Below are 132,337 nucleotides of genomic sequence, written 5' to 3' on the forward strand. Positions count from 1 at the left end.
GTGAAAATAACATTTTTATGATTATCACCAATCATTTTGTCAATAATGACTTACAATGGTCATAATGATTTAGAAGACACTAAGGAAAGCTTAGGTTGGCTCAGCACCTTGCAGGATCAGGATCTACTAATGTTACTTTGCAAAAAAAAAATTGATAAGAACTGTACATAATCATGTATCTGCCAAAGGTAATGTAAATTGAAAATCAATGAGGCAGAAAGTTGCATTATGGTAGAAAACAACAGCAAAGACGCCGAAGGCAGAGAACTATTTCAGAAATAAACAAGCTTGAGTAAAGAACTCTGGCCCTGCAGCTGCTGATGAAATGTGAGTAAAAGTCATGAAGCATCAACAATTTTTCTGTTACATCAGATAACTGTGATTTATATATAGCATACTCACACCCAGGTATCTATACATCTATTCTTTAGTATAGTCATCCCTTTGCTAATAATATGAGCATGCAGACTGAAACTGTGTTAAAATAACCCATGTACAGGGGTGAATAGAGAAAAAAAAGGGGGAAATCCTAAGCTTCCAAAGCACAGATGAAAACTATATCAAAAAAGGAAAAAAGTTAAAACTATAAAATATATGGCATTAAAGTCATGTAAAATGTTCAGTAAGCCATACTGGATTTCAAGCTCTTTGAGGTACAGACTGTAATTTATTATATGTTTGTATAGCACCTGACTCAGTGTGTGGCCCAATCTGATTATGGCCTTTAGGTGCTATCACAATATAAATGTTAAATAATAATAAAACTACAGTGAGCTTTTTGCACGCAGACTGGGTCATAAGTAATGCAGGCATCCCAAACTCATGCTGATAAAACCTTTGTGCTATACCATATGATCATGTATTCTATATCTGTGTAATGTATGTGAAACTCTGGTTACTTTTTCCAGACCTGAAGAAGAGCTCTGTGAAGCTCAAAATCTTGTCCCTTTGACCAACAGAAAGTTAGTCTAATAAAAGATATTACTTCACCTTCCCTGTATTTCTCATATATATAATCTACCATTCTTGATGTTTTACATTTTGGTCCTGATCCTGCAAACCTTAATGTGCATATTTAACTTTATACACATAAAGTAGTCCAAAGACTTCAGTGGAACTATTCTCATGTGCAAAGTTGAGAATGTGCCTTAGAGTAAGCAGGAACCAGACCGTAATATGTTTCAAAGATATGAATAGACCAAAACATAGGAATTTTTTTCATTGTTGACTTCCCAGCTTATGGCTGCCTAGGTTGCTTAGCCAAAGATCTTAGCCTAAGCACAGGGCCTCAGACTGTCACAGTAAGAGAAGGACCTTACACCGGCAGACAGTGATTTTGATTCTTTTCTTTTATACCTCTATAACTAGCTAAGTGATAAGAATACACCTAAATTCTTAGAGCGTAGGCCTTTACACACGGGCCTGAATATCTATATCCTATCAGGTTGTAGAGGATGTTTTAAACTAAGAGCTGGGGGAACACCCAGAGGTGTGATGGAACACAGGGCTCAGGCGGAGACATCCCTAGGGAATGAATTTATTAAAGGGGGAACTCTATATCCTAGTAAAGAGAAATTAGTAAAGTACAGGTAGGAGCTAGTGAGAGAGTCAAATGTAACAGAGTCCCATTTAAATATAACACATAAAGGCAGGCAAATGAACATTGACAAAATGTACAAGTGCTTATATACAAATGCTGCAAGTCTAAATACCAAGAAGGGGGAAAGTACAGTGCCTGGCATTAAATGAGGATTTTGATATAATAAGCATCATGGAAATTTGTATCCTGATGATAATCAACTGGACATGGTAATACCAGGATACAAAATATATAGGAATGACAACTTAGGTCATACTGGTGGAGGAGTGGTACTATATGTGAAATAAAGTAACAATCTTAAATGAATACAACTGTACCATGAAATCTCTATGGAGAGAAATTCCATACTTGAACAATAGGAGTACAGCGGTAGGAATATACTATCAACAACCTGACTGGGATGATGACATTGATTGTGAAATGCTCAGGGAGATTAGAGAGGCTATAAAGAAAAATTTCTAGACACATTAAATGACTGCTTTTTGGAGCAGTTAGTCCTGGAACCCACAAGGGAAAAGCAATTCTTGATTTAGTCCTAAGTGAAACACAGGATCTGGTCAAGATGTATACACAGCCAAACCATTTGGTAATAATGACCATAATGTAATTAAACTTAACATCTTTGTAGGTAAAAGAATACCAAAACAAAAACAAAAACAAAAAACAACCCCATCACAGTAGCATTTAACTTTAAAAAGGGGAACTACACAAAAATGAAGGCACTTGTTTGATGGAAATTAAAAGGAGCTGTCACAAGGGTTAAATGCCTGCAAGCAGCATGGGGACTATTTAAAAACACCATAATAGAGGTGCAGACTAAATGTATACCCCAAATCTGAAGAGACAATGAAAGGACCAAAAGAATGCAACCAGGGTGAAACAGCAGAGTAATGGAGGCCAGCAGAAGCAAAAAGGCATCCTCTAAAATTTGGAAGTCAAAACCTAGTGATGATAATAGGTAGGACCCCAAACTCTGGCAAGTTAAGTGTAAAAGTATAATAAGGCAGACCAAGAAAGAATTTGAAAAGTAATTAGCTAAGAACACAAAAACTAACAGCAATTTTTTTTTTAAAGTACATCAAAAGCAGAAAGCCTGACAAAGTCAGTGTGGCCACCGGATGATTGAGGTGCTAAAGGAGAACTCAAGAAAGACAAGGTGACAGAGGATGTGGAAAAAGACTAGTGACAGAGGATGTGGAAAAAGCTAATGTACTCAATGCTTTTTTTGCCTCTGTCTTCACTAACAAGGTCAGCTCCCAGACTGCTGCGCTGGGCATCACAAAATGGGGAAGAGATGGCCAGTCCTCTGTGGAGATAGAGGTGGTTAGGGACTATTTAGAAAAGCTGGATGTGCACAAGTCCATGGGGCCGGACGAGTTGCATCCGAGAGTGCTGAAGGAATTGGCGGCTGTGATTGCAGAGCCATTGGCAATTATCTTGGAAAACTCGTGGCGAACCGGGGAAGTCCCGGATGACTGGAAAAAGGCTAATGTAGTGCCAATCTTTAAAAAAGGGAAGAAGGAGGATCCTGGGAACCACAGGCCAGTCAGCCTCACCTCAGTCCCTGGAAAAATCATGGAGCAGGTCCTCAAAGAATCAATCCTGAAGCACTTGCATGAGAGGAAGGTGATCAGGAACAGCCAGCATCGATTCACCAAGGGAAGGTCATGCCTGACTAATCTAATCGCCTTTTACGATGAGATTACTGGTTCTGTGGATGAAGGGAAAGCAGTGGATGTATTGTTTCTTGACTTTAGCAAAGCTTTTGACACGGTCTCCCACAGTATTCTTGTCAGCAAGTTAAGGAAGTATGGGCTGGATGAATGCACTATAAGGTGGGTAGAAAGCTGGCTAGATTGTCGGGCTCAACGGGTAGTGATCAATGGCTCCATGTCTAGTTGGCAGCCGGTATCAAGTGGAGTGCCCCAAGGGTCGGTCCTGGGGCCGGTTTTGTTCAATATCTTCATAAATGATCTGGAGGATGGTGTGGATTGCACTCTCAGCAAATTTGCGGATGATACTAAACTGGGAGGAGTGGTAGATACGCTGGAGGGGAGGGATAGGATACTGAAGGACCTAGACAAATTGGAGGATTGGGCCAAAAGAAATCTGATGAGGTTCAACAAGGATAAGTGCAGGGTCCTGCACTTAGGACGGAAGAATCCAATGCACCGCTACAGACTAGGGACCGAATGGCTAGGCAGCAGTTCTGCGGAAAAGGACCTAGGGGTGACAGTGGACGAGAAGCTGGATATGAGTCAACAGTGTGCCCTTGTTGCCAAGAAGGCCAATGGCATTTTGGGATGTATAAGTAGGGGCATAGCGAGCAGATCGAGGGACGTGATCGTTCCCCTCTATTCGACATTGGTGAGGCCTCATCTGGAGTACTGTGTCCAGTTTTGGGCCCCACACTACAAGAAGGATGTGGATAAATTGGAGAGAGTCCAGCGAAGGGCAACAAAAATGATTAGGGGTCTAGAACACATGACTTATGAGGAGAGGCTGAGGGAGCTGGGATTGTTTAGCCTGCAGAAGAGAAGAATGAGGGGGGATTTGATAGCTGCTTTCAGCTACCTGAAAGGGGGTTCCAAAGAGGATGGCTCTAGACTGTTCTCAATGGTAGCAGATGACAGAACGAGGAGTAATGGTCTCAAGTTGCAGTGGGGGAGGTTTAGATTGGATATTAGGAAAAACTTTTTCACTAAGAGGGTGGTGAAACACTGGAATGCGTTACCTAGGGAGGTGGTAGAATCTCCTTCCTTAGAGGTTTTTAAGGTCAGGCTTGACAAAGGCCTGGCTGGGATGATTTAACTGGGAATTGGTCCTGCTTCGAGCAGGGGGTTGGACTAGATGACCTTCAGGGGTCCCTTCCAACCCTGATATTCTATGATTCTATGATTGTAAGGTCATGTTTTGGAAGAGTCAATATGGCTAATGGGTAAATCATGAATCACCAATCAATTAGAATTATTTGCGAGTGACAACAAACATGTGGACAAGGGTGATCCAGCTGATTTAGTGTACTTGTAGTTTCTGGAAAAGGGGTGGGGGGTGAACAGTGAACTGGCAAAATTTGCAGATGGTACAAAATTACTTAAGATAGTTCAGTCCAAAGCTGACTATGAAGAGGTACAAATGGATCTTACAAAACTGGGTGATTGGGCAAGAAAGTGGCAAATAAAATTCAATGTCAATAAGTGCTAAGTAATGTATATTGGAAAACATAATCCCAACTATACATGCAAAATGATGGGGTCTAAATTAGCTGTTACCACTCAAGAAAGATCTTGGGGTCATAATGGTAGTTCTCTGAAAACCTCCACTCAATATGCAGTGGCAGTCCAAAAAGCAAACAGAATGTTAGGAACCATTAGGAAAGGTATAGATAATAAGACAAAAAAATATCACAATGCCACTATGTAAATCCCTGACACACCCACACCTTGAATACTGTGTACAATTCTGGTCATCTCATTTCAAAAATGATACAATTGGAGAAGTTGCAGAGAAGGGCAATGAAAATGATTAGGGGTATGAAACAGCGTTCATACTAGGAAAATTTAAAAAGACTGGGACTGTTCAGCTTAGAGAAGACATGACTGAAGGGGATATGATAGAAATCTATAAAATTGCAAATGACATGAAGACAGTGAATCGAGAAATGTTATTTACCCTTTCCCATAACACAAGAACTAGGGGTCATCCAATGATATTAACAAAAGATATTAACAATTCTTCACACAATGCACAGTCAACCTATGAAACTCGTTGCCAGGGGATGTTGTGAAGGACAAAAGTATAACTGTTTCAAAAAAGAATTATGTAAGTTCCTGGACAATAGGTCCATCAATGGCTATTAGCCAACATGGTCCCTGACACAAACCCATGTGTCAGGGACACAGGCAGCCTGGTGGTGGCCTGCCTCCTTCACAATCCAAATCTGACCCAACCCAAAGAATGTCAAGGTATTTTCATACCTGACCCCAACACCTGTAGTTGGGTTCTACAGGGTTTGGCACAGATTGCAAGCTTCTAGCATCCTGTTTTGATTTGAAAACTTCAAGAAAGGGGAATCTACCATTTCCCTTGATAGTTTGTTCTCATTTTTAATTACCTTTCCCTTTGCCCTATGCCTTTCAAATGTACATTCCACTTTCATGCCACACTTGCTGAATCTGTAGATGAACTACTATCCCTCAAGGTCTGTACAGAGAAGGTGGGTGAGGTAATAACTTTTACTAGACCAACTTCTGTTGATGAAAGAGACAAGCTTTTGACCTTACACAGATCTCTTCTTCAGGTGTGGGAAAGGTTTGTACAGTCAGGATATGACCTTACAATTCAAAAGAGCAATGGGTATGCAAGGGTCTCAGAGAATCACTACTGCTCAACCAAGCATTCAGAAATCACAGGTCAGTCCCTCCACCCCCAAATGATGAGATTAATTATTTTAACTCATGATTTTTAAGCCAATGTTGGGTTCTATTTACTTTCCTTTTGGTTCCCGAGCTTTTAGAGTGCTCCAAGTCAGCTTTTCTCTTCAACTCTGAGAGCTAGAAAGTTGCTTCAAGAAAGAAAGCCGAGATTCTCCTGTAATCCACGGACTCTTATGTGCTGGGGTTTTAAGAAAACACCATATATCATGGCACTCACAATAAAATCATGATAGTTAGCAACACCAGAGCATCATGATGAAAAAAAGAGACTCCATTAAAAAGAATACTGTGGGGGCAGGAAGAACATCCCACTGTCTCTCTGAATAAACTCTGACTTCTCCAATACTCTGGCTTGGTAACCCTACAAAGACATCCAACAGAAAGTCACAACGATTCCTCAAAGACTTACAGCGCTATTGAATCACAGCCTTTGCTGACCATGTACTCATCATGACTTGGCACACAAAACGGGCCTCCAGCCTAATTTGTGAAGCCCAAAACGTACAAATCTCTCTCTGTGACCCTGGGCACTTTGCTCCCCTTACTCACAGCCCCCTGCCGTATTTGGAGGTATTGCCATGCACGCCTCCAGCCCAGCCCCAGCGGTTCCCCAAATGCTAAACCCATTGGCCAGTATTCATCTGGGTAGTCACCTTCCTCGGGGCACTTGCCGGTCTCTGGACACCGGGGCCAGCTGCAGGCCCAGGCAGAGCGCCTTGTGCCTTCGGGAGCGCGGAGGCCACTGCTGGCCCTTCTTGCACAGGGGCTCCCTCCTCCCTTTGCTGGGCGGGGGGGGGGGAAGAGCTCTCTCCCCTTCCCTTGGGCTAGGTGAACCCCACCCCTTCCTCCACCTGGCAAACACCCCGCCCTGTGCGCGGGCGGGAGGGGGAGGGGGAAGAGAAGCGAAAGATTTATCTCGCCCCGCTCCGCCCCTTTCCCCCTCTCCCCGGGGGCGGGGCCGTTTCTGACATGGCGGGGCTCGAGATAGTAACAGGGGAGGGGGGGAGCGGTCACGTGGCGTCCTCGCAACCGCGCCGCGCGCGCGCTCTCTCCTGTGGGTGGCGCGGGGCCGGGAGGCCTAAGCGATCCCAGGGTGCTGTGCGCGGCGCGGGCTCCCTCCGCCATCCCGCTGGGAGAGACGGTCTGTGCGGAGCCCGGCCAGTGAGACGCCGCCTGCGCGCAGAGCTCCGCCGCCGAACGGACATGTTAGCGCGGAGCCCCTGAGCGGGACCGAGCCTCCCGCCTCCCGCCGCGGGCACCCGCACCAGCCGCCGCCAACATGGAGGCCGTGAACGCCTTCAACCAGGAGGTGGGAGTCGGGGAGGGCGGGGGGAGGCCGGGCCCGGCGGCCAGAGATCGGTTCTGGGGGTCACGAAGCCGCTATCGCGGCCGCCTGCCCCGCTGCTTCCTGCCCCGGGGCGAGGGAGAGCCGAGGCCCGGCCCAGCAGAGGCCTCCGCGGAGGCCCAGGTAGCGGCCGGCCTGCGGCCTCCCCTCGCTCCCGAGGCTGTTCGGGCCCCGTGAGTCTGATGAAGGCCGGGCGGCCCTGCGCTCCCCCGCCCCAGGAGCGGCCAGCGCCGCGTTCCTTCGGGTGAGGCCGGGGGATCCCCGCCCCCTCTCTGCCGCCCGCCCAGCGCGCGGGCCGCCCGGGAGCTGGGGCGCGCGGCCGGGCCCTCGCGCCCAGGCGTTACCCCGGGCGCGCTGCGCTGCGCCTCGCGGGGGCCGGGTGGTTCACAGCCGGGGCGCCTCCTTCCCTGCCAGGGCTGGGGGAGGAAGCGACCACGTGAACGCGGGGCAGATCGCACGGGCTGGGCAGCAGCAAACGAAGGGGCTGCCCACGATCGAACAGGAACTTCTCCGTGTGCGGATACGGAGCGGCGTGTGGGGAAAGGGTCAGGTGACAAGCCCCGAAACGAAGCATGTGGCGGGTGGGGAGAGGTTGGGACCAGCCTCCTTTCATGAGGCATGGAAGGCCCTTGTGCCATCTCCGTCACTCTTTTCTTTCGGCTGCTACTGGTTGTTGCAACTCTGCCTGATCTGAAAACTCTCTAGCTGGGCAATAATATACGAGCGATTGTGTCTTCCAAATTGGACATCAAAATATGCCAGATCCTGATGTCTAAAGTTTTTATTCCCACCTAAATTTAAAATGAATGTGTAGTTGGAGCTAACTTTAAATAAAAGTTTTGGTGCACAGGATGTTCTTGCAAATCATTCTAGGTGTTAATTGTAGTGTGTGTGTTCATTGCAAGTAACCTGCTAAATGTAAGCACATCTTTAATGTAAGGTTTCCAAGACTTATTCCAGAATGTTTAATGCATTTTGAAGGTTAGTGTGCTGTGAATGGTTGCTGAACAGAAACAGGAAAAATGGCAGACTGTTCTCCTGTGACAAAGTCATGCTGTGTAAAGTTCATTCTTTGCATCTGCATGTCAGTTGCACTAGACTAGAGTATCAGTATGAACACAATTACATACCTACTTATCCTCTACGAAATAACTGACTTTGTATTTTTCTTTCTATAGTATGATTTTTCTATTCCATTCATGAGATCTTTACATTTTGAAATGATACAGATAACTCCATAGCTAAGGAGTGAATTTTGAGTGTGAGTTTTAACCAGCACTTTTAAATTGACACGTTTCTTATTTTGACACAATTGGCAGTTTGAGGGCTCTCCATTTTCCACATTTCAGGCAAGTGGTGGTGTTTTTAAACAGAAATCTACTATGTTATATTAATTGGGGTTAGATTGCACATATTTTGTGTTTTCTATTCTTATTGGCATGTAGGACAGAAATCACCTTTACCTAGCCAAATATCAGTGGAGATACTAGCAGTGCTTACCACTTCATTCATCTCATTATATTGCTTCCTTGTACGGCTTAACTTTACTGATATTGGACAAAATGCCATTCATACAACTATACAAATTTTATTTGCTGACCCAAATGATTTAGGTAAATGTGTTAATTTAGATAACCGTCAGTATCTCTTGATATTTTAAGTAATCTCATTCTGATGTATTCAAAATGGGTATGTCTTAATTAGCACATTTGGGTGCCCAAGAAATAATAAATGTATGATGCCTGACTCTGTCAATATTTTACTTCTGGATACAGAATCAAAAAGAGTACATGAAATTCTAGTAACTCTGCAGAATTTCAATTTGATAACTTATGTGAAGATGAAATTGTATTAAAACATGTACCCAGTTGAGATTTTAATATGATTTCCCTCACAGATGGCTTATTCTCTATGGTTCCAATTCTGCAGTCACTTGTGCATTTGCTTAACTTTATGCTCAATGGGATTTACTCATCTGTTCAGTTCAACATTTAGTTTCCTGGCTTTCTTTAGATGCCCACAAGAAATTAGTTTATATATTTTGAAAACTAAATAAAAAACTCAGCTCTTAATCCCTTCTCTGAACTTCGCAGTTTGACCTTTCCTCTGTATCTGTATTTGGATTGTAAACTCATTTGGGAAAACACTAAATTTTCTACAGCAGTAAGCGCATCGTTCGTGCTAAACAAACAATTATTATGCCTACTATATTTTTACTCATATTTTGAGCACATATTGCCAACTGGTGGTATTTGGTAGCCCTGTAATGTAGTGTATTACCCGTCAGATAACTAGTTTGAACCAGGTACTCCTGAAACAATGAATTAGAATTTGTGAATTTTGTTAAAGTATACAGTTTTGTAGTTAAATATATAGTGAGCATAACTAATGGGTAACATGTTGAGGTGCAAAATCCTACTAACACGTTTCTTGAGAAAACCAGTATACCAAAAAGATGACCTTGACACCCATGTGAGAAAAGCATGTAATGTTTCTTTTCCAGTGTTCGCTTTGGTTATATTTTGGTTTGGCAGTGTACGCTTAGCTTTGCTAAGTTAACTAATTTTTTTTCAAATTTGAATTGTAAAAAATTAGGGACCGGTAGTGCTTATTATAGGCCTCTGCACAATAAGGCTATGTCTGCACTAGAAATGCTGCAGTGGCGCTGCTGTAGCACTTCAGAGTAGACACGTGCTACACCAACAGGAGAGGTTCTTTTGTCGCTGTAGTTAATCCACCTCCCCAAGAAGCAGCACTAGATTGATGGAAGAATTCTTCCATTGACCTAGCACTGTCTATACAGGGAGTTAAGTCGGCTTAATTATGTCACTCCGAGTGACGTAGCTGGGTCGACCTGACTTTTTAGTGTAGACTTGGCCTAAGCTTCTGTGTTCAGCTTTGCCAATGGAAGTAATATAAGAGCCAACAGACTGATAATTGTGCATTGTTATAATTTTATGATTATGTTAAGAACCAAGCGGTGTCATCACTCACTTCTACATGTGACTCAGGGTGGTGTACCCAAAGTCAGTAACACCCCCCAAAAATGAAGAGAATGGATATTCAGGTGGGCATTTCGTCTTTGTCTACAACTGTAGCTCAGTTCTTTATTATTGATGCATGGGCAGTTGACCAGACGATTGAATTTTTGATCTAGTATAGCAATCTTATACTAATGACAGATCTCATTTTGCAGTGTCAGTATACCTCTTTCTTTTCCTCCCAATCTTTTCCCCACCTGTTATCAGCTAGCATTATTTCCTTACATGAAGAAAGCAATATTATAACACAATGCTAGTTCTGCTATAATTAAGGTTAGAACAGTTTTCTGTTTAAAGCCTGACTCTTCTAAATGCTCTAAAATCCACATGGTTACTTGGATTGCCTTGTAATTTGGTTTGCTTTGTGGTGATACAGAGTAGAGTAAGTGATCCAAATTTGGGGTAATTTGATCATGGGGGATACTGAGATACAATCCCTCCCCCCCCCCCCCCAAAAAAAAAAAACAAACAAACAGCTTTTCTTAAGGTTGATGGAGTATGCCAACATATTTTTGTTCAGAGTCAGGGAACTGATCGTGCCCCAGATGGTCTCCATTGCAGGACATGTACTTCAGCTATTGCAGGGCATCTACTGCTCCTTGAGGGGAGCAAATTGAAAACAGTAGCAAGAGAGTTCAGCGCTCTAGTTAGGCACATGCCTAACATTCAGGCTTACTGGCCGGCAAGTTTTCACTACAGCTGGGTAGCTAAAGCGGATATGCAGTAGCCATTGAGCCAGATCTACACCCAGCTATGTGAGTTCAAGTCTGACCTAGAGCAAAAATCTGAAAAAGGTTGTAGGCCTGTTGCAAAAGTGTGTCTGTCAGGTGTGTTTGGCGAAATGTATTGAACCAGAAAATAAATTATGCATGCAAATGCTTACTGGGATGGTAGTGGGGTTTGGGAGCTGAGGAGTGGGAGGGATAGGGAAGAGGGGTTTGGAGCTGCATTGAGGGTGGCAGGGGTCAGACACTGGGAGTGGTGACATGGAGGTAGGTGGCACAGCAAGAGTGAGGGTTTAGGGTTGGGGAGGTGCGGCGTATCGATGCTTTACAATTAAGATCGAGATGATTGTTTGAGTGCTATAAAATCCACATATGTACTTGCATTGGCTTGACTTTTCCTGTGCTTCATGCGGGTGTGAGGTGGAGATAGTGAATCAAATTGGGGTCTGAAGTTCTAATGGCTGGATGGGATAACAAGCGGAGGGTGAGCTGGAAATGGTGGAGGGGCTATATGTTGCAGGGGTGTTATCCATCTCCCCCCACACACACATCAATTTTCTCACAGGTCCTTAAGGTTACTGTAACCACTGTGTAGTAAAACTCAACTTTGGGGGCAAATAACATGCAAGACTTCTTTCACTGGCCCTGTTAGCAGTTACACACTTCAAACTTTTTAGAGCATGACCATTATTCCCATTCCACAATAACAAAGTGGTAGTTCCACATTGACAAAGTTTTTGTCAGTGATTTATGTCTGCGTTCAAGGTTTTAAACTTGGTACAGAAACGTGGGTTTCCTGTGTTCTGTTCCCCCAAGTCCATATTAAGAGAATTCTCTGAGAGATCCTGCACAGTATTTCCCCAGTTAGTGCAGTGGTTTATGGAAACTGATGCGGTCCTAGTTATTTTATATGTATGGAAGAGCAGGAGAGGCACAGTTGCCAATCTGATGCTAGGAGGAAAGACTAACATTGCTGTTCCTCTCTCCTGGCCATTTTGGTTCACAAGGCAATTGAAGCTCATGCCTTTGTTGCTCCTGCAGAAAGCATGTTTCCCATGTCTGCAGGGGCAATAGAGTGAAACAGACTAGGGGTTTGTCTACACTGCATCTCAGTGCAGACTATAGGGGTGTGAATTGCAGAGTACACCAAAGAGTATCTTAATGTGACCTAAAAGAAAAGGAGTACTGTGGCACCTTAGAGACTAACCAATTTATTTGAGCATAAGCTCCGATGAAGTGAGCTGTAGCTCACAAAAGCTTATGCTCAAATAAATTGGTTAGTCTCTAAGGTGCCACAAGTACTCCTTTTTCTTTTTGCGAATACAGACTAACACGGCTGCTACTCTGAAACCTGTCATTAATGTGACCTAGATATTTTTTAGTTTGCGGCAGTAGCATCCACATGGGGCAGTTAGAGCGCAACTCTGGTGCACTCTGCCGTTCATGGCCCTATAGTCCTGTATTATGGCACTGTGTAGGCATAGCCTGGGACCATGCTAGTGCTACTCTCCAGATAGCCTTAGGGGTTATTCTGAGTGCATAATCAGGAGCAGCGATGTACATTGAGGGGAGAGGGGTGTGTGGGAAGAGGAGTAGAAGATATGTGCACAGTTCGAAGGGTATGGTAGTTGCAGTACATCAGAATTTTGGATTCAGCTTGGTCCTTTATTTACTGTACTACCAGGACTGAAATTATTTCAGCAGTAAATTCATTCACAGGGGTAAGGAAGATGCTTTGCATTGCTTTAGTGGCAACTGCAGAGCAACTGAAGGAGCAGTATCAGTGTGATCCTGAAGGATCCCATTCCCTCTGAACAAGAGACAGAGAACAAGAAAGGTTGAGAATCCTGTCAGAGGCTAGCAGAAGTAAAAAATGGGGAAGTGAAGAGAAGCAACCTTCAAGGAGAGTAGGAGTCTTACGAAGGGAGAAATAAATTAATAAATTGATCTTAGGAGGCAGATAATGTTTCAGGTTTTGAGCTACTGAACTAAGTAGCTCAGACCAAAACTAAATAGTCTCCCACATACTTTTTCATTTCCATTTGAAAGTGTTTATAAAGATGTTTGCCCCAAATGAACTCCTAACTTTGTAAGTTTATCCTTCTAGTCAGCAGGAATACTTTAGTGGACTACGTCTCATGTATGCTAGACTGCCCTTGGTTTACCTTTGGACAGATTAGACTGTGGCTTCATCTTCCAAAGAATCAGTTTATGATGGTCTCTTACCCTTGGCAGCAGCTAGTAGTTGCTAAGCTTCACAGCTCACATGTCAGAGGCTGATACTAATGATGGATCCTCTGAGCCACAGCCCAAGGGCAGAAATTTTGTAGGAATTCCAACATTTCTCTTTTCTCAGTAGCTCTGGGGATTTGTGGTAGGGTAAGGACCAGGCTTCTGTCCAGCAAGTAGACCCTGGACCCATTCATTTTTTATGTTTGTCTCTAGCTAGACCTTTTCAGTCCGATAATCCAATAGTATTACTGGTACTTTGTTAGCATAAGTGTATTGTTATTTTCTTCTTTCTTTCCTTCCTCCTCCATCCCTTCCTGCAAATACTCAGTTAATTTTGCATAGGCATATGAGCAAATACCTAAAATTGTATTTGAATAACCTATAATTTTGTCATTGTAAAATATTTCTAACTGTAATTCAGATGTATTCAACACACTTGTAGAAAAAAATCTGTTCTTGGATTCCTTATGTGCTAATTTTTATGAAGACTTCTTATTTATATGTTTAGAACAAGACTATGCAAGCAGTCAAGCAAGCAACAGCATAGTACTGTATAGGAACACATACTTTCTTTAATGTCTCAGCACCTAATAAGATGTAATGTAGTAGGTTGATTTTTATTACTGAAGGTAAAGATTTTTCAGAGGTGCTCAACACCTATATTGCTTTTTGGCTTCAGTGGAGTTGTGTGTACTTAGTTCCTCTGAAAGTCAGGCCCTGGCTGGGCATGTAGAAAGACACTCTTCTTAGTCTTAGGGTATGTCTACACTACAAAATTAGGTCGATTTTATAAAAGTCGATTTTTAGAAATTGATTTTATACAGTCTATTGTTTATGTCCCCACTAAGCGCATTAAGTTGGCAGAGTGGGTTCTCAATACCGTGGCTAGCTATCCCACAGTTCCCGCAGTCTCCACTGCCCGTTGGCTTTCTGGGTTAAGCTCCCAATGCCTGATGGGGCAAAAACATTGTTACGGGTGGTTTTGGGTACATGTCGTCAGTTGTCCTTCCCTCCCTCTGTGAAAGCAACAGCAGACAATCGTTTTGCGCCTTTTTTCCTGAGTTACCGTGCAGATGCCATACCCCGGCAAGCATGGAGCCCGCTCAGCTCACCGCTGCTGTTGTGAGCATTGTAAACACCTCGCACATTATCCTGGAGTATGTGCAGAACTGGGCTAGGAGACGCCAGCACGAGGACGATTGTGTTGAGGACATAGACACAGACGTTCCTGAAAGCACGGGCTGTGGCAATTGGGACATCATGGCAGCAGTGGGGCTGGTTGATACAGTGGAACACCGATTCTGGGCCCGGCAAACAAGCACAGACAGGTGGGACCACATAGTGTTGCAGGTATGGGATGAGTCACAATGGCTGCGAAACTTTCGCATGTGTAAGGCCACTTTCCTTGAACTTTGTGAGTTGCTTTCCCCCGCCCTCAAGCACAGGAATACCAAGATGAGAGCTGCCCTGACAGTCGAGAAGTGAGTGGCGATAGCCCTGTGGAAGCTTGCAACGTCTGACTGCTACCGATCAGTCGGGAATCAGTTTGGAGTGGGCAAGTCTACTGTAGGGACTGCTGTGATCCAAGTAGCCAATGCAGTCACTGATGATCTGCTATCAAGGGTAGTGACTCTAGGAAATGTTCAGGTCATAGCAGATGGCTTTGCTGCATGGGGTTCCCTAACTGTGGTGGGGCAATAGACGGAACGCATATCCCCATCTTGGCTCCGGACCACCTTGCCAACCAGTATGTAAACCGCAAGGGGTACTTCTCAGTGGTGTGCAAGCACTGGTGGATCACGAGGGATGTTTCACTGACATCAACGTGGGATGGCCAGGAAAGGTGCATGACGCTCGCATCTTTAGGAACTCTGGGCTGTTCGAGCAGTTGCAAGAAGGGACTGACTTCCCAGACCAGAAAATTACCATTGGGGATGTTGAAATGCCAATAGTTATCCTTGGGGACCCAGCCTACCCCTTGCTCCCATGGCTCATGAAGCCATACACAGGCAGTCTGGACAGTAGTAAGGAGCAGTTCAACTATAGGCTGAGCAAGTGCAGAATGGTGGTAGAATGTGCCTTTGGACATTTAAAAGTTCACTGGCGCTGTTTGCTGACTAGTTTAGACCTCAGCACAACCAACATTCCCATTGTTATTGCTGCTTTCTGTGTGCTCCATAATATCTATGAGAGTAAGGGGGAGATGTTTATGGCAAGGTGGGAGGTTGAAGCAAATCACCTGGCAGCCGATTTTGAGCAGCCAGACACCAGGGCAATTAGAAGAGCACAGCCAGGCACGCTGCACATCAGAGAGGCTTTGAAAACCAGTTTCATGACAGGCCAGGCTACAGTGTGACAGTTGAGTGTGTTTCTCCTTGCTACAAACCTGCCCCTTTGTTGATTTTAATTGCCTGTAAGCCAACTACCCTCCCCCCCTTCGATCACAGCTGGCAAAGGAAATAAAGTAACTATTGTTTTGAAACCATGCATTCTTTCTTTATTAATTTAAAAAAAAAAAAGTGAGAACTGACGGTAGCCCGGGTGGAGTGGGGTGCAGGAGGAGGGAAGGACAGGGCCACCTTGCTTATTGTAGCTACACTACAAATAAAAATTGTTTGAATGATAGCCTTCTGTTGCTTGGGCCATCCTCTGGAGTGGAGTGGCTAGGTGCCCGAAGTCTCCCGCGGCTCCCCCCCTTCCCCCTGTGTTCTTGGGTGTCTGGGTGAGGAGTATATGGAACTTGGGGAGGAGGGCAGTCGGTTATACAATGGATGCAGTCGGGGGCTGTGCTCTTGTTGGCTTTCCTCCAGCTCCAGCAGACGCTTCATCATGTCCGTTTGCTCCCCCATTAGCCTCAGCATCGCCTCCTGCCTCTGCTCTTTGCGCTCACTTAATGCTTTCTTGGCGTCTGCCACTGAATGCCTCCATGTATTAAGCAGTGCCCTATCAGTGCGGGAGATCTGCATGAGCTCAGAAAACGTCATTGCGACTGTGTTTTTTTCACCTTCTAATCTGCGATAACCTCGGACAGAGATGATAGGGGGAGCATAGAAACATTTGCATCTGGGGGGAGATAAAAAGGGAGAGTAAAATTTAAGATGATACATTTCTGAGAACAAAAGGGAGACTCTTTCACAGTGAATCAGTCAATTCATAGCAGACAGCACATGTGCTTTAGGTAAAGGTCGCATTTTGCGTTTTATATTGAGCGCCTGCCTGTATGGTGACACATCACACACGGCTGGGCAACAGAATTTGGTTTCCAGGCAGCCATGGTAAGCCTTTTGGGACACGTGGTTGGCTTCTTACGCCTTCATAACATGTGGGAATGGTTTCAGACTGCAGCGCCATCCTTTCCTATAGCAAGCAATGCTGGTTGGGCTTCACATTTAAAAGGAGGGGCTGCGGTTTTCAGGTGCATATGCAGCACACACCTCCCCCCAGCTGCCGCATGGCTGTTCTCTGAGATGAGCCCTTCACCCCTCCCCCCTGCTGATTCTCCAGGATGATCCCTTTTAGCCAAGTGCAAAAAACCCAGCATGAACAGGGTCCTTTTACTATTCCCTTACAAAAATTCCCCTATTTCAACCAGGTGACCATGAATGATCTCATTCTCCTGAGGCTAACAGAGAAAGATATAGACCGAATGTTGCTTGAATGCAAAACCCAGGACCATTCACTGCCATGTTTTGTGCTGCAATGATTCTAGACTACTTGCTACTGGCTTGGCTTGGTAAAGTGTCCTACTGTGCAGGATGAAATAAGACAGCCCTCCCCAGAAACCTTCTGCAAAGGCTTTCAGAGTACCTCCAGGAGAGCTTCATGGAGATGTCCCTGGAGGATTGCCGCTCCACCCCAGGCACGTTAGCAGACTTTTCCAGTAGCTGTACTGGCCATGAATGCATCCCAATTCTTCAGGGCAAATCAGACATTAAACACTATTGTTTTTAAACCCTGTACTGTAGTTAAAAATGTGCACTCACCAGAGCTGCCTTCTCTTGAGGGTTGGGGATCCCGCCTTGGGAGGGTATTGGCTCCAGGGTGATGAAAAGGTCCTGGCTGCTGGGGAGAACGGATTCACCACTTGCCTGCTGCTCCTTCTCATCCACAAAATCCTCCTCCCTGTTGCGTGAGACTCCCCCTTGCAGGTGTCCATGGACAGTGGTGGGGTAGTGGTAGGGTTCCCCCCCCAAGAATGCCATGCAGCTGATCATAGAAGTGTCATGTATGGGGCTCTGACCCGGAGCAACCATTTGCTTCCTTTGTCTTTTGGTAGGTTTGTCTGAGCTCCTTAACTTTCATGCGACACTGCTGTGTGTCCCTGTTGTAGCCTCTGTCCACCATGCCCTGTGCGATTTTGGCATATATGTTTGTATTTCTTCTTTTTGATTAGAGTTTGGCCTGCACAAATTCTTCTCCCCGTACAGCAATCAGATCCAGTGTCTCCCTTTTGGTCCATGCTGGGGCTCGTTTGCGATTCTGGGGGGACTGCATGGTCACCTCTGCTGCTGAGCTCGCCACGCTGACCAAACAGGAAATGAAATTCAAAATTTCCTGTGCACCTGGCTAGTGCATCAGAGTTCAAAGTGCTGTCCAGAGAGGTCACATTGGAGCACTCTGGGACAGCTCCGGGAGGCCAATACTGTTGAATTGCGTCTGCAGTACCCCAAATTCGACCCAGCAAGGTTGATTTTAGTGCTACTCCCCTCCCCAGGGAGGAGTACAGAAGTCGATTTTAAGAGCCCTTTAGGTCGACGGAACGGGGTTGGTAGTGTAGATGCATTCATTTTAAAATCGACCTAACGCAGCTAAATTCTACCTAACCCCATAGTGTAGACAAGAGCTTAATGCCAGATGCCCAGTTTTCAGCATTTGCTGTTGGCCAATTAAGTAACTGATGTTGATGTGAAGAACTATTAACTCAGAAGTTTGAGACTTGTCACATCAGACACAGATCTCTTTTTCTGAAAAGTGGGTAATTGTTTGAGCTCCTTAAAGCAGTTTGCAAACCTTCACAGCTTCATGTTTGTGTGCCATGGTATTTAATATGGGTGGAAGCTACTGAACCTGAACAGGGTTCTGTTCAATAGTATCACAAAACTTATATTTCTCACATTTTGTATTTCCCAGAAGATATAGATATATGTGGTACTTGTATTTTTTAAAGATCATGCCCAGCCCAAAATATATATTTTTTTCTTGTCTTTGCAGACTTCAGTTTAAAAACATTCATTGTTTACCACTATCCTTTGCCCTAACTTCATATGAGGATATTTGGTATTTCTTCCTCTGTTGTTCCTTGTCAAAATATAAAAAAAGTGGACTAGCTTTATCATTGTTTCTGGAATTGCCCCCCACTTCCTTGCTCTTTGATATTCAGTTGTAGTTGATGTACTCGTCTGTGTGGGGAAGACCGCTTTCAAAGTCTGCTTCATTATATTTCCTTGATGAGTTGCCTTAAAATAAAACTTCCTTGTGCTAGAGAAGGTGATTTGGAATTTGTGGGTAAGTGGCAGTATACATGGACTATGGAAGACCTGCTTTTGGAGAAATTTTTTTCAACATGCTTGTTGGAAAACTTAGACTCATTTAGGAACATTTTTTGATAATCTGCTGAAGATATCTATATGTTGGACTGTTTTCTTTTGGCCCTAAACAAGGCTTGAAAAAAATCACCAGAAACTGAGTAGCCAGTAGTGAATATCAAAGTGGGGGTGGAGGGTTCAAAGGCAATATCCTGTTGACAAAGGCCAGCTGCTGGTGTTTAAGGCCTTGTCTACACTGCGGAATTGTCAGCAAAAGTTATGTCGCTTTAATTAAACCGCTGTCGCTTGTCCACACTGTGCTCCTTATGTCGGCAGAGCACATCCACACTAGCAGCTCTTAGAATCATAGAACTGGAAGGGACCTTGAGAGGTCATCTAGTCCAATCCCCTGCACTCATGGCAGGGCCAAGTATTATCTAGACCAGGGATCAGCAACCTTTGGCACGTGGCTATCAGGGAGATCCGCTGGCGAGCCGGGACTGTTTGTTTACCTGCAGCTCCCACTGGCCACGGTTCACTGTTCCAGGACAGTGGGGACTGCGGGAATCACTGGCTGTCACTGTAGCGTCCGCAGGTAAACAAACTGTCCTGTCTGATCCCTGATCTAGACCATCCCTTACTGGTGTTTGTCCAAGCCGCTCTTTAAAATCCCCAATGATGGAGATTCTACACTCTCCCTAGGCAATTTATTCCAGTGCTTAACCACTCTGACAGGAAGTTTTTTCTAATGTACAACCTAAACCGCCCTTGCTGCAATTTAAGCCCATTGTCGCTTGTCCTATCCAGAGGTTAAAAAGAACAATTTTTCTCCGTCCTCCTTGTAACAACCTTTTTATGTGCTTGAAAACTGTTATCATGTTCCCTCTCAGTCTTCTCTTCTCCAGACTAAACAAACTCAGTTTTTTCAGTCTTTCCTCATAGGTTATGTTTTCTAGACCTTTAATCATTTTTGTTGCTCTTCTCTGGACCTACTCCAATTTGTCCACATCTTTCTTGAAATGTGGCGCCCAGAACTGGACACAATACTGCAGTTGATGCCTAATCAGCGCAGAGTAGAATGGAAGAATTACTTTTCGTGTCTTGCTTACAATACTCCTACTAATACATCCCAGAATGATGTTTGCTTTTTTTTGCAACATCATTACACTTTTGACTCATTTTTCTTGTGATCCACTATGAACCCCAGATCCCTTTCCGCAGTACTCCTTCCTAGGCAGTCATTTCCCATTTTTATGTGTGCAACTGATTGTTCCTTCCTAAGTGGAATACTTTGCATTTTTCCTTACTGAATTTCATGCTATTTTCTTCAGACCATTTCTCCAATTTGTCCAGACCATTTTGAATTTTAATCCTGTCCTCCAAGGCACTTGCAACCCCTCCCAGCTTGGTATCATCTACAAACTTTGTAAGTGTACTGTCTGTGCCATTATCTAAATCATTGATGATGAAGATATTGAACAGAACTGGACCCAGAACTGATCCCTGTGGGACCCCACTTGTTATGCCCTTCCAGTATGACCGTGAACCATTGATAACTACTCCCTGGGAACGATTTTCCAACCAGTTATGCACCCACCTTATAGTAGCTCCATCTAGGTTGTATTTCCTTAGTTTGTTTATGAGAAGGTCATGTGAGACAGTATCGAAAGCCTTACTAAAGTCAAGATATACCACATCTACCGCTTCCCCCATCTACGAGGCTTGTTAAGCTGTCAAAGAAAGCTATCAGGTTGGTTTGACACAATTTGTTCTTGACAAATCTATGCTGACTGTTATCTTATTATCTTCTAGATGTTTGCAAATTGATTGCTTAATTATTTGCTTCATTATCTTTCCAGGTACAGAAGTTAAGCTGACTGGTCTGTAATTCCCCGGGTTGTCCTTATTTCCCTTTTTATGGATGGGCACTATATTTGCCCTTTTCCAGTCTTCTGGAATGTCTCACGTCTTCCATGACTTTTCAAAGATAATTGCGAATGGCTCAGAGATCTCCTCAGTCAGCTTCTTGAGTATTCTAGGATGCATTTCATCAGGCCCTGGTGATTTGAAGACATCTAACTTGTCTACCTCATTTTTGACTTGTTCTTTCCCTGTTTTAGACTCTGATCCTACCTCATTTTCACTGGCATTTACTATGTTAGACGTCCAATCACCACCAACCTTCTTGCTGAAAACCGAAAGAAAGAAGTAATTAAGGACCTCTGCCGTTTCCACATTTTCTGTTATTGTCTTTCCCCCCTCATTGAGTAACGGGCCTACTCTGTCCTTGGTCTTCCTCTTGCTTCTAATGTATTTGTAGAATATTTTCTTGTTTCCTTTTATTCCCTACCTAGTTTGATCTCTTTGTGTGTGTTGGCTTTTCTGATTTTGTCCCTACATACTTGTGGTGTTTGTTTTTTATATTCATTCTTTGTAATTTGACCAAATTTCCACTTTTTGTAGGACTCTTTTGAGTTTTAGATCATTGAAGATCTCCTAGTTAAGCCAGGGTGGTCTCTTGCCATACTTCCTATTTTTCCTGTGCAGTGGGATAGTTTGCTCTTGTGCCCTTAATAATGTCTCTTTGAAAAACTATCAGCGTCTTCGGTTGTTTTTCCCCTTAGACTTGCTTCCCATGGGATTTTATCTACCAGCTCCCTGAGTTTGTGAAAGTCTGTGTTCTTGAAATCCATTGTCTTTATTGTGCTCTTCTCCCTCCTACCATTCCTTAGAATCATGACCTCTACCATTCATGATCACTCTCCTATAAGTTGCCTTCCACTTTCAAATTCTCAACCAGTTCCTCCCTATTTATCAAAATCAAATCTAGAACACCCTCCCCCCAGTAGCTTTCTTCACCTTCTGAAATAAAAAATTGTTTCCAATATATTCCAAGAACTTGTTGGATAATCTGTGGCCTGCTATGTTATTTTCCCAACAGATGTCTGGGTAGTTGAAGTCCTCCATCACCAAGTCCTGTGCTTTAGATGATTTTGTTAGCTGTTTAAGAAAAGCATCATCCACCTCTTCTTTCTGGTTTGGTGGTCTGTCGTAGACCCTATCATGACAGCACCCTTGTTTTTTACCCCTTTTATCCTTACCCAGAGACTTTCAACAGGTCTGTCTCCTATTTCTATCTCAACCTCAGTCCAAGTGTATACATTTTTTAATACATAAGGCAACACCTCCTCCCTTTTTCTCCTGCCTGTCCTTACTGAGTAAGCTGTATCCTTCTATACCAATATTCTAGTCATGAGTACTATCCCACCAAGTCTCCGGGATGCCAGCTATGTCATAGTTTTGTTTATTTACTAGCATTTCGAGTTCTTCCTGCTTATTCCCCATACTTCTCACATTAGTATACAGACATCTAAGATACTGATTTGATTTCCCCCCTCCCCTTTCTGTCTTGTCTCTCCCTTATTTATGTTGTAACAGCCCATGCTCCCCCCATTCTGACCCTTCTCTCAGGTCTCCATGTTTTTGACTTACCTGTGGGCTTTGGTCACCTGCCCCTGTTGAACCTAGTTTAAAGCCCTCCTCACTATGTTAGCCTGTCTGTAGCCAAATATGCTCTTCCCTTCTTTGATAGGTGGACCCCATCTCTGCTTAGCAGTCCTTCTTCCTGGAACAGCATCCCGTGGTCAAGGAAGCTGAAGCCCTCCTGGTGACACCATCCTTGCAGCTAGGCATTCACCTCCAGGATGCATCTGTCTCTGCTGAGGCCCCTACCCTTGACTGGAAGGACTGGAGAGAACACCACCTGCGGTCCCAGCTCCCTCACCCTTACTCCCAGAGCCCTGTAGTCACTTCTGATCTGCTGAGGGTCATACCTCGCAGTATCATTAGTGCCCACAAGGAGTAGCAGCATGGGGTAGTAGTCGGAGGGCTGGATGATCCTTGACAATCCCTCCATAACCTCTCTGATACGGGCCCCTGGCAGGCAGCATATCTCCTGGGATGCCATGTGATCCTCCCAGCCTTGGGGGTACATGGCTTCTCCTCTTCAACCTTTGGAGGTGATTCCTCATCACTCGTTGCCAGGGCAGCATAACGGTTCTCCATCACCATAGTGAGTGGGTTGGGAGTAGGAGTGGAGCACTGCCTGCTGCCAGAAGTAACCAGCAGCCAGTGTCCTCCCTGTACCAGAGCCTTATCCTCCTCCCCTGGTGGCATGACAGCAGTCCTCGCAAGCTAGATAGCGACTCCAGCCTTGGAAGTCTCCATATGAATACTGTCAATGAATTCCTTGTATCACGGATGCTCAGCCTACCCACCTCCTCCTGTAGCTCTTCCACCTGCTTGCTGAGAGATTCCACCAGCAGGCACCTCTCACACTGGATGGTCCCTCCAGCCTGGCTTTCTGAGAGTGGGAAATGCAGGCCACAGTCTGAAAATCCACACCAGGATCTGGGTAGAGGCATCCATGGTTAGGTTCTCTGTCTGGATACAGGCACAGGTGGAAGAGACAGGAGCAGTGTTGGCACTGGCGATGCGGCCCTTCCTAACCATAATGATTATATTATGACTCCCTCTCTCCCCTTGGTCGCTTAGCCTCTGGCTTTTAAGGCCTTCCCTCCAACGTCAGCCCTACCTCCTCGTTAATCATATAGAGGGAGGATGATCACAAGGCTGATCAAGGATGCTTAAGGAACAAAGGCTCAAACTGTCCCCAAACACACAATCCCATTTGACCCAGTTGACCATGTAACTGAAATAACCTGAAAGAAAAAGAAAAACACACACAGCCAAACAAACTCACTCACTCCAGGGTTAGCACTCACACCTTGTTCGTTCAGCAGGGGGATCTCCTTCACCCTCTCTCAAACTCCCCTGTTCGCTAGCATCGCTCTTGCATCAACACAGAGAGCAGTGCTTTGTGGGTAGCTATCCCACCGTGCAACTGGCCACAGGGTGCTTTGGGAAGGGTTTGCAATGCCTTATGGGGCAGGTACAGCGTCACATAATGCAGGGTTCTCAGTCATGTTTCTATGGGCATCCTACTAGATTGTGAGCTGCTTTTCAACTGAAGGTGGGTGGGTGTGTTGGGGGAAGAGACAAAAACAAAGTGGGTGTGTTGGTATGCTGTCTCTTTAAATTCAGACAGCAGCTTGAGCAGTCTCTCCACCCACCCTCCCTCCCCCCAACAGCAGCCCATACTGCCCACCTGCTGGTGAGAGCAACGTTCCACATTAATGGTTCTGATTCTTCCTAGTTCTAATAATAATAGCTATTATTATTCTATTAATATTATAGCTATTCTTATTCTATTAATATTCTAATAATAATATAACCTTAATTGATTAGTCTCATTAGAGTTGGTATGGCAACACCCATTTTTTCATGTTCTCTGTATATATCTATCTATCTTCCTCCTGTATTTTCTACTGCATGCATCTGATGAAGTGGGCTTTAGCCCACGAAAGCTTATGCCCAAATAAATTTGTTAGTCTCTAAGGTGCCACAAGTACTCCTCATATATTTTAAAAACACTGAAATCAGCAGAATTCAGGAGCAGGTGTATAATATCTCAATCCTCCATGGTCTTCAGGCTGACAATATCCCTTTTAAAATAAAGTAGCTTCATTTTACTTCTGTCTTCACCTTGACTTTTTTTTCCCTCAACATCTTAGATGACAGGGGTATTTTTTTGTTACTCAGTTCCCTCCCCAGTGCCTCAACTTAATTCTAGTGTGGCTTTGATTTGCCAAACTGGGTATCTGTGGCTCCAAGCAAACATGCTAAGAGGAGAATTTGGCTCCACCTCTCATTTCTTTAGTCTATGAGGTCAGTAGCTGTGGATGGGGTTGGGAAACAGCTATGAAACCTAAAGTGTGATCCACATAGAATATGATTGGTTCCACTGCAGAGTGAGGAAGGAGGAAAATCTACAGTTTTAGGTCCAGTTGCCTGGGGGAGAGGATTGTAGGAAAAGATCCCTGTTCTGAGGTAGTCAATTTAAAGTATAGTAACTCCTCACTTAAAGTCGTCCCAGTTAAGTTGTTTCGTTGTTACGTTGCTGATCAATTAGGGAACATGCTTGTTTAAAGTTGTGCAATGCTCCCTCATAACGTTGTTTGGCAGCCGCCTGCTTTGTCCACTGCAGGAAGAGCAGCCTGTTGGAGCTAGCTGGTGGGGGCTTGGAACCAGGGTGGACCAGCAGCCCCCCTATCAGCTCCGCACTCCCCCAAGTTCCCTGTGCAGCAGTTGCCCAGCAGGCTATCAATTGCCGGCAGTTCAGCTGTCCCTCCCCCCACTGCCATGTGCTGCTCCTGCCCTCTGCCTTGGAGCTGCTCCCCGAGCCTCCTGCTTGCTGTGTGAGGGTGGTGGGGAGGGGGGTAATGTCAGAGTGTCCCCCTCCCCCTTGCTCCTGCACCCTGCTTACCCCATCTCCATAGAGCAGGGGGACACAGGACAGGGCTCAGGACAGAGGGAGCTTTCTGGCTGCAGCTGTGGTCTCAGCTTGCTGATTAACTTAACAAGGCAGTGTACTTAAGAGTGGGTCAGCATACTTAAAGGGGAAATGTGCATCATACACACACACACACACTCTGTCTCTGTCCACCGTACTATCTCCCCTCCCTCCATTCCTGCTGCCTTTTAGAGTGTGAGGCTACATTAACAACGAGTTAACCCCATGAGGGCTCAGCCAATTGCTAGTTCATCATTTAGCAGAAAGGCATTCCCTGGGAAATATCCCACCCTCTGACTCCTCCACCTCAACCAAGCCATCATTGCTGTGTACAGTATTAAATTGTTTGTTTAAAACTTATTGTGCGTGTGTGTGTATATATGTATATAAATATATAGTCTTGTCTGGCAAAAAAAAAATTTCCCTGGAACATAACCCCCCTCATTTACATTAATTCTTATGGGGAAATTGGAGTCACTTAACATTGTTTTGCTTAAAGTTGCATTTTTCAGGAACATAACTACAACGTTAAGTGAGGAGTTGCTGTACTCTCTAAAGCTTTAAATTGATGTCTTTTTGGCTAATTGTATCAAATATGCATTGCCATAAAAACTGAAGTTTTTACGTGGTTATCCAAGTGCAGTTTCTTAAACTGATTAAGATGTTGAATTTTTAAGACTCTTTTCAAATTGAGAAATTTGACATTTTTTGTATGTAATTTTATTGGAATGATGCTCTTCTCTACTGATTTGTGACAATACAGCTTTTCTGCATGTACCCTGATTTGGGTTCAACTTATATAACAAAAGATCCAAAGTCTAGTGGGACATTCCCACTCACATATATGGAAAGGACATAAACCTTACTGTAACACATCTGTGTTGTAACAGTGAGATTTTGCTCCAAAACAAATTTAAAGGGATACTAACAAGGTTGGTAAACACACAATTTGATTTTTTTTCTTTAAAATGTGGTTTTGCCACATTTTTATTTAACTTCCACAGTTTAGCAATCACAATGAACTCTAAAATTGCAAATCACCCTGTTTATTTTAATGAGGTATATGAAAATTCTTAGAGAAGGAAACAAATTTTAGTTTATTCCATCCCAATGGCTAGTTACAAATTGTAAGTGCAGGTTTTTTTTTTTAAATAGCTTGTCTTCATTAATTTAGACTTGCATTTAAATTTGATCCATATCTTTCCACCCCAACTTTCCCCATGTATGCACTTTCAGAGTCCCCTTTGGGAATATTGCTTTTGGTGTCCTCATCACTTTCACTCTGTTCGTGCTGTCCGCAGCAACACAGGCAGTATTCCCAAGTCCTCTGCCCAGCCCTGCTTTTCTCAAGGCCCTTCTTCATTTTTCTTTCTTTCTCATGGATTATTTTACTAGGCCTCAATTCCTGCTTCTCTTGCTCCTCAGATAATGGCCCCATGTTACCAACTCCTACCTCATATACTGCTTCATATTTGGTTTCCCACTTCCTACCCGCTGTGTGCTTGCCTGCTTCTTGGATCCTTCTCTGGTTCCTAGCTGTATCACATCAATCTCTAGAAGCAGTCTCCTGATCTTTGGTACTGGCTCCTGCCTCTTCTTGGTCCATGGCTACCTTCTGCACTCCCAGAGTTCCTTGTTTTTTTATTACACTCCTGAAATAACCGCTGTTCCTGAGGACAGTGTCTTGATGCAGGCTTCTTTTGCACTCATGATGGGAGGCTGGTTGCTTTCTCGGCTGGAACAACTCCTCCTTGGTCTGTGGGAAGAAAGAGGTGGCTCCTTGTAACAACACTGGCTCCTTGCACTCGTTTTTTTTTTTCCTTCTGTCAGCCTCCCGGCCACAGCTGCCTCAAGGGAGTAGAATCTGCTCTTAGTGTTATACCAGGAAGGGCAGGTGTGAGGATCACAGTTTAGAAATCTCCATGCTAATGGTTACTTTCTTTCAATATTTTCATGTTAAAATTCAGGAGAATTAGTGTTGGCATTCTCTTTGTTCACCTGACAGTGACTTCAAAGAAGGAATGTGTAATAATTTCGCAAAAAAGAGAATGAGCTTCAAAATAATAAAGGGAAGGAACACATTCATCGTGTGACGCTAACTAGCAGGTGACATGAAATGTTTAGTTAGCCATACTAATCCTTCCCGGCAGCCAGAGATGGATGCTCGCTTGGAGTGTATCTGTTGGTTTGAAATGTTGACTGGTTAAAGCCAATCTGGAGCTGGAATTTGCTGTGTGTGGAAGGGTCATCCAAACTCCTGGGTTAAAAATTATCTGGCTCAAAGGGTTGATGATAACACAGAGAGAATGGATTCAACAGCTGTATGTGGTGGCTGGCTCTTCTACTAGCTCCTGAAGGAAGATACTGTTGAAAGAAAATAGATTCCTAGTCCAGAAAGTAGTTAAGGAAACAAACATGTACTTGTTTGTTCTTCCTGTATTTAGTTATTGACAATGTTGGGTTTTTTTGTTTTGGTAGCTATGCTGAAAGCCTGGTGGTTGTTTTCTGTGCCTGCACGTATTTAGTCCATAATTTTGTTAGTTATTTAACTAAACCTATTTACTTTTGTTTTTTCTTTCCCTCAGTAATTGGAAAGAGAGGAGAAATCTGTCAGCCTCTTAAATCAGGGCTATTAAACATCTTACCAGGATCTCAGACTTTAACAATTATACTAGAAAAAAGGGCTAATATGGTGGCTACAATTCTATTTTGGATTAAACTGTCCAAAAGAGAATTCTCCTTGTTCCTTTGTTGTGTTTGTCTAATGGGTTCTTATTGGAGATGATGATCCTGATATCAGGCCATTTTAACTGATATTTCCTAGGTCCTGATTCCTGTATTACACAGCCCTGAGGAACAGAATCATTTCTATAATAGCTCATTTATTTTCTTTCTTTTTTAAATATAGCTGTATTTTTTACCTTGAACTCTCCCATGTGTATAGGATATTTTGAGACTTGCAGGTTTTTTGATTACAGGAATCATGTCAATTTCATACTGTTGCCATAGTAAGCAGCAACTTAAGGGCCTGTCTTCATTGCCCCATAGTTCAGACTAAGGGGATGTGACTAGCAGGGCACACCAGAGTGCTGTGCTATAATTCCTCTGTGTGGGGTGCTGCGGATGTAAACTTGCAGGCTCTGAGTTTGGACATCCAACCTCAAGACAGTATAAGTTTGCGTACAGACGGGGGAGTTAAGTGCAGCACTTTGGTGTGCTCTGATATTCATATCCCCTTAGTCTGAACTCTGGGATACTGTAAACATGCCTTTTAAATAGCAAGGGCAGTGTAGGGAAGGAGCAGCAAACATTCATTTTAATAGACTGGGAGATCTAGAAATGGACTTAATGACACAAGGCAGGAGCTAAAAGGGGGAGGACAAAAAGTGGTGGTGCACCTATTCTTAGGTTGGAGGGGGAGCAAGAGTGGCATTTCCTCAAAGTGTATGTCTGTGCTCCAGTATAAGACACATGGCACAGCCTGTATTGGTTGGCTCAGGCTGTGGGGCTGTAAAATTGCAGTGTAGATGTTCAGGCTTGGGCTGGAGCTTGAGCTCTGAGACCTCACAAGGAGGAAGATCTGAGAGCCTGGGTTCCAGCAAGCCCAAACATCTACACTACTATTTTTAACCCCACAAGCCTGAGCCAGCTGACCTGGACTCTGAGACTCAGTACCATGATTTTTTTTATTATTATTATTATTATTTATTTATTGCAGTGGGGCCTGGGAGAGGAGGATAGGTGGGAGGGAAGGATCTTTTGGATCAGCCATGTGCTGTCAGAAGTGCTAAGTAGAAAATAGAAAGTGTATCAGGGCCTGCCATCTCTTAAGATGGTATAGTCCTTCTAGTGAGTTATTCTTTGAAGTGAAATAGCTTATTGTGACATAGATGTTGTATGTGTATCTAGACTTCAGTATAGTTATATAGCAAAAGCAGCACAGTTTAGTGCTGGTGTGAAGTAACTGTTGGTTGTTTCTCTTCTCTCTTCTGCACCTGTTTTTACCCCCCTGGACAGTGGTTGTCTCTAGGGCTTCACTGTCTTCAGAGTCTATAACATTGACTCCCCCAGACTTCTGAAGTACTGTTGTGTCGGCAGTTGGAGAATTCTACTGTGATTAGGTGGTGGGTGGGGAGGAGTTGACACAGAAGGGGTGAAACAGCACAAGGAGAGAAGATGCTTGAACTTCGTCTCCTTTATCTCTTACTTGCTTTATAGTCTTGTTCAAGTCCCTTAGGGCTTGTCTACGCTTACAGCGCTGTAGTGACACAGCTGCAGCGCTTATTGAAGATGCTACCTACCTACACCAACAGGAGAGCTTCTCCCATCGGCGTAGGTATTTCAGCTCCCCGAGAGGCAGTAGCTGTATCAATGGTAGCTCGCCCATCAACATAGGAACTGTCTACGCTGTGAGTTAGATTTGTATAACTGTGTTGCTCAGGGATGTGGATTTTCCACACTTCTGAGCAATATAGTTATACTGATGTAAGTTTGTAGTATAGACCCAGGCTTAATCTGGGTTTATAAATTTCCCTCTATACAAAATTGAGATAATACTACTCTGCCTTTCAGGGTAATGCTCATCACCTTAAAGAGGTAGAGGACTCTGTGTATGTTTGTTAAATACCTTGACTCTAGGAGAAAATGGTTCCATTAAGTTTTTAACCTTTCACACATCAGGTGCTGTTAAATTATAGAGATGCCAGTTGTTGATCCACATTTTAAGGTTGAGTTGATTTTGTACTTTTAGCAGTTTGAATCCCTGCTTTATTATGCACGGGGAATACCGTGTATCTTCCCCAAATTTACAGAACGTTTTGGGTGCTAATGAATTTTCTTAGAATTTACAAACCCATTACAGTTAAAATTAATTTTAAAATAGGTATTTAAAGAAATTTAACAGTCAGGCCTATTTTTGTCTTGAATGGTGGTGTTAATAGAATAACACTGACAACTTTTAATGTACAGTAGTTAAAACAGAAATGTTGTGCTTAGATTATATTTGAACAAATTAGTTAATCCTGTAAATAAGGCTCTCGAGATGCCTCAATTGGTCATCCAAAGTCACTAGTTACTTTCGAAAATGTTGGCTCTGATTTCTGAGGAACTTATAAATAATTTCCCCTCTGGGTAATATTAGATGAAGAGTAGTTCAGTGTATGAAAATTTCCAAAGCAATTGATGCAGTTAGTTTTTGTGGTAGTATCTCACCCTTATTAGTGCAAGAATGTTAAACAGAGGTATTTAGTATGTACGCTGCTGTACCTATATGTAACAAGATGAATAGGAGATAGGATATTGGTTTGTGATGGTCTCAATGGTTAAAAATCTGTGTGCATAGGAAAACATTTTTTGGACTCCAGAGCTATGTAGAAGTATAAACTGCAAGATCAAGCTCAAACTGCTGCTGATCAGGTTAATTAACTTTAAGTCAAACTACAGTTTATTCCCTTGGTTTCAGATTGTTTCCATTAAATAGTTTAGAATTTGGGAATTAATGTGTACCTAGTTTCATAACTGGTAAGTCAGACACATGAAATCTTCTGACAACAGCAGCTAAATCCATGGATGGGGCTTTAAAAAAACCCAAAAACCTGACATTGATTGTACAACTTCAGACATTGGCTTTCAAGTCAGTAATTGCATTGTTGAAGTGGCTAATCTCTTGATTTTAGGCCTTGTTATAACACGAGCTTGGTTGCATGGCAGTTGCCAAGAATCTGCATTGACTGTTATGTTGACTGACTTGCTTGCTTCCTTCAGAATTTTTTTAATATTTATTTTCTCTGTTTAGCTCTTTTCACTCATGGAGATGAAACCTCCTATCTCCCGAGCAAAGATGATTCTCATTACGAAAGCTGCCATTAAAGCTATTAAGGTAAAGAAAAACGGAAATAGAGCACAAATTCAGACAATACTAGTAGCATTATTTTTGGATTGTACTTGATTTCTAAAATATGCATATCTTTTACATGATCTCTAAAATTTTATAGCTTGGTAAAGATTTCTTTTTTTTGTTTTTGGAGGTTTTTTTCAAAGGAAAGTGAATGAACGTTCTTTATCTTGAGTTATGCTGCAAATATCTCTGCAAAACTGTAACACAAACTTGCTTTTAAGAAAATGACATTTTCTGATGTTATGGTTTGCAGTCTTGTCATGATTTTGTATCTGATAAAATCAAAATGTTGTAGCATGCAATTACATCCCATTGCATCAGAATTAACAAACAAATTTAAAAACAAAGGAAAAAGTAGTTGTCACAATAGTACTGCCTTCATTTAATGTATGTGAGATGCTTCCAATGGCAAGGTCAGTTTTCTTCATGCAAACTTTTAAAGCAATGTTTGAGATATGAAGTGCATCACATACTAGAATATATTTGTTTTCCTAATTGTTAATATGTACAAATAATTTAAATACCTCTGAAATCATACATCACTATAAATCAGATCATGATTAAATAGGTCACATATCTCTTTTCCAGCTCTACAAGCATGTAGTCCAGATAGTAGAGAAGTTTATCAAAAAGGTAAGTGCTTTTATAGTATTTTTAATATTTACTTAATGGGATACTGGGCATTTAAACATCCACAGCTCTAGTTAATAAAAAATAGTGATAGTAATACTACAAGTATTACCTAAGGCTTTTTTTCAGCTTTTTTTTTTTCTATGTGCATGTGACAGCAATTTGTATATAGTCAATCATTTCCCTCTGTTCATGCGAGCCTTTCACACAGCAACAGGAGATGAAAAAAAGTGTGATTATAAAACCACAGAAATTGTCAGTGGGATTTAAGGATAGATATAGTGCTTGAAACGCAAATTCTTCTAATTTTTCAAGTTGATTTTGTCTCTTTACTGCTACTGTTATGATTGATTGTTTCCAGAAAATTTAACCTACACACCTTGGCGCCTGGAAACTTAGAAAAATAGGTTAAATACATCACCATCCACAAAAGTAGACCAAGAGGCATGTTAATTTAAGATCCATTAGACAAACAGGAAGAAATAGCAATATATGCCAAATGAAAAAAGGCAACATCAGAAGGATAAACACTTTATTTTCAAGCATCTAATTAATTCTAAATTAGTGGAAGGAGACTGAAAAGTGGGTGAGAGCTAGCTTGATGTCCCAGTGGTGGTGGTCTGTACTGGAAGGTAAGAGAGGAGTTGTGTTCAGGTCCCAGATCCTGCTTCTTAAGGCAGCAAAGGAGACAGTGGATCTTTTCTACATAAAGAGACACAAACATCTTTCCTCTATTCCGCCCTAGGTCCCAAAGTATCTCCTTCCTCCCTACCTCTGCCACCAATTAATTTTAGTTATAGAAACATTACAGGACACAATGCTTATGTAATACATGGAAGTCATCTCTTTTTTTACATTCTTGATTTCTACATTTGCCCATTTAAGTAATTTGCATTTCACAGTATCTACTGTTTGTGGTCCTTCTTTCTCCAAGTTATTCCAACCTTTTTTATTACATACAACAGAACTAACTTTTTGCATTGTTAAGATCAATATCTCATACACTACTTCCTCCTATATATTTATTATCTTAACTCATTTCGGTCCCCACATTGGCCCCCCCAAAAATTAATTAGTATAAAATTGATTTAAATAGTAAAACTTTTGTTGCATCATGTGTATAAATAGGTTTGCTGCAGTTCATTCTTTTTCCTGTAGGTTGTCTTTCAATTAGTGGGAAGGTCTAGATAGCTGTTGTTCATGATTAATCATATTTTAAGTATTTGCTTTATGTGAGTGCTTTTACTCAAGTTTAAATTGTATTGCCATGCCAATCTATCTCAAAGATAAATATTTTAGCTACTTTGTTTATCAGGATACACGTTACTAACACATTTTGCTATTAGATTTAGTAGTGTTAGACATAGCTCCTTGTACAGCCCTATAGTACTGGTAAAACGAGAACTGTAAATAGTAGAATTCAAGTTTTCTGTTGGGACCTACAGGAAAACCTTAAGTACAAGGTGCAGGTTGCTTGTAGCGATTCTGAAACCTATTGGGGCATTAGGGGGTTTACGCTGTTAGTACTGTATATGCTAGCCTGCAATAACTGGGAACAATCTCTTTTCAGTGCAAACCAGAATATAAAGTCCCTGGATTATATGTTATTGACTCTATTGTTCGTCAGTCTCGTCACCAATTTGGAACAGACAAGGATGTTTTTGGGCCAAGATTCTCTAAAAATATAACTGCCACATTCCAGTATTTATATCTCTGTCCGTCTGAAGACAAGGTATAGCTAAAACTTCTTAAATGTTGTGAATTGCTGAATTCTTAATTGTGTGTTTCTGCTTATATGAAAGCTAATTTGGTGGTTCTCTGCCTTGACTGCAATGCCATAGTTGTCTTTGTGTGGGTAGTGGTAATATTAGAGGTAATACTTCAGCGGAGGTCCTGATGATGAAAAATCTTTTTTAACTTATTCTGTTTGTTGTGTTCATGCCTTTGTCCAGTTGGAGACCATGCCAAAACTATTTCCTTTTCAGGCATCCTTCTTGTGAGGGACTTGTTGCAGTTAATTGGATTGGTAGCTGAAAGAAATGCAGATAGTCTTATTTTTTTCCCCCCTCCGACTTCAAAATTCTGTTCTAGCATTTTCTTTTCACTTCCTTTCACTCCCTTTTGTCAGACTTTCCCACTTCACTGCTGCATTTTTGTTGTCTTTCTCACCTTTTCTTGGCTCTTCTCTGCCTTCCCCTTCTGGGATTCTTCCAAAGACCACATCAAACTCTCCTGAATAGCCATATGACTGGATGCAACTCTTAATTGTCTTTTGGTTTGCCAGAGGAGTTTGCTAGAGAGTGGCACAAACTCTTTCAGTGTATCAAAAGAAGAGGGGGGGTCTAGTAGTGTGGATCCTGCTAACCTGTGTAACAAGGAATCAGGCTGCGTCTAAAATTTGAGCATGCTGCTTCAAGACCGCTGATCCAGTTACCGCTTTCTTCTTATGTGCAAGAACTAAATTTAGAGCTTATGCGTTAGGAATATTTTGTTCTATATTAATACTTTCTGTTATTTGAACAGAGTAAGATAGTTCGTGTCCTGAACCTTTGGCAGAAAAATGGAGTGTTTAAAATAGAGATCATTCAGCCTCTCCTGGATATGGCAGCAGGAACTAGTAGTGCAGCCCCGATGGCAGAAAATGCTACAAATAATGAAGGTATGAATGTCAGTACAACTAGTAAATTAAAAGTTATGGAACCAATGACTTGTTGTTATTTGGTACACTAAGGTAAAAGTACCTCATGTTTGTAAATCAAGTTCACTAACGCACTTCAAAATTCACTTTTATCACAAAAATTATATAGAAGAATATGAATACGTTCTGAATAAATGTTGGTGCTGTATATCTATACATATGTTTTTTGGAAAAATATCAAAATTTGAACTGATATGGCTTTGGGTCTTTCCATACAACAGATTACACCTCTACCCCGATTTAACACTCCTCAGGAGCCAAAAAATCTTACCATGTTATATCGAACTTGCTTTGATCCACTGGAGCGCGCAGCCCCGCCCCCCGGAGTGCTACTTTACCTCGTTATAGCCGATTTCGTGTTCTATCGGGTCGTGTTATATTGGGGTAGAGGTGTATGTATAGACCTATTGGGTGTTGATAGTAATGTTCCCACTAAAAATGACTCCCTTCTTAATTTTCTTCTTGTATCTGTGAGACTTATTATTACTTCCCAGTGTGTAGTTCCCATGTTCCTTCTTTAAGCACCTGATTCAGTAAAGTGTGGAACATCTTACAATGGAGAAACTTCATGCCCTAAAGTATATTAAAATATTATTACCTACACAGCATATTTTTAGTGACTAGTATTGTTGCAACACAAAAATCTTGAGGCAAGGTTATTTAGACTGAATAACTCATTGGTGCTAGCCATAAAATGCAAGAAAATAATTGTCACTCAACACCCCACCTATTCTCCACTCTCTGGTTCCCCTTCTCAATCTTTTGCCTTCTCTGTACTATCTCCTTCCACCATCTGCAGCACACATCTCCATCCTCATCCTGTATAACTAGATTGTACTTCTGACACCCCACCTCCCCAGTTCTTGTATTTTGATACAGGGTTGGTGTTGAATGATGTGCAGTATTGTATATGGCTTAAATTGGTATAAGTGAGGCCTGGTGTCAGCTCACAAGATTTCTGTGAAGTGTTTCTTCAATAATGTTTAGGAAGACATCACCTATTGTCACTTTTCCTAAACATACAGAAAAACAGATCTGAGACACATCACTTGCTATGCCTAATAACTCACTGAAAGCCTTGCAAAACTCACCCTGAGATGTGACCGTGATCTGTATTTTTTTCTTTTCCTGTACTGCCACTGGTAACTAGCAGACCAAACTCCTTTCCCTCGGATTTAGCTGTGCAACCTTACTGATTTCAGAGGGATTTCATAAGTGTAAGAGAGGAAATAATTTGCCCCTGCAGTAAACAATTCTGTTAATGCATTACATGGAATAGAATTCAGCTCAGTCATAGCACTGCGGAGCCTATCCAGCAAAGAGTAAAAAATAGTAAACTTACTTTTGTCCCATAAGTAAGCAGTGTAATTGAATACACGCCGTGAGCAAGTCTTGAGATGTAACTTTTCTGAGCAGAATCACGCTCTTGGAAACATTTCAAGATTAAATATTTTGTAATGTTTCCATTTGACTTCTGGGAAAACAAATTTTTCAGAATGTTGTTTGCTTTCCTTTTCTGTAAGTCAACACTGCAGTTATTTAAAGTGTCAACAGATCCACAGGTTCATAGAAATAAGTCAGGCATTGTGATATGCAATATTGTTGTAGCTGTGTTGGTCCCAGGATATTAGCCCCTCAAAGTGGTAATATCTTTTATTGGATCAAGTTCCATTGATGAGATAGAGAAGCTTTCAAGCTTACACAGAGCTCTTCTGCAGGTCTGGGAAACTTACCCAGGCCTTGTCTACATTACAAATTGAGACAACCTAAGTTAGGTCGACATACTGTGGTTCATGTCCACAGTATACTACCTCTGTCAAAGGTGCATGTCCTCACCCGGAGTGCTTCCATTGATTTAACTTTTTGGGGGCACTGACAGCTGGAGCCCCTCTACCCGCCATGGAGCTGACAGCCCACAGGCGATGTCAGTAATGTGGTGTCCACATGGACACTGCGTTGCACTAACTACATCGACCTAAGCGCTACGCCTCTCATGGAATTTGAATTATTAGGTCAGTGTAGTGGGTGACTTACATTGACGGAAGCAATGTTGTAGTGTAGACAGGGCCTGAGTAAGTTTTCCAGACCCGAGGAAGAGCTCTTGGAGCAACTTCTATTGGTGAGACAAGCTTCCAATAAAAGATTATTACCTCACCCACCTTTTCTCTCAGATATTGTGAAGCAGGTATATTTGCGTCATTTTCCCACTTAAGAACAGTATAGTAATATTTTTACTGTATTTAATTTTGTATTCAACCATAATAAGGAATCTATTAGAGTTTTCACTTTTTTTCTGATACTTAGTGTTTAACTGTATCCCTTAATTATAAAAGGATTGAAGTTGTTTATATTATTTCAATGAAAAAAAAGTGCATTTCCCAATAAAATGTATTTATATGTTTACAGTGTGTAGGAGTTGTGGATGAAAAGTATCTGTTAATTTATTTTCTACCACTAAAACATTTGTGTAAGAATTAAGTGCAACGGATAGGTACTAAAAAACCAAAGTCCTAAACATAGCTTTTGCTATTAGATTTTCCTTAAATTCCTATGAATATATTAAAATATGTTGAACTGATCACATAAGTTTATTAAACACATTGCGAATGTGTCCTTTCTGGAAGTAGTAGTATAAGATGTTTTTGCATTAGAGAACTTAATCTTCTATATGTGAAGTTTGGTTTGTACTACTGCTAGTTCCTTCTACAGCAGTATAGGAAATATATAACAGGAAAGAGTTGCTCATAAGAAATAGATTAAATGAGATTTTTAAGAGAAACTAATAGCCATAACAGATCCTGTAATCGTTTCTACATGGCTCTGTCTTAGATGGATGAATCATGAAAACTATATTGTTTCTCCTTAAATAAACCATTGGATAGGAACCTAAAATAAATCATTGAATGAAAGAATTATTAATAGTCGAACTTAAACTTTGCAATTGAACTTATTTTACAAATGTATTGATATGCAGTGTTTGGTGCTATTTCAGTAGGTAAGTTTTCAGCTTCAACTCCTCTAAAAAAATTGTAATACTATCAATGGAACATTGGGTGAAAGTTTCATGCACTGCACTCCCTCCTATGAGGTCCAATATTCATAGTTTTCTGTCATTGAATACAGAGCATGCAGGTTCTAGATAGTAAATGGGATACCTAAAGGAATGTTAGAGCATGTTGTCAGGGCTAGTTCACAGTGGTATAAATCGGAATACAGATGCATTGATTGGCTGAATTTAATGTACATCAGTGATTCTTTTGAGGGGGATAGGTAAGTTTACAAAGTAATGAGTATTTATCTCTTCATTGGACGGTAAAATATTTTATATTACACACGTGGACTGTTAATATCTTACGTTGTAGTGGACTGGTTTTCAGTGTTGTAATTCTCTTGCAGGTTCACCACCCCCTCCAGCAAAGGTTCTATCTGAACCCACCCAACTCAGTGGTAATTCAGTACCTACTGTATCACAGTTGCCTAGTTCTGATGCCTTTGCAGCTGTAGCTCAGTTATTTCAGACAACACAAGGACAACAGGTAACAACTGTATTTCAGTTACACTTGTAATTTTAATTCTCACACAAATCACCTAACTTAGTTACAGCAGTTGCTTCTACAGCCTTGATACAAAATCTGTAATACTGTACCCCTCCCCTCCCCCAAATAAAACCCTTAAAAATATGGAATTTAAGAGTTAAGGTAACTTATTTGAACATTTGATGGTCTTTATGAGTAAAACATCCAGTTGACAATATTTTTGTGGAAAATTCACTGACACATTCCAATAACCTTCACTGTTAAATTATCAATGTAATGAACAGTGTATTGCACTTATTATCCAGAAACCCTTTCTCTGCTATGTTTTTCTTAGCACCCTTCATGAAAGATTTGCAGAGTGAGCAGGATCACTCAAGCATCCATTTGCTTCTGAAGTACTAGAAGGGGGCCTGTGGATCATATAAACTTACTCTACCTAAAAAGAAAAGGAAAATTTGTTAGTCTCTAAGGTGCCACAAGTACTCCTTTTCTTTTTGCGAATACAGACTAATACGGCTGCTACTCTGAAACCTTTCTCTACCTAGGTCGTTGGATTAGATTTTATATTCAAAACAAGCTCTCTGAATTCACTCCTGCCATTCATTCTTTTTAATATTGATAGGTTTTTAGACTTTAGATGCTTTGGAAAATCAGGTTAAGTTTTTCTTGATGACACCATATTTCCCTTAAGGGGAGAGACCGCCTTAATCCACTGAATATGCTTTTGACCTGAATTACTCAGTTTGTAAATCCTCCTCTGAATTAGAGCAAACAAAATTTCCAACCTGGATTTATGGCAGTATTCACTCTGTTCATACTGTTCTCATATATTTGTCATGGCTGTGTATATTTGCTTTCATCTACAACAGACAACCCCTGTGACTAATAAATTGCATGTAGGGCATTGTTCACCTTCTGCACTAGCAGCCATTTTACTAATTTTACTGGGGCTAGAGTGCAAAAACTAAACCAATGAGCTCTGGTGGGGCTTGTAAGGAGAATCTATTTTTAGGAGGAACATAATTGATTGTCTCAGGGGAGGATGAGCAGGGCCAAACATATCAAGAGGGCCTGTATGAATCTCCTTCTGCTTCCTAGTGACTTCCCGCCCAACAAATCCATTGCTGGTACCCATATAACTATCAAGAGTAAACAAATGAGTGCTATACCTGCACACAAGTATGTCACCACCTCGCCTAGTATACATTTTGATATCTGTATCTGTCTTAACATTCTGTCTGTATTCTGTTAAGAGTTCAAAAATATTTTTTTAAATAGAAAAACTCATTTTGATTTAATATCTATTCTGTTAAGCTTCAGCAGATTCTTCAGACTTTTCAGCAGCCTCCAAAACCCCAGTCTCCAGTCATAGATAATACTGTGATGGCTCAGGTTCAGGCTATTACTGCTCAATTGAAGACTACGACAACACAACCACCAGAACAAAAAGCTGCTTTTCCACCCCCTGAGCAAAAAACGTCTTTTGATAAGGTAAGTCCTTTGTTGTTGTTTGCATTTATAATGATCATTTTAACGTAGTAACTAATAGGAAGATGGAAATACAGGAATTTAAGTTCACCTTTGAGAGTTGTCAGTGCAGATCCCCAGTTTTGGGATGTGCCTGTGCCCTGCCCCAAAGCCAGGGACTCTGAAAAGCTCTGGTTGTTGGGGGCCACATGGACTTCACCTTGAGCTCTGAAATATTCCAAGTGATGTTTTGTGCGAAGAGGTGTGCACCCACCCCCAAATATCCAACCGCTAGAACAAAAAAATCAACTCCCTCTGGTCCCTTGACTTCCAAATCACTGGTTTTCTTGTTTTCCTGTATTAAGGATAGACCTTTTGCTTTCAAAAATTGAATAAAACTGGTTTTGAACAGTTAGATCTATTCTTTAAGTAAACTTTACTTTTCTTCGAATGCTTGCTCATGTCTATTCCATTGTAGGTGTGTGTGCTCACCGCATGCACTAGTGCCAGAAGTTTTTCTCTCCGTGGTATCCATAGGGGACATGCTCTGGCGCCCTCTGGAGTGCTGTGCATATGCCGCAGTATAATGGGTGCTGCTGGCTCCCCCCACCCTCAGTTACTACTTATCACCAGTGATGGTGCTGGAACATCACCTTACCTCAGCAAGCTTACTCCCCTTAACTGCTTGTTGTGAATTTTGATGTATATAGTTGTTGAAAAGTTGTTAGTGTTTAGTTCCCTTCCTGTAGTTTAGTGTTAGTTTGTAGTCCCTGACGTGACTTCAAACCCTGTGACTGTTGCAGAAAACCTATACCAGTCAGCGACCGTAACAGTAGCTGTTTGAAGTGCATGGGAGAAACCCACATTAGTGACAAGTGTTGCATTTGTAAAAGTTTTAAACCTTGGACCAAAAATGGAGTGGGACATTCGCCTCTAATAGCTCCTTATGGAGTCAGCACTTACACCAGCACCAGAGTCGTCTAGATTGGACTCCACTGCTAGCACTGTGGCCTTGGTGCGGAGTGTGCCACCAGCGCCCGACTGCGGATCGGCATTGATCCCCCTCCCCAGTACCAGCTAGAAAGCAAATAAAGGCTGGGAGCAGATGTTCTCTTGTCCCATAAAGAGAAGGAGAGGGCCAGAGGGGAGCAAAGACCCGTGAGAGGCAGCTCTTCCCCTCCAGATGAAGGTCGGGCCACAACTCCTGCTGAGCGGCCTAGCCCACTCCAGGACCAGCCCGCCACCCCAGGAAGCAACAGATGCATTCGGCACCTGGTGGTGCCATCCACACCAGAGGCCTTTCAGGCTGCAAAGGACATTGTCCCTACTGGTGCCGGCCACGGAAGTGTTCCGCTTCAGGGGAAAATCTGCCTTGGGACCCTTCCAACAGTCCCCATCAGTGCGGCACTGCTCCTCACCACAAGGAGTGTCCTGCCAGCGCTTACCTGTGCAGAGCCACCACGTCTGGTCCACCCATCAGAGTCCTGGACGCCAGTCCCCAGACTCCAGGCAGTGCTCCTCGGGCTCGAGGAGGCAATCGCCAGTGGAACAGCGCAGACCCTCAGAGATGCGGCACCCATTCCCACAGCCCCGGAGCTGGGAATGCCCAAGCCGCTCTCCCAGTGTACAGCACCACTCCAGTAGTTAGAGCCACCAGTCCAGGGAGCTGTTACCGGTCGCTGGAATGCCAGTACAGTTCGCCACAGGCATGCCGACGATCCCCGGCGCAGGGGCCCACTCACTCCTGTTGCTACTCAACTGATTGCTCACTAAGCATCAGGTGTAGATCGCCGGGTTACTTTCACTGATCTGCCGAATGCCACCACCAGTTACTGGGATTGCGGCACAAGGGGTCATCACCCTCATGCAGATCCTCAGTGGAGCTCCGAGGTCAGCAACAATGGGACGGGGTAGGCACATGGCCTCAGCACCGTCCTGGTCCCCCAGATGTAGACCTTCCTTCTCGGGGCCTGCCCTTTGAGCCTATGGCTTCTTGTTCCATTTCCCATCTGTCGTGGAAAGTTGCTTTCCTTGTAGCCATTACCTTGGCAAGGTGCGTATCTGAGATTAAGGCCCTCACTTCGGAGTGTCCGTATATGGTATTCTACAAGGACACAGTCCAGCTGTGACCTCATCCGGCTTTCCTGCCTGAGGTGGTGTCCCCTTTTCATGTCAACCAGGATATCTTCCTCCCGGTGTTCTGTCCGAAGCTACGCTTGACCAATGAGGAGAGGCAGCTACACACTTTGGATGTCCGGCACGCCCTAGTGTTCTACCTGGAGCGCACCAAGCTCTTTCATAGGTCAACCCAGCTCTTTATCACAACAGCGGACAGGATGAAGGGTCTCCTGGTGTCCTCGCAGAGGGTCTCAAATGGGATCACCACCTGCATCCAGACCTGTTATGAGCTGGCTCAGGCCGAGTCACCACCTATAATGAAGGCCCATTCGACCAGGGCTCAAGTGTATTCGACAGCCTTCCTGGCGCATGTCCCTATCCAGGACATCTGCAGGTCTGCGATGTGGTCTTCGGTACGCACATTCATGACTCACTATGCCATGACCCAGCAAGTAAGAGATGACTCTGGATTTGGCAGAGCTGTGTTGCTTCTCCGGTGGTACTGCTTGGGAGTTGCCTACAATGGAATGGACATGAGCAAGCACTCAAAGAAAAGACAGTTATCTTTTTTTCTTAACTAGCGTTCTTCGAGATGTGTTGCTCATGTCCATTTCATGACCCACCCTCCTTCTCCATTGTCAGTTTCCGGCAAGAAGGAACTGAGAGTTTGGGGGGAGCCGGCAGTGCCCCTTATACTGCTGCATGTGCGCACCACTCCAGAGGGCACCAGAGCCGGTCCCTACGGATACCACTGAGGGAAAAACTTCTTGCACAGGTGCATGTGGTGAGCGCACACACCTACAATGGAACGGACATGAGCAACACATCTCAAAACACGAGTTACGAAAAAAGGTAACTGTCTTTTTCTTTGCTCCTTGAGTAAATATCTTCTGCCTTTAGTTCCCAGAGTTGCTAAAATTTTATAGTCAGACATTTCTATCCTTAATGTAATAGAAATATTTTAGCTGCTCACTATAAAATGTTAAGAAAAGTGGAGTTGGCTCAATGTAACTTTTTTCAGAAGCTGCTAGATCGATTTGACTATGATGATGAGCCAGAAGCAGTAGAAGACTCAAAGAAAGAGGATTCAACTCAGTCTCCTTCCATTTCTCAACCACCATTGTAAGTTTTGTGATGTGTGGTAAAATCAAAGTAATAAGATTCATATGAATACAAGAAAGCTTCAATTAAAATTCTAGGTTATGACAATATAGAAATAAAGAGTCTGTAAGTTTAGATATTGATGATTGTTTGACTACATTATTTTTATTTCAACGGTACTGTGTACGAGTTTGGCATGTCACAGAATTGGGTGAAGAATCTGTTCTGTAAGTTATCTAACAGCTCATCTAGTTATAGGTACAAGATTTCAGTTTTGTATTTTTTAAAGCTGGATATTTCAAGACATTTTTTTTTAATAAAATTAACTTGACTGCTTTGCTGGCTGTGGAAGGAATACAGAATTGTTAAAAGAAAATTGAGTTTGCAACCTTAAGTACTTAGAGTTAAGTGCATCCTTCATTCGTGTGCAACTGCAATTCGGCCCCTTTGTCCATACGCATTGTGGTAGTCTTAAATTACATGATTACATACTTTGCCTGTAATGGCCTTGCCTCATTCAGTGCACAGGCTGGATGGTGCTCAATGAATCGGTAGTTACTAAGTAGCTAAACAAAAATATTGAATATGTGGCCTCATGTCTTATTTGTCACACACGACCCAAACGTCGTACTGAATGCAGAACTGTTAATTTCCTCATAAGCTCTTTTATGGTGCTCGTCTCCATAGCATCTGAATGTTTCACAAATATTAATGAACTGCTCTTCACAAGACCCTTGTGAAGTAAATTGGTGGTAGTATCCCCATTTTACAGGTAGGAACTAAGGCACATAAATATTAAGACCAAAACTATCGAAAGTATCCACTAATATTGGGTTGTACCACTTGAGGCCATATTGAGCCTGATTTTTTTCAGAGCACTTATTGTATTTATAGCATGTTAAATGTTTAAAATACAGCTCCCATGTTTCCTGATTCCAGTTGCAGTTGAGTACGTAGCATTTCTGGAAATCAGGCCCCAGCTATCTCAGGTTGGGCAGACAGAAAACGAGAACTCACACTGAAAAGTTTGGTTTAAATGACTTGTCTTGCATCCCACAGGAAATCTGTGGTAGAGTCATGGCAAAGTTATCAGTGAAAATGTGGTCTTACAATGCAAAGTTTTAGGTAGCCTTAACTAAAGAAATCACTTCCAGCTCTACCGATAATTGGATGATTGGTTTCTATGAGTATTCAGCTAAATGTTTATCTAAATTTGAAGCAGCAATGAGATTTAAATATAAAACCAGAATGTTTACATATTAACATTGCCTTGCTGCTGCAGAGTAATTATCTGTTTTTTAGTGGATTTCCAGGAGAAGGTATGCAACAGCCAGTATATCCACAGCTCCCAAATATAGACCCATTTCAACCGCGGCTGATGGGAATGCAGCAAGATCCAATGCATCACCAGGTAGCTTTGGATTACTCTTAAGATTTATTTCCTTTGAAATTTGTTACTTTTATTAATACATGTTTAGAATGTCTGCTCTTCATACGGAATCATTTAGTATTTTTGATGCATGGAACTGGAAGGAAATCTGTTAAATATGAAAAAATAATATTTGTATACACCCTTAGTTTTGGTAAACTACTTATACACATCCATAATTTCATGTGTGGTTCCATTGACTTCAATTGCAGTACATACATATGGAAAATTAAACGTGTTTGCAACATCAGAGCCTTGTCAGTCCCCTAGAGTAGAAAATGTTTAGAACTAAGTTGCATTGTGAATGCATGTTAATGTATTTTACATATTCTAATGACATATTGCATGCAAAATTTTTCAGTTGAGTTTTGAAAGGGGCCACACAACTAGGGAGCTATATAAATGTATGTATGAACACAAATAGTTAATGTGTATATATGTGCTTTTTCATATAAAACTTGTAATGCTGCTCTGAGCAAAATATGTGCAACTTTCCATTAATCAAGCCAAGCTTATCATTATTGTTAAAGTAGTAATCACTGAGACTGAAAATGAACCTTTTTTTCACCCCCTAAAGGTCCCACTCCCTCCTAATGGACAAATGCCAAGTTTTGGACTTCTACCTACCCCACAGTTTCCTCCCATGACTCAGCCTGTTATACCGCCAACACCAGCAGTGCAGCAAACTTTCCAATCTCCTTTCCCAGTACAGAGTGAACCACACATACAGAAAACACATCAGCAGGTGAGGACTCTTGCCATTCAATACAATTTTAGGCTCCTAGTGGTTTAAAAGCACTAGCAAGCAATCTGTCAGACTATTGAAGGTAACCATGCCCACAGACATTCATGGAGGCAGCTCACTTGATAGAAGTTTAGGTGCCAAAGTGCTTCAGTAGACACTGGATGACAAGTGTTGTGCCTCTGTGTAGCAGAAGCAATGCTTACCTTTTTCCTGCTTCTCTTTGGGAAAAGCCTTGGATTTGGATCTTGCCGCCAGTCTGTTTACCTCTTCTCATCTCTCCCTCCTCCCCCATCCAGCTGCAGGAATATTCTCTCTCCTCAAAGTCCTTGCAGCAATATCAGTCTGACTCTAATTCTGGAGGTAAACTATATGAATGGGTACTTGTGGCACCTTAGAGACTAACCAATTTATTTGAGCATGAGCTTTCGTGAGCTACAGCTCACTTCATCAGATGCATACCGTGGAAACTGCAGAAGACATTATATACACACAGACCATGAAACAATAACTCCTCCCACCCCACTCTCCTGCTGGTAATAGCTTATCTAAAGTGATCATCAAGTTGGGCTATTTCCAGCACAAATCCAGGTTTTCTCACCCTCCGCCCCCCCCCCCCCCCCCCCCCACACACACACAAACTCACTCTCATGCTGGTAATAGCCCATCCAAAGTGACCACTCTCTTTAAAATGTGTATGATAATCAAGGTGGGCCATTTCCAACACAAATCCAGGTTTAAAGTGGCTGGCTTCTTCTAGAGAAGTGATCAGTGAGTGAGAAAATTCTGACTTAAATTATATAAAGTTCTTAAATACAAGAAGTCAAAATTTTGCCATCTCTAAAATGGATTCTAAGGCTTTATCTATGAAAGACTTTTGAAGGAACAATTTCACTGAAGAACCTAGGGATAAGACTTGAACATTCTCTGAAAGGAGATGGATTGCATTCTCAGCAGCCTTGTGTGTACTTATAGCCTGTGTAGGCACCTCCAGGGCTTCCCTTTCTTTTATTAAAGACAGTAAATCCTCCAAATGGAGATCCAAAAAACAATGTCATTACAAAAAAGAGGCTCTGGAGTCTGTACCAAATTTTCTCAATTTGTGATGCAGCCTATGATATCACAAGATTTTCTTCATGCTCTTTATTCTGTTCCACCACAATAGCCAGGATATACATTCAGTTGCAGTTCTGGGACATATGCTACCTTCAGAATCTGTCTGGTTCAGGCTCCCTTTATAATCACAAAAAGTTAATTGTTGAGGCCTTGAATATGAACAAGCTTTCTGTGCACAAAGACAAAAATGATTGCTTTCTTCAGGTTAAGAACTTTAGGGGTACTGGCAAATGCTAGAAACAATCCTTTCTTTCCGCTGGAGAAAGACTACTTCTTAGGAGCCACTAAGCAGTCGGAGTGTTGATTCTGACTTTGCCTCCCCATCAGAGCCAGCTTGCGAAGGTTTCTTCTGTCAGCTTGGGCTAAATCCACTTGGGACCCCAGTGTGTGTTGGACATTATGCAATGTGACTACCTCATTTTTATCCCCTCTAACCAAATTTCTTGTCCCTAATTTGCTTCCCTTCAGCCCAAGAAAATGGGCAGCTCTTTAGGACTTGGTTCACCACCAACTGTCCCTATATGCAATTTCACCTGCAACACCCCCTGAAGAGGCAGTTTGATATTTAAGATTTGCCTTGGTTCCCAAAAATAGTGATGGAGGTCCATCCCAATCCTGGTCCTGTTTCCTGTAAATTCTGGCAGTAAGATGCATGCTTGTGGATTGTGACCCTTTTTCTTCGTTCAGGACATCCAGCAAAGGGGTTGTTTATGTTGTGAAGATATTAAAAAAAAAAAAAAAAATCCCATTCTTGCTTGTTTCCATTAATCTATCATGTTTCTAGTACCTGTAATTATTGAGATCACCACCATTTTCAGTATTTCTTCCCCCTACCCCCACCTTTGGCTTTTTTGGTCAGTTCCATGTTTGTTCCCAAGATTTTAGTGGCTGTATTTACCTTCCTCAAATAAGAGGGTATATACATTTCAGTCCCTTGGATGACAACCTCAGGTTTTGGAGCAAACAGAAGGTGATTCAGAACTCCTGGAGAATGATCCAGATTCTTCAAGACACTTTTGTGACCATCTGGAACAAATACTCCTCATCATTTTTGTGGGACTTAACACACCTGAGATTCAGGTTCTGCACACACCTTGAAAGGGTCATTCTTCCTGCAGACTTAGATTGTAAACTCTTTGGAGCAGGGTCTGTCTTTTTGTTCATTGTTTTTACAATGCTAATACAATTCCAGGATTGGGGCTCCTTGGTGCTACAATCATGTAAATAATAAAAATACAGTGACAAATCGAACAGTTGGTTCAGAGACTACACAAACACCCTGCTGCAACTATTTGGCAAGCCATTCATCTGGAATTGATGATTTATTGCTCACCTACAGCTGAGTGAACCATCCTTTACAGTAGGTTTTTCCAGGCATTTCTTCTGTCGATAAGATCAGTGCCTGGTCTCTCTTCAGAGATCACCTTCCTCACTGAAGTTTTTCAATCCCTGAGAAGGTGGAACAAATCTAGAAACAGGAGTGAGGAAAACTTCTGTCTAAAATTCCTACTGTCTGGTTTACTAGGGTTGCCTACCTGATCAAGTGCAAATGGGAGGAAAAATAGTTCCCATGAGAATTCAAGAGGAGCATTCGTTATCTGGGATTGTAGGCAATTGGGAAAGTCATGAGACACATGGCTCCTCACAACTGCTTCCTCTGTGATTTAGGGTGAGACCTACCCCCCACCCTACTGTTGCAGAACACATTTTGAGTTTAATAGTTTCAGCTTCATATGTTCTGGCAAAATTAAGGTTTCAGGCTGTGTGTTCAGAAGAGAGAAAACTGAACAGCAGAATGCTTCAGTCTTCCAAGAATTGAGGATTCTGCTGATCAATTTATTTGTTTCAGGCATCAATAAGCTTGACCTTTGCTACTCCTGTAGCTCTGAGAAAGGCAGGTGACTTCATTCAGTTGGCCAGACTAGATGAACATAATTATATTTTTTTTTTACTCTGGGTCTGTGGTTGCTTGATAATGAGAGACTAGGTCTGTGGTTGCTTGATAACATTTCATCTCCCAATTCATGGAAATGATACCTTGCCTTCCTTGTAGGTATCTCTGACCAGAGAGACCTGATAGTAGAAAAATTCTGAGAAAAGGAATATGGCGAAGACAGTGGAAGATTGGGAGGCATGGGAAAGAGCAGGATGGAGTCATGCTCCCTGCTTTGGAATGGAGAGGGAGGAGAAAGCATGTTAAGCATTTAAACCTCAAGTTCTTAAAATATGGATAAGACTCCCCCCTACTCTCCTGTCATTCCATTATATCATCTGCAACCCCCATAATCCACCCAGTATAACTTCCTCCTATAGACTTTGCTTAAAGTCTGCAGGAATGGGGAGCCCCACATTGGGCCCCATAAGACATTTCAGAGCAGAGTTCCCTTGTGGCAGACTGGGGGGCAGGGGCTCCCTCGAGTCCCTGCTTCCAGTTTGTCCTTCCCCAGTTAGTAGCACATGAGGAGTTCTCTGAGTAAAACAGACAAAAGAAAGATCCTCTCCCCTCTTTCCCTTATGAGAGAGGAGAATCTGTGTGAAACCAAAGGCAAAAGTGACCTGGATATCAGGCAGTCTTTCTGGATTCAGCCCTTTGGGCTTAGTCTGTCAGCAGGTTTGTTGTCTTTCAATGGGGGCTACCTCCAGGTCCTCCTCTTGGGGTGTGAGCTGCTTTGTAAGGGGGCAGTTTCACTGTCTCCCTCTCAGCTGGCCTGTTCCTGCTGTCAGCAGTCTCTGAGGTGGAACAGTCCTCCTCCTGTTCACCGCCTTTTCCTGTGGCAGGTTTTCTCTTTTTTCTCTTTTTTAAGCTCACCCTTCCAGGCAGAACAAACCTTGCAAGTGTGCCTCATTTGTGCTGAACAGGCCCAGAAGAGCTCGTTAGTCTCCTCCCCACAAGAGTGATTTAATTTTTTGGTGCTCAATTAAAAGAAAATGCTCAAACAAAATACTTAAAGTTTATAAGTGGAGAATTTGAATTGTCAGTTAGAGCAAATATCTTTTACTATTAGGGCTTACTGTTGTAGAACACATTGCGAGACATAGACCAGGTGACTTTGGACATTACTTGTAACAACAATAGGTTTTAAAAAAATCAACAAGGGTTTTTTAGCTTGACTGTCATTAGTTATTCATACCCCATTCTTACTAAAGAAACATGTATTATACCTAATATAACATGCTGAAATTAACTAAGCTTGGAGAAAAATCAACAATTTAAAAATTGAAGTTTTGTCTGAGTTTTTAAAATGTTGATGTATTAATAGTATTTATCACAAATGTATTGTGCTTATTAAAATTTTTTGCACTGGTGAATAAAACAGTAAAATCTGTTTTGGACAAAATCATATCATGGTTTTAAATTCATAGTTAGATATCTAGAATCAATTTCATGTAACTTGTTTGGTAGACTGAGTCTAGTCACAAACTGGAATAAAATTAATACTTGCGGTAATTACAGCAGTTTAACTTGTGGGGCATTTTAGGATATGGAGGTGGAACAGCCCTGTGTTCAGGAAGTTAAACGACATGTTTCTGATAACAGAAAATCAAGATCTAGATCGGCATCAAGGTAAGTTAATGTAATTTTTTCTAGCACTGAAAATATATGTATGCTATTTTTTTATATATATATTTAACTTTAGCATATCTCATCAAAAGGATTCAAAGTGCTTTACTAAGTGTGTGTTGAGAAAGGATAGCCCTATGGTTAGTGTGGTAGCCAGGGACTTGGTGATCCTGGGTTCATTTCCCTGCTCTTCCTGGGTGACCTTGAGCAAGTCACTAAGGGCTTGTCTAAACTGGGAAATTTACTGGTATAATTTACCACTATAGGGACAGCAGTATAAATCCCTATGTGGACACACTTATTCAGGAATAAGAGTATGCACAAAGGATATATGGTATAACTATGCTAGTAAATTTCCTGGTGTAGATGAGTCCTTAGTATCTTTATGCCTTACTTCTCCATGGGTAAAATGACCTCCTTACCTCACAGTGTGTGTTGTGTTGATAAATAAATTTAAAGATTGTGAAGTGCTCGGGTACTACAATAATGGGGGACCAAATAAGTAGCTGCAGTAGATACATAGGGATCACTCTTATATCTCTGAAGTGCAGCTGCTACTTGACTGGAATGAGAGTCATTCAGAGCCATCAACATCACATTTCTCCTCTTCTGGTAGAAGTGAAGAATAACTTCTCCCTTTGCAGTTACTGGAGAAATCTTAAATAGACAGAATGTCATTATTTAATTTGTACCAAGATTCTAGAGTTCTCAACACTGTTTTTACAAAAAGATCCATAGGCTCTTGAATGATTTTGTGGGCTGTAGGTTTTGCCTATCAGAAAGACAGCGTATCACAACAGAGTCATGGGATACTGGTTCCACGCTGGCTAAAAGCCATCTGTATGTATGTGGCAAATCCACCTACTAAATTACCAGGGCCACTCCTTTGCAGCACTTTACTTGGGTTTTTTTGGAGGATTACCTTGAAATACCTGCCAGGCCGAGGTTTGCTTAGCTTAAATAATAGTGTAAAGTGGTATTGTTCTTCTTTGAGTGCTTGTTCATGTTGATTCCAAGTAGGTGTGCGTGCGCCGCATGTACAGTTGTCGGAAGGTTTTTCCCCTGGCAGTACCTGTTGGGTCGGTGCCCCTTGGAGTCGCACCTTCATGGCGCTGCATATAGGGCCCTGCCAACCCACTGCCACTTCAATTCCTTTTTACCACCCATGACGGTCATTGGAGCTGCGTGTCTTCTCTTGCATTCTCCTAGTGGTTTCTGTTGTTGCATCTATAAATAGAGTAGAATTAGTGTTTTAGTAGTGGTTAGCTTAGTTTCTGTTTGGGGGGGGGGGTTCTCACCCCAATTTGTTTCCCCCTTCCCAGGAATTGAGGCATGTGGGACCTGCTATAAATCTGTGTCAAAGGGCGATCCCCCCAAGTCCTGTTTGAGGTGCCTGGGGAGTCCCATCAGACAAATTGGTGTAGGATTTGCAAGGGATTCCATCCTAGGACTAAAAAAGAGAGGGACTTCAGACTTAAACAGCTCCTCACGGTGGGAGCCCTTTGTCCCCAACTGGCACTGGGCCAGCCAGACCCGACACCCTGTACCTTGGTGCGGAGTGCGCCGGCCTCAATTAGAGAGGCTATGGCGCCAAGGACTCTGCACCTAGAGATCCTCGGCACCGTTATTCTCTGGCACCGAAGTCCGCCCCTTCTGTGACAGCCCGGCACCGCTCTCACTCAACAGTGCCTCACAAGAGATACAAGAAAACTGACAGAAGGCGCTCGCTCACGGTGAGCGCAACTGGAGAGAGCGCTAACCGCGTGCGTCCCATGTCAGGGCACCTGGCGCCTATCACACCTCCAACTTTGGGCCTGCAGGGGGGTCCGTCAAGTCCGGTGGCAATGGACTCCCCCTTAAGGGAGTACCACATAGAGGAGTTGGAGCTCCCTTCCACCCTGAACACATCTGAGGCGGCCAGGGACCTGATAGCCATGATAGCACCTCAGTCCCCCGCCAAGAGAGAGCATTGGATACGAGACTTCTGGCGCTGCCCAGAAGTAAGCCAGCCACAATGCAGCACCTATCGCCTGCACCACTGTGGTCTCCATGTTCGGAGTCAGTCATCAGACTGAGGTGGAGTCATACATCTCTAAACGTAGCCAGCATTGATCAGAGCAGTGCCATTACAGGCAGGAGACAGGGCAAGCTCCCCCCACGATGGCAGGTGCCCGCGCAATGGCGCTTTTGGACCCTGTATGTATATTACCAGGCCCAGGGTTCCTACTCCAGGGGGTCCCAGTCCATCGCCTTGGAAGCATGTGCTCCTCTACTGGCCAGGGACTGCTTACCACTGTGTGGCACCAAAGTGGGTATGGAGTTTGGCGCAGAGGTCGGCACTGGAATCTGCATCAGGGCCAACCCCAGCACTGAACACGAGGACCCTGCACAGGGTGAAACCCGCAAGCCTGAGGGTCAGGAAGGCCCGGTATCACCCAGGGCATCGTCATCATCCTCCCCTGACAAGGTAGTGGCAGGGTCTTCAACTACCCCATTGAAGGCTGCCCTGGATGCGGCAGACTCGGCGACGCGAACCATGTTCTCCACTATCTCCATGAGGAGGAATTCACGGCTGTAGGTGTCGGGCCTCCCTCCAGAGGCCCAACAAAGAATACAGGACCTGCCCTTTGAAGACTCTGGATTGTTTTCGGAGCAGATAGGCTCCAAACTCCATAACCTAAAGGATTCATGGGCAACATTGAAATCCTTGGGGCTATATACACCAGCCACACAGAGAAAGCACTTTAAGCCCCAACCTCTTCGGTGTTTTTATCCTACACAGCCTAGGCAGGACTACTCTAGGAAGCGGGGCAGGAACAATAGACATAGGCCTCCCCAGTCCCCACCCAGCCAAGACCAGGGTTCGACAAGGCAGCCCTCCAGTTCCAAGCACGCCTTTTGAGGGTGCACCTGAGCGATGCACCAGACCACGTCCTGGATCCTTCTCCCTGTTTCTTGAACCGTCTATCCCACTTCTATTGTGCGTGGGCCCAGATAACTTCAGACTGCTGGGTGGAGTGCACAGTAGAATTGGGATATTTTCTCCAATTCTGTTCCTCCGCTCCCTTCATCCCCCTTCCCAATCCCTGTCCAAGGACCCCGCTCATGAGTAACTTCTTATACAGGAGGTGCAAATGCTCCTAAGTGCAGGAGCAGTAGAGGAGGTTCCTCAGGAGCTAAGGGGAAAGGGATTCTACTCCCAATATTTCCTAATCCCGAAAGCCAAAGGGGGGTCTCAGACCCATTCTCGAGCTGCAAAACCTCACAGATTCATGAAACTGAAGTTTCACATGGTATCTTTGCCATCATCATTCCCTCCCTGGATCCCAGGGGACTTGTATGCTTCCCTCGACTTGAAGGACACATACTTTCATATATCGATAGTCCTGTCCCACGGGAGGTTCCTCAGGTTCGTAGTGAACCGCACTCATCAGTTTACACTCCTCCCCTTCGGCCTGTCAGCGGTCCCTCACGTGTTTACCAAGTGCATGGCAGTTGTCGCTGCTTTCCTGAGGAGACGGCAGGTGCAGGTGTTCCCATATCTCGACAACTGGCTTATCAGGGGCCACTCCAACGTGCAGGTAGAGGCGCATGTAAACCTAATACGGTCAACCTTTGACAGACTGGGTCTATTGCTGAACGTGCCAAAGTCAACCCTATTCCCTACTCAGAGGAGAGAATTTATAGGAGCAATCCTGGACTCCACTCACGCACAGGTATTCCTACCAGAGCCTCGCTTCCAAGCCATTTGCTCTATCATAGAGGACTTAAGGCGTTTTCCCACCGTGATGGCACAGAGCTACTTGAAGCTGCTAGGTCACATGGCCGCATGCAAGATTGTGGCTCAGGCCTCTCTAGGCTTGGCTGGCATTAATGTACCAACCAAAGAGAGACAATCTGGATAAGCTGGTTTCACTCCCTCTTCTGTTATAGAGTTCCTCCTATGCTGGCTCAATCCTCAAGCGGTATGCACAGGGGTGCCCTTCTCCAGGCCCCAGCCCTCAATGTCCCTAGTCACGGACACATCAGCGTTGGGGTGGGGAGCACATCTAGGGGCCCTCAGGACTCAAGCAGAGCTCTCACTTCACATCAATGTCAGGGAGCAGAGAATGGTTCGCCTAGCCTGCCAAACCTTCCAATGCCATCTGGAAGGCAGATGCCTATCAGTCATGATGGACAATACAACAGCAATATTTTATATAAGCAGACATTGTGGAGCATGCTCCTTTCCCTTATACCTGAAAGCCCTCAAGCTGTGGGACTTCTGCATAGCCCACTCAATAAACCTAGAGGCATCTTACCTTCCAGGATCCCAGAACAAGCTGTCGGACCATCTCAGCAGGTCCTTCCACAACCACAAGTGGTCCATTCGCTTGGACGTTGCGAACAGCATCTTCCAATGGTGGGGGGTTCCCCAGATAGATCTGTTCACGACAAGACTCAGCAGAAAGTGTCAGCAGTTTTGCTCCTTCCTAAACCACAGCCGTGACTGGATCATGGACACATTTCTCCTTCCCTGGAAGGACCACCTGTTCTATTCGTTCCCACCCTTCCTGCTCATTCACAAGGTCCTGCTTAAGGTCAGAAGGGAAAGTGTGTCTGTCATACTGATAGGTCCAGCTTAGGCCTGTCAACACTGTTATATCACGCTCCTGAAACTGTCGGTAGACACGCCAATCGCCTTGCCTTTCGTGCTGAACCTAATCACCCAGGTCCACGGATACCTCCAGCATCCCAACCTCGTGTGTCTCCACCTCACGGCATGGAAGCTTCATGGCTAAACCCCATGGAGCTGGTATGCTCAGAGCCTGTTAAAGAGGTCCTCCTTGGCAGCAGGAAACCATCCACTAGAGCAGGCGTGGGCAACCTACGGCCTGGGGGCCACATCCGGCCTTTCAGACATTTTAATCCGGCCCTCGAGCTCCAGTTGCAGCTTTATCCGGCCTTTCTTCACAAGGTGGTATCAGTTTCATACAAGCCAGGACGTTTTACCCTAAGCCACATGCCAACAGCCTAGACGTCAGGTGGGCTTTGGCTTTGTACATCGAAAGGACTAAACCATTTAGTAAATCAAACCAACTCTTTATCGCAGTAGGGGACAGAATGAAAGGCCTCCCGGTGTCGTCCCAGAGAATTTCGTCATGGATCACGTCCTGCATTTGGGCATGCCATGACTTCACTAAGGTGCCAGCCCTGGCAGTGACAGCGCATTCCACAGGGGCTCAAGCATCCTCAGCTGCTTTCCGTATAGGAGATGTGCAGGGCCGCAACATGGTCATCGATCCACACATTCACCTCGCATTATGCCATCACTCAGCAGGCCAGGGACAATGCAGCGTTCGGCAGAGCAGTGCTTCAGTCACCGATTCCGTGAGCCCCGACCCCTCCTCCTACCATCTGCTTGGGAGTCACCTACTTGGAATCAACATGAGCAAGCGCTCAAAGAAGAAAAGACAGTTACCTACCTTTCTTAACTGTTGTTCTTCGAGATGTGTTGCTCATGTCCATTCCAAGACCCACCTGCCTACCTCTATGTCAGAGCCAACTGGCAAGAAGGAACTGAAGTAGCAGCGGGTTGGCAGGGCGCTATATTCGGCACCATATAGTGCAACTCCAGGGGTCTCCTGGACTGACCTGATAGATACCACTAGGGGAAGAACCTTCCGACGACTGTGCACGTGGCGCCCATGCACCTACTTGGAATGGACCTGAGCAACACATCTCAAAGAACAACAGGTTATGAAAGGTAGGTAACCGTCTTTTTCACTGACATTTCTATTAATTTTTTAGTCATTAACTTGTAAGAAAAGTTTTCCTCACTAATAGCTGTAAGTACGTTCTGTGATATAATAGATACTGGATTTAGTGCCATAATACAAGAGAAAAATAAAAGTGATAGAGGATATCAGAAGTTGAAAGAATAATAAATTACAATAAATTTGTAGCATAGATAAAGTATGTTTAATCACTTAAGTTTACTGTTGGTACAAATACTTATTTGGGATACACTATGTATTGTTATGTATAAATGTCTAGTGTGTACGCACACTAATGCTTGATTTCAAAGTTTAAAAAAATGCAAGTGTTGAACTTTCACTCACGATGAATCAAACAGATTTTTATACTGTGTGTTTTAGGCAAAGCATTGTATGTTAATATTTTTATTTAAAACTAGATCTCCAAAAAGGAGACGATCGAGGTCTGGATCTCGATCTCGAAGATCGCGTCATCGTCGCTCTCGTTCCCGATCTCGGGATAGGCGCCGACACTCTCCTAGATCTCGGTCGCAGGAGAGGCGTGAACGAGAAAAAGAGAGAGAACGCAGGTCAAAAGGCCTTCCTCAAATCAAATCAGAAACTGTTAGTGGTGAGTGCTCGCCTTTGCTCATTTTACTTTCAAAGGAAAGGAAGCTTTAGTGCAAAATTGTTCTTATTATAGCATCATTTCTCAGGTACTCAAGATTTTCTCTGTAAACAGGTGAATTTTGTGAAAAAGTGAGGAAATTTCTTTTAACAGTTTGAGTTTTGTGAGACTGAAGAAATTGCTACAATTCCAGATAAACGTTACACCTAAAACAGTTGAAATTTCAAGCATGGAACTTGGCTTCTAAAACCCTTAACTAGACACAATTCCTTTGATAGGTTTGAGAGATTTGTGGACAAATTATAAATGAGTGAAAAATCACTGTTGAGCATTTTCAGAGGGCCCAAGTATTTTGCAATCTAATGATGCCTGCCTCGTTGCATGTTGTGTGGTCAATATGACAGACTGGTGGGAGGGGGAGAGAGGGGATGAGGGACTGCTGCTTTAACTGTTGCTGCCTTAGTTTGAATGAAATAACTCTTACAGAAACATGCCAAAATCAAGATCGGATGTTTTTCTAAGAGATGCTCTAGGAATTATTTTAGGGAAGTTCTATGGCCTGTGTTATACAGGAGGTCAGACTAGATGATCATGATGGTTCTCGTCTGGCCTTGAAATCTTTGACTGATGTAAAGCCTCAGACAATGCACTTTCAGTAAGTGCTGGTGCCAGAGAGCTCTCAGTGCTTGAAAGTCATCCCATGCTGCTTGAGATTCTAATGTTGTCAGCACCACCAGGGCTGACTTCTTAGTGCTGATGGTGGTCCTAGATTTGACTTGGTTGCTATTCCCTTTTGACTGTGGAGATGTGTCACTGTGTCATGTGTCGGTGCAGTTAGGCCTGGGCTGTCAGATGACCTTGAGTTCCCTCTGATCTCTACCATCGAATATAGGAGGAACTTGGAGGTGAGGGGAAAAAACAAAGACCTGGATCTGAGGGAGGGCGGGGGGAAAGGGGAATGTCCTCAAACTGCAGTTGCATCTCCTGATGGCAATTTGTCAAATGAACACTGGATCTCCTAAAGATCAAGGGAACTCTCTTGTGCCAGGATTGTTGCCTCTTCCCCTACAAGGGCCATCTAAAAGGCCAGACAAAGGGACGAGTCTCCTCCATGTCAGTCTCAGTGCTAAGGATTGTCTGGGTTAAGCTTGGTGCCATCTGGGTTGGGCTTTGAGGTGTGCCTGAATGCACCCTGGGAAGAAATAATCTCAAACCATAATGGGATTTGTCTCTCCTCCTATTCCAAAGCTGTTAGAGTGAATTCATGCCATCTCCCTTTTGTGGGTCCTATTATACTTTGATAGTGCAGGCTTATTGGGATACCTCTGTACCTTCGGATTTCTCCAGCTGTGTAAAGAGGAAAGCCAAGTCTGCACCCATTCTTGTTCTTTGGCTTCTCCCAAGAAATCTGCAGTTCTCACAATATGTCTGCCTCACCAAGTTGAGCAGCCTGGTTCCTCTTCTCTACTCTTCAGCACTGTAGATCTGTCTGAATCAGAAGGACTTTGGCATGGAGGATGTGGGAGCTGATACTGAACCTTGTGTTGTCTACAGTTCTAGATTTAAAAAAAAAAATGGAGATTTTGTCTACGTTTATCCTGGGGATATGAAGTAGTTCCTGGAGTCAGTACACAAAATAAAAGATCTTGAATTTAGTGTCAGTCCTGGAGAGGACCTATCCTCTTTGATATCTGTGGGTAAAGGCTGAAGCAGAGTTACTTTGCCTGTTAATGAGGGACTTCTTGACTAGCCAGACACATCTGGGCAGCGCACTTTCACATGTTTTTATTATTAGAGGTGAAAAGACCTACCAAGTGCCTCAGGTGCTTCTTTTCCAACCCCTCTCCTGATTTCATTGTCGTGTCTGTTGCTGCTGGGAGAGCCAAGGTGTCTAGGGTTAGCCATTCTACACCAGCTTGCAGGGGAGTGGAAAAAGATAGATGCCATGAGTCAAATTCTGCCATACTTACTTTTGGAGTGGTGGTTATGGAAGCCTGTATTTTGCACTACCTCTGTTCCATTTTTGGCCTAAAGAACAAAGTTAATTGTAATAAATTTAAACACACTTCTTGTCTACACATCCCCTGACACTATTCCTTCCTGACTTTAAAAAAAAAAAAAAAGCAAAACCCTCTAATCAATAAGTGTTTCCATCTACTAACCAGAGAAGGGAACCACTTAAGAGGAGGGATCTGTCATCCATTCTAATTGATTTGTCCTTTCTGCTGGAAGGGAGGCCTCTTATCTCGTGCCTGCCAGGTATCACCTTGCTAGCAAGATCTTTCATATATGTATTGTCACCTATCTAGAATCTGTCACCCTGGCCTGCAATTGAAGTCTGAAGCATTGGGAGTCAGTATTTGCCTTGTTGGGGTTTATTCACCATGATTTGTTGGGATATCCACAGGTCTGCACTGACACAGCAGTAAAAACAATTTTTCCCCCCTTTCTATCACGAATTTTAAAATTCATGACTCTTTAAAATTCCAAATCAACTAAGTATTTATTTATAATTTGGAAATCTGTGCATGCATTCTAACAATGGTTGTGCTGTAGTCATGGCTAAACAGAACCCTGAATTCAGCTCCAGGCAGGTAAGAAAAAAGGAAATAACTTTCAGATGTTTTTGTTTTAAAAGATATTTACTTTGTAATATTATAAACATTTGAATTATAACAAACAAAAAAACCCAACAAAAAAGCTTCAATTTATCTTTAATGGCCATTTTAACACAGCCTTTATATTGCAAAAGTACAATTTAAAAGTGCTAATAGTCAAGTCCTAAGTGTCAGACTTTATTTTTCTTCTAGTATGTAGTACTACACTCTGGGTAGGACAACTAGACAAAAGAACAACTCAGCAGGATGTTGGAAGTCTTTTAGAGGAGTTTGGCCCGATTGAATCTATAAATGTGAGTATAAATAGAGACATACAAGCAAAGGTCATGATATGCCTTTGCTATAAAGAGGCCTTTTATTATATAAACAACTCATTCATTTAAAACTTTTTGTTTCAGTGTTCATTCTCAAGATCAACACTTACCTTTTTCTCTATATCATCATCTTTTTTGAACTGTTGCCACTGTTAATTTGTGGAAAATATGAAGTGGTTGCTACAAGAGACTTGCTTTTAAAAGCATCGTTGTTCTTGGGGTTAACCCGGAAGAGTACTCCAATTTCATGAGCACCATGCTTTGTCTAAGGAGACCCAAGCAAAAGATGGTGGATGAGGAGCTTAGCTGCGGGATGCTTGCTGCACAGCTGTTGTCCTCCATTCTCCTGCCCTAAGTTTGATTGTGTGGAGACCCCTTGATTGCAGAAACTTTGTTTATGTAATATTCTGCTAGTACACTTTTCTTCCCACTTTGTTTAATCTTACAGCAGTATCTCTTAATTTTTTATTATTTTGATTTAGTTTATGGTCCTACTAGCAGTGAAACTTAAAAAATAAAAAACAAAAAATCCATAATTTGGCCTTAGTTTCTCTCTGCTACCTCTCACTTCTCAAAACAAATTAGAGGAAGCTTTGCAAAAATAGCTTTTAAAAAATGACTATTTTTAAAATGATTACAACCATTTGAAGAGAAAACTGAAAGCAGAGGTGTTGGTGGCAATTTGTAGTTTTTAGAAAAACAAAAACAAAGTGCTAATGTATTAGAGGAACTCGTCTCCTGCAACCATTAAAAATGCCATGATCTTGGAGCTAACTTATGTATATGCCATTCTCAGCCATATTCAGGATGGAGTACTTTTCATCAGCATGTTCCCTCACGTGAAATATCTACATTGTGGCATAAGCACTTGTCCCCTTGCTTACCAGGCTACACTCTCTTTAAACAGGAATTTTAGATGGATAAATATTAATGTCTGTCTTGATATTAGTTTAAAAGGATATCTATTAATAAGTATTAGATCTGTTTATGCCCTCTAAATCATCCAAAGTACTCCCTGACATGCAAGACTGTTGTTCCAGCCTACTTCTGTTTAATTATACATAGGTTACCTTTTGTTTTACCAAGTGTAGCAGCTTAAATAATGTTGTTCTTATACATGTTGTAACAGATGATACCGCCTAGAGGATGTGCCTATATTGTAATGGTTCACAGACAGGATGCTTACCGCGCCCTACAAAAACTGAGCCGAGGCAACTTCAAAGTCAATCAGAAATCTATAAAGGTACTACTTGGAAAAATTTCATAATAGATTCAGTTTTAAAGCTTACAGTAATCTTTAAATTTAATATTTTATATATAGCACGGTGTTCAGTAACCTACGTGAACGCCCTACTTAGTTTGGTTATTGGTGAGCATTTGGTACATGGAAGTTGATGGAATTTGGATCCTTTCTCCTCTTCCAGGTCACTAACAAGGGTTTCTCTTAAGCTGACAAAGGGGTGCCTGTCTTAAATTCCCTTTGTCTTGTAATCTTTGTGGGGAAATCCTCAGAGAAAATAGAGTACTAAATAAAGTGAAGCTGATTCAGTAGTGGCATTCTTTCTTCTGAATCAGTATTAAATCAGTGACCCAATATCATTTTAGAGCGTTAGGTGCTGTCTTCTTGAATGAAACCGAATTGAAGTGCTGGCCATTTGGGATCATTTAGAATATATCAAAATCTTTTAGCATCTTTTACAAAATATATAGGAGAATTAGCCCAGACAATTTGGTTAAATTCCAGTATTTATAATGGCCTAAATTTCTCCTGCAACTCCAGTTGGACACAGAATCCTTCTGTTGCCTCTTGACCTACGTTGTGATGCTGAATGCTGTTTAATGTTAAGTGCATATTTTCTGAGTACTGAACAAAAAAGTTAAAATGCAGCTGGGCTCTGACTGTTGTGTTTTATTTTTTTCCCCCCTTCTTCTTAAGATTGCGTGGGCTTTAAATAAAGGAATTAAACCAGACTATAAGCAGTATTGGGATGTAGAATTAGGTGTTACCTACGTACCATGGGACAAAGTGAAGCCTGAAGACCTTGAAAGTTTTTGTGAAGGAGGAATGCTGGACAATGAAACTCTTAGCCCAGGTAAAATACACAGATTTTTTTAAATCATCTTCAAATGAATTATTTTGGGTTGATTTAAGTAGAGCTGTGAATGGTTTGTTTCAATAGAAATCACTTTTGTTACTTACGAACATGTTAATATTGATTGTATAGAAGTATTTTATTTGTCTTGACCTGAACTATACCCATAGACTTTTGTATATGTGCACGTGTACTGAAAATGCAAGTTTTGTTAAGTTTATAATAGGAAAATAGTGATAGATATTGTGGTAAACCACTTAATAGGAATTACCAAGTCAAGGTTCAACACAAGTGCTGTGATAGCTTTTATTACTAACTTGTGGTTTAAGAAGTGCCATGTGACCAAAACTTACTTCAAAGTTGGACGTTATTGTCTCTGTTTTTGTGAACTGGTGATAGGAACACTAGACTTTTGATGATTCTGACAGTTTAGCCTTGATGTGCGAGAGAAACTTCAGGGGCCAATCAGTGTTGTTTCAACATTCTTCATTGTTCTATTCAATTTTTAGCTAGCTCTGGGTCGTTTTTCTCCCAAATAAATGCTTTAATAAGCAAAAAAGCCAAGAATACATTAAAATGAGCGATAATATATGAAAGCTTATTCAGAGATAATCTGGGATAAACTTCACATCAGCTTTACTCAAATTTTTTTATTTCCAGTAACCTAAGTGATTTCAGGCATTTTGTATCATCTCAGCCACTATTTCAGTCTCATCTCAGTGCAGCATTTCTGTTAATAGTAAATCAACACTTGTGTTCCATCATCAAGAATGGCATTCTAAATCTCTTGTCTTTTCTCTTGCTGTTTTATTCTTTTTTGTATTTAATATCTGGACTGTTTCTGCATGTAGTTTTTTGCCTCCTTCCATTTGCTTTTTCCTCTGCTTGTTTCTAAGAAAGCATTGATTGGCAATAGGGAACACACCCACCACCCTCCCCCATATGTCCTCTTTCCATTATAAAATGAGTTTGGAGCTATAGCTAATGCTCCTCTAGTGGTGCTTGACTAGTGTTTTCTCTTTTTGTTTTGCTCAGGAGTGTGTTGTACCACAAGGTAGTAATACAATATTAGCACTCCAAACGTAGTGATTATCAGAGGGAAAAGCTGCCTTCGCCTTGCCCTGGAAAAACTAATTACGCCTACTGACTACAGAGCTTGTTCCAAGCACAATCCTATTGTTTTTATTATTGTTGCCAATGTGCTTCAGAACCCTTTGCAGAAATGCAACAGCAGTTCTGAATGCAAAGGTCTGAGTCACATCAGCTGTTAAATGTCTATTAGAAGAAATTTTTTTTATTTTACTTGCCACACTTTAGTGGCTGCTTGTTGTACAGTCTGTATTTACAGCGATTTTCAGTTTGTATTTTCAGAAACACCTTTACATAGAATTTGTTTATAGAGATAGCTGGCTGATTCTTTGCAACATAATCTTCACATTGGCTTTACTTAGCAATTGATAGTGACTAAATATTCATACTCTTTCAACTGAACTGCTTCCATTTATTTCCTGTAGAGTGGAAAGGAATTTCTAAGAAATCCGAAAATGAAGTAGCTCAAAATGGAGGTGCAGAAACTACACATAATGAACCAGTGTCACCTATCCCTAAAGCATTGCCTGTTCCAATTCCTGTTCCCATACCGGCACCTATAACAGTACCTCCTCCACAGGTAAGATTGGTTACTCTTTTCTTTCCATTTGCTGCTGGATAGCTGCAACTAGAAACATATTTAAATCACAGTTCAACACGTCAGTTCATGAATTAATCATAGAGATGGGAGGGTGAGGGAAACAGAAGTCAGAGTATCTCAGGTAGTGTTTAGCCTTTTTTATTCTGGTATGCCTGTCTGCTAACTGGTAACCCTGGCAATGTGTGGCACCAAATAATCTTATTTTTCCACGTCCAGCTTCTACCTGGTACCAACTGCTTGAATCTTTTTTACCAAAAAAAGGCAGTGCAGCTTCAGCCTTGTCTCACCTCCCAGCTGAGTACACTTTAGCAAAAAGCAGCTGGTCTGAGCCTAGCTGCTGAACTAAGTCTCAATGATCGTAACAAAAGAACTTTAAAAACCACAGAAGATGAATATGAGGTGCAAATCCATAGGTCCTGTGACATTGGCTTAGCTAAGATGAGGAAACAAAATTGGAAAAATCTTAATTCAAAATGCAGTATTGGGCAATGACCAGCAGTGGCAGACTTCCTGAATATTTTAGTGGATAATGTGCTTGAGTATATCTGGCAAATCTTTACTTGATTCTTTCCACTACCTTGTTTTTATCCCCTTAAGCTTTGGTCCAATAAAAGTTACTGCATGAGTTTTCTTAACCAGATGGGTTGTAACTTTTCAATCTGTTAGTTTATCACAGGCTGCATTAGCTAGTTCCATATGCTGTTAGTTTATAACTTTCCTTGCTATTTACTTAAAAATAACGAATACAGCCCTTGTAGAATTTGAAAAAAGAAAAGTTTTCTGTACTTCACTGAGTTAGTCTTTGAGTACTTCACTAAAAGATTAGAAATATCCATTGTTACGGTGCAGTAATGCTGCTTCTTTGAGTAGTTTGTCCCTATGGGTGCTCTGCTTCAGGTGTGCATGCACTGCAAACACCTTCAATCCGAGATTTCCATTAGCTGTGTCAGTTCAGCCCGTGCATCCACCCTGCACAACCTCATACCCCACCCCAAGGCTATAGGGGGCTGCCTGGGTGAACCAACCTCACTTCCTTCTCAGCTGCCTCAGCAAACTCAGCCTAGGATCTGAGAGTTGAGCTGGGTCTTCCCTTCTTGTGCAATTGCCCTGTTTTGTTCATTCTCTCTGAAGCACCTGGCATTGGCCACTGTTGGAAGACAGGATACTGTCTTAGATGGACCATTGGTTTGACCCAGTATGGTTGTTCTTAGGTTCTAAGGAATACCATTCAGTTAAATCAAGAGCTATCATGGGCCTCCAGTGCTATTAGGAGTAAAAAGTACCCTTTTTTGGCTGCTCAGATACGACAGAATACATGACCAAATCGTATCCTTATTCATAAGGTGACATTTTTATCTAGTCACTTTTCAGAGCAGAACTGCTATTTAATGTAGTGGTGCTTTGTGTGTTCTCCAGTGTTTTGAGTAAAATCACAGCCGTCTGTGATCACTTTGTTTTGAAAGTAAATTTTGTTACTTTGTCTTGTCTAACAAAGTAAGCACAGCAGACTATTTCTCACCAAATGCATGTGGTTTTGAGGCTAACTCTTCCCTCCTTCCTCTGTAGGTTCCACCACATCCATCGGTTCCACCACATCCATCAGGTCCTCCTGTAGTTGGTGCACTTCAGCCACCTACTTTCACGGCTCCTTTAGGGATCCCTCCTCCTGGGTTTGGCCCTGGTGTACCACCACCTCCATTTTTGCGACCTGGATTCAATCCAATGCATTTGCCCCCAGGTATATTAAGTACTTCCAGAGAATATACTTTGATTTAAACATATAACCATTTAAAAGTGTCTGCAATAAAACTGCAAAAATAAAATATGATCTAAGAGTACATAGTGTTAAAATTTGTCAATTTTTGTGTGTGTTCATATAGGTTTTCTTCCTCCTGGACCGCCCCCTCCTATAACCCCTCCAGTATCTGTTCCTCACACTCCAGGAATAAGCATCCCAAATTGTAAGTATGTGTGTATACATTGATTAAGGGGACTATAGCAGAGGTGGGCAAACTATGGCCCTTGAGCTCCCGGCCAGAGAGGCTAGCCCCCGGCCTCTCCCCCATTTTCCTCTCTCCCCTGCAGCCTCAGCTCCCCATGCTGCTGGCGCTCTGGGTGGCAGGGGTGCGAGCTCCTGCCAGACAGCGCAGTAGCATGGCTGGCTCTGGCTGGGCGGCGCAACTCAGGGACAGATTTACCAGTAACCACAGGGTTCCCTGGCACGGGGCCCCCCAACAACAGGGGGCCCCAGGGCCAGGCACCCAGGCAACTCAGCACTGGTGCACCCCCCATGGGGTGCAGGTGCGGGGGACCTGCACTGCGGGGGCAGGGGAGAGCAAGGAGGGAGGCTCACCTGCAGCCTCAGGGGAGCAGGCAGGAGGTGCGGGTGGCGGGAGCACAGCGAATGCGGGTGGAGGACTCGGGAGGAGCACGGGGTGGCTGCGCAGCCGGTTGGAGAGAAGAGGCGTTTTGAAGGGGAAAGCGTGCTTCTCTGCAGCTGTCCGTGCTCCTCCTGAGTCCTCCGCCTATGTTTGCAGGGCCACATTCCAAAAGGGGCTTTAGAGGGGGCGTTGGATAGGGGGTGAGGTCCTGGGGGGTTAGTGGCAGGGGATCCCGGGAGGGAGTGGTCAGGGGACAAGGAGCAGGGGGTTGGATGGGTTGGGGTTCTGAGGGGGGCGGATAGAGGACGGGGGCCAGGCTGTTGGGGCAGCACAGCCTTTCCTACCCGGCCCTCCATACAGTTTTGGAACCCCGATGTGGCCCTCAGGCCAAAAAGTTTGCCCACCCCTGGACTATAGAGAGAAGGAATTAGGTGTATGCAGGAAAAAGTACATCTAGCTTTTCATATATTAATGTAATTGTTCCTCAGCTACTGTGGCTGGCATAAATGAAGACACTACAAAAGACTTATCTATTGGAAATCCCATTCCAACTGTGGTTTCTGGATCAAGAGGGAATGCTGAAAGTAGTGATGGTTCCAAAATATTTGGGACTGTTCCACCACCTGTAGCACCTACTAACATACCTCCACCTGTCACCCAACCTATTCCACTTCTTGGTAAGTTCATTTTATATTGTTTGCATATTTTTCAATTTATGCTCAGTTTGTGTACTTTTAAAAAAAACCCTGTTTCTTAAACTAGGATGTTTATGCTGCTTTCCTTGCCGTCTATTTAAAATTTACGGGAAACTAACACGGTTCAGAGCAAACTGTATACTGAAAATTCTGTCTTGTTTATGTATGGCTAACACTGGCCTTTTTATACATTTGGCTTGGTCTAGAACAAGCATTTAAACTTCAATTTTTGTCTTCTGTTTCCTGATAAATGGAGACCATATATTGTTAACCTACTTCTAAATCTAGGATAAAGTTTGGGACTGACTGACTCAGTCTAATGTTTAGACTGTTCCAGCAATCATTCAAATAAGACTTAATTTAGCAGTTACCTTTATGACATCCTAGTGTTTGGTCATATGACATCTGTGCTCTAAGCTTGAATTTTGTGTGCACGGAGGAAATTGTACACATTCATTGAAAGAATGCTGTTTTCCTGAAAATAAATTTTAAAAAATCTGAACACTTGGTATATTATTTTTGTCTACAGAAATGCTAATTTTATATATATTGTCTTGATCCAGGTCTGCTGTATGCAAAGCTTTAGTAACTGCCTGTGGTACATGATCTCTTAAGTGTTAAATCTTATTAAATATTTACATTGTAGGAGAAGAGATTTGAAAACACATCAGATTTGTATATACCAAAGTTGGTTTACTTGATTTTTTTTTTTAAATTACATGTGAATACCTGCAGATTTTAAAGGGAATTTAGTTTTCTACAGGTATGTTAAGACTGTCTTTCATGTACCCCTTACTTGTTTCTACCAGTATGGGTCATTTTACCACGTAAACACTCAAAAGTCTGCTCTAATTTTCAGGTTGATTAAAATAAAATAAAATACTTATATTGCAGCAAACCATCTTTTAAATTTGGTTGTGGGAGTTTACAAAGAAGAGCTTGACATGAATGATATAAAAGGATAACATTATTTAATATAGTTTCCAGAAATTTGCTGAGTACGTTACAGAAGTAGAAGGGACATGGACCTTACTCTGAAAATATCTCATAGTGGACATGATGGCCAAGATATTTAAAAGCGATTTGTGATTTTTTGGATGCCCCCTCTTGGAAGCTCAAAAATTGAGATAACTTGAAGAGACTTGATTTTCAGAAAGTGCTGAGCATACACCCTCTGAAAATCAGGCTGCTTTAAGGTGCCTCAAAGTGGACATTCAAAATCAGTGTTCAATTGTGAAAATCTTGTCCAGTGTGACAAGTGGGGGATAACCAACTGTAGGGAAGGTGTGGCTTGAGAAAGGATGGTGGCTATAGTGATAACTTGGTTATTCAGTCAAGGCACGTGGACATGTTGCGGTCTCAAAAAAAAAAAAATTTTTTTGTGCTTTTTTTAAATAACTGACTTAATATAAAAATGTGTGTGGGTTTTTTTTGTTTTTTTTTTTAATCTGTTTGGTAATGGTACCATAACTTATAACCTAGATCTTACTCAAAACTATTAAATTTATTAGAGTGTTGTATAGTTTGCTGTTTGACTTTGTACATAAGGGACTTCATTTAGTGAAGTGAAAACCAACTTCATGAAGGAAAATAAATTCAAGTGACATTGTCAGCTTTTAAAAAAAATCAAAACATTCCTGAATCTTTTTAATTGCTGTGTTTACATGTGAAAGAGCTTAGAGAAATTGCATCCAGTGAAGTGAGCAATAGCTCACAAAAGCTTATGCTCAAATAAATTTGTTAGCCTCTAAGGTGCCCCAAGTACTCCTTTTCTTTTTGCGACTATAGACTAAGACTGCTGCTACTTTGAAACCTTAGAGAAATTGACACTGAAAATGGTTTTCTCCATTTTTATCAGTTTAACCTCCTACATTGACAGTACTTTGCATACAGGAAAGCCTGTGATGTTGACCTTACAGTCAGATGAGTTTATTCCAACATTCTGGATATTTACTGAGCGGAGGGGGAGAAGCATTTTTTGAAAAGTGATCGTAAAAGCAGAAATTTTCAAGCAGGCTTGTTTCAGATGCTATACCTGTCCCTACTTTGCCACTATTAAAAATGACTATTTCAAGTTAATAGGTGTCCCTTTCACGTTGGAGATTATATATACCAAAGAATTATGCAAGAACATGCAGATGAGAGACAAAAAACATCACAGGACCAGTAGAAATAAATATATACCAAGAGATGCATGCGTTTTACAAATGAAAAGTCAGAAAATTAACATCCCTGTGGATTTTCAGTTAGTAAATACAACTGAAGTTCTCGCACCCTTAAAAAAGGAATATTCAAAGTGCATTACCCCTAGAGGGTTGAGTTCAGTACTGCTGTGTGAGAGAACCAGACCTGGTCTCTTGTTCACTAGATCAGCAAAAGACTGGGTGGGAGGCAGAAATTGTTCTCCTTCACTTAGGATAGTAAGGTAGAGTTCCTTGCATAACTCTTCTGAATTATTATCGAAATGGGAAGGATATTAGAAGATAATACAACAGGCTGTATATAGTCATCTGCAATTAGGTATCCATTGCCATGGAGAGAAGCAGGCCAGGGGCATCAACCATGTTTGACAATAGAACCTTTCATTCTTGAATATGGGGTGTAGCTATTTGGATAGACATTGACAAATTCCACATGAAGCCCTGTCCAGCTTCTCGTGGGCCTTCAGAATTGAGAGAAGTGGGGGAGCAAATAGATGGAAAGATTTTCAGATCTTTCAAGAGCATCATGAAGGTCCATCTGAGGAACTAGGGGTGATCTGGGAGGGGGGGGAAGAAGGGGGAAATGATCTTCAATGATGAGGACAACATAAAAGAACATATCTCAGCCAGCTGAATTTAAGGAAAGAGGATTGTTCTGACAAGATGGTCATAAAAGTCTAACCCTAATAATCTTGCCTGGGAATACTTTAAATGTAATCTGTATAAAGGCAGGGTCGTCTTCTAATATTTTTGTAACTTAAAATGAAGCTTATTTATTTGTTTGGTTTATAAAAAACATGTATTATTGTATATAGAGTTCTAAATGGATTAATTACTGTAAGTTTCCTTATGCTGTTTTACAGTGATGTCATAGCTATGTTTTGTTTTGTCATCCCAGTCACCTTGGATGTAAAATCTGCAGTGTAGTTCCCTTCTCAACAGACACAGTTTTGGTTCTGATTACCTTTATAGTCACATTGTGTCTGAACTTTTTGTACAACATTAATTCCTGAAAGGACCCTTTTGTGCACTGAGAGTCTCTATAATGATTTGAACTACCTGAAGCTCTTTGGCTGTAACATTATACTTAACCAAATAATTCACCTTCAGATGCACAGATTATTTCATGTAGAAGATACAAAAAAGTAATCTTGGAAGAAAAATTGATACACAGCCCTAATTCTAGTAGCACTGTGTCATTGTACCGCTGTGTTCAAGTGCTGATAACTCAGCTTTAAAATGAAAAAATACATTTTTGGTGTGATATCTACATCTGAGAGCAGTTTTTAATAACTTTAACAACCAACCACATTTAATATAAATTCTCCAGTTTAAAACACCCATGACTCTTTAGCCAATACAGTTGCTATAGTGGCTAAATATTTCCACCTTTTCAAAAGATCTTTTTTGGCATGGAATATCCGAAGCTCTGGTCACTTAATGTTGGGGAAATAAAGTTTTACAACCATGTCAGGGTAGCTTTAATTCAATGGATGCTCCTGATCACATCTACTTTCATGATAGTATTCTCAATCTGAGCAAGACTGTAGAAACACAACTTCACTTTGATGTCTTTGGTCTCATCCAAATTGTTCATAACATAACTTGGGTTGTGGTGTCATAAATTCTCATATGCAAAGCAGATTTTTAGATCCTGCCAGAGATCATTGATCTGCCTCCTGAAAGAAATGGTGGCCTTGACTCACTAGGTGGTACTTTATTATTGAACAAATGCTCTAACTTTGGTAGGCATGTCACTATTGAAAATACCTTTGAGATGGATGTTAAAAGGCTCTGAGCTGGGTGTTTTTCTGCTAATTAAGATATTGTGTCACACTTGGTACAGGTAGAAACGTTCTGGTGACCTATCAAAATTCCAACTCTGGCACTTGCATTCTAGCCTAAAATAAATTGCCTCCTGTTTCCATTGAGTTTGCTATAATCAACTTCCTGATAATATCAAATGTGTGGTGCATATCTCTTCTCTCACCTTCTGACAACCTTCAGTGAGGTGTCTGCCTATTAGTGTAATCTATGTTAATAGAGGAAAAATAAAGTAAAACACTCTGAGAAAAGATGACACTCTATTTTGAGCTAAATAGCAGCAGTGAATGTGTATTACAAAGTGGCAATGAGGAGAGGAAGTCTGTGGACTATTTTTAAAATTTACACTGTGCTGGTGACATAACTGTACTGCTAGGCTTTTTTTGTGAGAACTCATTGTTACAAAAATACAATAAACATTTTATTTTTCCCCTTAATGTAGTAGCAATACCAACTCTCAATACAAGTGACCAAATGAGAAGTATACTAGAATCATAGAATATTAGGGTTGGAAGAGACCTCAGGAGGTCATCTAGTCCAATTCCCTGCTCAAAGCAGGACCAACACCAACTAAATCATCCCAGCCAGGGCTTTGTCAAGCCTGACCTTAAAAACCTCTAAAGATGGAGATTCCACCACCTCCCTAGGTAACCCATTCCAGTAAAGGAGGGAGAGTTCTCAAACACCATTCCTGTAATTGAACTCTACCTTAAATCAGTCACATGACATGCTTTGATTTTACTAACAAATGTTTTATAAAATCAATAACATAATTTATATATTGGTAGCCAAAGCTTGATACAATACCAAGATTTGAAAAAAAGATGCCTAAAATTAGGCTCTGAAATTTGTATTTGGGCACTTAAATAAGTCCCATGATTTTCAAAAGTGCTGAACATTCAGCGACTCCCATTGGCTTCTGGGGAAGCTGTTGAGTGCTTGGCACTATAGAAAATCAGGCCAGCTATTTTGGTGCCGAAATATGGATTTACAGCCTAAGTTTAGACATACAGGCTTCTTTTAATCTTGGCCTATGTTAATGGAGGCGATAGAAAACTGAGAGAAACAAAACTTCTTGATTTCAGACATGGACTCAATCTTGAAAACACAAGAAACTATGTGAAGTGAAATTGTGCGTACAATTATAACGAAGGAAATAGTGACTTTGGGAGGAAATGACTAAGTTACATCATTTAGAAATTTTTGCTATGCAGCATCATTTTCAAGGATTTCATGACAGTATTTAACTTTCCAATTTTATGGGGAGCAGTGTTAAGATCTTATCAGAGATTTGCAGTGCAAAATCTGATAGTTTTTGGAAATTAAACATTTTGAAATCTTAGCAGCAGCCTCCATCTTAAACATTTGACCTGCTGATGGCCTACCAACATCCCAGAATTTTGAATCTCAGTATTTGTATGTCATCCTAACAGATCTCCAGAAGAGGGTGTGTTTTGGAACAAAAATGGATAAAGTTACACTGGATTTTGGACTGAATATTGTCCAGAATTTGGTTTTTAAAACAAATTGTAATATTTTTCAGCTACTTCAGAGTTACAAATGCTAAACCTGCCAAAAAGAAACGTGGATTTATACAAACTGCTGGGAGGAGATGAACAGAAGTGGAATTACATTGACCTAGAAATCTAGCTTTATCATTCATTACAAGTATATTAAAAATTGCTATATTAACTGTTTTAATATATTATACCTGACAAACCATGGACTAAAGCTGCTTATACAAAACAAGGCAATTACAGCATTTTGAGGCATAGCTCATCTATGAATGAAGTCGAGTATCACAATAGCAGCTTTTGATACTACGTGTAACACTTCTTGACAGAGGCAACATCCATATTTCTTGTTGAAAATGGTTGCAGAACATATTTCAAATACATTTTGTTGCTGAGCTATTTGTGTTGTACACTTTTAAAAGCTCCTGTCACCTTAGTATATGTTGCTGGTAAAAGCTGTGGAGGCGATTAATATTTTTTTTGTCCATATGTGTTGCATGAATGACACCTGACTCCTCACATATTCCTCATATAATAACGGCAATTAATGTCTGTTATGAGTACAAGCCATGTTCTAACTAAGAGGTGCAGGATGAAGCATGTAGTAAACCCATCTGGAGAGTTACAAATGATTATATGTAACTTAAATCAATTATTAACAAAAAATTTACGATAAATTTGTGTGGTTAAGAAGTGATTTTTCACCATTGTCCATAGTCATGGATGGGCAAGTAGATCTTATTCCAGGGCAGGTAAATTTTCATGACTACTCTACACAATTACTGGTGGACACTTTTTAGTGTGGGTGGGTTTTGTTTTTTGTTTTGTTTTGTGTGTGTTTGTTTTTTTTTTAACTCTCATGTTGCTTAGAAGGTCAAATGTCTAGTAGGAGCTTTGGTACTTCATTTCACATTTGATGATAAACAGTTTGACATTGAAATCCTGTTTCTACCCTAAAGGATTACAAAGTAAATTATACCAAAAGTTGCATGTACAATCAGGGTAGTGTTTTAGTTTTTATTTAGTACTTGTCAGTAAATTTAGATATGTAATTTATAGACTTTGGGCTTAGAGTAAAATTAGTCTTATGCTTGAGTCAATTCAGTAAAGAAATTCTATAGCCTAACCTTGTATGGTGCAAGGCTAAAAAATCCGAGATGCTTCACTTACAGTGAAATCTATTCAACTACACTGGGATGATGAGCTGGTCCAATCTGGAAAGAAAGGAACGTGCTGACCATTTTATGTTCTTATGGCGTGAGAAGTCTGGGGGCGGGATAGACACCACTGCATTTTCCGTGTGCAGAGGATGAGAAATTAATGAGCAACCAATACTTCAAAATGGAATTAAAATTTTTCTTGTCATACTAATGTTTCTAAAGTTTGTTTCAGTGTACTCTCATCTATCCTATGCCAAATATAAACCCAAGGCATCTACCTGCCTTTTTAAATTCATTACATCACCGATTTAGGTCGGGTTTTTATTTGTCACATTTATTCTCTATGCGGTAACTTTGCCTCACAATATAAACAACCAATCTTAGACTACACAGAGACGCTGGTTTTATGGCTCATTACAATAATTTGTCGCATACACTACTGCCTGCTAACCCTTAATTGCGCACTTCATTTTAAGTGGTCCTGAAGAAGAGTTTAGTGAAACTCAAAAGCTTGTCCCTTCCACCAACAGACATTGGTCCAATAAAAGATATTACCTCACCTACTTTGACTCTCAGGCATTCTTTGACATTTAAGAAGAGTAAAATATATATTAGCATGCATTGACTATGTGTTGAGCATTGTACGAATATGAGAACATGGAGTCTCGTGAGCTTACAGTTTGTTCATAGAAAGAGTAAACCAGGTCATAATAGGCACAACTACAAGAATGATATGGTGAAGAAGTTATCAAAATACCCTTCTTTGGGAGACAAAAAAAACAAAACAAATCAAGCTAGCTTTTACTGGTGGATTCTTTAGCAAGAATGTCACATTTGAAACTGTAGTTAAAGTATCTGGTTGGAGAGGAAGGCAAGAAGATGGATGACCGTATCATGGACCAGTATAAGAGCCGGCCTCTTTATCATTCCCGCAAGTAGACTCTTGCTATCTAGAGCCTTTAATATCCATGCTATAAGCAAGGAAGATGCCATAGTGCTAGGTGTCAGAGATGGATGACCCTAGTCCTAAGGAATGTAATCTAAATTTAGTTACCACAGCTGGAAACAAGACTGTGGGTACTGTGAGATGAGATTGTTCTTGGGAGAGCATTACACACTACTGATTATTAAATATGTCATGTTTACCTGGGGAGTGGGGACAGGACTAAATATAGTGAGATTCACACTGAATTGAGTAGATACTGTAGCTGAAATGGAGTTGAGGGATGTGAAACGGGGAAGAGGTCACTTGATGTGTCTTTTCCCCCTCTGCTCGCAACCGTGGCTTTAAAATTCAGGCTGCCTGTAGTGGTATTCTAAAAATGTAATACCTGGCTTTTGGGTAAGGTTTCTGATTATTTCCCTGCCCTGGAAGAGAAGTCTCAAACCATCTATAGGTTGCGTTGTTAGCTTTATGTTCACTTCCTCTAACTTTCCTGTGACAGTTTTATGAATAAAACCTATTATCTTCATGATAAAAGTTTAAAAACAAAATAGTTAATGAGACCAATTAAGATCAATTTACATGTATTATGCTGAATGAAATCCTGCCAATATTCTGGTTAAAGTTGAGTCCTGGAGGTTCCTTTCCCTTGAAGTAAAAGCATTCTTGTAAAATGTCTACTCTTTTTGTATGTGTATCAGTTTCTAGCTGGAAAGAAGTATTTTCAGACAAGCTTCTCAATGAGCAGAAAACAGAAGTGACTGAAATAAGTTATAGAGCTGGGTTTCTAGATATATTATAAAAGCTAAATAACGGGCCGGCCATGTTGTCATCTGTAAACAAATGGAACTGTGCAAGATAAACTCCCATAGTACATGTTTTAAATACTTGGCTGTTACTGTTCTTGCAGTCTGCTCTTTGAGTTTTGGACTCCCAGGTACAGAGCGTTTTGGTGTAAACAAGCTCAGGACGGAGCCTGCCAGAGTGGGGTGTTCTCAAGTTTCATACTTTTTCCCTTATATCTGATCACAGCATTCAAATAGAGCCCATATTTAAGAATGAAAAACAGTTGACCAAGACTGCTATAAAGTAATTTAAAAGTTAAAATTTGGCTAACACTTGGCAGTTGCCACCTTAAAGAACAAAGTAAAGTGAATTGTGTCTAATCTCATCTCCTGCCCCGGCCGCCAGTTCTGGCCACACCCCGATCTCAGGAAGTTATTCTGTACCTGCTGCCCCTCCCCCATTCAGAGACTCTCCCTCCTACCTAAATTCTAATCCTACCTATTTTCAGTTGGGTAATAAGTTAACCTTTCTTCTGCTACTTTAACTACAGTTTGCAGGCTGGCTAATGAGGAAGGTGCTGAAGCAGTTGTGAAATATGTGGAATATAAATTGCTAGGAAGTTGGAGGTGTGGCCAGAGCAGTGCAGGGCGGTGGGGATAAACAGCCCACTTCAGTCTCTCTCCTGGTCAGTAGCAGCTGCCAGGCTTTGAAGGTAGACGACCGTATGAAAAACAAAAATACTATTTAGTATTAACTATTTTAGTGCAAATGTATCTACACAACCTCGGTTTAAAAAATGGTGTTTTCTTTTACAGTGTTCAGTATATGGCAGATGTGTATTTATGAGACAAACTACAAAGAGTAAATAAAATGCAAATACTATGAAAGCAGTTCTGATTTGTCCAGACTTCCTAACCCTACTGTTTTTCATAAGCTTTATGGGGGTAACTTTCATAAGAGATTCTGAGGTTATGATCTTTTTATAACCGATTAACTTTTTTTTTTGGTTTGCAGGTACTCCAGGGGTTACACCACCTGCTCCTGTGATCGGGCTACAGGCACCATCTACTGGCCTCCTTGGTGCACGGCCTGGTTTAATACCACTCCAGCGACCTCCAGGAATGCCACCACCTCATCTACAACGGTTTCCCTTGATGCCACCTCGGCACATGCCTCCCCATATGTTGCACAGAGGTCCACCTCCAGGACCAGGGAGCTTTGGAATGCCTCCACCACATGGAATGAAAAACCCTTTTCCACCACCTGGCCACTTTGTCAGGCCTGGTGGGATACCAGGAGTTGGAGGACCAAGTGGGCCTGAAGATAATAGAGATGGAAGGCAGTTTAGGAATGATAGGCAGACATTCACTCCTAATAGAGACCAGGAAAGGTTTGGAAGGAGGTCTTTTGGAAACCGGGTAGAAAATGAGCGTGAGCGCTATGCTAACCGCAATGATGATAGAGATCATGAGCGACTTGGTAATCGCGAAAGGAGAGAATGGGGAAGAAGAAGCCCTGAACGTGATAGACATAGAGACTTGGAGGAGAGAAATAGACGGTCCAGTGGACACCGAGACAGAGAGAGAGATTCTAGAGATAGGGAGTCTCGTAGAGACAAGGAAGAAAATCGAGGAAAGGAAAAACCTGAGCTGACAGACAGGGCAGATGGTGACAAAAACCATGAATCTCATAGTGGCAAAGTGGAAAATGCAGACATTGTTTCAGAACTTAATAAAGGGGAGTCTGAACCTACAGGTATAAAACCTGATGAAGAGTTAACATCTGAGGCTACCTCATCTGTTGAGCAAGCCGAAAAGGATACCGGCTCAGTTGTAGAGGCTCCTCGCTAGAGACTGGAATTTATCAAAAACGTGACAGTGACATTTAATGGAGTGTAGAGCTTTAGAGTTGTACAGTACTGCTGTATTATATTTGCTTCTGCTATACCACAGCCCCTCAGTAGTTTGTGGGGAATTGTAAGCAATTTGATTGCTTCCCTTCTATTTAAAATAGCGTCAACATAACACAAAATACTGAAGATATGAATATTACCCATTTTTGCTGTAACTTTTTTAAAGTTTTGACTTTAAAAAGTTTACAAATCAGAAGTAGAAGTGCTTTCTATTTTTTTTTTTTTTTTAATTTAAGAAAAGGTAACGGTGAAAGCTCCTCAAAACAATAGGGATGTGTTTTTAATAAACTCTATTTTCGTAACAAACTTTAACGTGTGCTATTCTTCCTACACTGCACTGAAGTGGAAAAGGATTGTTCAACATCTTAAAGTTTGAACTGTTAATGCTGTACTGGAGTCTAAATTAGACTGTTTTGTTTATAATTGTTAAAAAGAAATACATCTGTTTGTGTAGCTATTCACAAAAGCAAATTTTTATTTGTAATAGTTATTTTGATTTTTAGATTGCTGCATTTTAATGATCTACTTGACCATACTAGGTAAAGGTTAGTGGTTTTAAAATGTTATTTGAAGAGGTAATTGTTTAAGTGTTTTGCAATGCAATCAAGGTTTTATTTTTTCTCCAATTGGTTCTATAATAAATGTTGCCCTAATTAACCTTTAAAAATACTTACTGACAAAGCAGACCACTTCAGAAAGTCTGCTCTGCTTGTAATGTTATATTAAGATTGTGTGTGGTGGGCTGGGGAAGCACCAGTTCAGCATCTTTTGTACTTGTAATTCATTAATGCTTTTTGGAAAGGGGGGTGGGAGAGAAATCAGAGACACCAAATCACCAATTTAAAATGCTAACCTATTTTTTTTAAGTGGGGATGGGAAGTGGTGGTGGGGATATTCAAGGATTTTTTTAAAATGCTGTCTGTTCCTTCACACAAGTCTAGCCAATTACTGTTGTTTGTTTATATTAAAATTGCCTATCTCCTGTACTCTAGCAAGAGGTAGGCTTAAACTTTTTGCCCATGTGGTGGTGTAACTATCAAACTACCCATTCCTGTATTTGTGGAAGTTTAACTGTTCTTTCTCCATCTGACAAATTATTTTTTGTAAAATAAACTACAACAGGGCAAGTACTAATTCTAATAGCCCTTCTGCTGCAAACAGTTTAGAGGCTGCCAACAGTAATCTGAACCAAATCCCAAAGAATTCTGCATCTGGAAGCTCTTTCTCCTTGATTACCCCGTGCACAAAAAAATGAGGCTTATGTTACAAAGAGGTTCATCTGAAGCCTGTTACAGTATAAAATGTAGTGGAAAAAATTGTATGACTTGTCCATGTTCAAATGTTTTTTTCCCCTGGGGGTAGATGTGCTCTGCATTTTAAAGTTGATTTTTCTTAAGTGAAGGGCAGCTGCTTTCTTACATCAATACTTTTTCATAGCTGGGATTTTTTGGGAGGGAGGTAACAGTAGGGGGAGGATTGGGAGGGGAAGAGGACATATATTTTTGTTCTTGCAATAGCAGAATAAAGAGAAAAAAACTGTTTACATACTTGCAGTGAACTCAAATTCCATGTGTTAAAATTTGTGTATCTAATGTTTGTTCTGTGGTGGGCCACTGGACTGCACCTTTTTTTAATATATAACAGGTATTTGTCCAAGTTTAAAACTGTCTTAGTAACGACTGTCATAATTCTATAAGGGAGGGATGTCTTCTGATAAAATGTATCTACTCAAAGCCAATGGAAACAAGCATTTATGTACTATAGGTTACGTGAGTCACCTACACTTCCACCATCTCCATTTAGAAATCAGATTTTCAGTCAACTTCTTAAATGGTTTGCAATGCCATTTTTTAATGCCCTGTATGCAATCTTTTTTACACACTAAAGGTAAATATGGTTTGTGTGGCACTAACATAGTGCCTAGTTGGGGCGAGCCTACTTCCATTAATATTTAACTGCTTCCAGTTTTCAGCTAACCTTTGAATTCCCTCTGAGGATGCATGTAAGGTTACACTTAAATCTGTGCAACCAGACATTGCTGAGAAGGTGCTGAACTTTTTTTCATGAACTCAAGCAACTGGAAAGGAGTATTTTGATAGTAAATGGAACCTGTGCCTACTAGTCCTCCCTTTCCATATATACTATTCTGTTTGGTCACTTCACCTGAATATTTAATTATAGTGTAGAATTTTGTTTTGAAAGTAAATATCTGGCCCAGTACAAGGCAGTTACTCTATAACAAGTAGGATAGCCTGTAGTGAGATGTGCTGGGCAAATTTCCCTGCTACCATGGATCAATCCACATCTGCAACACTACAATGCCTAATACAGAGTTAGCTTTTTTAGTAAGCCAACTTCAGTTATTTTACAATGTAGACAAAGAATATCTTCTCCCCTCCTGAAGTAAAATCAAACTCGCTTTCAAAGGAAAGGGTTATTAGGGAAGATAGCAGTATTGGTACACACCTTAGTTCAAAGGTTCAGCCTCCAGTAGTTGAGTAATGCTAAAACCCTGAAACATCCACTCACTTGTCAGTACTGCTGGCATAGACAAGGCACTGTGTAGAGTAACAGAATGGTAGGGTTGTGTAAAGCTTGTACATGATTGTTTGCCACCTCTAATGAATGACAGCATATGTTTTCTACAGTTTTGTTGCTATTCAAAGAACCATTCTGTTTGTAATGGATTACATGGGAATCTAGGGGCTAGAAGTGCCACCAACTACTTCTACAGCTCATGTATTTAAAATATAGAGGAATGTTAAGATTTAAATTGAGATAAACAATTGTATTTAAAGAGTAGTATATACCAGGAATTACTGGGCCCTTGAAATGCCTAGTTGCTATAATATACTGTATATAGCAAAGTAAATCACTACCTAGGGAAGAAAAACCTTACATGAATTTCAGTTGCTATAGGCACCATCCATATGCTTAAGTGCTGCATTGCCATTTTACCAAAATGACCTGGGCCAAGCCAGCTGGGTTGGTAATAAGTGAATGATCTTCCCAAGCCATTTCAGCTAGTCAACCAAATTAGTTCAAGAGGTATGATATACTTGTAGCAAATGCATTATCTTATGGATAAAGATCCATAAGACTAGTGCTGCATAATACTACACTGCTAAGCAGGTAAGGCTGCCACCATAGATGATTGCCCTTGTTCTCACTACCACCTCTGTAACTGAAGTAGCAACATAAAGCCCCTCCCTGTGCTAGGATAGCATTATGTTTGTTTTACTTTACTTCCCTCCTACCCTAAAATGCTGCATAGCTACAGCTTGGGGGAGAAAGAAATTTTCTACTGAAGTTATATTCTTTCCAGGTTTGATACTTAAGCCAACTCCTTCAAGTTTTGAGCAACTGTGTGGTCCCTTACATCAGAGGCAGGGTTAAGTTTTACCCTTAAACTGTCAGAATTGAACATGTTGTATGGCAATTTTAATCAGTTTAGTATTGCTACAAGTGAATAGTCAGAAAGGTGTGCCCAGCATTTGGTTCAATAATACTGCCTTTCAACAGAGGGGAGGCTGCAATTTTTTTTTTATAAAGATTGGAGTAGTAAGACAGTTTTGTTCAGATATTTCATTGAGATTTAGTGTTCTGGTCTTCCAGAATGGAATAGAGAAGTGAATCCACATAGGGAACCCTATTTACATGATCAATGGTGCTAGGGGTTGAAAGAATGACTTCCAGTGCAGCTGTTACCCTGGTGTATAACCATGTCCCTTCATTATAGAAGGTAATACTAACAGTAAAACCATGTTCTCCTAGGCCTTAAGGAACTGGTGCACTTAAGGTTTCAGGAACTGGAAACCACTGCATACATGCAAGTTGCTGTTGACCCTATCCATCTTTAGGGGTGTTTTTTTAATCATACAGAGATTACTTTAGAACAGATTAACAGAAAACTACATATTTCCATCAACATTTTAATTGCAGTACACATACAAAATTAAGTCATTTATACTGTTCTAGCCAATACATACTGAAAATAGCAGTAAGATTAAAGAAAGCTTTTGCCAGAACAATGTACATTGCTATATAGCCTACTTATCATTTGCACTTTAAGTGCTTCTAAGTAGTCAATATTTAGAGTTTAGCTATTCCAACAACACCACAAGCCAGACGACTACCAGCATTGCCAGTTTTTAAACTCTCATCATTTCCTCCTTTACCCAAGTCATCTTCTTTCTCATGGACCTAAAGGGGAAAAAATGGATTAAGAATTAACCCCATGTTAAATGGCAAGATATTAACATTTCAACCTTTAGCCATGCGGCTTAAGTGATTAAATAGCAGTACTCCCTCTGAATTCTAGTTCATATCACCAAAACCAGTTAAGCTTTTGCCATCTAGTTTAATATACTGAGGAAAGATCTACTTTACTCATGTTGCTGGAAACAGTGTCTTAGAAGTTAAGCACTTCCAGATAAGAGTTTGATTAGAGTGAGCAAGGTTCAAATAATTCTGTGCTGAATATTAAAGTGCACCTAACTTGACACTCATGCTGAGTAATTATGAGCATAGCATTGCCTTAAGTTTAGATTGGCCATAAGAGTAAACTCCAGTTCAGTTCTTATTTGCAAGCTGAAGTGCCCATCAAGTTAAAATCCAAATTTAGAAATACAAGCCTTAAAATCTTGGCACCATTACCCAAAATGGGAGTGTTAAGCTATTTAAGATTCAAATTCATCCCTGTAACGGGGACCCAAGCCAACAGGAAGATTTCAATAGCAAGTAGTAGGTTAAAGCATTCATGGCTAGTACCTGTGCTGTAAACCTAATGGATGGCACAAGTCATTTCTCTGCTTGGTCAAACACTGATGCAGGCCAATAAGAGCAGTGGTGATTTTATAGCACATTCACAATCCAGTGATGCTACTGCATCACACCAGTTACCTTGCATAGTATACCTCCTGAACAAGAAAACTGCATTAAAGTACAGTAGTCTACAATAGAGATCCAGAGTCAGTGTTATGGCACTAATTAAGTTGCTGCTAACACAGGTTAGCAGTTTTACTATTAAGTCACTTTATAGACCCTTGTTGCTAGAGTGCCTCTTGTCAAATCCTTCACTGAATCAGATTACCTGTAGTCAAACTAGTTACCTGAAAGCCACACCTAAATACTAGAGGAAGCAAAGCAAAGACACCAGATCCAGTTTCCTCTAGCCAACTGTCTTTAGTATCTCACCCACTGAATGAGACTTGGCAGGAGAGAGTTAGAAAGAAGCAAAAATTAAGTGAAGGGAGTGATTGAGCTTCAGAATCTAGCCTGCCAGAAGCCAGGAAGACACTTGCAGAAATCAAGTAGTTGGAGTCAACTGCATGACAAGTCCCACCAATCAATCATGAAATGCTTTAGGTGACAGCAGAACTCCATGTATGTAGCTCAAGGTCTCCAACATGTTCAGCTTCTCCCCACCTCTTCCTTTAAGGTGGATCAAGATTTTCCAGTCCTTTGATGTGCAAGTAGCTTTTAACCTTCCATGTTGAGACTGGTATCTTCTCCCCTCACACATAAAAGCCTTCATTATGCAACTCATACATCAAGTTGGCCACGACTCATTTAAAATGATACTTCAAGTTTTGGAGCTACAGTTCATGCAAGAGAACAACTGCACATGTTTTAAAGTCATCCTTCAACATGACTTTTACACACAGCTACAGCTGCTTGTTAGGTGTGTTCACACTCAAATTCTGCAAAGCTTCAGATAATTTCATTAAACAAAAATACAATAACCTGCAGTCTGAAGTCATGACACTGTCCCTGTTTTTAGATTCTTGCTGGCAAAAGCATAATTGTTGCAGTAGTAATCTATAGAGAAGACAGATTCTGAAACCCCAGAAATTTGTTTGAATTGAAGAATTAATTAGTTTAAGGTACCCAGAAATGCTAGTGTTGACATTTAGCTTGTCTTTAGACACCCAATTTCAATTAATAGTTCAGTTAATACTACAGGGTCTATTTACAAACTGTCACTGATTCAGTTTATTTGGTTCAGATTTTTCAGTCAAAGAATGGTAGATTCTGTAGTACAGGTACACTGTACCAGATTTCAGTCTCACAAGACTTTAATACAGATACTAGTCAGCTGATACTTACCACCATGGTGCGTCCAATAATGGACTGCGATCCCGTAAGAGAAATTAAAGAATCTTTAATACACACTTCTGCCACACCTTCTTTATTAGCAATCACATTGCCAAGATCGCCAACATGCCTAGAATGCACAGAAATAGAAGTCATTTGAGTCTTGAGACATTAAGTCTGAATCATTTGCCAGTAGAAAAGGTATTAACTTCTCCATGTAGTGAGCAACATGGTGTTAGATTCCTGTTTTCTTGTTTAATGCAAGTGACAACAACTTTTGTACCAGGTTTTGAACTGAAGTAGTGAGTAAAACATACCACCTAACCCCACCTTCTCCTCAACTTAAGTCCTCACACTATTTAAAAGAATCAGATATTGAAGGATAAGGGAAATCTGCCAACATGTTTAACTTCAGTCCCAGGCAGAGCTCTGGAGACCACGAAGTATAGCTACTATTTTGAACTAGGACAGGTGGCAGTCCAGCCTACAAAATCTTTTCAAAATGCATCAAAACTCACCAGCTGGTAAAGTTGATCTGCCCACACTTACCATACTGTAACATTTACTATGTACTCAAATGTTATTAATCTCAAGTAGGCAGAACTGTAAACTGGCTTACTGACAAGGGCATAAGTAGCCACACTTTTAAAGCTTTTGATACAGTACCACAATATTTGCTGTGAACAGCTATTTGAATCAAAGCAAGCTGCCAGCTGAGAGGAAAAAAATTAGTAGGTACCTCAATGATCTGGAGTATAAAAATTCATGACCATTTGCGCTATTCTATTCTTAGGAGAAGTGCCCTTATTTGGCATTTTCCAGGGCTCTACCCTACTGTGGAACATTCTCCCCAGCTTGTGTTTCCCATTATTATCTGATTCTCAACAACTGGGACATGCATTCATCAAGGCGGGGGCGGGGCAGACAGGACAGGTTAGATTTGCTTTTGTTCTTTAAAATCCAGGATTTTCTAGAAGAATTAGGATTTCCAAAGAAAAATGGAATACCCTTGGTGAATTTATGTACATTACTCATTTAAATTATACCCAATGTCCAAATCAATTTGAGATTGTTAGTGTTTGGCTGTATATTGCTTGTACTAGCATCATTGCCTGTACTATTTCTTTTCTGACATCTGTATTTTATGAATTGCAAAATAAACTATAGGCAAGACACCAAGACTTTGTGCTTGCTCTAGTTACCCAGGAATTTGAAAATCTGGAAGTCCACACTGAGATATAATTTGGAGACAGATGAATCACTACTGACTAGTTGTTAGTCTAGTCTGGTATTCTGACAGCAGCCAATATCAGAAGCTTTTAGAGAGAATGCTTAAGTCAATCATTTCTCCCCCCCAATGCTTTTTGCTGAATCCTCTAGAGTTTTAGTTTAGAGGCATACAATTTTCCTTTAAAATTGCTATGCTAGTTTTCCCCCAAAACATCTAGAAGGTTTTTAAATGGTCCTTAAAAGAAAAAAATCCACTGTTAACTTGATACTGAAGGAAGGCTCAGAAGTCTAGTTCTTCAGACTCCTATTTTGTAATCTTTTTCCAAAGATGCTTACAAAACTGACTACATAAGCAATAAAAGTTTATGCAGGCCATTACAGTCAACACTTAAATGCTGAAGTTAATCACACTCACTTCTACTAGAACTCCTGTTTACTAGGAGTATGGGGCATTCCCCAACTCCGATAATAGCCGGGTATTGCAGTTTCCAATCTACAACTGGACTGCAGTGGCTGAAGACTGAGGAAGGCCAATGGCAGAGGGTGAACTTTACACCAGTTTCAGAGGGACAGTTGGTGATGGCGCAACTGGTGTTGAGACCAGCCTCTCTAGTAGAGATCCATAGAATGCAAAAAAGTTAAACACTGATGCTCACCGCTCGTTATCCTGTGGTCCACCATGGTTTTTGCCATTAGGATTGAAGTGAGCACCTGCACTGGTACATCCTGTAACAAGTTACAGTCTTCAGTACAAAGTTACTGCATAACTGAGTATTCTTTCTGATCCACAAATGTACCCGTTTCCCCAGCAAGATGCCTTATATAAGTTTAATACAACTCAGTAGCTATTTCCTGTAAGAATAATGTGACACTTTCCACCCAAAGATGGATAAATGACTATTGCCCTAAACACCCACTAGAGTTTATTCACAAGAGATGCTTCTTTGAGAACTTCCAGAGCTCTTTATCCATGGTATATTAGAGTATGGTCAGGACAAGCTTCCTCAGATTGACTCACTGGAGATTTAACCTTCCATATCTACATGGGGCAATCTTAGCTTCAGCTGAAAATGATACTTTGAAAGTCTATCCACCCAGTAGTGGGCGCAGACCAGATAAACATTATCCAAATTTGAGCTAGCTGATCTCATGTTCCATTCCATTGCCCAACTGCTTTCAGATTTAAAGCTACTGTGTTAGAATATCGGTAGCTCAGATGCAGCGGTTATATACCATCAGTTTCTTGAAGTGAGATACTGCTATTAGCAACTAGTGGACAGACCCTCATTTTATATTGCTTGCCTTTTATTTCAGTACCCAGAAACTGAATTTACACAGGAGTTTGATTCCAGTAGGAGTATCACTACAGTAGTTTTATAGGACCACAAGACATGGTATTAAGGACAATCATGTCCAGTACAATAAACTTAAAGGTGTCAGAATACAGTTTAGCTATAGCAAGAGAGCCCAGACAAGAACCCTACCATTTGTGTTATCTCCAAATTCATGAACGTGGAAGCCATGTTTTCCTTCAGTCAAACCTGTAATACTTCCTGAGAGTGTTACTGGTCCATTACCCTTCAAATGGAAAAAGAAAGTTACTTCTCTGTTAGTCTATAACAACTAGTTGAGGACTTGTAGAGTTTTAAGGCAGCAGATAAAACTGCAACAGAGGCTTTCTAATGAATGGAGAGATTACACCTTGCAGTCCCATAGTTTGTACAGCACTTTGTAGTTGTGAACAACTGATGCAGTAGTTATGACAACTGACTTCATGAAATATAGTCAGTCCATCCAGCAATAGTGAAGACTTATTGATTCAAGCCTCAAATGAAGATATAAAGCAGTCTTTTGACCTGACCTCTTACGTAAAGTAGGAAAATTGGTTTCTGTATTATAATTCCAAAACAATCGCTGTTCAAGAAAAATATTGATCCCAACAAGGTAACTTAAGACCCTTGTCAAGAGCTATGTGCCTTTTCAAGGGCGTGTATACACTTCACCATAAAAATACCCTGTTTTCATGCTTTAAACTCTGCAGCTTGCAGTATAAATATGGTGATTTTCCTTTATGTTTAGTCTGGAAGTAATCTTAATTAGCCTAATTTTTGTCTGGAAATTTATGTAAAGGATATTTTAACCTCTGGATCATCTCCTCTGTTTTCAGCCCTCTTAGGTAGGCAGTTTAGTAATTTCTATCTGCAGAATTTCCATGTAGGTGCTACTTTTGATAATTATGATTGAAGACAAGAGTTTAAGCAGTATGCTGTACAAGAAAGGTTTTCCATGGTACTGAATACTGCTTAACTGCTTTAAACCTGCACAACACTTTCAAAAAGATGAGCCTGGGAGTTTAAAATCACTACTTTGCTAAACTAAAAATCATGGACTGAACAGAGACACCAGATAAGCACCTCCCCCCACCCCTTTTTCCCATGACTGTGCAGGCATTGCAGGCTACTCTACCTTGAACGGTCCCTTACAACAGAGCTTCTTAAGCTATTTCGGCCCCCCCCCCCCCCCCATGTGCACGCAGATCAGTAGCTGATGGCTCACAGACCGGCACCGGTCTGCAGACCACCACCTGCAGAAGAGCTGTGTGGCTCAAAAGCTTCTCTCTTATCAACAGCAGTTGGGCCAAAGATATTACCCCACCCGCCTTACCTCTTTATAAAGTAAAGTTATAAAACTATGTTTCCCATGCACTGTTTTTAGTGGCTCTATTTACCAGGAACCATTGTTATGCACATTACTATTTGAGTAACACTTAGGGGTACATGTCCTCTTCAAGTAAGGAGCACTAGCACACACAAGTCTTGCCAAGTACTGGTTGCGCTGAGCAAGATGATCTCAGAGCAACACTGGCTCGGCAAGGTGTCATGGCTGCCCTGCCCCTCATTTAGGGCAGTGCCAACTGCATCGTGCCAGCACAGACAGTAGTGGGGGTGTCAGTTCCCAACTGCAGAGAAGACTCAAAGCAAAGTTATTCCCAGTTTTCCATACTATTACATAGTTCAGCCCAAAAGACACTTCACATCCAGAGTGACTAAGGCTATGTCTACACAGCCACTTTCAGTGCTAAAACTTTAATCATTCAGGGGCGTGAAAAGACACACCCCCCAGCAACAAGTTTTAGTGCTGAAAAGCACCAGTATAGACAGCGCTTTATTGCCAGGAGCCACACTCCCGAGGATAAAGCTACTGCCTCTCATTCAGGGTGGGGTTTTTTTATTATTATTCCTGGGAGAGCTTTCCCGCAGCGATAAAGCATGTCTGCACTGCCCACGTCACAGTACAACCACACTGTAATGTGGGCAGTGCAGACATACATTAAATGGTCTACAACTGGTGTAATAACTAGTTCAGGAAACAGCCTTTCAGCAGGTTTAGGAACTTAAAGCTTAAGTTCAACTGCTTTTTGCCACAAATATAGAGGTAGACAAACTGAATACGATTCAGTCAGTCCTACCAATACTGTCCCCTATGCACTGGTGGCTTTGCCAAGTCTTCCAGAACGCACAAAGGTGAGCGCAACCTAGATTTGGGCAAGTGCGACGGAGAACATGGGCAGAACTTGAACCGGGTTAGCAGAGCCAACGTAGTCACACTGAAGCACTTGCGCTTTAGCCCGTGCAGTCACAAGTGGTTCAATTCTCTAGCGCAGAGAAGCCCTTCAGCTCTGTCCCCGCTGATCCCGAGTGGCGGGAGACTGGCTCCTGAACGCCATTTCAAGCGGTAACAGGGGCCGCGGTGGAGGTGGCGCTTCAGCAACCGGACTCCAAGGGCGTCCTTCCCTACTCCCCAGGCGGCGAAGCTGCTCAGAGAGAGCTCTCAAAAATCAAATCTTGGACGCCATTAAAAGGAGGCGGGGAGGGGGGAGCGGAGGGGAAGAGCTCGTACTGTGGAGCAGCCCTTCCATGCCGCCGCCCTGGGGCGCCAACGCCTGCCGAGCGACCGCGCACTGACCTCTGTAGCCGCGCAGTCTCCTCTTCCGAGCACTGCCGGTTGCATCAGAGCGGGCAGCGGCTGGTTGCGGGCCAGCGCCCCGCTCCCGCCGGGGCAGCGGCGCCTATTCCGGCCCGGCCCGCCCCCCGCGTATCCCCGCCCCGGAGAAACCCCGCGCGGCTCGCTCCGCCCGCAGTGACTCAGCACTTCCCGCCCGCCCGCCCGCCCGCCCGCCCCGAGCCGCGCAGAGCCCCCGCGCACTGCCCAGGGCTCACCCCGGCGGCACCCCACAGCCTTCTCCGCCCCCGGGATGACGCAAGCCCGCCCCGGGCCGCGGACAGCCCCCCTCCCCCGTGCCCGACCTGCTGCTCGAAGTAGATGATGCCCTTCACGGGCTCCTTCACGGGGCCCTTCACGGGCTCCTTCACGGGGTCCTCCCCCTTCAGCACGCACACGGCCTTCACCGTCGCCATGGCCCCGCTGCTCAACCGCAGCCAACCGCGCTGCCGGGGACAGACGAGCAGCACCACAGCCAGCGCCCAAGTCCCCGGCCGCCCCCCTGCCGCGCCACTTATAGCAGCCCCGCCACGCCGCCTAGCCAATCACAACGCTCGCCTGCGCAGCTCTGCCCGCCTCGGGAGAGGCTCAGCCAATCCAGGCGGCAGAATCCACTACCCGAACCCACCAATCGGGAGAGGGAGCGCTGTCGCCCGCCCCATTCTTAATCAAGGGGCAGCCGCCCGTCACTCTGCGGCCGCCTTTCCAGGTGAAGGCTGAAGGGTGCAGGGAGGCCGCGGGGGGCATGACAGACGGAGTATACGAGACCAATGTGGAAGCAGGGTTGAGGGCTAAGGGGGCATGTACCTCTGGATAATCCAGCCTCAATCCTGCGCTCAGGGAGATTAGTGGCTAGATTCTCCAGGCAACTCCCATCTTTTCATGTATTTATGCCTGCTCCTGTATTTTCCACTCCATGCATCTGATGAAGTGGGTTCTAGCCCATGAAAGCTTATGCCAAATAAATCTGTTAGTCTCTAAGGTGCCACAAGGACTCCTTGTTGTTTTTACCTCAGTGTGTGTCCCTGGGTGCCCTCCTTCCATTTGGGAGGTGGCAGGTCTCTTTCTTACCTACCTTTGGCTGGGTGTAAGGCTGTGATCCTACAACATTACAAATGGCTGGAATTTGTTGCACACAGCAAACTGAGCTTTCTGAAGCTTCCACAAAGAGAATATCAGATCTTCAGGGCTTGTTACATAAAAAAGGTTACAAGCTTGATTATAGGGTCTTTTATAAAAAATTACCTCATCACTACACTTATGTTCTTACACCCCCTCAGCCTGTGGAGATGGGGCTAAATTGCAATTATCCCATTTATATTAGAATAAAACAAGAACTCTGTTTATTGATACTTTCATAGTTTGAATATCCTAGTTAGACAGCAGCTCATTAGGCCCATCTATCCCTAGTTGGAGATAGATTTTATTATTGTTCTTAGCTGGGTACCTCTCATCCTGCTTCTAGTCAGACCAGGGTTTTAGCAAGACACATCTCATCCAGCTTCTAGGCTTATCTGCTTGCTAATAACCCAGTTGACACATATCTCCAATTCTCATGGAACCTTTTGGTCCCATCATTCCATTACAGCCTGAAGTCAAAGCAGCCCTCCTCCATATCAGTTTCACCATGAATATCCATGAGATGTAAAATTTTGCTCATACTATTTTGAAAAATCTCTTACTGCCTTAAAATTGTCAAAGAGAAATGAGACAAAGAGGACATGACTCAGCCAACTTGGGAGGGAGGCAAACCAGCATCTTAAGTTTCCTTGAGTTTAAAAAAAAAAAGGCATTGTACTGAATGAGGGGTAGCAAGTAAGGCCTGAAGATGATAGAGGACAGGGAAGATAGGGTCTAATCCTACAGTCCCATGTCAGCAAGCACTGAGGGTGATAAGTGTGCATTCAATCTCACAGGAGACACTGAAAGTAGTCTGGCTACATCCAGGCAGAAATTCTGAAATGTAGAGAAAGGGGTTTACGAACACCATCAGAAAGCAGAATGCAAGGGCACTTGCCACTGCATGGTAGCCTGGTGTGAACAGCACTGAAATGATCTGATTCTCCATTGCCCTACACCTTCTGTAGTCATTTACACCAGGGATTCTCAACCTTTCTCTTTCTGAGGCCCCCCAACATGATATAAAAATTCCCCAGTCCACCTGTGCCACAACAACTGTTTTTCTCCATATCCAGTAGATTAAAAGCCAGGGCTGGCATTAGGGGGTAGCAAGCAGGGCAATGGTGTGGGGCCCAATGTCACAGGTGGCCCTGCAAAGCTAAGTTGCTCAGGCTTTGGCTTTAGCCCTAAGTGGTGGGATTCAGGCCTTGGTTTTCTGCCCTGGGCCCCAGCGAGTCTAACACTGGCCCTGCTTTCTGGTTTATTTTAGCAGACCCCCCTGAAACCTGCTTGTGGCCGCACAGGGGGCCACAGACCCCTGGTTGAGACCTACTGATTTACACCAATGCAACCTAGGTATACAACAAACTGGGACCAGGATTTTACCCATAGAATTCAATGGCATAACTGCCACTGACTAGAAGGGGTGAGGATTTCATACTACCATTTTTCCAAATATTTCTTGCCAGAAAGGTAATAGATACTGACTGTTACCACTCTAATACCAAATTAATAGTGTTTTATAATGAGCATACAGTCAAAGAACCATTATGTTTGGCAACACAAACCATTGGAACTTGCCAATCAGTGGAAAGTACTGGAACTAATATCCCCTCATTTTGGAGTTTGTTCAGTTGCTTGTCAAGTGCTTCTCTTACAGCCTATGGCCTTGCTTTGCAGAACTCAGACACCTCATGGGCTTTTAATGTTTCATGGGGGTACTCATTTAACAAAGAGGTCCTTTATCTCACACCCTCTTACACATAGGTAAATATACGTGAACAAGAACAAATAAAAAACACAGAGTCTGATTAAAAATACCTTCCTCACTCAAGCGCTCAGCTTTCACTCCCTTGTGTTTTGTAATGTCACAATTTCATGCTGCCATAAAATCTTCCAGGGCAGATAAGACCTGAATTTCTACTGTTAAAAACAAGCTGAACCACTTGTTTCTGCTTCATTTTACAAACATTTCTACACCATGAACCCAGAAGCCTGGGTTTTTTTCCCCTCTTTGAAGCCACCTTTAAATGACTCTGTGACAGAGTAGGATATATCTGTATCTAATTATGATTTTCATTTTGCATTATGAGTTCAACACATTTAAGCTTGCCTGAAGGCAGCCTTGTACTGCATTCCAGATAGTAGTCCTGCCCAGGAAAGGCATTTGCCAACTCATTGATTAGCCATCAATACCACAATCTAAGGCCAGTGACTCTGATTGTTTTCTAACTGCTGGACCAGCCAGCCCCATGGAATAATGTTATTACTACACAGGGGCCCACAAGTGAGGCAAATGTGACAAAGGAGAGATGAGGGCTTCCCAGCTCTGCTGAAGCACATGGACCAGAGACAGAGGCTGTACATAAGAGCTGGGTCAGCTCTGTGCAGGGAGTCAACCATTGCCACATGTAAGAGAAACATGCAGGAGAGAGCGGGCCGAACAGATTCTGCCCAGCCTGAAATGCAGGCAAGATTGAGATCAGACCAGGGGAAGTCTATCTCAGCCTCAGGATTGTTGTTGTTCAAAGATTTGTGAGGCCATGTCTACACTACCAAGTTTTGTCGACAAAAGCGATGTTGACATCCAAAAGTTGACACAATAAAAATAGGAATCTCATGCTCACACTCGCTCCCTCTGTTGGCAGAGCACATCCACAGTGGGGGCACCATCATCAACAGTGTGAGCAATGCATTGTGGGTACCTATCCCACAGTCCAGCTCGACACCTTCTGTCGCTAGGTGTTGTGAGAAGACAGAACAGATCACAACGCATCCTGGGACCGGGCTCAATGTCCCGTGATGCATTGCTTTTTGTCCCAGCATTCCATGGGCTTCCAGCTTTCTTTCACAGCATTTTTGCAATGGCCCTTCTTTGCTGTGCACCCGGCATCTTTGTGAGAAGGGATGTATCCTGCACTTCTCTTCTATGCTCTGTTAACTGACACGAAGACATCATGGAGGGCAGTGCAATTTATCATGAAGTTCCTAACTGAAGAAGACTTGCAGGTGCCCGACTTTCTGCGTGATATGGATAGGAGAAACTTTAGATTGTTTTTGGCATTCACAGAACAGCTGCATAGGGTAGACCATCACTTTTGGGCTCGGGAAACAAGCACTGAATGGTGGGATCATATCATCATGCAGGTGCAGGATGACAAGCAGTGGCTAAAAAACTTTTGGATGCAGAAAGCCACCTTCCTGGAACTGTGTGTAGAGCTCACCCCAGTACTACAGCGCAAGGACACCAGAATGAGAGCTGCCTTGTCGGTAGAGAAGTGTGTGGCAATAGCTGTGTGGAAGCTGGCGACTCCAGACTGCTACTGTTCAGTCGCAAATCAATTTGGAGTAGGGAAGTCGACCGATGGGGCTGTGTTAATGCAAGTGTGCAGGGCAATAAATCGCATCCCGCTACGAAGGACCATGACTCTGGAAAATGTGCGTGAAATAGTAGACAGTTTTGCAGAAATGGGTTTCCCTAACTGTGGAGGGGCAATAGATGGCACACATATTCCAATTTTGGCACCAGATTGAGCACCTTGCAATGGAGTACATCAATAGGAAGGGGTACTTCTCCATGCTGTTTCAGGAGCCTGTGGGTCACCATGGGTGTTTCACTGATATCAACGCAAGGTGGTCCGGGAAGGTGCATGTCACATGCATCTTCAGGAACACACCCTGCACAGAAAGCTACAATCGAGGACTTTCTTTCCAAACCAGAAGATTACAGTGGGGAATGTTGAAATGCCCATAGTGATCCTGGGAGACCTGGCGTACCCCTTGCAGCCATGGCTCATGAAACCTTACATGGGACACCTGGACAGCAGTAAGGAGTGGTTTAACAACAACCTGAGTAGGTGCCAGATGACTGTGTGCCTTTGGCAGATTAAAGGCTCACTGGTGATGTCTTTATGGCAGGTTAGACCTTAATAAGGATAATATCCCCATGATCATAGCTTCATGCTGTACGTTGCAGAATCTCTGTGAAGCTAAGGGTGAAAGGTTTGCTTGGGGGTGGAGTGCTGAGGCAGACCTCTTGGCTGCTGATTTTGAGCAGCCAGATACCTGGGCTATCAGAAGTGACCAGAGGGGAGCAATTTGAATCAGGGAGGCTTTGAGGCAACACTTTGAAAATGAGAAGCAGTAATGCATATCTCCGTGATTAGTGCTGCAATGTTACATTACATGTAGTTTTCCTAGGATGCAATGGTGACATTTGGGGCCTTATATGCCAGTAAGCAAATGATTAGAATGCCTGTGCATGCATTGATAGTGCCTGCAATCTCAGTTTATAGAAAACAAATAAAGCTGAGTTACCTTTTGAAAACTTTGCTTTTATTGCACAAAAAACAGCACACACAAACACACAAAGATGCTTGGTGGGAAAGGAGGAACCAGGGAAGGGCAGACTTTCACAGCTGTGTGTAGGTCCAGTTATCATTGTAAAAGTTGTCTGAGGGGGTGGAGTGAAGGGGAAACCGAGAAGTTCCAGAAAGTGGAAAGGAATGTACAGGCAGAATTGGGGGTGGGTGGGGTGGGGGAGGGCATAGAAAAGTGTTCTGAATGTGCTGCAGTCTGCAGCATTATCAAGGACTTCAGCATCTGCGGTTGCCCCTCCATTACTGTAATCATCCAGTCAGTTGCGTCCTTAACAAACTCCTGATTCTCTTTTCTGTCCTGCCATTTGGCTTCCCAGCACTCCGTGCGTTCCCTTTTCTCTGCATTGGAGCACTGCAGGACCTCCCGGAACACGTCTTCTTTGCTGTGTCTTGGGTGATTTCCTATCTGGCAGAGACATTCAGTTGGGATGCGTGGGGTGTTCCTGAAGGCCACATCTGGTGAAGCACAGGGGACAATGCACAGAAGCAGGATTGTTAAATTCACACACAGCATTGAAACATTTCAGTTAAATACACCTTTTGCAACATTGCAATCACTTTCTCACTGACTCTTGCCAGGCACTCATCTCTGTGAACCCCAGAGCATGGTGAGTGTTGGCGGGGGCAGTGGGACGCTCCATATGGAAAAAAGAGCACACACTCTTTACAAGGTCATGGTGCAGCATACCAAGAAAAAATTCTCACACACTTTTCCACAGGTGGGGGTAATTCTAGCAGACATCTCACTGTTAAGGGTAAGCAGGGAAACAAGGGTACATCTACTCCATGCTTGTGGCTTCTGTCCTGCTCCCTATGCTGCTTGCCTGTGTGCCATTTTGGTCCCTGCACAAGCCATTGCCAAATGGTGCAGGAAAGTTTCCTACAATGGGGGAAGGAACAAAGCTGCTTGCCACGGCACTGTCAACAGAGGATTACGGAGTATTTCCAGGAAACTTTCCTGGAGATCTCTCTGGAGGATTCCATGAGATCTCGGTGTGCATAACACTCTATTCCGCTGTACTGATTAGCTACACAGGGAAATGTGCCTCTCACAAAAACACAGCCAGCCTTCCACATTTCTACACCCTGAACCCATCCCCACACTACACAAATCACAGCCACTTACCAGAAGTCTCATCTCCTGCTTCTTGCTCGCCGGAGAGCAACTGCTGAGACTGGCTAGACACCTCTGGAGCGGAGAACAGTTCCTGGCTGCCTGCCTCACTGGGTCACCCTGCCGGGAGCTGCACATCCTCATCTAACTTCAGCTCTTCATCAATAACTTCATCTTCTGGGTTAGGTCCTCTTTCCGCGGCCTCCAAGCTTACAGGGCGGTGCAGGTGGGGTTGCCACTGATGATAGCGTCCAGCTCCCTATAGAACTGGCAGGTCTTAGGTGAAGCACCAGAGCAATGGTTTGCCTCCCTTGCCTTATGGTACGCCTGCCTCTGCTCCTTTATCTTCACTCTGCACTGCAGCGTGTCCTGATCATAGCCCTTTTCGCACAAGCCCATAGGTTTCAAAATTCCTACGGCTCAAGCGCAGCTGTGACTGCGCAGCCTCCTCTCCCCATATACTGATCAGATCCAACAGCTCATCAGTGGTCCAAGCGGGAGAGCGTTTGGTGCGATAACCCGCCATGGTCACCTGGGAAGATGCAATGAGACCTCCACACTTAGCCAACAGGAAATGGAATTTAAAAAATTCCAGGGTCTTCTCAAGTGGGAAGGGGCAGATGGTTGTTTACCTGGCTGCAGAGCAGTGGAGTTCAAACTGCTGACCAGAGCGGTCACAATGGGCATTGTGGGACACCTCCAAGAGGCCAATTAAAGTGATGGAAATCAAGTGTGGTGTCTTATCTATGCTGGCACTTTGTTAAGAAAAATTTAGAGGAAAAGCATGTATGCCTCTTGTTGGGATGGTTGCATTTTGTCACCAAAAATGGACATTTTTTGTCAACATAAGGCAGTTTTTGTCATCCAAACTTGGTTGTGTAGACAAGGCCTAACTTTCAAGTGCTTATGAGTAAAGTGACTGTGGTTAAAAAAATTCCTCTGCTCAAACTGTGTTCCTGGCTTTCCTGCTACATTGTCCCCGCCCCGAGTTGCCCCGATGCCCCCCCCATACCTACCCGGAGCTGCCCTGGGTCAGCCGCAGCCATGTGTACCTCTCCTCCCCAGACCCCAAGCTGCTGCAGGGAAAAAGCCTCTAACTCTTGCCGAAAGAAGCTTTTGATATACCCATGCAGGTTCTGGGGGCCGCTGAGGAGCTGGTATTTGCTACTCAGCTTTCTAGGTCCATCAGTAATCTCCCTGGAGTCCAGAAAGATTACTGATGAATCCAGGAAGCTGAATAGCACATACCACCTCCTCAGCCACCCCGGAACCTGCATGGGCATAATAAAGCAAAAATTCCCCCCAAAACTCCGCAGCCAGGGGTCCAGCAGCAGCACCTGGGGAGGCAGAGTCTCTCCTAGCCTATTATACCTGCCACCCATGCTCCTTAGTATTTCCCATGTCTCATTATCACACTTGTGACTTACAGCCTGTTTCAATACCATCTCCCTTAATGCCCACTCCTGCATAAAATTGCTGCCTTCTTTCTGAGTGTGTGTCACCCAGCCTCTTTTATACCCCTCCTTAAAAATCAAAAATTCTTTCCCTTAGCCTTCCACTGATGATCACTTTGCCAGTGCTGTCTCTTACAACTTAATCTTTTTTCTAATTTACATTTCAAGTCCCTCAGGACAAGGGCCTTGTCTTCCTAGATGTATGCAAATTGTCATTCACACCTATTTTGCTATATACTGTGACAAAGCTCCTCCTCTACCTTGGTGGGTCTTGCGCTTATTGGCAGATTTGCTCGCCTTGGAGCTTCACGGCAGCCCTCAGCTTGGCTGTTTTTCTGAACCCACAGTCCAGGTCGACTCCTCCTGTGTCTGACCAGGAGTTGGGAGGATTTCGGGGAAACCCAGGCTCACCCTCTACTCCGGGTTCCAGGCCAGGGCCCTGTGTAATGCAGCTGTCTAGAGTGCCTCCTGGAACAGCTGTGCGACAGCTACAATTCCCTGGGCTACTTCCCCATGGCCTCCTCCCAACACCTTCTTTATTACTGCCACTGCTACGTCCACCGCCCCCCCAGATTCTAGGAACCCCCCCCCCCCCCCAGCTGGCCGAAAAGGCCAGGGCGGGAAGAAAGGAAAGGGCCCCGCTAAAACCACTAGGCCCTCCATGGCAGGGGCTGCCCCCACCACTGTGGCCTTGTCATCGACCGTGGCGCCCCCCCCCGCTGTTCCCTCCACCAGCTCTGCGAACGTCCCTCCCCCGGCCCCCAGGACGTATGCCTGGGTGGTGGCAGGCTCCCCCCTGCCTGCCGCCTCGTCATCTCGCCCACCCACTGCCTCCACTACCATCACCAGCGGCTGGGGCCCCTTCCCCACCTTGACCAGGAGGCACGGTGTCCGTTGCCTCCTGGTCCCCGCCTCGCCCCACGTGGAGACATACGTGCAGGCGTTGGTGAAGGTGGTAGGACCCACGGCTATTGTGGCGGCCTCCAAAATGTATGGGAAGGTCGTTTTTTTCTTAGCTTCGGAGGCTGCCGCCCAGGAGGCAGTGGAGAAGGGCCTGGCGGTGGGGGGGGGGGGGGGTTTGTCCCCCTAGAGCTGCTAGAAGACCTGGGTGTTAATCTCGTCCTCACCTCCGTTCCTCCCTTTTTACCCAATGCTGCCCCGTTACCCGCTCTCTCCACCCTGAGGAAACTTGTCTCTGTCATCAGCCCTCTCCCGCTGGGCTGCAAGGACCCCACCCTCCGTCACGTCCTTTCGTTCCGCCGGCAAGTGCAGCTTCTACCGCAGGCGGCAGTGCGTGACGGAGAGGCGCTCGAGGGGTCCTTCCTAGTCCCCTACCAAGGAGCCCGCTATCAGGTCTTTTACTCCACCGGAGAGGCCCGATGCTACCTCTGCCGCTCAGCGGGGCATGTCCGCAGAGACTGCCCTTTGGCCCAGGGGAGAGGGGCACCCGAGACCCCCGAGACCCGGCAGGACATCGGCCCCGTCGTTGCCGACGCCCCTGGCCACCCGGCACCTGAAACCAACCCTCCTCCTACTCGATCCACCGATGCTCCCGTCCGGGCCCAAGAAACACCTTCCCTAAAACGCCCAGGCAAGCAAGGGAGTCCCACCCTTGCTATTACCAATCTGGTAGAGCCTATGGAGGAGGGTGTGGCAAAGATATTACTGGGTATAGGAGAGGGCCCGCCCCAAGGAGAACCCCCCGCCCCTCATGCTGCCTCACCGTTACCCCCCCGAACCCCTGAACCATCGCCTCCGCCCCCCAACACGACCCCTGCTAACCAACCCCCAGATGACGCTATGGAGGGCTGGACCCTAGTCCAGGGGAAGCGAGGCAAGCGGAAGGCTCGAGTTCCGCTGCACCCATCCGATGCGGAAGCCCCCCGGAAGACCAGGAAGGGAGGCACTGATATCGAGCCTTCCGCTACGGCCACGAGTGAGATCCATCCGCTGGTGTCGGGAGGGGAAGACAGACTGGCATTGGAGGGCAGAATCCCCCCTCCACGAGAGACCCTCCCCTCCGAGACCCCTGAGGAAGCTCCTTCTGCCCGGATACCACCCGAACCCCCCGCGAACCCCGAGGCGACCGTTGAGGCGGGCCCTAGAGGAGAGGCCCCCGGGGTAGCAGGAGTTGGCCTCTCCTCCGTGTATGCGGAGATTGAGGCCCTAGATTTGACCCCGGTCACCCAGGGAGAGGATGATCTACTGCCGGCTGGCCTCGATCTGGGTAACCTCACCCCAGCCCCCTTTTCCCCATGCTCCCTCCCCCTAATTGCCTTCCCAGGCGAGCGCCCCGCAAAAGGTGGTCCACCACCTGATGCCATGGCCACCAAGACCACCAAGGAGCCAGCGCCTAGCGTCACTGGGAGCCCCCTCCCTTACCCCTTAACCCTCGACTCTGCTCAGGAGGCACCTTTTTTTAGCTGCTCGCCTCATGAAGTCCAGAGCCTTGCCTCTGCCCCTGCCCCCACCCCTGTCCCTGCCCGATTCCCCTCCTCCTGCAATGCTAATGCCGCCCCTGGGGTTATTTCTTTCCCGCCTTTTGCAGATTCCCCCCAGGGAGCAGTCTTTGCACTTTCTAGTCGCGACCCATTAGGAGTTGCAATTTTTTCCCTGCCATCCCCTTCCACCCCAAGGCGTGAAATGGATTTAATAACCCCAGCCTGTCAGACGCCCCGTCGGTGGTCCGCACCTTGTCTACCCACCTTAGTGGACCACAAGGCTGCATTAAGAGCCCCACTAGGGAATACCCCAGAAATCGTAACCCCACCCCCCCATGAGCTGCGGCATGCACTACGGAAGTTCCTAGAACACACCCATGGCGCCCGCAATAGGGTACAGCTGGCTCTTCAGCTATGGGGGGACTTTGATCAAATCCTCCAGGCCACAAGGGCCCATATACAGGAGGGCAGAGGGCAAGAAAAGCGCGGTGCTGCGGCCTACGAGTGGGCCCGCGGCTTCCGAAAAGATCTACTCATCCACGGGATGGGTCACGGGTTGCTGCGCAACCCACCGGGGGCCACGAACACCCCCACCTATAAGAACCCCCCACTCCCCCAGCCCTCTGCATGACGCCTCTCATTATTGCAACCTTGAACACCAGGGGCTGTAGGATGGCTCTCCGCAGGTCCCAGGTGCTCTCTTACCTTCGGGAAGGGGGGTACTCTGTAGCTTTCCTGCAGGAGACCCATACGGACCCGACCGTCAAGGCCAGGTGGCGGCTGGAGTGGGGGGACGGGGTATACTTTAGCCACTTCACGACTTGGCAAGCTGGAGTGGCGACCCTGTTCTCCCCCACCCTACGGCCCGAGGTGCTAGGGGTCACTGAGGCCGTGCCGGGCCACCTGCTGCACCTTTGAGTCCGTATGGAGGGGCTCGTGGTCAACCTTGTTATCATCTATGCCCCTCAAATGAGCCCAAAGCGGTCACAATTCTATCAGCGGGTGTCCGACTTTCTCGGCACCCTAGATTCGCATGAGTGCCTGGTCCTGGGAGGGGACTTTAACACCACCCTCGAGGAACGGGACCGCTCAGGGGACGAGACGAGCCCAGCCGCCGCGAACATTCTTCGAGGAACAGTCGAACATCATTCCCTAGTGGACGTCTGGCGTGACCATCACCCAGATGACACTTCCACGTTCACCTTTGTCCGGGTGGAGGCCCTTCAGTCACACCAGTCTCGATTGGACCGTATTTACTTATCCCGTTTCCATCTTTCACAGGCCCACTCCTCCGCCATTCGGCCGGCCCCATTTTCCGACCATCATTTAGTCACCATAGCGGTTTCCCTCCGTGCAGAGAGACCGGGGCCGGCCTATTGGCACTTTAACAACAGCCTGTTGGAGGATGAGAGCTTCGTGACGTCCTTCCGGAAGTTTTGGCTGGCCTGGCGAGAGCAGTGGCGTGCCTTTCCCTCGGTGCGGCAATGGTGGGATCTTGGGAAGGTGCGCGCCAAGCTCTTCTGCCGTGACTACACTCGGGGCACCAGCCGACGGAGAAATGCGGCGATAGAGCAGTTGGAACGGGAGGTCTTAGAGATGGAGAGGCGCCTGGCCGCCAACCCCGAGGACCCGTCCCTCTGCGGAGCGTGCCGGGAGAAGCGGGAGGAGCTCTGGGCCCTCGAGGACCACCGGGCCCGAGGTGCCTTCATTTGGTTCCGCATCCGCCTCCTTCGGGAGATGGACCGCGGCTCCCGCTTCTTCTATGCCCTGGAGAAAACGAGGGGGGCCAAGAAACACGTCACCTGCCTTCTTGCAGAAGACAGCACCCCCCTCACGGATCCGGAGGAGATGTGTGGGAGGGCCCGTGACTTCTACACAAGCCTTTTCTCCCCGGATCCGACCGATCCTGGCGCTTGCGGGGTGCTCTGGGAGGAACTCCCCACGGTCAGCGTGGGCGACCGAGACCGGCTAGAGCTGCCTCTCACCCTGGCCGAGTTCTCGAAAGCCCTCCGTCGCATGCCCCCCAATAAATCTCCGGGCATGGACGGGCTGATCGTGGAGTTTTACCACGCGTTCTGGGACATCCTCGGCCCAGACCTAGTCACTCTCTGGGCTGAGTCCTTGCAGAGCAGGGTCCTCCCTCTGTCGTGCAGGCGAGCGGTGCTCGCCTTGCTGCCGAAGAAGGGGGACCTCCGCGATTTACGAAACTGGCGTCCCGTCTCACTCCTTAGCATGGATTACAAAATCGTAGCGAAAGCAATCTTGCTGCGGCTAGGGTCCGTGATGGCGGACATGATCCACCCAGACCAGACCTATACTGTCCCGGGTCGCAGCATTTTTGACAACCTATTTCTAGTCCGAGACCTTTTGGAACTCGGGCGGAGAGATGGTCTGTCGTTCGCCCTCCTATCTCTTGATCAGGAGAAGGCGTTCAATAGAGTAGACCATGGGTACCTCCTGAGCACTCTGCAGGCGTTTGGATTCGGACCTCAGTTTGTGAGTTTTCTCCGGGTGCTGTATGCCTCTGTGGAGTGTTTGGTTAGGCTCAACTGGACCCTGACTGAACCGGTCAGCTTTGGGCGAGGAGGGCGGCAGGGGTGCCCCCTCTCGGGCCAGCTGTACGCTCTGGCGATTGAGCCTTTCCTCTGTCTCCTTTGCAGGAGGACGACAGGGTTGGTGCTGCGGGAGCCGGAGCTGTGGCTGGTCCTGTTGGCGTACGCCGATGACGTACTCCTCGTGGTCCAGGACCCGGGCGACTTGGCGCGAGTGGAGGCATGCCAGGCCGTCTATTCGGCAGCCTCCTCCGCCCGAGTCAACTGGGTCAAGAGCTCTGGCTTGGCGGTGGGGGACTGGCAGCAGGTAAGCTCCCTCCCACCCGCGCTTCAGACCATCCAGTGGAGTGTGGGTCCACTGCTCTCTCTCAGCGTTTACCTTTCCGCCACGCACCCTTCCCTGCCGGAGAACTGGCAAAATTTAGAGGGAGGGGTGATACAGCGGATCCGGAAATGGAAGAGGCTACTCCGATGTCTCTCCCTCTGAGGGGGAGCACTGGTGCTTAACCAACTAGTCCTGTCCACGCTCTGGTACTGGCTCAACACCCTGGCCCTGGCCCCGGGTTTCCTGACCCACCTCCGGAGATTGATTCTTCAGTTCTTTTGGTCAGGAATGCACTGGGCCCCTGTTGGAGTTCTTCATTTACCCCTGAAGGAAGGAGGGCAGGGCCTGAAGTGTCTGGACACTCAGGTCCGCGTTTTCCGCCTCCAGGCCCTGCAGAGGCTCTTTTATAGTGCAAGTAGTTAGGCATGGAGCATACTGGCGCATGACTTCCTGCACCACTTCCAAGGGCTCCGATACGAGCGGCAGCTCTTTTATCTTTGTCCGAGAGGTTTTCCGCGAGACCTCTCCGGGCTGCCGGTCTTCTACCAGGACCTCCTCCGGACCTGGAAACTGTTTCTAACGACCAGGTCCGTGGCAGCCACCGTGGGAGCAGATCTCCTCACGGAGCCCCTGCTACACAATCCCCAACTCCGTGTGCAGGTGGCGGAGTCCCGTTCGGTGCGCCAGAGGTTGGTCCTGGCGGAAGTCACGAGGGTCGGAGACCTCCTGGACTACGACCGGAGAGACTGGCTGGATCCCCTGATGCTCGCTCGGCGCATGGGGCTCTCCAGCCCTTGTATCCCCCGGCGCGTAGTTCAGGAGGTGAAGGCCGCCCTGACCCCCGCTGCTCGGGCTTATGTCAACCGAGCCTTGCGTGAGGGCGTACCCCGCCCATCCTCTACCCCAGGCCCGCCGGACCTTTCCATTGGGCCCATACCATGCCGATCCCAACAACCCCTCACCCTTTCACTGCAAGCCGGCTGCATGAACTGCAGCCGGTCAGTTTTCAAATCGCACCATGGAATTATTTATACACACTCACGCTTCACACCCTTCACACCGACACCCTGGTGTCCCACCCCGATACAAAGTGGCGGGACCTCCTGCCACCCTTGGAGGGTGAGCAACCTCGGTGGGCCAGCCTGTATTCCACCTTGGTCCCGAGGCCCGTCGGGGACATCAGTTGGCGGCTCCTTCACGGAGCTGTGAGCACGGGTGCGTTTCTGACACAGTTTACCCCCATCCCGGATACTTGCCCTTTTTGTAATGTGAAAGAAACCCTGGCGCACGTATATTTAGAGTGTGCCAGGTTGCAGCCCCTTTTCCGGCTCCTCACAAATATTCTATTGCGCTTTTGGCTTCATTTCTCCCCTCACCTTTTTATCTATACACTCCCCATCTGTGGCCCCACAAAATCGCGAGACCTCCTGGTTAACCTCCTCCTAGCCTTGGCTAAAACTGCCATTTATAAAACCAGAGAGGGGAGGTTGGCCCATGAAGTGTCCTGCGATTGCAGGGCCTTTTTCCGATCCTCAGTACATTCACGTATCCGGGCAGAGTTCCTCTGGGCGGCGTCCACCGACTCCCTTGACACCTTCAAGGAGCGGTGGGCGCTGTCCGGGGTTCTCTGCTCGGTGACCCCGTCCGGTTCCCTCCGTCTGACCCTTTGATTGAGGGGAAGAGTGAGAGACGCCAGCCCCAGCCGTTGCCGCTGTGGATACCATCATTACTGTCATCTAGGAGGGGTCCTATAATACATGGGTGTCTACCCCCCCCACCTGTAAACTGCCCACCCCGCAGCCGTGCCCATCTTGCTGGGCACTCTCAGGAGAGGGATAATCAGTGACACTGAGCGTGGCACTAGGTAACTCGAGGGGGTGGAAGACCATGAGTGTCGAGGAAGCCCCCCCGCTCTAGGCCACCAGGTAACTCAGGAGGGTGGAAGACCACGAGTGTCGAGGAAGCCCCCCCACTCTGGGCCCAGGCTAACCTGAACACTTCTCCCTCCTGAAAGCTGCTGTGTTATACCTTCTGTTTGCGTTGTTTTGTTGCATAGTTTGTTTTGTTTCCTTTGGTAATTCTTTGTAAGTGTTACAAATAAACTTCTTTTCTGTTTCAAAAAAAAAAAAAACGTCCCTGTTACCTTACCCAGGGAAAAGGGACCTACTTAGCCTGCTCTCCTGCTGCTGCCCTCTGGCCTGGGCTTTCCTTGCTTTTTGCCCCTGCTTTTGGCTTCCCCCCCAGACCGGGCCAGACGCTCTCCCCCTTTTCTTTTCTTTTTGTTGTTTTTTTTCTTTCTCTGCTGTTGCTAGAGTGCTGGCCGGCTGCCGGCCAGCTGTTAGCCCCCCCCCCGCCCGCCCTCAGACGCTGCTGCTGCTCCAGCTGAAACACCCCCCCCCCCGAGAGAGGGGGGGCCTGCTGACCCACTCCCCGGAGAGGGGGAAGTGGAGGGACCCAGACCCAGCCGCTTGCTGTTTGTGGACCCGTATTTGGCCGAGAGGAATTTTTATCATCTGCTCCGGCATCCCTGGAATTTTGCAGCTGCGGAGAAAGTCCGGAACAGAGAGAAAGAGAAACAGCCATCTACCAGAGGAACACCGCCCAGGGAACTTACAAATCGCCGTGGAGGGGGCCCAAGACTGAGTAACTTTCGAACTGTGCTCTCGTGTGGGGGGAGGCTTTGACTGTGTCGTGACTGTGTTTGTAGGGACACAGGGGGTGTGGCACGGAGCTGCCCCCTGATCCATCTGTGTCCTCCCAACCCCCACACTACCATCTTCACAACTGCCTCCTCCACCGTCATTGCTGGCTGTTTAACATCTGCCTCTGGACTCAGCTGCTCGCCCTGATTCCACCGTGTGGGCCAGAAGCACCAGCCAACCAAACAGGACTCTCTGGACAAGCGTACAGTGGTTCATGTACCCCCTCCCGCCCCCCTGAACTGCCCATCCCACAGCCTGTCCCTTTTTACCTGACCCCAACTCCTGTTAACCACCTGCCACCGCCCCCGCTGGGGCATCAGCAACGGAGGGCACCGGGGTGACCTCTGCCACTGCCATGCCCGCCGCCTCCCCAGACTCTAGGGGAGCCCCCTAACCGGCGGGCAAGGCGAGGGCAAAAAGAAGGGGAAGGGCCCCGCTAAAACCACCAGGCCCTCCATGGCAGGGGCCACCCCACTGCTGTGGCCCTGCCAACGACAATGGCGACCCTCCCTGCTGCCCCCTCCACCAGCTCTGCGGGTGTCCCTCCCTCACCCCCCAGGACGTATGCCTGTGCGGCGGCAGCCCCCCCACCTGCCACCTCGTCATCTCTCCCTCCCACCGCCTCCGCCACCATCAACAGCAGCCGGGGCCCCTTCCCCACCATGACAAGGAAGCATGGTGTCCGATGCCTCCTGGTGCCCACCTCACCCCACGTGGAGACCTACATGCAGGCGTTGGCGAGGGTGGTGGGGCCCTTGGCCATTGTGGCGGCCTCCAAAATATATGGGAAGGTTGTCTTCTTCTTAGCATCGGAGGCTGCCGCCCAGGAGGTGGTGGAGAGGGGCCTTGCGGTGGGGGGGAGGGGGTGTTTGTCCCCCTAGAGCTGCTAGAGGACCTGGGCGTCTGCCTGGTCCTGACCTTTGTCCCTCCTTTTCTCCCCAATGCTGCCCTGTTACCTGCCCTTTCCACCCTGGGGAAACCTGTTTCTGTCATCAGCCCTCTCCCGTTGAGCTGCAAGGACCCCACCCTCCGTCACATCTTTTCCTTCCACCGGCAAATGCAGCTTCTACTGCCATCAGCAGTGTGTGACGGAGAGGCGCTCGAGGGGTCCTTCCGGGTCCCCCACCAGGGGGCCCATTACCGGGTGTATTTCTCCACAGGGGAAGCCCAGTGCTACCTCTGCCGGGCGTCAGGGCATGTCCGGAGGGACTGCCCCTTAGCCCGGCAAGGAGGGGCATCTGGGATCCCTGAGACCCGGCAGGACGTTGGCCCCATCATTGCCGACACCCCTGGCCGCCCGATACCTGAACCCACCCCCCCTTTCAGACCACCACTTCTCCCGCTCAGGCCCAAAGGGCACCTCCCCTACAACGCCCAGACAAGCGAGAGAGCCCTGCCCTCGCTGCTGACAATCTGGCGGGGCCTATGGAGGAGGGTGTGGCAGAGATACCACCAGGCATGGGAGAGAGCCTGCCCCAGGGAGAATCCTCCCTCCCTTATGCCACCCCACCGCCTCCCCCAAGTCCCTGAGCCATCGCCTTTACCCCCTGACACGACCCCTGCTAGCCAGCCCCCAGATGATGCCATGGAGGGCTGGGCCCGAGTACAGGGGAAGCGGGGCAAGCGGAAGGCTTGAGCTCTGCTCCTTCCTTCTGATGCAGAGGCCCCCCAGAAGACCAGGAAGGGGGCACCAATGCCAGACCTTCCACTTTGCCCATGAGTGCATCCCATCCACCGGTGTCAGCCGAGAAAGACGTGGTAGCACCGGAAGGTAGTGTCTCCCCTCCACGGGAGACCCTCCCCTCCGAGGCCCCCGATAGAGCCCCTTCTGTCCTGACACTACCCGAAGCCCCCGTGAACCCCAAGGCAACCGTCGTGGTGGGTGCCAGCAGGGAGAACCTCGGGGCGACGGAAAGTGTCCTCTCCTCCATGTTCGAGGAGATCAAGGCCCTAGATCTGACCCTGGTCGCCCAGGGGGAGGATGACCTTTTGCCAGCAAACCTCGATTTGGGCAACCTCACTCCACCCCTCTTTTCCCCATGCTCCCTCCCCCTAACTGCTGCTTCTGCTCCCACCTCTGAGGAGCCCCTGGACTCCTCCATCGACCCGGCCGCTGATGGCACCCCACTGACAACCACCGAGCCTGCTCAGGTGACAGCCGGCGCCATGCGGCCGGGACACGAGTCACCAGGGGCACCCCCTGTTGGTGCAGAGTAATCGATTTCCTTCCCGGGCGGGGGCCCAACAGAAGATAATCCACCTCATGATGCTGTGGCCACTAAATCCACCACAGAGCCTGCGCCCGGTATCACTGAGAGCTCCCTCCCCACTTCCTTAACCCTCGAGTCTGATCCGGAGGTTCCACCATCCAGCTGCTCGCCTCCCGAAACCCAGACCCTCACCTCTGCCCCTGCTCCTACCCCTATCCAATTTACCTCCTGCAATGCTTTGCCACCACCGGGGCTGTCTCCTTCCCTTTCTCAACTGATGACCCCTAGGGAGCGGCCTTTGTGTTCTCCTGCCCAGACCCATTAGGAGCTGTTTCCCTGTCCCCACTCTTATTTATACACTCCCTATCCATGGCCCCACAAAGTCACGGGATCTTCTGGTCAACCTCCTCCTGGCCCTAGCTAAAATGGCCATCTATAAAACCAGAGTGAGGAGGTTGGCCGATGGAGTCTCCTGTGACTGTGGGGCCTATTTCCGATCCTCCGTCCGTTCACGTATCCAGGCAGAGTTCCTCTGGGCAGCATCCACTGGCTCCCTTGATGCCTTTGAGGAGCAGTGGGCGCTATCCGGGGTTCTCTGCTCAGTGTCACCGTCCGGTTCCCTGCATTTGACCCTTTGACCACACTCCTGTCCCTGTTATTTCATTAGTTGTCCCCCGTAATCATTTGGAGTCCAGGTCCTGTGGATCCCCCTCTTAGGCTGGGGGGGGGATCCTTTAGCAGTGGGCAGGCTTCGCCCACCCACTTCCTGGATCCCAATAGTATTACTCTCCTGTAGCTATCTGGCCTGACCCTATCACAATACATTTTAAACAATAATTACTTCATAGTATGTGGCAAATGGCCTTGTGTGTCTGACTCTTATCTTTGATAATGTTGTCAGTTTGTCTCGTGTGTTGGAGGATAAACAAGGGCAGAGCTTGATAAGTCTGGTAATTGCCCGGCACTCAGTGGGGGGGAGGCCGGAGGTGCTGGGGCTGCTCGCCCTGTGTTCGAGTGGTGGGCCATGCACCGCTGGCCCTCCCGGTGCTTGGGAGTGGGGATGGGGGTTGGCAGCTGCAGGGACGGGGGGCTCTAGCAGGGGAAGGGGGCAGGGGAGGGTGGCGCTGGCCATGGGCTAGCCTCCCCTAGCCAGCGGTTCACCCGCCACCCATGGTTTGCAAGCATAGTTGCAGGCAGCTGTCTTCCAGAAAAACTTTCTGCAGTGTAACAGCACACAAGAATGCCATTAGTCACATCCAGGTTAAAATATCTCAACCCTCTCCAGCAAAAAACTAACATTAACTCCATTTTTACAGCCCTAGACCATACCTCTGCCATGAGCTAATATTCTGTCAAATCTATCTAGGTGTTTATGCCACATTCATTACTGAGATATATAAGTGCTTTATTATAGCTTAGTATCAAACCTATTCTAACAGATTTAGGCTGTTATTCCCCTTCACTTGGTTATGGCCATAGGCTAAAAGAGTTATGTTATGAAAGGAGTTGTTCTGGATTTATTCCAATATAAGTGAGCTCAGAATCTAGCTAAGTGCCTAAACAGGTCTGATTATGAAACACAGGCAAGCGTGGATGGGACATATAATCTCACTAAGCTTTAGGAATAACAGAAGGATTTACTTTTAATATGCAGTTACTTATTGAATATTGTAGAGGGGCTCACTCACTCTTGGAGTGTCCCTTTGCATCAGAGGCAACATCCCGTGCCATCTTTGGCTCCAGTTCCTCCTGCCGCTGCCTGCCTCTGGCCCCAGGTCTTCTGAGTCTCAGCCCTCTGGCCAAGTCACCTAAATTCAGACCCCTTCCTGGGTATCATAAACCAGTCACAACAAAAGTTCCAAATGAAACTGACTAGTTGTTCTTTTCCCCTCTTGGACTGCTGAAGTCTTTCCTTCTTTACTGACAGACCCTATCTGAGGACTTCCCTTGCAGAAGCCTTCGCTGTCTTTGTTGTCTCTGCCTACATATCCTAATGTTGGGCTTCTCTCAGCCAGAGAGACCTGTCTCCTCTGCCATCTCTCCCTCAGCTGAGCTCCTTCAATCTACTTATTATGGCTTAGCTCTGCCCCCTCTGTTGGAGAGCAAATTAGCTGCTCACCTCCCTAGGGACAAAGCATACATAATAGGATGCATTGGCTAGCCTTGTAGGTGATGGGGGTTAAGCTCCATCTCACACACACACACACACACACACACACACACCCTCCAAGGTAGTATGCATCAGGGTATTCTTTCCCCTTCACTATACTGGGCCCGTAGTTTCTCCAGCTCTTCCTCTAAGTCATGTCTTAGGTAAACAAACAATGTTTGTCCTCCTGCACATCTTCATCACATTCTTTCCAATATTCTCTATTTTGGACTTCCATTTGTAGGGCCTCGACTGCAACAGTTAATCTTTCTCAAAGTTCCTGAATCTCTCCATGCATGGTCTGGCTTCCCTCAGTTGCCCTTGGGGTGGTGGGTCAGGGTCCACAATCAAGGCAGCTTCTCCCGTATCCTCATTCAGGATGTTCATTCTCCATGAACTCACCCAATCAGCTTCCTGTTCTGCAGGGGCCTGTTCTCAGCTTCTAGAGGCTGGAGCTCCCTTGTCACATGTTTCCCTGGCTTGCAATCTAGCTAGCACCCGCTGAAGCTGCTGCCGACAATTATTTTCATACACCAAGTCTAGTCTTGTCTGAATCAGGTCTTGCTCTTTTTTGTGGCCTCCTCTGTTATTTTCTGTCATGAGAATTTCACCTCCTCCAGCTCTTGGTTTATCATGTGTAACTGTGTATCCTGGCCTGTAGTCAACTTGGCGTCTCTTGTTCGACTCTCTTGACTAACTTCCCCCAGTCTGCTGAGTCCATTCACCGCAGCCCTGCCTCTGGGCTGCCTGGCCCAATAGCCCATGTCTGAGTAAGGGTCACCTTATGGTTAACTTGTTCTCTCTCTCATCATAGGGCTGGGAAATTAGGCCAGTCTCTGCTTATAGTTATGGGCCAAGGGAGGTCTTTTACTAAACTAACCTTCAGCTTGTTCCTCTGACCTTGCATTTCTATCTCTACCTCCACTGTTTGTAGTCATGTCACTCTGTGTGCACACACAATATGCACCTGCCAATCTATTTTCACTGTTGGGAGACTACTCCCTTGAATTAGTGTGTGCCCACACCCAGAATCAATCGGTCCTCTCATTTTGTGTCCAGCCACATTAGCAGTTATTTGTAGGCTGGAGTGCACCCCCTACCGAGGGAGCCTCCCTAGCTGCAGCCTGGGCTGTAGTAACAATCCAAATAGCCACACTCCGTGAGTGGGCAGTCCTTTCTTATACGACCCGGTTGACCACACCAGAAACACACCACCACATTTTCCTGACCAGTCCCCAGGTGCCTGTCTCGGGTATCCAGTGACGATAGAGGGACCACTCCCTCTTCTCGTTTCTTAGGTACTAGATAGCCCAAGAACTTCTCCCCCTCTATGTCTCCCTTGCCATCCAAGGGTCGGGGTTCTCAGTCACCTTGTGTCCCTTAGAATAGAATAGCCACTTGAACTAACTTCGTTTGGGTGGTTCAGTATTATCAGTGGAAGTCAGCTGAAATCTCCAGATACAACCAACAGGCAAAACCTTTAAGAATTGTTCTAATATTACAAGGTCCGCCACCTTGCCTAATGAGTTCATGTGGGGCTGTAAGCACTGCATGGCCAGGTGATATAAACACTGTGCTGCCACTCCAGGGCATGTGCACGCACGCACACACACACACAAGGGACAGGCTTCATCCTAAACTGGTGCTGGTATGCTTCCAGGGTCAATCCCAGCCTATCCAGAATGGCTTCTTTCTCAATTCTATAGGGCTGTGCCTGCTCATCGGACAAAGCTCAGTAGGCCACTTGAGCTTCTCCTAAGAGGAATGGGTCCACTTGAGCTTCCCTGGAGGATTTGCCCCACCCCGCTGCCATTGCTACCTTCCACAAAATGTGCAAGAATGCCTCTGGCTCATCACCTGGACCCAATTTTGCCAGACCGGATACCGTTCTGGCAGAATTGTCTTCTCCTGAAACTACCCGGGGCTCTGGGGTCCACTTTTCTAGGCATTGCTGGAAACATTCTTGCTGAGCCTGTTGAGCCTCTTGCTGTTGTTACCGCCCTTGTAATAGATGCAACAAAAGAGCATATGTGCTGGCTCCTGAAGGACTGCAGACTATATCCTCCATATTCCCCAGAGGGAAAGAAAAAAAAAGGTCTTGCCTGCTTCTCACCTTTAAGATAGTTGGTATCTTCCTCTGAGGTGGGATCCCCACAACCCCACTTCTACTACCAATATGTGGCAGGTTCTCTCACCCCCTTCCTTTGGTGTGGGATGTTGCCACTATCTTTGGCTCCAGCACCACCTCCGGCTGCCTGTCTCTGACCCCAGGTCTTCTGTGTCTTAGCCCTCTGGACAAGTCTCCTAAGTTCAGATCCCTTCTGGGGCATCATAAACAACTCCAAACAAATGTTTAAATGAACCTGAATAGTTCTTCTGCCCTCTTGGGTTATTTAAGTCTTCTCTTCTCTACTGAAAAAAGAGCAGGAGTACTTGTGGCACCTTAGAGACTAACAAATTTATTAGAGCATAAGCTTTTGTGGGCTACAGCCCACTTCACTGGATGCATAGAATGGAACATATAGTAAGAAGATATATGTATACAAATATAAGATATATATACATACAGAGAAGGTGGAAGTTGCCATACAAACTGTAAGAGGCTAATTAATTAAGATGAGCTATTATCAGCAGGAGGAAAAAAAAACTTTTGTAGTGATAATCAGACCCTATCTCAGGGCTGCCCTTGCAGGAGCCTAAGCTGCCCAGTTGTCTCCATCTCTAACCTATGGCTTCTTTTAGCCAGAGAGACTGATCTCACCTGCTATCTCTCGCTCCACTGAGCCCTGGTCTACACTAGGGCTTTAGGTCGAATTTAGCAGCATTAAATCGATGTAAACCTGCACCCGTCCACACGATGAAGCCCTTTATTTCGACTTAAAGGGCTCTTAAAATCGATTTCCTTACTCCACCCCGACAAGTGGATTAGCGCTTAAATCGGCCTTGCCGGCTCGAATTTGGGGTACTGTGGACACAATTCGACGGTATTGGCCTCCGGGAGCTATCCCAGAGTGCTCCATTGCGACCGCTCTGGACAGCACTCTCAACTCAGATGCACTGGCCAGGTAGACAGGAAAAGAACCGCGAACTTTTGAATCTCATTTCCTGTTTGGCCAGCGTGGCAAGCTGCAGGTGATCATGCAGAGCTCATCAGCAGAGGTGACCATGATGGAGTCCCAGAATCGCAAAAGAGCTCCAGCATGGACCGAACGGGAGGTACGGGATCTGATCGCTGTTTGGGGAGAGGAATCCGTGCTATCAGAACTCCGTTCCAGTTTTTGAAATGCCAAAACCTTTGTCAAAATCTCCCAGGGCATGAAGGACAGAGGCCATAACAGGGACCCGAAGCAGTGCCGCGTGAAACTGAAGGAGTTGAGGCAAGCCTACCAGAAAACCAGAGAGGCGAACGGCCGCTCCGGGCCAGAGCCCCAAACATGATGAGCTGCATGAGCCTTGGGTGGGTTCGGGGGGTACTGGCTCCAGGTCCAGGGTGAGAAACAGTTCCTGGCTGTCAGAAAAACTGGTTTCTCCGCTTGCTTGCTGTGAGCTATCTACAACCTCATCATCATCATCATCTTCTTCGTCCCCAAAACCTGCTTCCGTATTGCCTCCATCTCCATTGAAGGAGTCAAACAACATGGCTGGGGTAGTGGTGGCTGAACCCCCTAAAATGGCATGCAGCTCATCACAAATATCAAAAGACCCTTTCTGGAAGACAGATAAGAAAAATCAATGGTGCTAATCGTATTTCAGGATGTAAGAGACAAGGTCATTGTGATACTGTTTACAGTATTTTCTATCAGTGTTTGTTTTTCATGCATTACACAAGAAACACAAAAGTGTTGGCTAACATAACTACTCTTTTATAGGTTTCAGAGCCCTACAGCCTCTTTGTTACAGCTAGACTCAGAGGGCTCTGCGCAATCTCTGTAGGAACCCTGGCCACAAGGAAACATTTCAGGGTGAACTAGAGGCAGGATAAGATTGAAGCAGAGGTAGGAGGGATTAGATTAGGAGTATGAGGAGGCACTGCCAGGGCAGACCTGTGTTCCCACTTCTTTGTGCCCCTGCAGAGGCCTATACTGTGCCTATTGCAGTAGGGGTTCAAGTTAGGGCAGCCTTTAGTGTTGATCAGTGGGGCTACTCACACTACATAAAGGCAAGCACAGATGTAAGTCTTTGAAGGAGTGGGATTCAAGTTAGCCCTAGCTGTTGGCTCACTTGTCTGTTTGAAAGGCTAATTTCTACAAATTAAATTGTTAACGTGTGATGTAAATACACAGAACTCTTGCTAATAAGTTTCTAGACAAGTGCAAAACGTCACGCAAAACAAAAAGCCCTCTAACTTCTGTGAAAATACATGATATGTCAAAAATAAAAAACCTGCAGCACGTGAACTTGAGATTTTGGTTGAGATTTGACAAGAACAAGAAATTAACAAGTTCAAAGTGACAGTTCCCACAGCAACCATAACTCTGGCCCCTAGTGCAAATGTATAGTATTTTCTATTTGTGACAACTCTTTTGGCTGAATATATAAGTGTAATGTGGCTGAGTAATGGCTGCTGTGGGAACCATAATTTTAAACTTCCTGAATTTGTGTATATATACTCTCCATCATCAATATTATGGTCCATAAAACTGAATTAACATATAATTCTTTACATTATGTAAGAAAAAACTAAAACAATGATCTCAGTGAATAACAATCCTTTGTATAGGATCATATTTCATTAAACCTGCATCTCTCTTTGAATGTTTGATCACTGTAATGAACACCGGCATGCTTATTACACTGTGCAGGAACTTAGGCAATCACACTTTGGGGCCAATCTTCTTCACAGCACTGAGTTCAAATAACAGGAGATCTCTGTAAGGTAAGCGGAATCCCACTCCCAGGCCACAGTGTAGGAATGGAGTCAGTCTATGCCCACTGCTCCAGCCTTAGGGCTGCAGTGGGCTCTGGAGACCTAGAGTCCCTGTTCTGCAGGGGGCAATGGTCAGATCAGCTAGTCCCACTTCTTCCCACCTCAGTCTTCTGTGCAGGGAGATCCTCAGGAAGCTGGACTCCACAGCACAGGCACCGGCTTCCTCATTTCCCTGGGGGTGCTCGACCCCCACTCTGCCCCAGCCCCCACCCCCACTCCACCCCTTTCCCCAAGGCCCCACCCCCTCCCTGCCTCTTTCCGCCCCTGCCCTGAGCTCACCCCCCTTTGCTGCCCCCCTTCTCCCCAGCGCCTCCTGCACACTGCTGAACAGCTGATCCACAGTGGGTGGGAGGTGCTTGGAGGGAGGGGGAGAAGCTGATTGGCAAGGCCGCCAGCAGGTGGGAGGGGGAGGGGATGATCGGCGGGGCTGTCGGTGGGTGCTGAGCACCCACTATTTTTTTTTATGCGGGTGTTCCAGCTGCACAGAGGAATCATACCAATTTTCCTGCACTGCAAGCCACCACCATCTATGCAGAGAAGGAAGAATTTACTTTTTAGTTCATTTGCTAATCTGTAAGGAGAACAATGCGCTGCACATAAATCACCACACTCTGATCGATATTCTTTCCCCACAGGGTCCTGTGATCGATCACAGGGGACCGTCTGAATCTCCATCATGTGTAATGGCTGCTCTGCCTCTGCGTCCTTTTGTTGCTTTGGACATGTCATTTGCCCTCCCTACTCCAGCCTTCCCCATCTTTTAAATGTGGGTAACAACCCTTTCTTACCTCACAGGGGGTACCATGAGGGGTAATTAACTCAGTTCATGATTGTCAGCGTTTTCAAGATGCGAAGAGCTGTACATCTATTACGTGTGATTACAGTAGAAACTCAGTGATTGGGACTCCTTAGTGAACTGCCTGTCACTCTAATTAAGAGGTTGTGCTGATAATAACCAATGTATCCATTTAATTAAAATAATACCAGACTGAAAGACTTTACATGAAATAAAATACCAGACTAAAAACAATATTCACTGCAGTATGTCTTTATTTCTCCTTTTAATGATTGAGCTGAGCAAAGAGTGAATCTGTCTGCTTTCAGTTCCTTGCCCCTCAGTACACTGCAAGCTGAGCAAACTCAGCTCCTTGAATCGTGTAAATTTTAATGAAGATCTTAGTGTGCAGTATGGGAGTGGCAGTTGTAAGTTATAAAACAACCCTCCTGGGTCGCTGCTGCCATTCACAATATGAGCGAGTTCATTAAAAGGTTAACATTCAAAAGAGCTGGAGTTTAAACACTTCATGTAAGGCCAAAACCTGCTCATTTTACTCCTGCAAGTAGTTCCAGTGAAGTCAATGGGATTTTCTGCAGGAGTCAGGTGAGCAGGATTTAGCCACAGTAGCCAAACTCTTGCAGCTAGATTAAGAGTGGCACATGCATGTTGACTCTGGGGCAAACAAGTAACATCCCCCTTGAACTGCTTACAGTAGAGTACAGGGACTGGCCACTCCTGCTTTTCCCTTTGGGAGCAAGAAGGGTGGGGAGGAGGTGGGGCCATAGTCTTGGCCACACCTGCCCATGGTGTGCAGTCAACACACCAGCAGAGTAATCTACTCCATCCTATGATTACTATTATTTTCATTTGCTCCAACTGAGATTGAAGCTGCATTGTGCTAGGCGCGTAAAAGAGATAGTATGAGACGTCCCCTGCCCCAAATAATTTATAATCTGCACAAAGGGTGGCAGGAGAAACAGGCAGAGAGAAGTGGAAAGACTTGCCCATGGGCACATAGCAGGTCCAGTAGAACAGCTGGAAATAAAACCAAATTCTTCTGGATCTCAACCCAGTGCCCTTGCCACTAGATTGTCCCTGGTGTGCCTCCTGGGGTACTTGAGCTCTGCACAGCTCCCTCTCAGGTCTGTGGCATAAAAGCCTCAATCTAACCTATTTATATGTTGACAAGTGCTTGTGGTAAACTCTATATTGGTCTAACATAAAGAGATTTTAAAGATTGAAAAGTGAGCACAAAACAGTTATCCAAATTATGACTTTTGTTACTAAACGCTGTAATTAAGATTACATGCTCACAAAGGGTCAGGATTCTATGATTTCTCTGGATTTTGTGGGAAAAGTCATGGTCCTAACATAATTTAAAAGGCCTTTGAAGAGAGCTGCTTCCTTGGCAAAGAGTGGTTTTTTTATACTGCTGCTATGGAGCTGAACTGGCAGACATCATAACTGTAGTTTTAAATGCCTTTAAATTATGAATGACATGTTATTTAATGATTTTAAAGAGTTTTTAATCCCCCAAATAAAGAATATTTGTATTAAAATAAGGCAAGCCTTGACTTTATGCTATTCTTTTTACTGTAAATGTGTGATTTTTGCCTTTTTTTCTTCCTGATCTGACACTGGCTTTTTGTATAATTTACCATGACAAACTACTAATTGTGACTGTAGTGAATCTTCCTGTAACTCACCTCTACCACTGACACAGTTTGGAAGAAGCAAGAAGTCTCCCAAGGAACAGTGACAGACAAAGAAGATCATTACAACAAAGAGAATTGTTAATCGCTGCATTACCAACCCCAAACTTTCAAAACTCATGAGATTTTTTAAAAAAACAGTATTTTTAAAATTCTTTTTACTTGCCTTCAAGACTTTAGGGTAAACTGGGGCTGGAAAGCACTTTCATGCTTTTCTCTGTAACTATGTGGGTCTGAAACCTTACCTTTTTAAAACGGAAAGCTAGGATTCTCACATATTCACATGAATGCAGGAGCTGGGGCCTAAAGACCTTATATATTATCAGGAGTCTCACAAGAAAATTGTGAGAGTTAATACTACACTGGACTTGACTCAGCAAAACCAGACTGAAAACGACACATATTTCTGAGTTTTCTCTCTGTGGATTGGATGCAGGGATTGAGTCTCCATTCTTAGCTCTGTAATTTGCTTTTATTTTTCTCCCTCTCTCCCTTGGTGTGGATTATCCTTGTCATGAGGCTTCCCTGCTAGCTCACTATAAAGAGTCATAACCCAAGAAAGCATAACTGGTTTGTCCCTCCACTCTGCACAACCAAAGTCCTGTCCAGCTTCTCACAATGTTACCCCCATATGCAGGGCCAGTGCAAGGATATTTTGCCCCCTAGGCAAAACTTTCACCTTGCGCCCTCCCTCCTCTTCTCCCTCCCCTCCCCTCCCCTCCTCCCGGACTCACACACAATTGACACAAAGTATTAGCGAAATGATGCAGCAGCAATTGGCAGAGTCTTAGATCTGAAACAACTCAACAAAAATAGTTGGCCTCAGTCGATAACCTCCGAAAACTAGTAAACGTAGCATGATAAACAGCCTGTCAGAACGGGTAATGGCTGCACGCGACGAGAAAAATGGGCGTCATGCCACTTTGTACTGTAGCGAAGCAGTAAGCTTATCTCACCCACCCACCCCAGCCACTCTCCCCAGAACACAGCCCTCCCCAGAGTCCCCCTGGCACACAAACCCCCTGCCTCCCTCCGGAGCCTGGCAAGGCACACAGCGTCCCCCCCACCTCCCCCCAAAACCTGGACCAGCGCACTCCGCCTCGCTCCACAGCCCCCTCCCCGGCCGACTTGGCCTGCTGGTCCCCCACCTCACCCCCCAAAGCCTAGTGTAGCACATAGAGAGCCTCCCCAGCCAGACACACAGCCCCCCCCCCTTCACAGCACCCAGCCGGACATGCAGCCCCCCTCGATCCCTCTCTGCTTTCTCCTGCCCTGGCACACAGCACGCCCCCCACAGCCCTGCCCGGCACATGGCTGAGTCCTGCTCCCGTCTCCAGAGCATGGCACGCAGCCCCCTCCGGCCCAGCTCGCCCACGCCTCAGCCTGGCTGGCCCACGGGACCCTGCCCCCAGCTCCAGAGCTTGGCACACAGCCCTGCCCCCGCTTTCCCCTCCCACAGGCCGGCCAGCCACGCCACGCCGCCCCTCCCCCCAGAGTCTGGCACACAGGGTCCCCGTCCCCCCCCGCCGAGCCCCCAGCACCAGCAGGCCCCTGCCTCCCCATCATGGGACAGAGCCCCCCAGGCAGCACATGGAGCCCCCTCCCCGGCAGCCCGGGTGCCCAACGCTCCCTCCCCACCGCCCGCCTCACCTCCTCAGGTCCGGGGCAGCCGGGGCTGGGCACGGAGCTGGCACCTGCAGGGGGAGAGGCGGGGGAGAGTGATCAGCGTGGGGGGGGGTGACCCCAAGCCTGCCCCTCCTCCGCCCGGCCGCCTCCCACCTGTGAGCTCATCGCCGCTCATCCTGCTGGAGACCTTTTTGGCGCCCCCAAATCTTGGCGCCCCAGGCGGCCGCCTAGTTCACCTAGTGGTTACCCCGGCCCTGTCCATATGCCATCTGTAGCTTTCCTCCCCAACTGGCTTCTAGAACTCTCTGCCTAGGGGCTGGCTTCAGCGCACGTGTCCCAAGAGCACAGCACTAAGACACAGGACATGCAAATGGAAGGAAAAGAGACTCAGGAAGTGAGAGAGAATGGTGGCTGGGGGAAGATTCAGAAGAAGAAGATTCAGAAGATTTCATTGAATTTAGACTCAAGATGAAGCTGTAAGGAGGGAATTCAGGAAGGAGAGGAGCAGCACAGGAGAAAAAGAACAGGGATGAAAAACAGGAGAAGAAAAGGAACAAACTGGGGAAAAGGAACAAGAATTAAAAGCAAATCCTTATAAAAATAAATGATACAGTAGCCACTCCAAATGCTGTAATATCACCACTGTGATCTGATTTCCCTCTCACTCCAGTTCTACACTAGTGTCACTCCATTGACTTCAGTGGAGGTATTCCTTATGTACTCTAGTGTAAGTGAGAGGAGAATCCCATAGAATCAGATTTTCAAAAGAGCTCAGCTCCCATTTAGGAACACAAGCATTGCTATGCTGGATCAGACCCAAGGTCCATCTAGTCCAGTGTCCTGGCTCTGACAGTGGCCAGTACCAGATGCTTCAGAGGAAGGTGTCAGAACCCTGTTGTAGGAAGTTGTTTAGTAATCTACCTCTACCATACCAGATCTCAGCCTAATCTCTAGCAGTTCACGACTAACTTAAGCTCTGAAACATGAAGTTTAATACCGTGTCCACAATTTTATCATTAATTATGATAATTCTGGATATTCTTAAAATCCATATAAATGTCCAGTCCCTGTTTCAATCCTGCTAAGTACCTGTCCTCACGGAGTTCCTGAGGGTATGCCTACACAGCAACGCTACAGTTACAGCCACTGTAGACACTTATTACAGCGACACAAGGGGTTCTCCCATCGCTGTAGTTAATCCACCTCCTCAAGAGGCAGTAGCAAGGTTGACAGAAGAATTCTTGTCAACCTAGCGCTGTCTACATGGGGGCTTAGGTCGACGTAACTACATCTCTCAGGGGGGTGAATTTTTCACACCCCTAAATGAGGTAGCTAGGGTGACCTACATTTTAGGGGTAGACCAGGCCTGAGACAATGAGTTCCACAGTCTAATTACACATTGTGTGAAAAAGTATTTTCTTTTATCCGTTTTGAATTTGCCACTGTATAATTTCATTGAATTTAGGCATCAAAATAAGCACTGAGATTTTCAAAAATGCTCGGTATGCTGGGTCCTGAACTCTTTGGAAAATCTGGCCGTAAGTGGCAATGAAGCTGCTGAGCACTTCAGAAAATCCGTCTCTTATTTAGGTGCTGTGAGGGGGGTGTAAAAGCCCCACACCAGAAAGGAAGGTGTTAAATAGCAGACATGGGCTCATTTAGTCTTATCCCACTACATCTGGGTGTTGTGAGGCCTGGGAGGTTGACTTAAAAGGAGGGAAAGGACTGATGGGGAAGAAGAGTAGACAGGCAGCTCCTGTGTGGGGCAAGAAGCTGGGCTGGGGGCAGGAGCTATCTGGTGACTGCAGCCTGTTCGAACCCTTTGGTAGGAGGGTGAACTGGATTGTTGGTTTGATTGAAGCCCAAGAACATTTTGTTCGATGTTGCTGCTTACCCCACCCTTGGAACGTTCCTCCACGCTCCCGTAAGAGGGCACACCCCACAGTTTGAAAACCAATGTGCTAAGGTTTCTGAGCTGTACCTATTGTCTCTTTTTCCTGCTATTTCTTTCATCTTCCGCCACCTGCCTCTTCTTCTAATCTGAGCTCTCTGTCTTTAAAGCCTTCTCTACAATCATGATTTGCCCTGATGACAGCCATCAGAGGCCAGCTATCAGGGTAGCTACAACTGCATAATCCCTTGGCAGAGGCAGTAAGACATTAGCAATTCTGTCCTGTCTACACAAATTGTTTGCACTGGTGCAGCTACACTGGTGGCTGCACCACTGATGGCAGTATCTAGGGAAAATCCCAGTGCAGACAAGCCCCAAATGAAGGTCTGTTGTTGCCAATGAAGAGAGGGCAGGCAGCCATTATCATTCTGCAGCATTTGACACGGTGTACCAAAAGAGATTGCTGCCTCACCTAGATAGCAGGGATCCAGGGTAGTGTGCTAAAATGATATGAGCCCTTCCTGGAGGGACACACTCAATGGGCAGTGATGGAGAAACTACACCTTCATTGCTAGGCCCCTCACATGTGAGGTCCCAAGAGGATCAGTTTTCTCTCATGACCTATTCAACATCTATGTGCAACCAGTAGGTGAACACACAAACTCAAGTGCCAGCAATATGCAGATGATGCACAGCTCTTACCTAACCTTTACCGCGTATGACTACACCACTTCTACCAATATGGCTCAGTGCTTGGATGAGATCAGTTCATGGATGAGGACCAACTGGTTGAAGTTGATCCCAAGAAAGACAGATTATGCTGGTGGGCAGAGGAGTTTACAAGATACGGTGCAGTCTCTTTTGGTTGAAGGTAAACACCTGCAGTTGGTCAATTCAGTCTGTAGTTTAGGTGTGCTCTTGGACTAGAAGACTGGAGTGACAGAAATGGGATGAAATTCAATAGTACAAAGTGTAAGGTCATGCACATAGGGTCTAATAAAAATAATTTCTGCTATAGCTGGGGGCTCATGGCTTGGAAGTGACAGAGGAGGAGAGAGACCTGGATATGTAGGTTGATCACAGGATGACTATGAGCCACTAATGCGATGTGACTATGAAAAAGGCAAATGTGATCCCAGGATGCATCAGGTGAGGCATTTCCATTAGAGACTGACATATTAATGCCACGGCATAAGGCCCCGGTGAGAGCTCCTTTGAAATACTACATACAATTCTGATCACCCATGTTCAAGAAAGATGAATTTAAACTGGAACAGGTGCCGCAAAGAGCTACTAGGAAGATCAGGGGAATGGAGGGCCTAACTTATGAGAGAAGAGTGCATGAGCTTGGCTTGTTTAATCTAGCAAAAAGAAGGCTGAGAGGGGATAGGAGTGTTCTCTCTCTAAATACATACGGGTGGTAAATACCACAGCGCATGAAGAGCTATTTAAGCTAAAAGACAAGATTGGCACAAGAACAAACGAGTATTCACTGGCTATGAACAAATTCAGGCTGAAAATTAAAAGGTTTCTAACCAACAGAGGGGTGAGATTCTGGAACAGCCTCCCAATAGGAATTTTGGGGGACAAAATAACTTAATTAGTTTTAAAGGAGAGATGGATAAATTTAGGAGTGCAATTGTGTGACAAGGTTGCTTGTGATGGTAGGGTGCAGGGCTCAACAGCCCTGGGCCTCACTTTTGGTTTATATCTTATGTTCCTAAAACTTAATGCTTCAGCGTTTCAGCCAGCCACTTGCAAGGGTCAGGAAGGGATTCTCTCCCCTGCCCCTACAGTGTATTTCAGGGTTGTTTTATCTCCTTCCTCTGAAGCATCAGGGATGGTCACCAAATGTTCTCTCTCTCTCTCTCTCAGGTACTTGGCTGGCTGGTTCTTGCTCACATGCTCAGGGTCTAACTGATTGCCATATGTGGGGTCAGGAAGGAATTTTACCCCAGGTCAGTTTGGCAATGACCTGGGGGTGGGTGGATTTAACTTCCTCTGCAACATGTAGGTGCAGGTCACTTGCAGGTTTTATCTGGGTATATCTCCCTTAATAATTTCTTCTGTCATTGTAGGTGGCCTCAAGCACTAGTGCACCTCAGTCCCTCCTATTCTTTGCCTGTGGCACATAATAGTCTAGACTCTGTCCTGTGGACTATAATATTTTAGTCTAATTTCAGTTGTTGGGTTTAGTGTGCAAGTATATAGGAGGTCAGAGTAGATGATCTGATGGCCCCTTCTGGCAGTAAACTCTACGATGCCTCACTGACTCTAAGATCTCACATAGCAGCCTCCATCAGTAATGCTTTCTACCATCTCCAGTTGGCTAGCAGACTTTGTCCCATCCTGGCAGACAATGACCTCACCAAATGTATTCACACCTTTGTCACCTCTTAGCTGGACTAAAGTAATGCACTATACCAGGACAGGAAGCCTTCAAAGATTAAGAAACTCCAACTGGCACCAAATACTGAAGTGCATATCTTCAGCAATACAGGCTGTGGCGAACATCAAATCTATCCTCCACTCTCTACATTGGTTTCCCATAGAGCACAGAATCAAACTCAAGATCTAGGTCCTTATCTTCAAGGCACTAAATGGCATGGGGCCAGCATATCCAAAACACCATCTAAAGCTTTCTGGGTGTCTAGAAAGCATCTATCAAGGTCGACAACTCCACCCTTCTGGCACAATGGAACTTGCTACAGTAAAGTAAAGCTTGTCTGTACAGGAGACAGCACTGTGTGTGTGTGTGTGTGTGTGTGTGTGTGTGTGTGTGGAGCGGGGCGGGGCAGGGCGGGGCGGGGCGGGGGGGAAGGGAGGGGGATATATATATTTGACCACTCCACGAGCTGGTCAAAAATCAGTAAATTTTTTTCTGTTATCAAGAATTTCTGAAGTTTTCACACACAAAAATTGTTGAAATTTTGAATATTTTCAAGCAGCTGTGCTTACAGGTATTATTGTGGTTATTGGAGGCACTCATACGGTTAAATAAATGTAACCAAAACAGTTGGAGGGATGATATTTGCTATCAGAATGTAAAATGGAATGAGAGCTATAAAGTGCAACAAAGCTTGTGCCTGATTTCATACAAAGACTTACATGTGACTTCATTTACTGTAAGGAAAAAGTGAAGTGAATGTTCTTACATTTTAGCAAAATATTTCTCCATAAATAGAGATCCTGCGGATATGCAAGTTCAGTCATAAAAATAGCAGATGTGCTCTTTATGCAACTTGACATATTTTGTAAGAATGGTAGTACCCTACTATTTTACATGCAGTGTCAACTAGATACACTTTTCTTTTATTCTGGCTGTAACTGCTGTTGCATTATTGCTATTATACCACTGCAGATCAGTAGACGTCTGCACTATGCCTTCAATCTGCCAAAAGCAGGCAATCTATCACCCACGGAGTGTATAAGTGAGTCAGTGTCTCTCCTGGTCTATGTAATCTGGTAATGGTTTGGTTTCATACCTATGGCAAACGTGGGTGTGCAAATTCCCAGTGGAAAGTGAAGTAGAGTTAGTGTCAATACTGTTGGGTAGGAATAAAGTCCCCTTCAGTCCACTCTTGAAATGTCTAGGGCTTGTGAAAACTCTCGCATCATGCCCTTTGCCTTCCCTGCGTACATATTCTGGAACTGACTACAATAATCCTCTCAGGCTTCCCTCTCCATTGAGTAGGAACCCATTCTTTCAATGTACTCCTGAGTTTGCAGAGGTTGCGAGATACAGAATGGGCACATAAATTCCATCAGAAGCTCCTGCACAGTTCCAGAATCCCAATTGTTTAAATAGCCCAATGTTCTCTGGCACATTGCCCATCTTGATCACATGCCCCTGCCATGCAAACCTTCTAAGACCACAGTATCCATTGTGGACTTGCCAACTTCAAATTGTTTTTCCATTAGTAACTACCCGGGGTAGCCAGCTTTCACAAGGCAATTGTCATGCCTGTTCATAGCAAATGAAGAACTCATCTTGGTGGTCTAATGCTACAGTGTTAGGCCATCCTCCCACAGAGGTACAGAAAAGTCTCCTTCCTCATTCTGAAGCCCCTGCTGTTCATCCTAGGTCTTGAGAATTCTTCAGTCTTGTCAGTCTGTGATCGTGGTCTGAACTCAAAGGCAGCACTTCAGCATAAGATCTAGCCGCTGAAGTTCAGCTGTCCCTTCCAGGGGTGGCAAGTGCACAACAGGTTTTATAATGACGCATTAAAAGCACTAATCATCTTACTCTCTAGCTCTTTGTAGGTATTGCTGGAACATCCTCCACCTGCTAACCCCAGCTGCTGCCTCATACTTCTTGCAGCTTCTTTTCAAAAACTGCAGCAGGAACATTTCTTACAAAACAAAGAGTGACAGCTGAATGTTTATCTGGGCTTAATTTTGGGAACAAGAGTAGAAAAGGGCACTGGTACCTAGCAAAAAAACTGAGGGATTATTGGACTTCAACCTCTTCTCTCACAATTCCCTAGGGTTCCAGAAGATCTTTCAAAATCTCCCAGAAGCCATTGTTTCATGTAGCCATGACAGGTACTGAAAGACACCCAGAAAGCAGTGCAATTATAATGGGTGTACTAGAGTACAAGTGTGGACATGAGGCAAAATTTTAACTGAAGTGGCTTGGCTAGTAAGGGGCTACTGCACTATTGGCATTAATATCATTGCTGTCCCATAGGGTCAGTTGTCAGTGGAGGCTCACTGAATTGAATCCATCCCTTGCTACTTCAGGAGCAAAGGGAGAATCTGATTGGGTGATGCAGTCCCCTTCCAAATGCTAACTATTTCACAGAGAATCTAATACTGAAAGAATTTAGCAAGATTCCAAAAGGATTCCAATCTATATGGATAACAGGAATATCTAGATTATAATTAGTACTAACATCTCTGATGACATTTTTATTATTCTAGTTCATGACAAGTAGTCAAGGGAGGAGGGAGACACAGGAACAGGTCTCATGGACTGCAGACATTTGCATCCAACTTCCCCCTCATCCAGTGCTGAAAGTAAGCTCGTACACCCCAGGACAGCTTATGGGCAAGCAGCAGAGACGAGTTATATGGGCTTGTGGCTCCAGCAATATTGAGAGCCCGGGGGCCCAGCTCCACCAATGTTCGGGGCTGGGTCTCCCCCCTGGTCCCACCTGCTGCCCCCCCATGCCTCCCCCGAGTGTCCCCTGGCCCCCCCTTGCTGCCCCCGCTGGGGATGGGTTTGGGGTGTGGCTGGGGATGAGGGGGTTGGGGTGTGGGAGGGGGCTCAGGGCTGAGGCAGAGGATTAGGGTGTGGGGGGGATGAGGGCTCTGGCTGGGGGTGTGGGCTCTGGGGTGGGACAGGGCTGGGGATGAGTTTGGGGTGTAGGCAGGCTGCCCCGGGACTGGAGCCAGAGAGGAGGACTTCCCCCAGCCCTCTCCCCACCGGCAGCAGCGAGCTCTGGGGTAGGGCCCCCACTTTCCCTCCTGGCAGCACACTCACCCCCAGCACTGTCATTGCACATGCTCCTAGGGCCCCTCTCAGGTCCAGGAATCTCCCTCGCCTTCCCCGGGGTGGGTGCCATAGAGGTGGGGGGCTGCCATCACATGTGCACCTTGTCCCCTGCTGCTGCCCCTCACTGTAGCCTCACTGGGGGTGAGGGGTGGGGCTGTCTCTTGCCCAGCGTGGGACAGGAGCGGTGACTGCGGGCATGGGGGGCAGCTGTACTGGTGGAGGGTCCCACTGGAAAATGAAAGGGTCTGAGGGGAAGGGCAGGGGAAGGGCAGCCTGCCCTGCTACTCGTGCGTGGGGGACACTAGGACCCTGCGGTGGCAGTTGATGCAGGGAGGCAGCATGGAGCTGCAGGGGAGAGACAGGGACGCTCTGCTCTGCAGGGTGGAGTTCGGGGCGGGGGGAGCAGAGTTTGGGCAGGGGCAGGTTCTGGGCACCACCAAAATTTCTACTAACCTGCCACCCCTGCCGGCAAGAGCCAGTGCACCGTGCCAGGGCGGACTGGCTTCCCCAGGTGGCAATTTAAAGGGCCTGGGGCTCCCAGCAGTGGCTGGAGCCCCAGGTCCCTTAAATTGCTGCCAGAGCCCTGCTGCTGGAGTCCTGGGGTAGCAGTGGCGAGGCTTGGGTGGCGATTTAAAAGGCCCTCAGCTCCTGCCGCCGCTACTGCCCTGGGCCCTTTAAATCGCCGCTGTAGCCCCACTGCCGCTACCCCAGGGCTCTGGGGACGATTTAAAGGGCCCGGGGTGGTAGAGGCAGTGGGAGCCCCAGGCCCTTTAAATAACCCCTGGAGCCTGCCAGAGTCCTGGGGTAGTGGCGGCAGGGCTCCAGTGGCTATTTAAAGGGTCCAGGGCTCCTGTTGCCTCTACCCCCCCCCCCCCGGGCCCTTTAAATAGCCACTGGAGCCCCGCTGCTGCTACCCCAGGGCTCCGGCAGCAGGGCTCCGGAGGCGATTTAAAGGGCCCTGGAGGGTAGCGGCAGCCAGAGCCCGGGGCCCTGCTGCTGGACCCCAGGGGCTCTGCTGCTGGACCCCAGGGGCTCCGTCAACAATTTAAAGGGCCCAGGGCTCTGCTGCGGTAGCAGCAGCTAGAGCCCCAGGCCCTTTAAATCTCCCCCTTTAAATTGCCCCCGACTCCCAGGGCTCCCAGCCACCTCTGCAGCTGGTTGCTCAGGGGGTGAGTTAAAGGGCCCGGGGCTCCCAGCTGCTGCTACCACAGCCCTAGCCCCGGGCCTTTAAATCCCGGGCCTGGGGATTTAAAGGCCCCGCCTCTTCCAATTGAGGCCCTGCCCCCTCCTCAGGACTCCCGAGTACCCACAAGTCCTTTAAGTTACTTTCACCCCTGCCCTCATCTAATGCTCAGTAATCTTGCCCCCCAAACTGCAGTGCTCTTCATCCATTGATTTTATATAGGCAATACAGTTGTATTGTCTAGGCTGTATCAAACGGTATTGTTTGAGTGGTAGTGTGTGGTCAGTTCATACAGCTATGTTTTGTTATATAAATTAGGTCAAGTGTGTTACCGTATGACAAACACTAGATGGCACCATTGGCACAGGTTTCATTCACACAGCTCAGTTACTCTAATGAGCACCTTCAGTCTAGTCATTGGTTAATAATTTTAAATTATAAGATTGTCCTTCACACAGTTCCTGGATGCTGAACAAGAAATAAAATATCTGTGCCCAAAGGAAAACTTGCATCCACCATTTAGCTGTACAGCATTCCTATAATCACACCTCCTCAACGAACCCTGAGAAAATAAATGAATCTTCTGCCGCAGGTCAGCGGACTAGCAGCCAACTTTTCTAACGTATTGGCTTTGTCCTGGCTCAGTTTTTGCCAGCCCATCTGGAGGCACTTCAGGCCTGATTTTCAGAGCCACTGGGTATCTGCAGCTCCCATTGACTTGAATTAGGGTTGTGGGTGCTCTGCACTTGTTGGCCTTAGGTTCTGGTGAACCTTCAGGGACGTGAGTTCCATATACAGGGGGATAATGTACTACATTCAGCCCTGTAAATGGGGTATGCTCTGTCCTCATCCTCTGATGCCCCAGAAACATCACTGACCATGCCAGTAGGTAGCAACTTCACATGAATGTATTTATATTCCCATCACCAGTACAGTATTGTGCAGAAAAGTATTTACAGTGTTTCTATCCCTTTTGCATGGGGCCAGGGAGGACCAGATGTCACCTTTTCCTTGAGCTCATCAAGCAGTCTGATCAAAACTAGCACAGGTGGTCCTCCCCAGCCTTCCTGTATCCTCTTTTATGCCCCTCCGCTGATGGCTATCTGGTTCATCTGCTCTCCCAGACGGATCAGCTAATTAGCTGCACATCCCCAGATGCTCAATAGGTGTTAGCTCCCAGCACTCTGTCAGAAGCCCCCAGACATTCAAATATAGGGACTGTCAGCAAATGTGCCCCAGCTGAGCTCCACTTCTGCTGACATCCAGAACCCCAACCTTGTGAGGTTTCATAGGTCAGGCGAATTCAAGCTAAAACCTTAGAGAACCTTTTCCCCTGGCAGTCTTGCTACATTAAAAGTCTATTATAGTTATCAATTACTTTGCATTCGAGTAGTGCCAGAGACCCCAATCAGAACTGGCCCCTCTTGGTGCAGGGACTGAAGTTCCATGGGATCAGTACAGAGGGAGGAGACTCCTTACTCCACACACAATGCGTACATGCATAAGGCTTAGGCAGATTCTAGACACAAGTGTCTGGTTCATATTGGGGCTTGCACGAGAGCTAGTTGGCTGACGCACAACCCTGATAAGATGGTAGTAATGCTGGCAGGCTGGAGGAAGCAAACAGAGGCAATGATGTTGCCCGTTCAACTCAACAACAGGGAGCTTAGATTGCATTTTTTTTCTTTATTTGGCTTTGCAATTTAGAGATCTTGATGCGATCTTTGGCTGTTTAATGATGTTCTAAGTGGAGGGGCCTAACCTGTGAAATACATCTTCCCTTCTCCCACATCCAGTATGACTGGAGAGGAGAGGGTGGCTGTTTATGAAAATCCATTTCATAAGGAGTAAAGAGGTTAAACACTTCTATTCTGAGAAGATATCAGAAAGCCCTCAAGTTACTGCAAATGATTGCATTGATTTCTGTAAGGACAAGGACTGGGCAAATGAATTTTAATGTTCTGGAAAATAAGTCACAAAGGTCTAGAGCTATGAGGAGTTACCATAAACCCCAAATAAAAGGAAGTATGTAGCTGCATTGCCAGGAACAGACCAGAGGCTATATTATGACTCAGAGTCATGGGTTAGCACCTGTTTCCGATGTGCTCTGGGGCGGAATAAGCTGTGCCTTGCCCCTCCACATCAGATCAGCTGCACTTGCTAATGAATTGATAGGTGGAGACAAGACCCTACCCACTCTCCATCTGTGCCTGCCCATTTCGCACCAAAATATGGAGGATGGAGAGTAGTGGTCCTGTGGTGACTACTTTCCCCCCAGACAGGTGATATGGGTAGCCTGTACAGATGAGCGGGGGAGACTTACACCCCTTACCTTCTTGCATGGGCACATAAAGAAGCTTGCAATTGAGCTCAGAGGGTGAAATTCACCCCTGTGAAGTGGAGCCAGCACAGGCCTGTGCTTATTTAAATCCCACTTTTGGCCTATTTGGAGGACATATGTGGCACACAGGCCTTGTACTGTCCCTCTGCCCACAGGCCTTTGGGATGAAATCCACCACTGTGCAGAGGGCTAGCACGAGGCGTAGGCACAGCATAGGTCCCACTGAAATCTTCAAGAGAGGCCTCAAGTGGGAGTTCAGTGATGCATAGGCCTGTGCTGGCCCTCTACACAGGAATGATTTTCACTCAGACTGCATAAATCTTCTCCCCATCCATCTGTGCCAATGCACCATAGTCCTGAAATATGACAATCACCCTAATCTAGTCCTGGGCCACTCTTGAGCAGAAACTGCCATCAGAGCCATCCCTAAGGGGTGCGGGGCCCAGGACATAGGCGCCAAGTTTCTAATCTGCCGGGGCGTGCTCCCCTCAGCTCTGCCCAGACCCCGCCCCCACTCCACCCCTTTCCTCAAGACTCCACCCCCGCCCTGCTTCTTCCCACCCCTCACCAATGTTCCCTCTGATTTTTGACAGGCCGTGTGCACAAAAAATTTCTTCTGTGCAAATTTTTGACAGGCCATGTGCGCAAAAAACTTTTGTGCAAATTGTTGCGCTTCTGTGCAAATTTTTGTGCACGTGGTGTTTTGCCGTGTGTGTGGGGTTTAGGATCTGTGTGCATGCGCACACGTGCACAGCTTAGAGGGAACAGTGCCCCCAACCCACCTCTTCTCCACCTCTTCCCGTCCCCATCTACTCCACCCAATTCCACCCCCTTCTCTGAGCGCGCTGCGTCCTCACACCTCTCCCCTCTTCCCCCAGTGCCTCCTGACACCACGAAACATCTGCTCTGCAGCAGGCAGTAGGTGGGGGAGAAGGAGGGGGAGATGCGGATCGGCAGGGCTCGCCCATGGGCAGGAGGCACTGGGGGGAGGGGGAAGTTCTGGTAGGGAGGATCCTCGTCGCCCCCCAACACACCTGCCTGCCGCTAGCGGCTCGCCTCCTTGTTTGCCTCCTCACCTCGTCCGCCTCCCACCTCCTCAGGATTTTATAGAAGCACAGGGCCCCCCAAAGTGCGGGGCCCGAGGCGGTTGCCTCGATTCGCCATACCCAAGGGACAGCTCTGATTGCTATACAGTGGCATGGGTTTTGTCCTTGCTGTTTCCTTCAAGATTTGTGTTTTTTGCAGAGAGGATGGCAGGAAGGCTGGTCCAGTGGTTGGGGCACTAGTCTGGGACTCTGTCACATGCTGCGATCTCTGATTCAGTTTTAGGCTGAATGTATCTGTGCTCACCTCCCCCTACAGCTCATAGAGAACTGCATTCCAGAACCTCCCTACATTCCCCTCACATACATTCCATGTATCTTCTGGGTCTGCAGAGGTACCCAAGGCACTCCATGGGAGATTAAGCACACTGACAGCCCCACATACACCCAACTGTGAGAGTCTTATTGTTGTATGTGCTTTTGAATTCCCTGTTCCTTCCCCATTAAAGATACTTTACCATGTATGTATAACGTTTATCTCAGCATTACATAGGTTTGTTTGCATAGCTGTGGAATAAAAATATACTTATGGAAAATGATCAAATGGTTATTGTTCTCCAAAACATGGTGACTGACACGATCAGTCACAGACAATCCAGCAATAGGTGGATTTGCATTGTTATAGTAACAAACACACAGAAATCACTACAAGGTGCCAAAAAACAATGCCAGGCTCAACACATTACAGCCATACACATTACTGTGGCTCATTGGTAAAATGTTACTTCAAAGGCTCCCTGAGCCGAATAGTTCCCTGGTGAGCACCTCTTATAGCCCTGGTATCTGGCTTCTCAAATTCAGCAGACACCTCCACCCCTGGGGAAAATTCTCTCCTTTTGCTTCATAGATAATATGAAGTGCACAGCAGGAAGCTATGACCATGGGGATATTGTCCACACTGAGATCAGGGACCCTTCAAACAACTAAAGGCACATTCAACAGTCATTCTGCACCTTCTGTTGAAGCTCTTCTTGCTGCTGTCAAGGTGGCCAGTGCATGGCTTGATCAGCCACAGGAACAGGGGTAGGCTGGGTTTCCTGGGATCACTATTGGCATTTCAACATCCCCAATAGTAATTGTCTGATCTGGAAAGAAAGTCCCTGCTTGCAGCTTTCTGTACAGGTCTGTTTTCCTGAAGGTGTGTCCATCATGCACCTTCCCTGATCAGGCCGTGTTGATGTCTGTGAAATGATCCTAGTGATCCACCTGCATTTGCAATATCATAGAAAAGTAGCCCTTTCTGTTGATGTACTCTATGCCAAGGTGGTCTGGGGCCAAAACAGGGATATGCATGCCATCTATCACCCCACTGCAGTTAGGGAACCCCAATGCTGCAAAGCCACCCACTATTTCCCACACATTGCCCAGAGTCGCAGTCCTTCGTAGCAGGAGACGATTAATAGCCCTTCACGCTTGCATCACAGCAACCCCCATGGTGGATTTCCCGACTCCAAATTGATTTGCGACTGATTGGTAACAGTCTGGCATAGCCAGCTTCCACACCACTCGATTCTCCACTGTGAGTGCAGCTCTTATTTTAGTGTCTCTGTGCTGGAAGGCTGGGGCGAGCTCTGTACACAGTTCCAGGAATGTGGCCTTGCGCTTCCAAAATTTCTGTAGCCACTCCTCATAATCCCCCAACTGCATAACAATGCAATCCCACCACTCAGTGCTTGTGTCTTGAGCCTAGAATCAAAGGTCCACCATGTGCAGCTGCTCCATGAATGCCAACAGCAACCTGGAATTGCTTCTTTCTATGACACTCAGCAAGGTAGACACCAAAGCATTGTCACCAGAGTCACTACTCATGAAATACTGCAGGATTAGGTGCATTGTGTTCATAATGATCATCACTATACTGGAGAGCAGTCCAGGATCCATGCTTTCTGAAAGAGATGGTGGGCGTGCAGGTTACAGGGGATGTTTAAAAGAAGCATGAAACGTACTAGGATGCACACTGAATGATGGGATGGAGAAATCTGCATCATGGGATGCTGACCCTGATCTCAAGAGGCATTGCGAAACCTTCCCAAAACACCTTGCAGTATATGGTAGCAAGTTGAACAGTGGGATAGCTACTGTGACAGGCGTCGGTCGGTCCTCCGAGCCCCTAGGGGCGATGGAAGCTATGGTCTCACTGGCAGACCTCAGCCACACCTTCCGGGCGTTGGGGAATTAGCGGGGAAGGTGTGCCGGCACGAGTCAGTGGCGCGCCCCTCAGGCAGGGGAGAGCCGGCACGAGTCAGTGGCGCGCCCCTCAGGCAGGGGAGAGCCGGCACGAGTCAGTGGCGCGCCCCTCAGGCAGGGGAGAGCCGGCACGAGTCAGTGGCGCGCCCCTCAGGCAGGGGAGAGCCGGGGTAGGGGAACGCAGGCCCACCCAACTCCACTGCGTTCCAGCCCAGGGCCCTGACAGTGGTGGGAGATGAAGGTCCCGCCGCTGCCTCAGCGGGGCAGTCCGCGCCCGCTGACCAAACACACCCACCCCACGGTGCAGTTCGGCCCCTGGGCTACTTCCTACCCGGTCTCTCAGGCGGGTCGCTCCGGTCCCTCCATCTCGTCCGGGTATTCCGCTGCGGGCCACTCCCGCTCCCCCTCGGTATCGGACTCACGCTGGCCCGGGCTGTAGTCACGCCCCTCCAGGTCCTCTGGGTATTCAGCGGCCGGCAGCCCTGGTTGCCACAGGCCTTCCCCCCAGTCAGGCTCCTCCTTGCCCAGGGCTTCGCCTGGGTCAGCAGCAGGATCACAAGGGAGCAGCCTGTGTCTGCCTCCCTCCCTGGTGCTCTCTTCACTGGGCAGAGGGCCTCGCCCTTTGTACTTCCTGTCCCACCCTTCCCCTTCCGGGGATTGGCAGAAGCTTGTCCTGGCCCCACCCACTCAGGCTCAGAGGGTGGCTCTTTACCCTCTGGTTTGGAGGGGAGCCATCCTGGCTCCCTACAGCTACCCACAGTGCACTGCTGTGTGTCGATGCAAGAGCTGCTATTGTGGATGTGCTCCACCAACACAGAGAGCATAGTCTGACATGCAACAGCAGTTTAATTACAGCGGTGGCAGTATGTTGATGTAACTTAGGTTGATTTAACATTGTAGTATGGACAAGGCCTAAATCCATAAAAGACCATGTTGACATGCTGACTTTAAAAAAAAAAAGATTTATAAAACTTAATTCGTATTTAATTGGCAGCCATGTTTATGGTTCTTATCACTCTAGAATCTCAGCACCTTTCACATTAAAGGATTAAGCTTCACAGTACCCCTGTGAGGTAGGTGAGTATGATTACTTCTATCTTTGTATACTGTATGGGGAAACTGAAGTACAGTTAATGTACGTGCCCAAATCCACACAGGAAGTCTGTGGTAGAGGCAGGATAAGAACCCTGATCTCCCAAATGCAAGAGATGCAG

General features: G+C 45.2%; 2 protein-coding genes across 3 annotated transcripts; one reads left to right on the forward strand and one right to left on the reverse strand.

The window, feature by feature from the left end:
- Nucleotides 1-7,097: 7,097 nt before the first annotated feature.
- On the forward strand, nucleotides 7,098-77,669 carry SCAF4 (SR-related CTD associated factor 4). 2 transcript variants are annotated; one of them, XM_075133163.1, is made up of 20 exons: nucleotides 7,098-7,345; nucleotides 31,111-31,194; nucleotides 31,801-31,845; nucleotides 33,413-33,574; nucleotides 34,366-34,501; nucleotides 37,937-38,076; nucleotides 39,391-39,567; nucleotides 42,683-42,783; nucleotides 44,065-44,173; nucleotides 44,769-44,936; nucleotides 49,529-49,614; nucleotides 55,787-55,977; nucleotides 58,785-58,885; nucleotides 60,036-60,149; nucleotides 60,843-60,999; nucleotides 62,514-62,668; nucleotides 64,256-64,427; nucleotides 64,570-64,650; nucleotides 65,559-65,747; nucleotides 75,208-77,669. In XM_075133163.1, the coding sequence occupies exons 1-20, from the start codon at nucleotides 7,316-7,318 to the stop codon at nucleotides 76,041-76,043; spliced, it is 3,234 nt and encodes a 1,077-aa protein (XP_074989264.1). In that variant the 5' UTR covers nucleotides 7,098-7,315; the 3' UTR covers nucleotides 76,044-77,669. The 2 variants fall into 2 exon arrangements, with proteins under 2 accessions (XP_074989264.1, XP_074989267.1); XM_075133166.1 differs by having other exon boundaries at nucleotides 42,686-42,783.
- Nucleotides 77,670-80,023: 2,354 nt separating this feature from the next.
- SOD1 (superoxide dismutase 1) lies at nucleotides 80,024-87,934 on the reverse strand. Its single transcript, XM_075133168.1, has 5 exons — nucleotides 87,739-87,934; nucleotides 84,916-85,009; nucleotides 84,088-84,157; nucleotides 82,214-82,331; nucleotides 80,024-80,308 (listed from the first exon to the last, which is right to left on the reverse strand). The coding sequence occupies exons 1-5, from the start codon at nucleotides 87,847-87,849 to the stop codon at nucleotides 80,198-80,200; spliced, it is 504 nt and encodes a 167-aa protein (XP_074989269.1). The 5' UTR covers nucleotides 87,850-87,934; the 3' UTR covers nucleotides 80,024-80,197.
- Nucleotides 87,935-132,337: the final 44,403 nt, after the last annotated feature.

The sequence above is a fragment of the Caretta caretta genome, chromosome 1 (genome assembly GCF_965140235.1).
Source record: "Caretta caretta isolate rCarCar2 chromosome 1, rCarCar1.hap1, whole genome shotgun sequence".
NCBI classification, from domain to species: domain Eukaryota; kingdom Metazoa; phylum Chordata; order Testudines; family Cheloniidae; genus Caretta; species Caretta caretta.

Coding starts and splice junctions, on each gene's coding strand:
- SOD1 (XM_075133168.1), bottom strand. CDS start 87,849: ATGGCGACGGTGAAGGCCGTGTGCGTGCTGAAGGGGGAGGACCCCGTG. Junction 85,010..87,738: donor TCATCTACTTCGAGCAGCAG/GTCGGGCACGGG, acceptor TTCCATTTGAAG/GGTAATGGACCAGTAACACT. Junction 80,309..82,213: donor TTATTGGACGCACCATGGTG/GTAAGTATCAGC, acceptor TTTCCCCTTTAG/GTCCATGAGAAAGAAGATGA.
- SCAF4 (XM_075133163.1), top strand. CDS start 7,316: ATGGAGGCCGTGAACGCCTTCAACCAGGAG. Junction 33,575..34,365: donor TCTGTCCGTCTGAAGACAAG/GTATAGCTAAAA, acceptor TTATTTGAACAG/AGTAAGATAGTTCGTGTCCT. Junction 44,937..49,528: donor TACAGAAAACACATCAGCAG/GTGAGGACTCTT, acceptor GGGGCATTTTAG/GATATGGAGGTGGAACAGCC.